Genomic DNA, 144,179 nt, shown 5'->3' on the forward strand with positions numbered 1-144,179 from the left:
TTTGAAATGTGTTGTTTTACAAAATTGCATGCAATATCAATTTGATGGGTAGTCACCAATGTTAGAGTTTTCCCTAGATCTTCCTTTACATTCCTTGAAGCCTAAGTGGTGGTTGGTATGAGTCTTTGTGTAGATTTGCTTAGACATGTTGTCGGGATCTAGAGAAGTGTCATATACTTGACTAACGAACATATAACCATGATGGTTAATATGATGATAAATTTGATAAAGCCACATGGAACCTTAGGCCTTGAGAAAATAGGTGGTTATGAAGGTGATCATAGATATGTTGTTGGTTTAGTGTTTTCTCAAGTGACCTAAATAAGGACTAGTTCATGGAGCGACAACCCAAGAAGATCTGTACAAACATGAGACCGATATGGGTAGGCTTAGCTGATTAATTAGGGTTCTCCCAGTGTTGTGTGGGCCAGATTGGAGTCGTGGATGAGGGAAGTTAACTCCTAGATTCCACAAGGCACAAGAGGGGGCATCTGGGTAGGAGTTAGACTCGCGTAATCTTGGCAGTGAAACCTGTAGTGATGGTGATACATACTAGGAGGATTCTTTGTAAAGGCTTCATAGTGATCTCCTGGCCACACACCCTAGGTAGTGTGTAATGTGCCTGATCAGGGCAACATGGCGACTTTAGTCACCTACTTGCAAGTGATAAAATCATGACTCGTGGGAAAGTTGTACACCTCTGCAGAGTGTAAAATCTAATATATTAGCCATGCTCACGGTCATGAAGACTTGGATCCTCACATGATTTGGTGGTTTTGGTTATGGTTTGTGGTGCTGGTGGTACGAAATGGTTATGGGTTGCAAGGTGGTTAGCTTTGGGTGGTTGTTATTGGGTCTTTTGGGTTACATTCATTTATAACTGCTTAATGCTTTTGAATCACATTATTATTTCTTTACTTGCATTTATGCAAATATACCATGTGTTAGCTTATTCTTGTTGTAAGCCTACATTTCATTATTTTCCCACACTTGATGAATACTACATGTACTCACCCTTGCTATCTTCCACAATACATGTGTTGCTCAGTGGAGTACTTTGAATATTTTCACGATGACAACCCAATGATCTAGGACTGTGTCTTCCAGTCGATGCCTATGGAGTTACTTGGTCACCAAGGCTTTTGTCCTAACCATCTACACCAAAGTGCGATTCTTCCTTTCAACCACACCATTCTGCTGAGGAACGCGTGGGGCCAAAAATTGATGTTCAATTCCAAGTTCAAGGCAGAAAGAATCAAAAAGATATTTCTTAAACTCGATGCCATTATCACTACGAATAGCTTTCAATTCATCAGGGAGTTCCTTGAAAAATATCAAAGCTAAGCTCCGAAAGTGTGAGAACACTTCATCCTTGCTCACAAGAAAGAACACCCAAGAGTAGCGAGAGTAGTCATAAAAGATGACAAGTACATACCACTTCCCACCCACCGAATGAACTTGGGTAGGACCAACAAAGTCCATATGGAGAAGTTCTCCTGATCCTTCAGTCATCACCAGATTGATTAGTGTGTGAGAAGTGGCAACCATCTTGCCATGCCGACTAGGAGTACAAACCAGGTTCTTCGCAAATTTGTTGCCTTGGCTTCATCCCCGTTGCGGCGCTGGCCTCTATCGGGGCTCTATACTGTAAATGTGACTCCACTGTTTGAAGGAATATGTGTGATAGTCCTCCCCCATCTCCTCCGGAGGAATTCAATGGAGGCTGTGAAGCCTTTGCACCCAAGCTCCAGTTGATACGATGGCTCGAGAAGTTCAAGGTGGGTTCGATCCATAAGTATGATGGAAAGCTCAACCCTAATGAATGGTTATAGATCTACACCACTATTATTTGAGCTGTTGGCGGTGACAATAGGGTAATGGCTAATTACCTACTCACCACCCTTAATGGACCTATAAGGTCCTAGTTGCTAAACCTACCGCCCAACTCAATTTGATCATGAGCCAAGCTGAAGGCTCAGTTCATCGCCAACTTCTAGGGAACGTTCAAGCACCTAGGAATGGAAGATGATCTCCATCAGCTGAACCAAGGTAAGGATGAGTCTCCTCAGGACTTTATTTGTAGGTTTAGTGATAGGAGCAAGTCGGTTACACTGGGGATAATAAAGGGCCTAAGCCGTGGAGACGAAAAATGGTGTCCCGTTCATTGGATCAACCAGCATGACTTTGATGAATGTCACGTTATCAAAAAGAAGCTTGATGACAAGCTTAAGGTTGCTATTGCTGATTACCATAGCAAACAGACCAAGGCAGATGCCAAAGATGATGAGCCCAAATTTTGTAGAGCCGACTAGAGCATGCCGCACATCTTCAAAGGATCCACCTCATACGAGTCCAAGAGGCAGTACAAGGCAGTCGAAAAAGAGGTCAACCTGGCTCTAACAGGGCCTCCCCGATACCTCAAGTTGTCGGAAGTCCCGATCACCTTCGATCAAGCTGGCCATCTAGCTACGGTTCCACACCCGGGTCGGTATTCGGTTGTGGTCCAGCCTACTATCCTCAACATCAAAGTCCATAGGACCTAGGTCGATGGGGGTAGCTCGCTTAATCTCTTCTTCACCAAAACATTAGACAAGACGGGAATCCAAAGGTCAGAGCTCAAGACAGGAGAGAGCCTTTCCATGGTATAACTCCAAACTCATCGACCGTTAGTGCAGTGGCTTTAACACTTTCCGTACTTACTACATGTCGCATATGGGAATGACAAGCCGAATACTTTTGTAGTTGTGTCCTTTTGGTATGTGACTCGATGGTGTCGTGGGAATAATAGGCTTGTAGGGGTATCCAGTTTGCTCCGGGAGTAGTTCCGGATGACCACCATACCTATCGGCGCATCATCAAACGGTTGGGACTTATTGGGAAAGGTTGACACGAGTACCCCCTTAAGTGGGCCTGTGTGGACACGTGAGCCGAAAGGTCCTCAAGTCATGTAGATAAAGGAGTACCCCACTACAAGGTGTAAAAACAATTTGAATTACCGCACTCTCAGTCGTGAGCATGCTTCTGTCCATTTGCATCGGTCGTAGAGTTTCCGAATTCGGGGATGTGTGATATGGAATGGTGTGTTGGGGATGTTGGTTATGATTATTTATTACATGAGATGGTTCCAGTTACATTTATGTTTAAATTGTTGGTTACAAGGTAGAAATATACTTTTTGTTAAGTGTAGATGCTCACACATAGGTGTCTAGGTTGCTTATGCATATGAATTTACTTAACCTTGTGGTCTACTCCTTGCTAATGACTTAACTGCATAATCCTTAGAGTCAGGTTATTATATGTACCCATTATGGATTAAGTCTTGTGAGTATCTTTATACTCACGCTGTTCTTTCAGGTTCAACCAGTGAGGAGAAGCTCGTGTTTGGCTACCTCACGCTCACCGATGTAGGTGGCAGGAATGAGTAGTGAAAACTACTCATGTGACGAAGCTTTTGGGTGGAGCCTAAGGGCATATGGTGGTACGAATGGCGTCCCGATCTTCACAACATAGGATCATGAACAAGATAACTAGCTTCAAATAACAAATGGTTCCAAATTTAAAGATCATAAATGAGCATAAAATCTTACCATATTGCTTGGATGCATATTCTTACCACTTAGTCCCCTTTTATTGAGACTCCCCCTTTCTCCATTGCCACTATCTCCTTTGATTTGACCTAAGCAAGAGTTTCTCCCCCTTTGTTAATCTTCATATATCTTGCACTTACTACAATCTCCCATATTGTTCATCTTGCATTCCTTACTTTGGTTGTCAAACTTCTCCCCCTTTATCAACAATCTTCCAAAAAGGACTATATGCACATGTTGAACTTAAAGGAAAAAACATTAGAGCACATGGGAGAAAGCTTCACAAATCATGATCCAATTAAAAATAATACCAATTATAATGATACCAATTATATGAATCACACCACAAAAGAATGATACAAATTGAAAGCTATAAAAGCATATAGATCATAATTCATGAAACTCACATAACATAGTCTAAATCCTCATATATGTGTGCATACATATGATGAGAAAGAAACATATGCATAACTAGACAATATGTCAAGATACAAAGTTTAAGCTATATTATGCATGAAGGTAGCTTAAATGAACAAAGATTTGACAATGATACCAATTTGAAGCGTTTGAGTATTGCATACCTCCGGGGACATGTTGGTTGCTCTATGAGACTACAAGAGATGCAACTTGAAACACATGTTAGTCTCAAAATCACAACCTATAGGATATACCCCCCTCCTAAATGTGTGCATACAAGTGTTGAATACTTGTGAGATATATGCACTTGTTATTGATAACAATGGGGGCTTATCCTATAGATTGGATCATGGCACATAAAAGATATCAATTGTAAAAATAGTGCCATAAAAAAATCTACAACTAATAACCATGTAGGTTGCTCATGGATAAGAAACAAATACAAGTAACCTACTATATAAAAACCTACACTAAATATTGCGATAAATTTAAATAAGCACATGCAATCCTAGACAAGGCAAATGAGCTAGAATCAAAACAAAATGCATGAACAAGAATCTAGCTACACTTACCTCTTTTACCTTTGGATAGCGATTTAGGTATGCGATGATCATAATCTTCATCAATGCGCCCATCTTGTACACTTGGCTTCCTTGCTTGAATCTTCACTTCATCTTATAAGTCAAGCCTCCAAATCCCCATAGCCACCTCGAGCTTCATGTCTTCTTTGGAACCCAAACCGATTAGGGTCCCTTCATGTTGGTAATGACTTCCTTGGGCACCCAAATTGTCATGTCCTGAAATCCGTAATTGTGTGTTTTAATCCTAAAACATGCAATTTCAGCTTCATGTTCCAGTTTGGGTCACTGGAGCACCTCACTTTGAATCAATAAGGTGGGAGAAGGAAAAACTAAGAGAAATAAAAGAGCTAGAAGCAAGTCTGGACTTTCCTCTAGGTAAATAGAGCCCACTTGGGTGGAAAATATCTCTCTATAGGTGGGCAACAACACTCTCTCTCCCCCTAAAAAGCTTGTCCATACGTACTACTCACCCACTCCACCAGATAAGGCTTTTTGAGGAAGCAAGTTGGAGTTGGCTGTCTCTCACTCTCTCTCTTAGGCTCCATTTTTCCCCTTTGGATCCCTACCTCTGGGAGCAAAATCAAGGTACGTATGTGGTACTCACGTGACCACCAGCTCAAGGATTACTCGTTCATCCAATTCGTTTTCAGTTTCCCCGAAGGAATTCGAGCTGGTTCTGAACTTGTTTGGTGTTCTTTGGGAGAAGCAAGGAAGCAGCAGTTTTTCCTCTCTTCTCTGAGCCACTTTTCGTCGTTTCCTCCTTCAACTGGCGGTCACCAACCTCAGCAAAGGACCTTGGGTGAGTCTGCTAGGCTCCCATGGCAAGTATGCTCATTTTTGGTTGGATAGACCTTGAATCTGGAACTAGGGTGGCAAAGTTCTTAAAGTTCTTCAGTCTGGGAACAAATGAGGATTTATGTGGATTTGAGTTAGGAATCATGTTGCTAGGCGGTTGAGCAAAGTCTACACCCTATACACCCTTCTAGGTATATTTACTTTTGATTTAGAGAGACTCCCAGGTTAGTTTAGCCCAGTTTTTCCCTTCGTAATGGCTGCGGTTCTAGAGCTACATGAGGCTGATTTACTGTAGCGCCGAGTACTGTTCACCCGAGCACCCGATACTGTTCACCCGAGCACCCAGGTACAGTTCACCCCGAGCACCCTCGGATACTGTTCACCGAGCACCCACTGTTCACCCGAGCACCCGAGCACGGTTCATCCCGGGTACCGAGCACTGATCATCCCGGTACCCCGAGCACTGTAGCAGTGGTCGCAGGGCGGTTATCAGGCTTTCCTGGAAGCTGGTAGTTTGTAAAATTCATAGTTAATTCGTACGAACTCCAAACATCATGAGACCAGTTGCGTTGGCTTCGTAGGAATATGAACTACATGTTAAAAATGTTGAAACTCATTAAATACATTCTGAGAATTTATCTATTGATTAAATGTGTTTCAGCTTAGTTAAAGCACAAATAGTCAATGCCATGTTCGAAAGTCGTGAGACCACTGGGAAAACTCTTATTTTGCATAGTGTGATCTGGGAAAAATATTGTCATGTATTGTGGAGCATATTTTTCTTATATGGTCGCATTTCATACATGCTCATTACATTGCACGCGTTGCTCTCTATAGTGAACGCCGATCCGTCGATCCCGGAGGCCGTGGGCGATCGTGAGGTGTCCCACCTTTCTGATCCAGGGCAGCAAGGCAAGCATCGTTCATATTGCACCGTGTCTACTTGAAAATTTAATATGTTATCTACGCTTATGTATACATTGCATGTGTCGGGTACCGAGTTGGGTAGAACCTATGCCGATGCATTATCCCATTTCGGTCACGTGTCATGTGTTGTTCCTAGGAGCCTAGTGGTGTCGTCGCGGTCTAATTTTAGTTTGCTATGCTTAGTGGTACTTAGGCTTTCCGGTAGAAGTCGACGACGGCGTCCACTGTTGTCGCGAGCCTAGGGCTTATTACTTGTTCACACTTATGGTTGTATTGATGATGAGTCGATTTGGTGAGTGGTGAGTTGAGACGAGGTGTGGGCGGTGTTAGGGGTGTCATCTGCTCACGAGGAGTCCTCAGGCAGTTCGGGGAGGGAACCCGGACACCGTAGACCGCTTGCACCGGTTAAGCACCGACCGTCGGTGTAGTCGGCTTTAGCACTTACCTTACTCACCACATGCTGATATAATGGTAGGCGAGCTGATTACCTTCGCAGACGTGGTCATGTGGGCCTCGTCATAGACGGTGTGAGTCCGGTTTGAGTCCGGGCTTTTAGCGGTATTAGTTTGCTCGGGGAGTAGTTCTAATACCGTCTCGCCGAGCTATGGTTGATCCACATGGTTGGGCCTGGTTGGGAAAGGTTGTCACGGGTACCCCCTTGTGTGCATCTTAGCGGGTGGCACAAGCCGTATGGTCCCTGTGTCGTGTGGGTCCAGGAGTATCCCCTGCAGGGTGTATAATCAGTTTGAACTGCCGCGCTCTCGGTCATGAGCATCGCTATCGCTTATCTCCACCGAGCGACCATGTTTTGGTCGTAGAGTTTCGATGTGGGTTGTGGCATGGTTGGATTGGGTTGGTTTGGTCGGTATGTGGTTGGTGGTTTGGTGGGAATGGTTTGCTTTTATACACTTGGTGTACATATATCTGTTCTGATCAGTTGGTTGGCAGGGTTTGAGTCGGTGGTTGGTTAAGTCAGTTGCTTACACCTAGAGACTAGGTTGCTTACCGCTTAATGAACTTAAACATGTCTTAATCCTTGCTACAGCTTCAAATGCATGATCCTTGGAGTCGAGAATATATATACTCATACTGTGTAAGACTTGCTAGTACCTTCGTACTAAGGGGTGCTGCCCTTAAGTTGCTTTCAGGTTCGCAGGTTGGCGAGGGGGAGGCAGTGTTCGGCTACTTTGTACCTGCCGATCAGGGTGGCGGGCAGGAGTAGCACCTTCTACTCCGAACTCCGGCGTTTTTGGTATGGAGCCTAAGGGCATACGGCTCCATACTCTTTTGTTGTATAGGTTTTTCTTCCGCTGCGTAGTTGTTGTTGTTCCTCTTTTGTTGTAAATTGTGGAAGCAGTTGCGTGTTTAATAATGGTAATCCAGTTTAATTATTTGCTCTCTATTAACTGTGTTGTGATATTTGAGTTTGGGAGGCATGTGTTCCGATCCTGGGCACAAAACACGTGCCGGGACTACCGGAATGGTATTCTGGTTAATCGTCAAGGTTATGATTATGAATAATGATCCTCCTGATGATTAATTAGAATACTATTTGGACGGTTCCTCACACAAATGGGTTGGTTCCACCTCCGATCCTTCTTTCCAACCATGTGTGCAAGCACCTTGCCATTTTCCTTCTTCTTGAGCTTGTAGTAGTTGCTCTTTATCTTGTTCTTGTAGTTGGACTTGGTGTAGAGGTTGGAGGTCTTGTTGGAGAGGTTTGCCATCTTCTTCTTCTCCTTAGTCTCTTTCTTCACTTGATTGTATTGGAAGGACTTGTGGCCTTCTTGATGGCATTTGAAGCATGTCACAGTTAACCCCAATGCAAACTTCTTCACCATGAAAGCACGGTTATCTTGAGGAGGTTGGACATATCATTTGCCCTTCAATCTCACCAAGTCCTCCTTGAGCTTCTCCACTTCTTACTTGAGCTCAACATTCTCTTGTGAAATGAGTTCATTAGATTGTTCCACAACAACATTCTCAACACAAATATCATTGCAAAGGGGTGAGCTAGATAAAGCATATAAATCATCATAAGAAGTGGAAGCATCTACCTTAGAATTGAAATTAAATAAATAGGTAGATTGCTTCAAAGGGGCCTTAGTTTGAGATTCAATGCACTCAAATTTAGCCTTAAGATCTTCATACTCCTTATTTAGCAAATTGATTTTACACAATGATTGTTCATAATTAGAAACAAAGGTAGCATGAATATCATTAAGTGCATTGAATTTCTTAAGCTGTTTTGATTGTCTCTTAAGGGTCCTTTGTTGTTTATTGATCAAATGAAGGAGTTTATCATAGGAAGGAGAATCCTCATCGGACTCATCACCACTTACATTGCTATCCATACCTATGGTCATAAGGCACTTGTGAGATAGCTTGCGAGACGACTTGTGTGATGATGACCTTGAGAAAGAATTTCTCTTGGAAGAGTGGATGGTGATACTCTCATCACTTGAGCTTAAATCTTCATCATCACTCATCCATCTTCCTATGCTTGTGAATGCTTTGGCTCTTTCCCTTGTCTCCCTCTTATTCTTGATCTTTTTCTTCTCCTTCTTAATATGATAAATTGTTTTGAACAAGTCCTTCATGGATATTGGGTGATCAATCTTGACATTGATCTTCTTGATGTTCTTCTCCACTTGTGAGATGAGCTTAGCAACTTCGGGATCCATCTCTTCATCGCTTAAGGTGCTTTGCTCATCTTCTTCATAGCTCTCTTCATCTTCATGTTCATCATCTTCACTTGAGCTTGACTCTTGCTCGTGTCTCCTCATCCTTGCCTTCATATGTTGACATTTAGCTTGCTTGCTTGTGAGAGCAAGGTTCTTGGTGTCGGATGAGGAAGAAGCCTCCACCCCCATGTTCATTGTCATCCCATGGGCGGTGATCCTTGCCTTCATGTGTTAACTCGGCATAAGGATTTTTCCCATGGTATCGATGCCATGAATGCCACCCCTAGTCCACGTTGGAGCTCCATAAAGGATATGCTCCCGATCGGCACCCGATCATGACCTTTGAGCTACCAAGTCACAAAGACAAGGTCTACACCCGGATGAGCCACCAAGGTGCCGGCGTACCAAGAGGTATACTGTTGGCTCACTCCTTGATCCACTCTCTAGGAAGCAATCACTAGCAACTCACTCTCTAATCTTGTGGGGGGGGGGGGGTAGGGCTAAAATTAATTTGTCTCTGCAGAGGCCGGAATAAAATTAATTTATAAGCACTAATCACTCACTAATCTTGTGCTTAATCTCTTTGGATGGATGTCTTCTTAGGTGTACATGAACTTCTCTAGACTCCAGCACACTCAAATGACTTAGTGGAGGGGTATTTACAGCCTCAAACTCGCGCACTAGCCGTTAACCCAATGGTTCTAAAAAGTTGTTAACACCGGATGATCCAGTAAGAACAATAGTACTAACACCGGATCATCCGGTGAGTACACTCTCACAAACTAGTCATTAAAACCCCACTTAAACCTCTGTGAACACCGGATACTTCGATGTATACTCCATCTTCATCACCAGACTTTCCGGTGAGTATACCTTACCATCCGAGCCAACATCTTCTCTATGTAAATTACTCCGATGTATTCTCCGGTGCACATCACTTCATCACCAGACCATCCGGTGCATTATCTTCAGCCAGCTGAGCCAATGCAACCCTCTCTAGAAAATATGCTCTGGTATACAAATCTTCTAAGCACCGGACCTTCCGATGAGGTCACTGTATTCCTCCGGTGTGTTCAAATCAATCATCGGACTATCCGGTGGGGTCTTCTTCTTTGTCATCTTTGCACTGTTCATTGTCCAGTGTATTGTCCGGTGCACTTCTCTTCATCACCAAATCTTCATGCATGTTGACCTTCGATCTTCAACAGCAGCAACCTTATCTGGTGGAAATGCTCCGGTGTGTATCCTCCTCTGAGCACTGGATCATCCAATGAGGTCAAATGCCTCTGGACACAATACTCTGGTGTGTTCAACCATGTGAACATCGGACCATCCGGTGAAATCATTTCTCCGGGGACTTTTTCCAATTCAACCAAACTTTGTACCGGCTTCAGTGGCTTCTTCATGTATTGTATCTGTGAGACTTACTAGCATATATTCTTAAAAAATATGTTAGTCCCAATGACTATGTTGTCATTAATCACCAAAATCACAATCATAGCCTAATAGGGCCATTTTCGCTACACACTTAAGAGTGAAAAACATTCTGACATTGATGGTAAAGAATTGTATGTGCAGTAAAATTTCCTCCAAGAGTGGAGAACATTCTGACATTGAAATGGCATGGCTATTTCCCTAATGCAGTTATTGCATACATAATTTTGTTAACTATTCCTATGACTATTGCATGTGCAGAAAGGAGCTTTTCTAAATTGAAGATGTTAAAGTCCTACTTGTGTTCTACCATGACTCAAAGAAAGACTGAATGGATTGGAAATGATAGCCCTTGAAAATGATGCTTTAGAGAAGATTAACTATGAATATATAATTGAAGATTTCATTTCAAGGAATACTAGATGAATGATGCTTTTTGGTACAAGTTAAGATACCAATTAAGTGCTCAGAGACTATCTTTATACTCTTTTAGCTTTAATGTCTAATGTAATTTATAATATTGTAAGGAAAATTTATGTTTCATATATATAATATGGAAAAAATGTTTTGGTCATTGGCATTTTCCGAATGTGAGGCCTCATTTTGTGTTTAGAACCGAGGCCCCAAATTTGAAGGTACGGCCCTATCCCTAGCTACTGCCAACTCTGCACTGCAGAAGATGAGGCCCACCTCTAGGCTTCTCACGCATGGAAGTACTATGTGTCAAACACGCCCTGACAAAGTATCAACCATAATGATGATATCACCTAGCCGTGGCGGTCACTATGACGATGAGTGACCACAGTGCCAGGTCGGCCACCGACTATGGCACCGGTCTTGTCCGATGTGTCAGGCGGCCACCACTTGCGCCGGCATGTCAGGCGGTCACCACTTGTACCGGTATTAAATGCAGATTGCATCAAGACAGACACCACGTGGCATGTGGGCTCGCTCTTGCAGGCCATACTGGGCCCCCTTGCCCCTCCCCCTCTGTAGAGGGTCCGTAGCCTCCGACGGACGATAGCCTCTAGGGGTCCAGAGGACACCGAAGGCTTGGGCTCCGAGGCTGCTCTAGAGCCTAGGAGTTTCGGAGTGTTCATGAGCCCAATAGTCTACATGCTTAGACTGCTGGAGCCAAGGGGCATCGGAGGTCTTTAATGGTGACCCCCCAACAGCGGGGATGGGGTGGATGAAGAGGACAATGCTATGGTTGTCTGACATGTAGGAGAAGGAAGTCCTAAACTAGGAGAAGCTATAGGTAGCAATATAAAGCAAAGCATCGCCCACGCATGCGCCTATGAAGATGATTCATCTTCCAAACGGTTCGAAAAGAAAATCATATGTGACCATAAACCTACCACAGACAGTTCATGTTAAAAACCGTATAGAATATATCGCAGACGGTTCACATTAAAAACTATTTACGATTAAACCCAAAAAATAGATGGTTCCCGAGTTACTACAGGTGGTTTGTTTCTAGAACCTTCAGTGATGTCTCTAACCGTAGACAGTTTTTCCAACATGAGTTACTAGACAATTCTATAAGGGATTTTTTTGATAGTTTTATCATAGTTGTTTTTTATTAACTGCCTGTCATATGCTATCACTATTGTGACTTTATGGAGTAGTGATGGGCATTGAAGTTGATGGTTCTTTAGATGTCACATTGATGATTTTGATGTTGAGATTTGCCATCCAGCAGGCGATCTATGAAAAACGTCATTCGTGTTCAGTCCATGATATAGACATGAGTATCTAGGATTGGATATGCACATGCATAAGATAGTCATGTAGGAAACGAGATCCTCTGACGTTGGAGATTTTGACGTCAGAGAGCAGTTGGGCAGTTTTGAGCCGTTCGATCACAAATGGGCGGACAAGATCTGACGCTACAGTAGGTATGGGAACAGTAAAATCGCTACATTAAATTGATGAACAGTAAAATCTGTTACTGTACGGCATCAGAGATCTGTAGCACCTCTCACGAGCTACTGTACACCTCTGACGTTGCTCCACCAACGCCAGAGGAACCGGTTCCGTCATGTAGAAGGGTCGTCCATGTTGTGATATGACCCATCTAATGGGTTCACATGTGTGGACACTTACTAAATTAGGTTAAATGGGAAGAGGTTCATTAGGTTCATTATTTGTAGGTTAAAGGTTTAGTTTCGTACTCTCTTCATTTAAAAATAGTAAACATACTTATTTTAGACTCGGTCTTTGATGTTGGATTTTGATTAAAATTTTCTCATAAAATATATCATTTATATCTACAAAACTTATATAATGTGAAATTATTTTGAATTCTAAATCTAGTTGTATAATTTTTATACACTAGATATTTTTATAATTTGATTAAATATTAGTCAAAGTACATAAAATTTGACTTTTTAAAAATAAATACGTCTTCTATTTCTAAATGGAGGGAGTATTGCTTTCTAACATGAATAAAGGTTTCCCATCTATATAGGAAAAGGTGAATTTCCTGAGTTGTACACACAAAATGAGATCAATAAATAGAGAATGGAAATGGGGACTACATGTTGTGTCTCTGTCCACTTCACTGCTAATTGTTATTTGATTACTGCATGATAATGTGATTTCACAACCGTTCGAACCCTCCCAGTTTCCGGACCAAAGTGCGTGAAAAACTCCAGTTTTGCATTGTGAGGGCATCCGCACCCATGGTCCAGCTGGATTCTGCATCATCCAAACCTTAGGTCATCTCTAACAGCTATCTCAAAATTTCATTCTCAAAAATACTATTACAACATCCTCTATCACTATTACAGTATTCTTTATTTTTTCATCTCTAGCAGATACCCTATTTTCTACCTTCTACTCCTCTTTTTCTCTCTCGTTCCGCTGTCAGCCTCTGTGAACAGTATAGCTACAGTACTGATACAGTAACTGACGTTGTTTTCTTCCTCGGCCCACTGACAGTCTTTATAAACAGTATTACTACAGTGTTGCATACTACACTAACTCCACAGATTTGCAGGCCTATTTTCTCTCTCCACAGTACTGTAGCGCACTATCGTACTGGGTACCGATTCTGCTGGAGATACTACAGTTCTGCTACAGTAAACCGTAAAACAGTGTAGCGTCTGAGTCTGCAAATTTGCTTCGTCTGAAGATGGCCTTAGTGTGAATTATCGGGATCCCAAGCCGATATTAGACTCGCTGAATTCGTTGTTGACTTTATCCTTTCCTATTGAGTTCGTTTCCTTTGTTACTCCGCTGTTTTTACTGTGTCCTTAGGTGTTCCTAGCTTAATCCGTAGGATCATTAGGTATCATACCTAAGGAATATAAGTTGATCTAAAAGAACGATGTGTTATGTTGAATTTCAGAGGATCCTATTCGATGACATCTCTCTAGATGCCTTGTCGGTCCTAACATATAGTGTCTTTTTTTTAAAAAAAATTGCATTACCTTTTTTAAATTAGCATCAGTATTGAGCGGGGATTCCTGTTCCGGTTTGCAATTTTTTTCATTCCCCGGCGGAATTACCAAAATCCGTGAATCGTGGAAATTCCGTTCCGAATTTCAGTCAAAGCATTTCAACAAATTTGAAATTTAAAAAAAAAAGGATTTAAATAACTTTATGTTGGTAACGTGTTCGATCCCCAGCAATTCGCGAGGTGGTTTGACATCAAGCTAAACGTTTAGCCTTGTCCAATAGTAGGTTTTCTACTTATTTAAGCACTATAAAATAAAAAAAATCTAATAAACCAACTTTTGACTGAAAATTACAATTTTCGTTCAGATAAAAAAACCTAGAATTCGAAAAAAATTCGCTGAAATTCCACTAAAATAAAAATGCCTCGTATTGAGCATTTGAGCTGACCGAGGAACTCTAGAAAGTGCTACAAGTTAACTCTTAGTTCTCGCATCCTTGGATGACTGCAGTATTTATATTTGAGAAACCAAGTTAAAATCTGTCTTGGATTATTTGTGATAATTGATTGATAAGATTGCTTGTGTTGATTTGATGTTTTTACCTCAGAGCTAGAGCTTTATCTTCACTATAATGATCCGACACTGAAAAGCATGGTTTCACCAGATGATCTGGTGCTGGACACTAAAAAGTCAAAGAATGAAGTAAAAACTTGTGACTTTTGGTAAAAAAAACTCACTGGATGGTCTGATGCTTTGAAAATGTGAACACCAAACTATTTCTTGCAGAGAAAAATAATTTCGTAGGAAAATGGAGCTTTGAACACTGGATGGTCCGCTGTTTGGGTTGTGAACACCAGAGGTTTTCACAGGACCTTATTTTCAGAGAAGTAAAAACTATTAACTTTTGATAAAATGCTTACAGGATGGTCTGGTGTTAAAAAAATTAGAACACCGAAGCATTTTACAGGGAAAATAAAAAACTGTTGACTTTTGGCCAAATGAGTTTGAACATGGTAAAAAGTGTTCTCAATTTTTCTGGATAAACTTTGAACTGAGCATTTAGATTTTGACTAATCTATAATGAATTTGAAGATGGTTTGGAGAAATATATTTGATTGTCTTATGGTTTGCAGGTGATGGATGCAACTTGACGATCGATTGCGGGTGATCGAGGCCAAGCAAAGTGCGTGGTTCCGGACGATCAAGGAGGTCGAACAGAGTCGAGAGTGATCTTAGCGGTACACGTGGAGGTCAAGCAAGACATGGGATGAAGGTTGATGAAAACGACGTGTTGATAAAGTCAAGCGAAGGGGATGCCGGTGTAAGTGACAAGGCTACCCAAGGGATCGAGAACGAGAGAGACTTGCCAGCGGTCAAGATCGTAAGATGAAAGACATGCTTGAGGCGAAGCAAGTGGCTAGTCATACTTTAAGAAGTGTGCTAGAGTTTCAATATTTGGCCTCAAAATCGTGGGAGGACTGGAGGTCCACGTAGTATCATCGTGAAGCTTGCATCGAGGTGAAGCTAAGTCGTGAGAACGCCGCGACCATCCAATGAATGCAGTATAGAATGGACCAAAATATCCTCGATGGTAGGTATGAATGTACTATAAGAGAGGGGCATTTTGGGGGAAAAAATTAGGAAATTTAGGGTTCAAATTTTCTAGACCTATAAAGAGAGGGGTAGGGACATGAAAGGACTTGAATTAGCCATTTGGGAGAGCCTTAGTGATAGGTTTTGAGAAGAGAAGAGAGTATGCTTAGCTTGTAATAGGTTAGAGCTTTTGTGAAGAAAAAATCTTGTAATTCACTTAAAATAGGGTTGATCTTTTTTAGTAATGAAATTTATATTTTTGCATATCCTTGAGTTCTCCTCCTTCTAGTTTTTTTCTATTGGTTCTCTTGCAAGTTTACAAGTTCTCGGTGTTTTTTTTTGTTGATTTTTGTTTTTCCTTTTGGGTTGAAATTTCAACATTTTGGGTAAACAGGAAAATCGGGTTTATCGGTGTCCTCCAGTGGGTGTGAGCGAAACTGGAGCACATTTGCTATGGTTCATACAAAGTTGAGAAATCGGTTGGGTTATGAGAAGCTCCACAAGTTGGTTTATGTCCACTACAATTTGAAGTTGCGCATCCAACATTTTGTAACTGACATGCAAAGCCTTCAAGAAATGCAAGGCTCTAAAGAAAGGGAGTCCGATCCTTGTAGCATCATGATGGATGTTGCTATGTATGATGAAGGCAACCCAATCATGGATTGGTTGTGCAACTCTAAGAGTGAGTCTGCACCTATTCTTGATGAATATGTTGACAATGAGCCTGAATCCCCAAGCCCAAGTAGATTTCTCATAGATGAGTTAGGAATGGATGAAGAAGAAGTGACCATATTTAAGAGGAAGCTTGAGTTTGGTAGAAAGGGCAGTAAGAAGAAAGGGAAGGTAGGATTGGAGGAAGATGAAGAAGGCATTGCGGACGATTTTGAGTCGGATTTTTTCACAAGGTTGCCCAACTTATGCTGAATCAGGGGATAACAGTTCAGATGATGCAGGTTGCGGTACAGATGATGATGCAGGTTGTGGTATGATGCTGCAGGTTGTGGTACAAATGATAACTCAATTGCATATGTAGCATTTAACTTCAAATGGGTACCTATGAGCTTACATTTGAATTTGTAGGTGCTACACGTGAGTAACCAACCCCTATCCATTCAAGATCAACAAGGCAAAAGAAACTCTCTATCAAGGACCTCTATCTTAAAAAGGTTTGACAAACCTCTTGCTCTCTATCTTAAAAAAGGTTATCTATAGTATTTATCCTATTCTTGTCAAACATTTTTCTAATCAAATATGTACTTGTGATTAACTAACTTCAGCAGAATCAAAGAACTAGGATTATTATTATATTGCAACTTTTAATACTTGCACATCCTTATTCTTATTATCAGCTAGCGTATATTAGCTAGTATCAAATTGTCATCCTTGCTCAGCAAGGATTTAACTGTTAGAGATTTTCTTTGGAAGTCTATTATATTGACAATTTAATTAAGTTGTGTGTTTTTTTAACAGAGCAAAATAGTATGCAGTTGTCATTGAGCTTACACATTTGTATATTATGACCAAATTTTGAGTATATGTCAATATTTATAGTGATCCAAGCCTCCAAGGACTCTGGACGGAGTTAGTGATCAAATCTGAGCATGTCACCTGTTTTGTCATTTTGGTTCAAGTGCTTGTAATATGTGGGACTATGGAGTATGGTCTGATTTAGTGATCAGATATTGAGCCTATGTGGCCCTATTTTGGTTTATATGTTTGTAATATTTGAGACTACGGACTGATATTTATGTTGTGCATTTTAGTTCAAACTTGTAATATTTGGGACTATGAATTGATGCCAATGTTTCCTATTTTCTTCCAAACATGTAGTATTTGAGATTATGTCAGTTGTTATGCTTAAATCTATCCAATGGACTATACATGTGGAAGAATATGAGCTTATACGATGTTTTGTGCACTTATCAAATGGAACATATTGAATGTGTGCTATGAAAGTGTGATATTATCTCATTTATATATTATTAAGCGTTATTTTTAATGTCAAATGGTTTGGATACAATCTATGTGATTTTTTTGAGAAATTAAGCCATTTTTTTTAAATTTTGTCCGAAAAAGTTTGGCTATCGCTGATAGAATTTCGATAAATCCGATAATCCTATTTATCGCTAACCTCCGATATTTTGTTGTTAGCGATAAGTTTTTCCTTGGCTGAGCGTCGCCGAGCGCGACCTGAGGAGAGCCATGCCCGGATCATGCACATCATTGATGGAACCATCCGGGAGCGCAAGGAGATACCAAGGGCCTCTGCCGGCGCTGAAGATGAGGACCTGCTCGACGTGCTTCTCCGGCTGCAGGAGGAAGACTCACGCACCTTTCCTCTCACGGCGGAAATCATCGGCGCCGTTATCTTCGTAAGTGCTCCAAACATCTGAATCCATATTAAGGACATGTCGGGTACTCGGGTTAATTTGCACATGTCTGATAGACATCCGCTTATGTTGTAACTAACCATGCCCACATCTGTTGAAACTCACATTGATTCCAGGATATATTTGGAGCTGCTACCGAAACCACAGCCACTGCGCTAGAATGGGCCATGGCAGAGCTCATCAGGAATCCACAGGCAATGGCAAGGGCAAAGCTGGAGATCCGACAAAAGCTAGGCCAAGGAAGAGTTACGATCACGGGCGAAGACCTTCGTGACGTCCACTACCTATGGATGGTCATTAATGAGACTCTAAGATTACATCCAGCTGCTCCTTTCATTGCACGCATGAGCCAAGAGAATTGCCAAATCATGGGCTACGACATACCCAAGGGCTCTACTGTCTCCAACTCATTTGCGATTGCGAGGGACCCGAGGTATTGGGAAGACCCCGACAAGTTCAGGCCAGAAAGGTTCGAGGATAGCAATGTTGGGGTGCACTTTGAGTTCATCCCATTTGGAGCTGGCCGTACAATGTGTTCTGGAGCTCTGTTTGCAACCACTTCGGTACGGGTCACGCTGGCGAACCTCCTTTACCGCTTTGATTGGGAGCTTCCTAATGGGGCAAGCCCAGAAACGCTGGACATGCGCGAGAAGTTTGGTTTCAGTTTGCGCCGGAGGTCCGACTTCTACGCGCCGGCAGCCTCGCGTTCTCTCCAGTAATTGTGCCGCTTATTTACAGTATCTATCAACCTACCTCAGATACACCCCCATGTCATTATGTCACTATAGTTGTGTTATTGTTGTTAGCTTACTTTCCTAAAAATTAAAAGGAACTGTTACTGTTATCTAATGGTTTTGCAAAATGGTGTTGAACCTGCCACAGAAACACATGCCACCGGCTTCCTCCCCGGCCGCATACCAACAACCACCTCCCCGCCCCGCCACTAAACCACCCGCAGCCGCACTATTATTCATAATCTCCACTATCACACCACATGCCGTCAGCCCACCCCTCGCGCGCCTGCGTCTTCTGAAATTGTTCCAATTGGCTCGCTGGCGGCGACATGCATGCTCCATGGGAGATGGAGAAGCACATGACAGGTTAAGTGGAGCCGTGGCAGAGACAAATTAATTGTAGCCCTACCCCCCCCCCCCCCATCTACACTTGTTTTCGCTGATGTGGTATGGCTGCGCAATAGCTCGAACCTTTCGGCTCAATCCAGTATGCTTGTATGTCTTATTCCGTACATCATATATCACCGATGTTTCCTGATAACCTCCACCTCTTCTGGGACCTTAAACTCACCCACGTAGTCGATTGCCATGCAGGACCTATCTTGGATTTGTTAGCTGTCGCCTAACAATAACGCATATATGAAAAACACGACACTAGTCAGTACATCACTAGTGTGATGCTGAAAACCAAACCATGGCAAAATTCCTAGCAGGAAACGTTCTTCGCGAACAGATAAGCCAGGTTTTGTGCATGGTTAGTAGCAACCAGGACGTGTGATTAATTAGAAGCGATTGCAGGATTATGGTCATGTTAATTAGAAGTTGGCTTTGTTGGTGATATGCTTTAGAGGCTATAGTAGAAATGATTGTATCACGTGTATATTTATGTACTTTTCAATAATATGTTTCTTAGATAATTATCCTTTACATTGATTAGTAAGTATATCTCTTGTTTGTAAAGCTCTTTGTTTTATTGTGATGTTATCCTAAATGATCTTTAGTCTTATATTATTATCTGAGACAATAATTATTTATAGATTAGCACATATATTGATTGATGATCATGTTTCATAGATCATAGATATGGACATATCAAATCAATAATATGACATATGTTAGAAACATGTGTTAGATAGATCTATTTTGAAATACTGCCGAAATTATTATATGATGTGCCATGAGTTGTAATGTCAAATGTTGTACCTGTAGGATCCTTAGACCTGAGGTCGCCATTCATTCTCAAAATGTGTAGTGACACACTTTAGGGTTGCCAAACACTACTCTATCACTAGGTAGTTATAAAGATAGTTTTTGAGATTGCCATAAAACATGTCATGGGGTGTGACAATTAAGATATAATTTGTCCCTCCTATATAACAGGAGAGATGTCTCTGGGCCCCTCAATATGGTTGGATTAGAAAGTGCATGGTCGTGTCAATGTAATTAAAGAGTTAATCATGAGTTTAGTAATCTCCTACAAGATTGAATGAATGGTCAGTTGATGCATGTGTATATTAAAGTTTAGTTGATATGTTCTTTATATACACTCGGGAGTTAATATGCCCTGCTAGGGACCACTATTGATTTCAGTTCGGAAAAGGGTTTTTGAATTGTGTTGTTTATACGTGAACCTAACAGGTCACACACATAAAGAGTTGGAACAACATATACAGATTGGATCCATTAGTCGGTTTTATTGGATTGTGATCCATGACAGGTTAGAGTCATAATTGGCCACCAACGTGGAAGCCCATTAGTGGGATCTATATAAGGGGAGATGTAGGGTGAGGGCACGCACGGTTCAGTCGCTGCAAACTCTAGCCGCGCCCCTTCCACCCAACCTCTTGAAACCCTAGGCGTGCATGCGGTGCTAGCACACCGACGTTCGGTGTTCCACCCCAAGGCATGTAGATATTGTAGAGGTGATGCAGCAACTATGATGCTAATTAGCTTGACAACTTGAACTCGATGACTATCGATCCAACTTATGTTCTGAGAAGTTGGGATGCACCTGACTAGGAAGTTGATCACCTACATCTACTCGAGAAGATCACGTGAAAGGGACGATCTCCCTTCTAAGTTTAGCTATTGTAACACCCTGTGTTTTAGCACTTAAAGTTATCAAAAAATTACTCCTTTTTTAAAAAAAATATTGAATAATTAAGCCCACATAAAATCCAGGAAATATATATGTGCGTGTATGTATATACTCATATGTGCATAGATACATGTCTATTGTTAATTGGACTGAGTGTTCCAAACTTCACCAGAGTCAATTTCTAAACTTAAACCTGGCATTAAATTGAGCATTTGCATTTTTCATTTTTTGGTGTTCTTGAATCTTTGTGTGGCGATTTGAATTTGAATGTTTCTCTAATCCAGATCAATCCTTGAAAATTGCTCTTCCAATCCAAATCAAATCCATAATTCAAATTAAATTGAATTATCCCTAAAATTGACTTTGATCAATAATTCAAATAATTGAATTATTCTGGACCAATTCCCTTTTTCCTATAATTAAATTTGATCTCTAACAAACCCAAATCTAAATCTAATCCCTCTCCGATGCACGCTCAATTCAAATCTTAGTTTGATATCCTGGCTCATTTCAAAGTCGGTTTCAAATTCTAATATTTCTATTTGAATTTATATCAAACCCTGGAATAATCTCTTGACTTTTCCTTTATCTCAGATTCCATCCAAAATTGGATTCATTCAAATTTCCATAGATTCGTATTCGAATGCAATTTGGATCGTTCGAGATATAATCAAATGCATTCCTGTTTAATCACTTCACAAATTCAATTTAGTTCGATTCAAATCTTGGTTCAAGTTCAAATCTCACATTTTAACTCCTCTTTCAAAAAACATGTCAAATTAAAATTCAAGTTATTTAATTAGAATTATTATATGAAATCAATGGGTCAGATGAATCCTTAAATATTCCTTGGCCAATGCCTTCTCGTGAGGGAGCCATCATTGTAGGGATGTAGGGTATGAGATAAAACACTTGCCATCAAGTGTGTTTCAATATTACTTTTCCAGATATGAAGTTGCTAACCTTCTGTGGATCAAAGTCGAGCAAGCCTCAACATGCTTTGCCCATGTTGCATACATTGAGATGTAGCAACTTTATTTAATCCAGTAACATATGGCACTGAGATGCCCATATGCATGAAGTATCCTTCGTGTATGTTGCCAACATTGAGATATAGAAGCCTGAGGTGCCCAAAAGTCATACTTGGATTAAACAATCATATCATAGTGGTAATTTACTTGAGCATGTTTAATATTAATTTCTACTATTTTAATACGCATAGAAAAAAATTCTATACTTGGTACATACCAAAAGACAATTCCTAGAATGGGAACATACTTTGAGAATTAAATCATTCTTAAACAAGTGAATTATAGTTTGTTTAAAGTCCTAAAACACTAAAATGTAATTCCTGAGGCAAGCGGCGGCTGGCCCTAGGCGGCCCCAAGGCATCATCATCGACTTCTCTAAAAACTTTTTAATCAAAAAGAATAAATTCAAAAGAAATTAGTACACGGAGACGTACCTGATGAGCGAGCACTCTCGTACTGATAACATGTTATAAAAAATATGTTACTATGCACTAATCAGACAACAATATTAAAGGAGAAACGCACAAAAGACACAAGATATAGTATGATACTACTCATTGTCTGTACACTTTGGAACCTCTACTCTTCATATATTCGGGGAGAAGGGACTCCTATTATAATGCACGAGTAATAATTTTATAAATTATTCCATCACATAAAAAGAATATTAGTAAATTTTATAGATTTTTGGAAATCTATTTGAGACCCTAAAAATTGTTAGAAGTTATAAAAGTAGCATTTTTGGGTAATTTTGGTTTAAATTATACATAGGCTTTTTGAGTGAATCTAATTAAAATTAGTTGCATGTAGATTATGAAACACGTAAAAAAAGGTCTAATATTTTTTAAGCCACAAAAGACCACTGTTTAAAAAAAAAAAGATGATAGGGGAATCGGAGCCAGGAACAGTACTCCGTACACAGGCTTACCGTAGTCTGAAGAGGCGGTAACAACGTGAGACGGTAATGGTCTAATCGTCCTATGAGAGGACGGTAGGCGTCTATTTTTATAAATCTTTTTATCAGATATTTATTTATTTAATTATTTATGCTAGAAAATATAAAATAAAAATACTCCTAAACTTTCTACCACTCACAGGTCTGATCGGCCTCATGTTCTATAGGCTTGTTTAGATAAATATCCACATGTATAGCCCATCAGATAGGCCATAGTATATGTCGGAGGATGAACTCCTGTCGCAGGGATCCCGAGAGACCCTTTTTTAGAGATTCGGCCGGGGGGATGATCCTGAATGAGTTCGTCGGAGAAATAAATGGAAGTGGAAATAAATGCAACGGCCGGTGGTGGGGGATTGGTCGACCTAATGCAAAGAGAAATAAATGCATCGGAGTTTAGACAGGTTCGGACTGCACGGGGGCGTAATACCCTACTCCTGTGTGGATGCAATATCCTTCCTCGAAGGGAATCCCTCAAGGATATATCTGGTTACAAGGGTATATTGTCTAACAGAGAGCTTGAGGCTCCCTTGCTCTAGCTCTGCTCGAGCTTGCTTGCGGTGTTCTTCGGATGCTTTCTCGTGTATCTCTGTCGTGCTTCTTTCTTATCTCTCTGATCTTGTTCGCGCCTCTTCTGTCTTGCTGATCTTGTTCGCTTTCGCTCTCTTCTCCGATCTCTTTTCCTGTGTTATCCATCCCTTCCTTTTATACACTCGCCGACCACGACTTACCCCAAATGGGAAAGAGGGGGCTCAAGTTCCAAGACGCCACGACTGAGAAAGGCGTCATCATTCCCTCTGGGCGATGTGACAGGGGCGGTGGAAAAATGCGACGCGCATCCGACCACCCTGTCTTGTTCTTCTGCCAGGGCAGGGTGGCAGGCAGAACGCTTTGATCCTGGCAACGTTATCCTGAGATACCCCGGATGATACGGGATAGGACCCGTGCAATTAATGGACCCACGCCCCCTGCCAAAGCATGGCAGGGACTGACACTACGGCGGGAGCAGTTGGGAATGTCAGGGTGTCAGGATGTCAGGCCGCGCATGCCCATTAAATGCGGCCTCGGACCTTTGACTGGTTGACACCTCGTCGACAGGCCCTTCTGGGTCGTCGGGGCATCGGGTGTTCTCGCGTGAACCTTCGGGGAACCGAGTGCTCGGGGGCTGCCACGTGCAGCCCCGAGCACTCTCTCCCGAGCACTTCTGTAGAACCTTCGGGGAACCGAGTGCTCGGGGGCTGCCACGTGCAGCCCCGAGCACTCTCTCCCGAGCACTTCTGTAGAACCTTCGGGGAACCGAGTGCTCGGGGGCTGCCACGTGCAGCCCCGAGCACTCTCTCCCGAGCACTTCTGTAGAACCTTCGGGGAACCGAGTGCTCGGGGGCTGCCACGTGCAGCCCCGAGCACTCTCTCCCGAGCACTTCTGTAGAACCTTCGGGGAACCGAGTGCTCGGGGGCTACCACGTGCAGCCCCGAGCACTCTCTCCCGAGCACTTGGCTCTTCGGCCCATCGAGGGACTATGGTACTCGGGGGCGAACGGGCACCTCCCCGAGAACTTTCTTCCCGGTACTTGAACTCTGCGGGTCATCGGAGAACTGGGGTGCTCGGGGACCAGAGGCTGTGGCCCCGAGCACCTTCTCCCAGAACTTAGATTTTCCTCATCCTGCAGGAGGGACCTCGCAGGATGGTGACACGTGGCGGACGGCTGGCCTGGTCGCTGGACTCAGGGACCCCCGGTTCCTGATACACCGACAGTAGCCCCCGGGCCCATTGGTAGGTGATGGCACGGAGACTGCGGATGGGCCCTTCGTCGCGGACGAGGCCGAGGCTGGCGTGGACGCCACATGGCAGGCTTTCGAGAGGTGGCCTTTTTAGACCCGGGCCTCGGGTATGGCCCAGCGGGGAGACGAGTAGACGCGTGTCCACACAACTCCCGAAGGGCATGACAACGGTATGGGCGGCACGCGCGGCCGCCGCGCAGATCGAGGAAAATACGCCTGGCAGCCGCCGACGCCGCACGATCGGCGAGAGATTCGCCTGGCAGTTGCGCCGATCGAGGGGGCCATCTCACCGAGCGAACCGTTGGGCGGCAATGTTTGAACTTTGAGATATAAAAGGGGGAGGGGATCAATCCATCCCCCTCTTTACGCATTCCTGCACTCTTGCTCTTGCCTCCTCCGTGCTCTGAAGCCCTTAGAAACCTTTCAGGCGACCGGAGCGCTTTTCCTTCCTTCTCTCCACCACCAAAGCACCTCCACTCCTGCCGAGATGCCGAGAGTCGGAGGAGGCCATCGCGATAAGGCTCCGGACAGCATTCTGCCGGAGTCTCGTTTGAGAAATGAAGAGGCGGCGGCCAAAATTAGGAAGCTGTTGGTGCCCGAGGGGCAGGAGGGAGCCGTGGTGGTGACGCCGGCGAACTTTCCGCCGGCGACAACCATTCCCGGGCGGATTGTCCTTTTCACTTCTTTCGTGGTGGCGGGGTTGGTGCCGCCGTTCTCTACCTTCTTCCTCCAAGTCCTTGAGACCTACGGCATCCAGCTGGTGCACTTGAGCCCCAACTCCGTCGTGGTGCTGGCGGTCTTCGCGCACCTCTGCGAGATGTTCGTGGGGGTGGCGCCTTCGGCGACGCTTCTACGACACTTCTTCGTCTTGCAGCCGACGGGGAAGAAGAGAGGGCACTCCACGGCGGATGTCGCGGGGTGCTACAGCCTTCGGCTACGAGACGGCCTGGGGGAGCACTACATCCCCCAGGTACTGCGCAGCAAGTGGGAGGAATGGCGACGGGACTGGTTCTTCGTCGACGTCGACCCCCACGATCGTCTTGATCTGCCAGAAGTGATAACTGGGGTGGAAGACATGAGCCGGGCGGAACTCCCATGGCCGGAGATGGCACTCTGCACCAATCCCGATCGTGTGGCAATCATGGCACAGCTGTCGGAGTTCGATGCCCAGGGGCTCGTGGATCGGCCGAGGAGCCGGAGCCCCGAGGCCTCCGAGCTCCCTGGGTTGGACGAGCTGCTCAGCGAGGAGGCCACGAACAGCTCGGCGCGGGCTGGTGACGGAGCCGCTGCGGGCAGCAGCCGGCGCACCAGAGAAGAGGGCACCGCCGACACTGCAGTGGTGGTGGCGCCGGGGGATTGGGGGAAGCGCCCCCGAGTCTATTTCTCAGTGCCAGACTCCCCGTCGTCGCCGTCGGCAGTGGCGGCGTTCCCGATCCTGGAACCGCGACACGTGCGAATGGGGCCTGGCCCGGCACCTGAGAGCCGCGCGGCGGCCCTGCCGAGCCCCTAGCGGAAGAGGAGACGGGAGGATTCCGGGCCGGCGCCACCGGACCCGGACTTCAGGCTCCCGGCGGCCAAATGGCAGTACCGGGGGATAACAATCGGGTAAGTTTCATTCTTCGCTCTTTCTTGGGCGCTCCTTGCCCGAACTGAGCTTCAATTTTAATCTTCGCCTATCTCCCGCAGGCCGACCGCAAGCGCCACCGCGATTGAAGGGGCGCGGTCGCCGGGGCCAGAGCCAAGCCCACCGACCGCGTCGACGCAGGCGGACGCAGCGACGGCGGGGGCGCCAATGGACGTGGCGGCCACGGGGAGGACGGAGGAAGCGGCGGCCGAGAGGAGGACGGAGCAGTCACCCGAGCCCTCGACGCCGATGGTACCTACCCCGGGCAGGCAGAGCCCGGGGTGGATGATGGGGGAAACAGCGGCCTTGCTGGGGCCGGCGGACGCTGCGGCCGAGGAGGGAATGCGGCCACCGCCCGAGTCTTCGGCACCGGTGGAACCTACCCGGGGCAGGCAGAGCCCGGGGTAGATGGTGGTGTGGCATCCCATGGGGACCTCGGACCCCCCGGAGGCAATCAGCGGGGAGGCCGATGCTCCACCGGCGCCCGGCCAGACCGCCGCCCCCCTCCTGGCCGCGTCGAAGGCGTCCAGGTGGCGGTCGGGCGGCTAGGCGCGGCAGTGGATGCGAAGGAGGGGCAGCTCGAAGCTGAGCGCGCCCGGCTGATTTTGGAGAGGGCGCAGCTCGCGAGCGCCCAGGAGGAGGCCCGCGCGGGAGCAAAAACTCCTGGAAGATACCCGCGCGGAGGTCGTGCGGGAACAAGAGATTTTGAAGGCCGCCCGCGCCGAAGCCGCGCGGGAGCGAGAAGATACCGCCCGCCTGGTTGAGGCGTCGCGGCAGCAGGCTGCCGAGGCCGTTGCCAGGACGGGGCAGGCGCAGGAGCGGGAGGCAGCGGTCGCGGTCCGCCAGAAGGCGACGGAGGAGCTCCAGGCCGAGCTGACCCGCCGAGAGGGCGAGGCCGAACAGATGCGCGCCGACCTCCAGCGTTGGGCAGACGACCTCCTGAAGATTGAAGAAGACATCCGCCGATGGGAGGAGGACATCTCCCTTCGGGAGGTGGACAGTGAGATCACAGCGGCGGATCTGGGCACCCGGGAGGACACGCTGGCCTACCAGGTGGACGCGCTGACCCACCGGGAGGGGGAGCTGAGCCGTCGAGAGGTGGAGGCTGCCGCGGCGGCAGCGGCCACCATCACCAGGGAGGAGGAGAACGCGAAACACGAGGTGGAGCTAACCGCCTGTGAGCGCGCCTTGTCCGAGCTGGTGGCGCAGATAAAGCAAGCTACCAGCTCCGCAATCGACGGCGGTTCTTCTGGCCCGGCCGGGGGCCAGGGACTTGAGGCGCAGCTGCGGGCTGCGAAGGAGAAGCTCGAGACCGCATTGTCTCGCGGGTCAACCTGCAGCAAATGTTGGAGGACATACTCCGGCGGATGCGGCGGGCCGTGGAGAAGGGCGGTCTCGGATGACTCGTCGAGGACAAGAAGAGTGACAGCCCCGCACGACAAGTCCTAGGGCTTCAGCAGGTCTGCGAGCTCCTCGAGGCCCTGCCCTGGGCCGTCCAGGAACTCGCCGCCCAGGAAGGACGCGGTTTGGCCCACGCGGTGGCCGAGCACGTCCTGGCCTGCTACCGAAGCAGAGACCCGAACTTCCCGCTGGAGCCGGCGCAGGAAGGAGTGGTTGAAGCCAAGGGAGAGGCTGCCCGCGAAGTGGTTCGGAGTACCGCTGCCGAAGTGGCGGCCGGCTTTAGGCGGGAAGTGCCGCCGCCGCCAGCCCCCGGGGATGACCCAGATGACTCGGACACCGCCTCTGCCGCCGACTAGGCTTTTTGTAGTCGTTTCTTTTTCTTTTGTTGTTGTCTTGGACGGATGTAAATATGGGAGTGATCCCTCAGAAATGCTTGTATTTGCCTTGTGAATATAATGGCAGCTTTTCTTTGGGGTCGCAACTCCAGTGTTCTTGAGTACTTAGTGTTCCTTCCGATGTTTTGCCTTGAAGCCCCGGGGAGTACTCAGTCGGACCGTTCCTGACCTTTCCATCCCCGAGAACGAAGTTGTCTCGATCGTTGTTCTTGGCGCGTTCGGCCCTCGAGCCCTCGCGAGTCTGCATTGTCTAAGTCAAAAGACAAAGACACGAACTTCCTTGCTCGGGGGATGGATCGATCCAGCACGGAACACGCTGTGACCAGTGAATACTTTTTCACCTCGCGACCCCTCAGTCAGTAGACCGGAGACACGCGCGGGCGGAAATGTGACCAAGAGTCCCCGTGGTCCGGTGGTGCCCGGGCTTAAGATGGACCGGACCGAGCACTGACAGCCTGCCCCTGAAGCCTGGGCTCCGGACTACTCGAGCAGCTCGAGCGATAGGATTACCCAGGGCACCCAAGGACTCGGTAGTGCTCGGGGTCCTTAAAAGCGGACCGAACACCACGACCACCACGAAGGGCTTCGGTCAGACATTACTGTACGCACGGTACACCTTTCTACGAACCGCTCTGTCGTTCCAGGAAAAAGTAGACACACAGTAGGGTTTTGTGCGCGAGGAGATCATTTCGCCGAGCAGATTAAAATGCGAGGGCCCCCGAGGATGACTCGGGAACATAATATTATTGAACGCAAATTTGTCTGAATTTAACCACTCACCGGACAGCTGTCGGCCTTCCGGCCAACCGATCCAGGAAGGGCGTGTGCTTCCGAGCTCGGGGTGCCCGGGGACTTGGTTCCTTCAGCCGGAGCGCCCGAACGTCCAGGAGCACATGAGGATCCTGGGGTCGGGTGATCTCGACCACTCATGCCTAAGCGGTAGGACCACCCGAGGACCCTTGGGGCCGACCAGCAACCGGGGCATCGAAGCCCTCGCGGTCGAGCTGCTCTTGATTGTCGGCCTGTGACTTAAGAGAGAATAGGGAATTTCTTTGCCTAATGCGCTCTGTCAGTGCGGTACTTGTTATAGACTGCTCTCGTTTTCGACCCGAGACCTCTTGAATACCCAAACCGGCGGACGAGAGCAGACAGAGGCATAACCCAGAGGTCCTATGGTTCGGTGTTGCCCGGGTATGACAGACCAGACCGAGTACCGACAGCCCGTCCCAGGGGCCTGAGCTCCGGACTACTCGAGCAGCTCGAGCGATAGGATTACCCAGAGCACCCTAGAACTCGGTAGTGCCCAGGAGCCTGCCACGACACCGAACACCATAGCCTACCATGTCAAACGTAAGTCAGCGGCAACTGCCCGCATGCATACCGATTGGGATTCTTTTATCAGCGGGGAAAATAAGAGAGCGAACTTTTTCTCGCACAATCGAGCATCTCACCAGACAGATTAAACATAGGGAATCCAGAAAAATGAATTTGACATAGAGACTACATATTGAGATTTATAATGAATTGACAAATTTTACAAGGTTGGGCGACGGTGACTTACCCAATGGGTGGTACCCCCGGTCAACTTGGGCGGGGGGAAGCCCCCGGCCTGGTTGACCTGAGCTGCGAGCATGGCCGTCTACGGGTAGAACCTGCGCAGGTGCTCGATGTTCCACAGGTTCGGAAGCGGCTGCCCATCCTCTGCTGCCAACCTGAAAGAACCTTCTCGCGGGACCCCGATCACGGTGAAGGGACCTTCTCACATGGGGGACAGCTTATTCTTTCCTTCGCGCGACTGGACGCGTCGGAGAACTAGGTCCCCCACCTCGAGAGATCGGGACGGACATGGCGCAGATGATATCGCCGCAGACTCTGCTGGTACCGAGCCGCCCGGACGGCGGCACACCGCCGGCGCTCTTCCAGGTAGTCAACGTCGTCGCGCCTTTGCTACTCCTGCTCACCCTCAGAATATGCATGCACCCGAGGGGAGCCTAGAGTGAGCTCGGAGGGGAGGACCGCCTCAGCGCCGTAGACAAGGAAGAACGGAGTCTCCCCGGTGGCGTGGCTTGGCGTGGTCCGATTAGCCCATAGCACGACGGGCAGCTCATCCACCCATCCCTTCCCGTGCTTGGCGAGCACGTTATAGGTCCAGGTTTTGAGGCCCTTCAGTATCTCTGCGTTGGCGCGCTCGACTTGCCTGTTACTCTGAGGATGAGCGACGGAGGCAAAGCAGAGCTTGATGCCGAGGTCTTCGCAGTAGTCCCCGAACAGGGCACTCGTGAACTGGGTGCCGTTGTCGGTGATGATCCGGTTCGGGACGCAAAAGCGACTGGTGATGCCGTGGATAAACTGGAGCGCCGTGTTTTTGGTCACCTTGAGGACTGGGACCGCCTCCGGCCACTTGGTAAACTTGTCGATGGCGACGTATAGGTACGCATAGCCCCCGATTGCTCGGGGGAATGGACCCAGAATGTCCAACCCCCAGACCACGAAAGGCCATGATAGGGGGATGGTGTTTAGAGCCTGAGCTGGCTGGTGAATCTGCTTTGCGTGGAACTGGCATGCCCTGCAGCGCCGAACCAGCTCGGAAGCATCCTGGAGAGCTGTAGCCCAGTAGAAACCTTGCCGGAAGGCCTTCCCGACCAACGTGCGGAACGATGAATGGCCACCGCACTCGCCCTTGTGGATCTCAGCGAGAAGATCGCCGCCTTCTGCCCGGGAGATGCATCTCAGGAGGACACCTCCTGCACTACGCCGGTAGAGATCCCCATCTACTATGGCATAGCGTCTGGACTGCCGAGCAACTCTTTCGGCAGACGCCTCATCCCTGGGAAGGAACTTTTCCTTCAAGTACACTCGGATGTCAGACATCCACGATGCATCTTGAGAACATTCGGCGAGTGCAGCGCACTCGCCGGACGGCGGCACCCTGACGGGGCTTCCCACTGAGGGCACCACCGGGGTCCCCTGAATTGAGTTCGAGGTTTCCCCTTCGTCCTGTTCGGCAGGAAGGACGGAAGGCCGTGTGAGTCTTTCTTCAAAGACTCCGGTAGGGACGCGCACATGGGAGGAGGCCAGGCGGGAGAGCTCGTCGGCCAGAGTGTTGTCACGGCGAGGGATGTGCCGCAACTCCAGGCCATCGAAACACCTCTCCAGCTTCCTGACCGCTGCCACGTACGCTGCCAGTTAAGGATCTGTGCACTGGTACTCCTTGGATACCTGGTTGACCACCAGTTGGGAGTCCCCTTTGACCAGGAGGCGACGAATCCCGAGCCCCACCGCAGCCCGGAGGCCGGTGATGAGACCTTCATATTCCACCATGTTGTTGGACGCGCGGAACTGCAACTGTACGACGTACCGGAGCTCTTCACCAGTTGGGGAGGTGAGAACCACTCCGGCCCCTGCGCCTTTCAGCGAGAGGGAGCCGTCGAAGTGCATGACCCAGTACCCGGGCGCGTCGTGCCCGAGATAGGCAGAGATCTCTTCTGGGACGATATTGGGGACGGGTGTCCACTCTGCCACGAAGTCGGAGAGCGCCTGGCTTTTGATCGCCTGGCGACTGACAAAGTGCAGGTCGAATTCCGCCAGCTCCACTGCCCACTTGACAACACGCCCGGTGCCTTCCCGGTTCCGGAGAATGGGTCCCAGTGGATACGTGGTAACTACCGAGACCTTGTGCGCTTCGAAGTAGTGGCACAGCTTTCGGGAAGCGATGAGCACGGCGTAGAGCAGCTTCTGAGCCTGGGGATATCTTGTTTTGGCCTCCCGGAGGACTTCACTGACGAAGTACACCGGTCGCTGTACCCGGTGGGCCCGGACGACAGCTTTACCTGGGGGCTGCTGCAGCCCCCAGGCTCGGTGGCATGGTCAGGGCTGGCCGGATACTCAGGCTCGGCTCCCTGATCGGGAGGAGCAGTGTGCTCGGGCTCGACCCCTCGCTCAGGGGGAGCCGCGAGGACGGGTGAGTCCTCGGGCTCGACCCCTCGCTCAGGGGAGCCGCGAGGACGGGTGAGTGCTCGGGGGCCACTAGGAGCTGGGACCCAGCACCTGGCCCCACGCACTCGTCGTGCTCCACCACCAGCACCATGCTCACGACCTGAGGAGTGACCGAAACGTAGAGCAGTAGGGGCTCACCTTCGAAGGGAGCCACCAGCACGGGTGGCGAGGTAAGGTACCTCTTCAGATCACGGAAGGCCTGCTCGGCCTCCGGCGTCCAGTCGAAGCGACCGGTCTTCTTCAGAAGCTTGAAGAGGGGGAGCCCTCGCTCCCCGAGCTTGGAGATGAAGCGCCCGAGGGCCGCCATGCAGCCGGCGAGACGCTGGACCTCTTTGAGTCGAGCCGGGGGTCACATCTGCTCGATGGCCCGGATCTTCTCTGGATTGGCCTCGATTCCTTGGCCAGAAACCAAGAAACCGAGGAGCTTGCCCGCCGGTACCCCGAAGACACACTTCTCGGGGTTGAGCTTGAGGCGGGTGGTGCGAAGACTGTTGAAAGTCTCAGCAAGGTCCTCGAGCAGGGTGGCGCGGTCTCGGGTTTTGACCACGAGATCATCGATGTAAGCCTCGACGTTGCGGCCAACCTGTGAATCAAGGGTAATGCGAATGGTGTGCTGGAAAGAGGATCTAGCGTTGCGCAAACCAAAAGGCATTGACATATAGCAGTAAGTCTCCACCAGAGTGGTAAAAGCAGTTTTTTCCTCGTCCCCTACGGCCATGCGGATCTGGTGATATCCAGAGTTTGCATCTAAAAAGCATAAAAGATCGCATCCCGCAGTTGCATCTATAATTTGATCAATGCGAGGTAAAGGGAAGGAATCTTTAGGGCAAGCCTTATTTAGGTCGGTGTAGTCCACGCACATGCGGAGCTTGCTGTTGGCCTTCGGGATGATGACTGGATTTGCCAGCCAGTCGGGGTGGAGGACCTCTCGGATAAATTCGGTGTCGAGGAGCTTGCTGACCTGCTCCCGGATAAACTCATGGCGCTCAGGCGCCTGCGCCGGACCTTCTGCTTCACCGGGCGGGCGTCCGGACGCACCGCCAAGTGATGCTCGATCACCTCCCTAGGGATCCTGGGCATGTCGGACGGTTGCCAGGGAAACACGTCTGCATTAGCCCGGAGGAAGGTGACGAGCGCGCTTTCCTATTTGCTGCCCAGGTCACCGCCAATCCGGACGACCTGGGTAGCGCCTTCGCCCACCACGACCTCCTTCGTCGGAACAGAGGCGTCGGCGACGAGTCGGGGTTTGGATGAAGAGGGTCCCGGGCCCCCTGTGCAGCCTTTGACCTCGGCCCGCGCTGAAACCAAAGCCATGTATGACTGCTCAGCGCAGGAGACGGCGCCGCCGGAGTCGGCGGTCACGGAGATGGGGCCAGCGGGGCCCGGCAACTTAACCGTGAGATATGCATAGTGCACGGCCATCATGAACTTGGCGAGCGCCGGACGCCCGAGGATGGCGTTGTAGGGGAGGGGGAGCTCTGCGATGTCGAAGAGGACGCACTCCGTGCGGAAGTTGTCCCGACTCCCAAAGGTCACCTGCCCAAGGGGCAGGGAGTGCCCGAGGGTCACTCCGCAGAAGGGGAGCGACGGCCTTAGGCGCCTGGACGACACCTGCAGCTTCTCAAAAGCCTCCTTGGAGAGGAGGTTGAGGCCTGCACCACCGTCGATCAGCACTCTACCGACCTTAATATTGCAGACAGTGGGGGACACCACCAGGGGTAGTCGCCCCACGACTGCAGTACTTGCGGGGTGATCGGCCATGCTGGACGTGATCGGGGCGTCCGACCACCTCAGGGGCCTAGCGGCCTCTTCGCTCGGGGTTGCCGAGCATACCTCGCGCCGCATGACCTTGATGCCCCGGCATGAGGAAGGCGTGTAGGCGCCTCCGTCGATGAAGGCGACGGCATGCTCGGGCTCCTGAAAGCCGAGCTCGGCATTGTCGGGGGCGACCTCGGCATCGCCTCCCCCGCGGGACTCGTCGCGCTCCCTCTGGCGCTGCTCGACGAGGCCTTTGGCCATTCGACACTCCGTGAGATCGTGCCATCTGGTCTGGTGTATGGGGCACCATTTGCCTGGCTCGGGCCCCGCGGGAGCGGGGACCCTCGCTGGAGCAGGAGCCCGGCCGGGGGCCGGGGCTCTTGCGGGAGCCGATGCCCTAGCTGGTGCCGGGGCCCTTGAGGGCACGGGGGCCCGAGGAGGGGCCCTGGCAGGGGCCCTTGCGGGCACGGGCCGTCTGTCGGCGCCCGCCCTGCGCTCTTGCCGGCGGTCGGGCTCTTGAGCCGGCCTATGGGCGGGGCCCTGGGCCGGCTTGATAGGAGCGGCCTCGCGCTTCCTTCTCTTCTTCTTTTCCCGCTTGTCGGAACGGGAAGAACTTGGTTGCTCGGCGGCGGGGCGGGGAGGATGCCACGCCCTGGCCTCCGCAGCCTTGGTGCACTTATCGGCCAGTGCGAAGAGCTCCGCAGTGGTTTCGATCTCGTGTGTACCTAGCTTTTCGAGCATCCGCTCGTCGCGGACGCCCTGCCAAAAAGCGACGATAACAGTGTGGGGGGCCACCCGCGGGATGGTGTTGCGGACCTGGCTGAAACGCTGAATAAAGCACCGCAGCATCTCCCCCTCCTATTGCTTGACGGCGTGGAGGTCGCACTCCAAGCGGGGGCGCGTGAATGTGCCCTGAAAGTTGGCCACAAACTGGTGGCAGAGGTCATCCCAGGAGCTAATAGACCCTGGGGGTAAGTTCATAAGCCAGGAACGAGCAGAGCCCCTCAAGGCAACATGAAAATAATTTGCCATCACCTTTTCGCTGCCTCCGGTCGCTTGAACGGCCGTAGTGTAAATCTGGAGGAACTCGACAGGGTCGATGGACCCGTCGTACTTCTCCGGTAGCTCGGGGCGGAACTTGGAGGGCCACTTGACCCGTCGGAGCTCAGTGGTAAAGGCACGGCAACCGGTGTCGTACCCCGCGACGCGGGCGGGAGTCCTTGGTGGCGAATGCTGGCAAGCCGGAGATTCCCGGTGATCGTGGGCCAGGAAAGAGGAAGCCTGGTCCTCTGCCTCGGCCTCCTGCCGGGTTTCCCGCTGGCGCTCGAGAGTGACACGGGCGTCCTCGTGGCCCCTCCGCTCGTTGAGACGCAAGCGGAGGTCCCGGGCTTCGGACACGGCCAGGGGGGGCGGCACTCCGCCTGGAGGCCCCCCGGCCCATGCGGACGTTGCCCGTTGAAGAGCCAGTTCTGGCAGCACCATGCTGGGTGGTGGTGCGAGGACTTCCGGCCAGCACCTGGCGGCGAGCAGTGACGACCAAGGCGACGACATCTTGGATCCACCGGCCTTCCGGAGTGTTTGGCGTGGCCTGGAAGGGCGGATGCCTGAGGAGAGCATGCGCTGCAAGCAGCGCACTCCCCGGGCTGGCCTCGCTAAAGGCAAGTCTGCGCCGAAGTGGCACCCGACGCTGTCCAGAGGCGGACCTGGCGGCCGGGGTCTCGACCTCCTGCTGGGGGTCGGAGGGTGCATCAGCGGCGACGGCAGCGGCCCTGCTGGGCCCAGCGCCTTGGTCCCCTTGGGAGGGAAAAACCGCGCACGTGGATAGTGGCTGCTGCTGGAACGCAGCAGCGACTAGGGCCTCCTGGGCGTCGGGCAGCACTCCGTCACTGGAAGTAGAGCCGGAACGCTGGAGACGGTGCCCACCGGCCATCTTTTCCTGTGGAAGAAAGCAAACGAACAGATTCAGGGATGTTCCCCCCTACCTGGCGCGCCAGCTATCGGAGGATGAACTCCTGTCGCAGGGATCCCGAGAGACCCCTTTTTAGAGATTCGGCCGGGGGGATGATCCTGAATGAGTTCGTCGGAGAAATAAATGGAAGTGGAAATAAATGCAACGGCCGGTGGGGGGGATTGGTCAACCTAGTGCAAAGAGAAATAAATGCACCGGAGTTTAGACAGGTTCGGGCCGCACGGGGGCGTAATACCCTACTCCTGTGTGGATGCAATATCCTTCCTCGAAGGGAATCCCTCAAGGATATATCTGGTTACAAGGGTATATTGTCTAACAGAGAGCTTGAGGCTCCCTTGCTCTAGCTCTGCTCGAGCTTGCTTGCGGTGTTCTTCAGATGCTTTCTCGTGTATCTCTGTCGTGCTTCTTTCTTATCTCTCTGATCTTGTTCGCGCCTCTTCTGTCTTGCTGATCTTGTTCGCTTTCGCTCTCTTCTCCGATCTCTTTTCCTGTGTTATCCATCCCTTCCTTTTATACACTCGCCGACCACGACTTACCCCAAATGGGAAAGAGGGGGCTCAAGTTCCAAGACGCCACGATTGAGAAAGGCGTCATCATTCCCTATGGGCGAAGTGACAGGGGCGGTGGAAAAACGCAGCGCGCATCCGACCACCCGTCACTGTGGACGTCCTGGCGCCGTTGAGAGGGCCCACCGGGCGGCCACAAAGGCGCCCGGCGCGCCCACCCTGTCTTGTTCTTCTGCCAGGGCAGGGTGGCAGGCGGAACGCTTTGATCTTGGCAACGTTATCCTGAGATACCCCGGATGATACGGGATGGGACCCGTGCAATTAATGGACCCACGCCCCCCTGCCAAAGCATGGCAGGGACTGACACTGCGGCAGGAGCAGTTGGGAATGTTAGGGTGTCAGGATGTCAGGCCGCGCATGCCCATTAAATGCGTCCTCGGACCTTTGACTGGTTGACACCTTGTCGACAGGCCCTTCTGGGTCGTCGGGGCATCGGGTGTTCTCGCGCGAACCTTCGGGGAACCAAGTGCTCGGGGGCTGCCACGTGCAGCCCTGAGCACTCTCTCTCGAGCACTTCTGTAGAACCTTCGGGGAATCGAGTGCTCGGGGGCTGCCACGTGCAGCCCCGAGCACTCTCTCCCGAGCACTTGGCTCTTCGGCCCATTGAGGGACTATGGTACTCGGGGGTGAACGGGCACCTCCCCGAGCACTTTCTTCCCGGTACTTAAACTCTGCGGGTCATCGGGGAACTGGGGTGCTCGGGGACCAGAGGCTGTGGCCCCGAGCACCTTCTCCCGGAACTTAGATTTTTCTCATCCTGCAGGAGGGACCTCGCGGGATGGTGACACGTGGCGGACGGCTGGCCTGGTCGCGGGACTCAGGGACCCCCGGTTCCTGATACACCGACAGTATAGCATATAGTATAGCATAGTACAAAATTCTCATAAATGTTGAAATTAAATTCACCAAGGAGTGAGTTCACCTCATGTTCTGCTTTAAACATTTTTACATGTGTCTTTGTTATAAGTCTTCTCCATGCCATTCATATTGAAATTCAAAATAAACAGTGCAAACTCTATCCTTACAATTTCTCTCAATATCCAAAACTTGACTCTTAGCAAGTTCTTATTAAAGGGGTTGTATTATTTTTTATACAAAATATCCATAAACGTCCAAAATAAATAATTAGGTTAGCTTTTGGTTGCAAATATATAAACCATTCCTTTTAATGCAATTGAAAAAAATCAAATTGGTCGAACAGCACTCCTCAATGACGTGTTTGGAGGCACCAAATTTTCCTTTCAAGCCAAGGTATGTATTGCAACCGGCAACTCTTTGTTCCTTCATGTGCTCCGAGCACCAACCCTCCTCCTATGACACGGCTTGGGTGGCGATGGCACCAGCGCAGGGGGGCCTCCTCACGCACCACGCTTCCCACGATATGTGGAGTGGATCCTACAAAATCACCGAGATGATGGCTCCTTGGGCCTCGGCCACCTCAACCTCTGTTTGCTCGGCAAGGACGCTATTTCCTCCACGTTGGAAATGGAGTGTCGAGGATGAGCACATCATGAAAGATAACAATATTGGAGCAACACAATATTGTTTATAGACTTACGGAGCATTTGGTTTCGATAATCCCATATTCCTCTGTAGTCCGATATCCTGATCACTCGTGAACAAATTACCAAGAACCCGCAATGGCAATGTTCGATAGTTCAAAGGAAAGTTTGAGGTAACTTTTGTATACTCAAATGTTACATAATTTAAAATTAAAAAATATCATATACTAGAATTTAAAAACTTTAAAATTTTAATTCAGATTTCACAATTTCCTAAATTCAAATATGTCAATATGAAGTTCGAGTTTTGATATTCGAAATTAAATTCTACAGATTTTGCACTAAAATTTCAAACTATATGTTTTTAAATTATGATATTTCATTTGTTTTTATTAGAATTTTCAATTTTATATTAAGAAATTTTGATTCAATTTTTATATTTTTTAATGATCACATTTCAATTCAAAATTTTGAATTCAGACTGCGGATATTCAAATTTTAAAAATCAAAATTATAAGTTTATTGTTTGCAATTTTGAAATTCAGAAATTTGACATTTGGAGATCTAGTTTCTGAAATTCAAAAATTTTAATTTCAAAATTCAAAATTTTGAAAAGTCAGGTTTGCATATGCTTATATTCATTTCACTTTGATAAAATCAGATCTTAAATTCTCATAATCCAAAATATAAACTCAGAATTCATAAACAAAATTTCTAAATTTGTATTTTCGGAATGCAAAATATGAAATTTGACTGGAATGTTGGAAATTGAAATCTTTACTTTTTAATTCAAAATTTCTGAATGTAAATCTTTTTTACTTCATGTATTAAATTATCTGAGTTTCACCAAAATCCTAAACCCTGGCAGTGCTTTTCATTGCATTTAAACTCACTTATGAATCTACACACATCTCCAACTAAGGTTTTGACACATCCATCTAGAATGATGATGTTATATATCTACATATATCACTCCATCGCTCTGCTCATAGATTCGCTCAGCTCAAGGGTTAGGATTGATCCGAAGGGTGGTTGGGCGATAGGCGACGGGTGAGCAGAGCCAGCGATGGGCAATGAGTGAGTAGGGCTGGTGGAGGGAGACCAAATGGAAAGCAACGGGCGAAATCGGGTGATGATAGGATACGGCAATGGCAAAAGCAGGTAATACAGACAAACTTTAAGGGGATGTGCGTTCCAAATCAACCTATCCGCTGGTGAAACTAGGGTGCGATAGTTTCACTGGTGCAGTACAAAAACATGGATCGTTCCGCCCGTTTCTAAGGAGAATCACTATGAAAGGGCGTTTGGTAGCGTTCTGCGAGATTCTTGCCTGAAACTGAAACATTTGGGCTATCCAAACGCACCCATTGGGGAAAGGTTCGAGCCTGCAAAGAAGCTCATATATTAAAGTAGCTCATGTAAAAGTGTAAGAGCCTCTTTGTGATATTTGTATTCCACCAAAAGCTCGAGAGGAAGATTTACCTCTCCTCGCCTACCTATATAAAGGACCCAAGAGATTAAGGGTAGGGACAAATTCCTCCCATATTCACTCCCCCCTCTTTGCCTGGTACGAACCCCTTTGGCTATTGTAGCAGGAAATAGTTCCAATAGTTGATGCCGCCCATGGGGATCCGATTCTAAAGAGTGAGAAGGCCTTTGGACCATGCTTTAGGCCTTTGGACCATGCCAGGCTTCACTCCGTGCTCGTGGCCTAGCCGCACGTGGGCCTTCGGACAATAAATCCTTCATACCAGTGGGTGTTGGCCTTCGTACTAGACCTTCAGCCAACTGGGCCTTCGGACCAGTGGCCGTTGGCCTTTGGCCCAGTGGGTCTTTGGACCAGTAGGCGTTGTCCTTCGGCTCGGGCATTTGGGCTCCCTGACCTTCGGACAACCACACCCATTCCACCATAACTTCTATCCAGTGGGCTTTCAAACAACTAGGCCTTCGGACCAATCCTTCGCGAGTAGTGTGTGGGCCTTCGAATCAGCGGGCTTCACAACTCTCACATGTGTCACGCGTCTACCAGGCTTCGCAACGTACATGCGGGCTTTTGCGAGGCCCAGTGAGGCTTCGACTAGCAAAGTAGGCCTTTGGTCGATGAGGCCCATCCGTAGGACTTCGAATGGAGGCCCGAACTTCGGTGCATGATGCAAGCCTACCTTTAGGCTGGTGAAAGTCTGGTGCGGTGAGAACTTCGGCACGGGCCTTGGCTGGCGAGGGATTGGCCAGCCTTCCGCTAGCAAGGCCCATCCGGCCTTCGGCAGGCGAAGGCCCAGCCAAGCTTCGACTGGCAAAGGAACGTGATCAACCTTCGGTTCCTAGTGAAGGGCATGGCCTAGGTAAGCTCACACGCCCATTCTACTAGCTACTTTGTGATAAATTCACAAAAAAAAGAGCACACTACAACCGGAATTCGATCCCCGGTCTGCTCTGTGGTAGGGTGATGTCATGCCACCGGACCGCTTGTGCTTTCGTGTATTGATAGGTGTGGTTTATCCTTTTCACTTGATCTTCAAAGCATGCATGCGTGCCTGGTAAGCGCCGCCACACGTCTTTATACCATGTTGAAGAAGGCAAAAGTGCACGTATGCATGCTTCTTCGTGCATGCATGTGACGAAGAATGAGTTTGGCCCCTGCACTCCTCCTTTATTATTACGTTCACGCATCTTTGTACCATGCACGAGTTTAATTCTCAAATGATTTTTTTTCACACAGGGAACTTTGTTTCTGATGTGCAGGGGCTTTACCCTTTAGTTAAGATAGTTTAGTTTTTGCATGTATGGTGAAGTATTTACCTTTCGCGTGTTTGCATTACATAAATGCATCGAAGTATTTATTCTTCGCTTATATGCTGAAGTATTTAAATACGGAAATCTACACCTTTCACGTGTGCATCGCGTCTACGCACTGAAGGAATCACCTATCATATGCATGCCAAAGCATTTATGTGTGCATAGCGTCATGCGAAGCAACAAGTTTTTTTAATGTGATTGCATGGCCTCGCCCATGTATTAAGCGGCTGGTGTGGGTGCAGTTCTTCTTCACCTGAGCATCGAAGTATTTATCTTCTATGCACTTGCATGGTATAAATGAATCGAAGTACTGGTTTTTCCCCTTCACAAGTACATGCAGGTTTTTATGCTTTACTTGAGCAATCATTTGTACCTACCATCATGCAGGTTTCCCCTTTGCATAAGAAATCTTACTATTGCGTGTCAAAGTATTCACTCTTTGCATACTCGTATCACATGTGCACGCGTGCCAAAACACTTTTTCTTTTGAATACATATGCTAATTCTTCAGTTGAGGGACTCTACTCCTCAAATTGCAGGGATTTACCCTTTGATTAAGATAATATAATCCGAATGCTTACAGCATTTACTCTTCGTGCACTCGTATAGTATTTGCACCGAAAATTGAATTTTTTTTGCATGTTTGTGCTCACTTGCATTGCTTATGCACTGAACTACTCACCCTTTACTTGTGAGTCGAAGGAGTCCTTTTTGCAGGATTTATCCCTCTTCGTGAGTATCTCAAACTTTCCTTGTTCACACACCACATGTGGATTGGCGGCTTATTCGTGGTCTCTAACCCTTGGTCCAAGAGACTCTATCTTATTACATTTGTCTAACTCTTCGCTTGAAGGATCTTGTTCCTGAATTACATGTTCTTACCCTTCATGTACAACAATAAATTCATCAAAGAGTTTGCTTTTACCCTTTGAACCATATGCAAGCTCTAACCCCTTGCAGGTTTCAACCCTTCGCATACAATGATTCACTCTTGTATGCCGGAACACTTGCAGTAATCTTACTCGCTCTTATATGCACCGTGCAATTTCATTCTTCGCTTGTTGCCAAAGAGGCTATCTTTGCGTGCTCATTTTCTGTTCACGCCAGAGCTCTTTCTTGCTAACATGCAAGTTTAGTCCCGCTTTGTGAAAGTTTCTTCACTTTCAAAGATTAACCCTTCGCTTGAAGGACTATGTCTTCAATGCACGTTTTTACCCTTCAGCTAGGATTGCTACCCTTCGTTCAAGGTAACGAATTTTTTATGTCAAAGGCAATTATCCCTCGCCATCAATCATTCCATGCATTTTCATTACAAATGCACTTTACTTTATCCTTCACCCATGTGCTGAAGATCTTTCTCTCATGATTACAATTCGCTCATGCTGAAGCGTTGTTCTCCGTGATATATATGTTGTTATACTCTCGCATGAATGACCTCGCTTATGAGTTCTGAAGCGTCTCATTTCTATATACGCGATATGTCTGTGTGCCGAAGTATTTAACTTCATTGTTCTTGCTTATGAGTTTGAGTGATTTACCCTTCGTATGAAAAGTGAAGTGTTCTATTTTGTGTGATCAATCACATCAAAGCGTTCACCCTTCGCTTATTTGTCGAAGCATTAATCTTCACGCGCACCCAAAGCTTATCACATGTTTATTGATTACATGTTGATCACATTATGCTTGTTGTGCACTTTGTCATGACTCATCAAAGTGTGCTTTTAAACGTATACATGCCGAAGCGCTTAATTTTCGCATACGTCCATTGCATTACCACACGAAGTATCTATTCTTTGCTTGGGTGCCAAAGTACTACCTTCTATGTATTTATTACATAAATGCACTGAAGTATTTTGTTTTACTCATATGCAGGTTCTTGCCATTCACTCAAGGGAATATTTATTCCTCATTCACAAGTTTTAACCTTTGCATGAGAAATTCCTTATGGCTCATTCACAGAAGTTTATTATCTTCGCAGGATGGGGCTATCATTATGCCAAAGCATTCACTCTTCGATTGTACTTTTCGTGCATCTATTTAACACATTCATAAAAGACAGGGGCTAAGAGTGTCTGCCCCCGCACCGAAGGCAAAAGAGACCTTCAGAAAGAAAAAGGCGAAGTGCTACTTGACCTTAAAACAAAGGCAGCGCACCTCTCGACTTAAAACAAAAGATGGGGGCTAAGAGTGCCTGCCCCGCACCGGAGGCAAAAGAGATATTTGAAAAGAAAAGGTCGAAGTGTTGCTTGACCTTAAAACAAAGGCATCACATCTCTCGACTTAAAACAAAAGACGGGGGCTAAGAGTGCCTGCCCCCTCATCGAAGCCAAAAGAGACCTTCGAAAAGAAAAAGCTGAAGTGCTACTTGACCTTAAAACAAAGGCAGCACACCTCTTGACTTAAAACAAAAGATGGGAGCTAAGAGTGCCTACCCCTGCACCGAAGATAAACCATATCTTCGAATTACATGAATGCATTTACATATTTATTCTTCTTGTGCACACACTGGACATACATCGATTATAATGCATTTTTCATCTCCAAAAGGGATGTGAAATACTGATTGTCCTGCTGGTCCTTAGGTAAAGGTAGCACACCAATTGACTTAAAAGGCGAGGATCGAGCTACCACTCAGTTTCAGCTAAAAGCAACGCTCCACTTGGACTGCAGATTTTAAGTCTTGAAGACATGACCCTTTAAGCCCTGTGGAGTCGAATGTCCTTTCGTACACAATGCATTGCCGACCACCGTCGTCAACAATGGCTACATCTTTGGCTACGTTGCCACCTTAGACATTGACTCAAGAGGGAGTCATCGCCACCTTTGGCTTCAACATCGACTCAGGAGGGAGTCATCATCACCTTCGACATCGTCATTGACTTAGACGGAGTAGTTTTTCACCTTCACCTTCGACGTCGATCCAGGCGGGGTCATCATCACCTTCAAATTCAACTACATCAACGAGACTCTAGATGGAGTCACTGTCACCCTCGACATCGACATCGACTCAAAAGAGTCATATACAACTACATCGACTTTGACGACAACGACCAGAGGGGCTTCTACCACTACTACTTTGCTTCGGCCACGACGACTCTGCCCCCGTCGACTCTGACTACGTCGACCAGAGGGACTTCAGCCATGAATACTTCACTTCGGCCCTGAAGGCTTCACCCATGTCAACTTCAACTACATCGATTAGAGGGGCTTCGACTATGAATACTTTGCTTCAGCCATGATGACTCCATCCCCATAGACTTCGACTACGTAGACAAGAGGGGCTTCGGCTGTGACTACTTCGCTTCGGTCGTGATGGCTTCACCTACGTGGACTCTGACTACGTCGACCAGAGGAGCTTTAGTCGTGACTACTTTGCTTCAGCCATAATGGCTTCGCCTTCATCGACTCCGACTACATAGACCAGAGGGGCTCGGCCATGGCTACTTTGCTTCGGCTGTGATGGCTTTGCCTTCGTTGACTTGGACGTCGACCAGAGCAGCTTCGGCCGCAATGACTACACCTCCATCGACTTTGACTACATCGACCAGAGGGGCTTCAGCCGCGACAACTTCGTCCCCATCGATTACGACTTCGTCGACCAGAGGGGCTTCGGCCATGACGACTACGCCTCCGTCAATACTGACTACGTTGACCAGAGGGGCTTCGGTCACGATACTTCACTTCGATCATAATAGCTTTGCATTTGTCGACTCTGACTACATTGACTAGAGGGGTTTCGGATGTGACTACTTCGCTTCGGCCATGGCAACTTCGTCCCTGTCGATTCTGACTTTGTTGACCAGAGGGGCTTCGGCTGCGTCAACTTTGCCTTCGTCGACTACGACTACACCAACTTCAACTATGCCAACCATGTGGCATCCTTCACCACTCACGAACACCGGTCAAGAGGGGCTAGGGGTACCTGGTTAAAATCCCGTCTTGGGTCCCAAGAGTTTTGCCAACACATGTGAGCGGAGACGGAGACTTCATTTGCTTTGGTGAGCCACGACAACAGCCTTCAAGCACTGCTATGTCGACTACGCATTACGAAGCTTGCCGAAGCCTCAGTAACAGCCTTTGCCGATTACTTCACCGAAGACCCCTACATTGAGCATGACGATGGTGTGCCTTCAACTTCGGCTATGGATGAAGTGCCTTCGCCAAGCACCGAAGTCTTTAGCCTTCGCTGAAGACCCCTTCACCAGGCAGGACTCAGACGGAGTAGTTCTTCACCTTCACCTTCGACGTCGATCCAGGTGGGGTCATCATCACCTTCGACTTCAACTACATCAACGAGACTCTAGATGGAGTCACTATCACCATCGGCTTCGACATCGACTCAAAAGAGTCATATACAACTACATCGACTTTGACGATAACGACCACAGGGGCTTCTACCACTACTACTTCTCTTTGGCCACGATGACTCTTCCCCCGTCGACTCTGACTACGTCGACCAGAGGGACTTCAGCCGTGAATACTTCACTTCGGCCCTGAAGGCTTCACCCATGTCAACTTCAACTACGTCGATTAGAGGGCCTTCGACCGTGAATACTTTGCTTTAGCCATGATGACTCCATCCCCGTCGACTTCGACTACGTAGACAAGAGGGGCTTTGGCTGTGACTACTTCGCTTCGGTTGTGATGGCTTCGCCTATGTGGACTCTGACTACATCGACCAGAGGAGCTTTAGTCGCGACTACTTCGCTTCAGCCATAATGGCTTCACCTTCGTCGACTCTGACTACGTCGACCAGAGGGGCTCGGCCATGGCTACTTTGCTTCGGCTGTGATGGCTTTGCCTTCGTTGACTTGGACGTCGACCAGAGGGGCTTCGGCTGCGATAACTATGCCTCCGTCAACTCTGACTACATCGACCAAAGGGGATCCAGCCACGTACTTCGCTTTGGCCACGATGACTACACCTCCATCAACTTCGACTACATTGACCAGAGGGGCTTCATCCATGACGACTACGCCTTCGTCAACGCTGACTACGTTGACCAGAGGGGCTCCGGTCGTGACTACTTCACTTCGATCATAATAGCTTCGCCTTCGTCGACTCCGACTACGTTGACCAGAGGGGCTTCGGATGTGACTACTTCGCTTCGGCCACGGCAACTTCGTCCCTGTCGATTCCGACTTTGTCGACCAGAGGGGCTTCGACCGCGTCAACTTCACCTTCGTCGACTACGACTACACCAACTTCAACTATGCCAACCATGTGGCATCCTTCACCACTCACGAACACCAGTCAACAGGGGCTAGGGGTACCCGGTTAAAATCCCATCTTGGGTCCCAAGAGTTTTGCCGGTACACGTGAGCGGAGACGGAGACATCATTTGCTTCGGTGAGCCACGACAGCAGCCTTCAAGCACTGCTATGTCGATTATGCATTACGAAGCTTGCCGAAGCCTCGGTAATAGCCTTTGCCGATTACTTCACTGAAGACCCCTACATTGAGCATGACGACGGTGTGCCTTCGACTTCGGCTATGGATGAAGTGCCTTCGCCAAGCACCGAAGTCTTCAGCCTTCGCCGAAGACCCCTTCACCAGGCAGGACGAAGCGTAGTTATAAGAATATCTAGCTCCAGCAATCATATAAAGAACCTACGGGATGTACGTGCTCTTTTCTCTATGTCCTTTTTTCCATTGAGTTTTTGGGATTGAGTTTTTAGAGAGATGTACATGGCGACAATAAGTCTCGGATTTTTCCTAGTTGTAGTTGTTCGTCCTATTGTCCCATCGTATCTTACAGCTGAAGGGCTACTGTTGGAGGAAAGACTCAGGCCTGCAAAGAAGCCCATGTATCAAAGTAGCTCATGTAAAGGTCCAAAGACCTCCTTGTAATATTTGTACACCACCAAGAGTTTGAGAGGAAGATTTACCTCTCCTCCTCCTCCTATATAAAAGACTCAAGAGGTCAAAGGTAGGGACAGATTCCTCCCACATCCACTCTCCTTTCTTTGCTGGTACGCACCTCTTTGGTTACTGTAGAAGAAAATAGTTCCAACAGCACCCTTAGATATGTTTTTGTCATTTCAGGGCTCCGTTTCATTGGAAACAATTCGTCATGCATTACGAACGAGAAGTGTGACACGCCCATAGGGTTCAACATTATCTTTCCCGGCATGATCAGATCTGGCATTCACTTGGGGTTGGACGTTCCTTTGAGGCAATCTGATGTTGATACCCTCTTCCAGCTTCGGGAGAAAGAATTGCAAGGTAAGTCACTGCAAAAGTTAAGATACATGATGCTCTAATCTTGTGTTGGGAGTCGTGACATTATTGTACCTTTTGGATTTTCAAGAGGATATAGATCTTAGCATGAACTATATCTTCTTAGACAACTGCCCGTATTCGTATCGAATTTGGGCTTCTTACTCATTTCCTTTGGATTTTGCCTTCCATAGTTCCAATGTGACTTGTTTGATTACATCATATGTATGGATGGAGTAGCAAGGCTTCAGGAGGAAAATCTTACATGGCATACGTAGCAGAAGGATTAGGAGACATGCAAGACTGGGATCAGGTTCTGACATATCAAAGCAAGAACGGATCATTGTTCAACTCGCCTTCCGCAACCGCTGCATTGGCGATCCACAGTGGCAACCGCTAATGCTCTCAAGTACCTGGACATCCTTGGGAACAAGTTTGGCAGCTCAGGTGTGCCCATAGGCCACTCAATTGTCATAAACTCAGTAGATGCTACTACCGGATATTCATCTAATGTACATTGTTGTTTGCAGTTCCAGTGGTGTATCCATCGAACATTTATTCCCTACTATGCATGGTAGACACCCTTGAAAAGATGGGGATCTCTCATCATTTTTCTTGTGAAATAAACAGCGTACTAGACATGACATACAGGTAGCAGCTCCGATCACATATGATGCGTTGCCTGCTTTGCTCATTTATCCAAGCAAACTAGAGATTTAGTTTGCAGGTCCTGGCTGCAAAACGAAGAAGAGCCGATCATGGATATGGAGACATGTGCAATGGCATTCCGCATTCTAAGTATGCACGGATATGACATCTCCTCCGGTATTGTGGTACTTGAACCTCTAAATAAGATTAATATTTTCATATGAGCTTTGGAAGTGGTAATCAATAAACCAACTACTTGAAAGTTGAAACATTGGCGCAGATGTTTTCTCTCAATTTGCTGAAGAGTCAAGATTCCATGATTCAGTTCCAGGGCATCTGAATGATACTAAGACTTTTCTCGAACTGTACAAAGCTTCACAAGTATGTATCTTGGAACATGAATGGACCCTAGAAAACATTGGTTCATGGACGAGTAAACTACTGAAGCAACAATTATGCTCCAGAAGAGTGTCAAGATCAGTAATACCGCAAGAGGTAATCACCGTAACACAAACTTGATTTGCTTTGAACATTGAGCAACGTAACATTCATATTTTCAGGTAGAATATGCTCTTAATTTTCCCTTCTACTCTGCCGCCGTGGAACCACTGGAGCACAAGAGGAACATAGAACATTTCGACACCAAGGGTATTCAGATGCAAAAATCAGCATACTTGCGAGTTCCTCCCCCAAAAACAAAAATTATTTTTGATTTATTAGAAACATATATTATTTTAAAAAACTATCATACAATTGATATGAGTCAGGGCCTGTCATTCAAACGAATATATTCTGGCATTGGCCATTGAAGAATTTTATTGGTCCCAATCTCTGTACCAGCAAGAACTTAAGCGCATAGAGAGTTATATATCTATATGTCATATATTCAAGCCTGGAGGAAGCGCTCTTTAGGTTCTAACTTGTGAGCAACATGCCGTTGGTAAATTATATTACAGATAGGTGAAAGAGGTTGGACTAGAGCGGCTCAAGTTTGCAAGAACGACGCCGTTGAACGTCTGGGTCTTCATAGCTTCCACTGTGTTCCCTTCCGAATTATCCGACGCCCGCATTGCATGGATCCAAAATTGCCTTGTGGCGATTGCAGTTGACGACTTCTTCGACGGCGGAGGATCTGCAGAAGAGCTGCAAAACCTCATCTGGTTGATTGAGAAGTACAACGGTGCTCTTCAACGCCACAATTAGATTACCTGGAACCAGTGATCACTACTACAGAACACCACATATATAGCACCCCATCAGTATCCGTTCAACAGTAACCGGTATTGTTGACGTATCAGTACCGGTTGTTAAACTACAGCACACAAACAACCATTGAGGAGTTAAGAACCGGCACTGTAGACACTATCAGTGCCAATTAATGACTGGAACCGGTACTGATAATGTCTATCAGTGCCGGTTTCATATACCCATCAGTACTGATAGGGCGCTCCAGAATAAAGCGCATCTTCTCCCCCAAACACGATCAGAGCTGTCGCAAGCTCACCAGAACAACATCGATCGTCATTTTTGCCATCTCTACGGTTGAAGGATTAAAAATTTGAAGGAATTAAGTGCTTTAAGGTTAATAAGATGAGCACAGACTATTAATATCGAGTAATCTGTATCAATTTAAAATACATCACTGATGATAATTTTGAACCGATACTGATCTGTAATAGTGGCTGGCTAACTGTCTCCGGCGATGTTGCAGGTGGGACGCGCACGCTGAAATCGGGTTCTGCTCCGAGCACGTAGAGATCCTGTTCTACGCTGTTTACCACACGAGTTACCATATCGGAGCGAAGGCTGCGAAGGTACAGAACCGCAGGGTCATGGGCCATATTGCTGAACTGGTACGGGTTTGTGTTTCCATTGAGTCAACTTGTATATATATCCTATTGCAATCAACTAATTTTCCTGCATGCGCACGCAGTGGCTCGACCTGGTGAGGGCGTACATGGCCGAGGCGGAGTGGACGTGGAGAAGGTACTTGCCCACCATGGAAGAGTACATGTCGGTCGCGGAGGTGAGCAACTCGATGGACCCCGTCGTCGGCGCGTCGCTGTACTTGGTCGGACCTGAGCTCTCCGAGGGCATGGTCAGTGGCCCGGAGTACAAGGTCCGTCTCCTGAACGACCTGCACACGTACGAGAAGGAGCGTGGCGAGGGGTACGTGAACAGCGCCTTGCTGCACGCTCATCGCTGCTGCGGCGGCGGCGGCGGCGGCTCAGAGTCCTGATACATGGTAGTGGAGTACTGCCACCGGCGGCAAGTTTCAGTTTCTTAGCGATGCACGTATTTTATTAAGAAGGAGTTAGAGTTTGTCGCAATCTAAGATAACTCAAGGAGGCACACCAAACATTAAAGTACTCACTCTTCAAAAATAGTAGACGTATTTTAAAAATCAAATTTTGTGTATTTTAACTAATATTTAATCAAATTGTAAAAAATATATAGTGTATAAAAATTATATAAATAGATTTACAGTTCAAAATGATTTCATACTATATAGATTTTGTAGCTATAAATAATATATTTTATAACAAAATCTTAGTTAAAATCTAACTTCGAAGACTGAGTCAAAAAAATACGCCTATTATTTCTGAACGGAAGGAGTACAAGACTAAACAACAACATGCGACCAAGGATCTACCCCTCTTCTTGCGTAGGAGCCAGCACTCCGTGGTGGCAATAATCCCCATCTCCTTCATCTGGAGGGTCTCTGCTGACGCCAAGGTTTTGGAAGTGCGCCTTCGTGTCTTGTTTGCCAACCTGATACTCTTGTGGGGCTTGAAGTCATCCACCTACCATCGCTGACGTTGATGACCTGACGGCGGTCCACAAATGAGTGATGGTGACCCAGGGGCCGGTGGTGATGCCGACGGTGGGGGTTGTGGGATTTGCGAGCCATCACCAAGAATTGAATAGACAGAAACCAAGAGTAAGCAGACTGCTTCAAATGATAGCCCATCGCAACCAGCGCGAGCAATACAACCCCCGGTCGTAACACACAATGACCGTACGTAGGGATAACTGGCCCATGCGGCTGTATCTCACCACCTACCAACCATCCATAGCAGGTGCGGTATCTACACGAGACAACTAGCAGGGCCAGGGAGCGGCAACCGGTGAGGTCAAACAGGCAACCACATCATGGGTGAGGGAAGGGCGGTGATTCCCTTCCAATGTGTGCAAATGCTTGCTTGATGACCCTCCCTTCAACAACAAAGAAACGCGATGGGTTCCTGCCAACAGTGCCAATGTGGTCCGATGATAGGTAGTTGAAGCAGAGGCCAATAAGTCCACCAGCAGCAGCTGCCATCAAAGTGGATGTCGTACGACCTTAGGAACCTCGCTCTCCAAACGGCACACTGAATGGGAGCGAGAGGGCAGCGATGCAGAACTGGAGCAAGGTGACCTTGTCACATCCCTGTTCGTCGAGGCAACCTCCTCACCTCTGCACTCTACCTCGCTGGCGATGGCGCTACGGTGTTGGACAATGGATCTGGGGCGGTTGTGCCTAACATGGGCGACGAAGGTAAGGGCTTCAACCAATGACGGGCGTAAGTGTACATAGCCTCGAATGGGTTGTTTAGTCTGACTTCTTGGAGATGGGATTGCACGTGTTTACGGATTGAACGAGATTGAATACCACCTCTAATGCTTGGCTTACTGAAGTATATGGATTTAATATACGAAATGGAATTTACAAAATTAATAATGCCTTAGCACCTAGAAAGAGATGCTAAGGGATATAGTAGAAATTGCTAACAACCAGGCTAAGGAGAGAATGGTGAATAAGGGTAACTAGCTCCTTGCACCCGAGGTAGCAAGAAAGAGCGTAAAATATATAAATAAACAAAAGAAAATTGCTGCACTACATAAACAAAATTCAATAAATTACTCTTCGTTATTACGTGTTAAGTAAACTTTACCTTTCTGATAGTAAGTGGTGTTTGGTTTGGCATTTTGTAGCGTATTCCGATAACCCAATCTGTTTTGATGTTTGGTTCAGTTACTCTGTAATCAGAAATGTGGGTATCGGATAACAGTACAATAGAAAGCTGATTACGGCCGATTTTGGGTGGTGGGATTCGATATGGTTACTTCATCGAGCACCCGTTCTCTTAAACATGATCACACTGTCCCTCTCTTCCTCTCACCTCACGATGGAGCGACGGCGGCGTGTAATGGCGAGCACGCGGCGGCTGGCTTGGCTTGGGACGGCAAGCACAGCCAGGGAGGAGCAGGTGGATTTGGCCGGCAAGCTCGCGGCGTAAGCTGGCGAACGCGGCTGATGAGGATTGGGTGAATCTTGTCGGTCGGCAAGGAGGTGGTGGATCTGACCAGCAAGCGGCGCCAGCTGACAAGGTACTTCTGACTCACGTGCGCTCTCATCTTCCTCTAGATACCAGCGCACTCGTCCGTTAAAGTCATTTTCCCCACGGTCTTTGTCCAAACCGGCGGCCAGGGGCGGCTTAGGCCTTCCAATGCCTTAGTGGAATCTAGACAAGCGTTGTCAAGTCGTGGCCATCAATATCGTGCCCGTTTCCTGAACCTCCCTGAGCGGAATCTGAACCAAACATATATTCCAACTTTGCTCCCGTTTGGAGTTTGTCACGGAATATCATCCAAAAGAAAATTAGTCTGATTGGCACGTCTACACCGCACTTGTTTTTATTTTGCTGTGTAAAATACGATAAAAGAAGACTAAAAAATTAGGTTCACAAATTTTGTACATTTTAATATTTATTTATAAATTTTTTAATATTAAACACATTTTCAATATTTATTTATAAAATTTTTAATATTAAACATATTTAATTAATTATAAAAAAACAATAGTACTTTTATGCAAGCATATAGTTTTAACATATAGGTGGAAGTAATACTAACCTAAAAAAATTTGTTTCATATTTTTTGAGTTTTAGATATTTTTCTTTGCATTTTAAATTTTTTTTCAGCCGATTTATTAATGTAACTAGTATTCATTTCAACATTTTTCTAGAATTTTATATATATATATATACATATACATATATATATATATGTATATACATGCACATATATACATATACATATATACGTATATATATACAGGAGCCTACTGCTACAGTAGCTACAGTAGCAGGGGCTTGAGAATTCACGGACCTAGACACTTTAGTATATATATAGTACTTGATTTGTATCTTCAGCGGCAGCTTGGTTTTTCATGTCTCATTCCGAGATCGACAACTCCACTAGAAGTCATAAATCTATTTTACCAGTTTCTCTAATTCCAAATTACCTGTCATCAGTTCACTGCCGAGATCACGAAAGAATTTGAAGTCGCCTAATTCCGGACGCCAAACTGTTGTTCAGGGATACATGACAGGTTATGATCGGAGAAGATGTTATTTGCTCATTGGCAACTTATTCTGGAACAGCAGGGTATGAAAGCAACATGAACATCTTAGAACATCTACAAGAGTCTCCCAATCTCATTCTCTATAGTCAAATTTAAAGAATTTCACCATAAAATCCAGCTCTAACAGCTCCTCAGTACCACTTCCAATATTTATTAACCCCAAAATTACCCCTCTCGCTATCTATTTGTAGGGAGCGAGCTCGGACTCCCAAAACGTCCGACCATCCCGGGCTCACCCCTCGTCTGCTGCTCGCCACTGCTCTACTACCTTGGCGAGCTCGTCACTGCTCTGCCAAAGCCCGCATGCGATTACGCCTGACTGAACTATGCCGCAGCGAGCCTAGCGCCAACGCCCTCGGCCCCTTCCACCTCACCTCCGCTGTGACGACCCTCAACGGCTTGCAGACCACTGCCTCCTGGTCCGGCGAGGACGGCTCCACTATGTGCAGTGGTAGCTCCTCCAAACTGTGACGGTGCCCCATATGACAGCGCGCTAGCATCTAACAGTGGCAGTGCGATGTCGATGGACATGGATCCCGACACCTCGGTGATGAGGTCCAACGTGATGTGTAAAAGCATCTCGAACTCGAGGCTCCTGGTGACTACGTCATCCTTGTCGGTGCTCTTTGGGCGTATCCTTGCAGGCGTCCTCGCAGGTGGACAATCCACCAAGCGTGGACGACAGCCACTTGCCTTCGAGGAACTCAGGCGTTGATGGGCTCTTGGATGAGGCCATTCAGGTGCGACACTGCCTCCTCAACGGTTCGCACGTCGGACGCAGTGGAGACAAGGAGGAAGGAGAGGAAGAGAGGGGTGAGAGAGCAGGCCTAGGCCATGGCGATCGATGCTGTCGAAGAAAAATGAATGTGTTAGAATATAGGGATTAGCGGTACACGTGTGTATGATGGGTGAAATCTATTCTTCGGTGACACATAAGAGGAATATAGAGAATAGAATATCCAAAGTCTGTTAGAGAGAAATAAATTTTTTAAAAAAAATATTATTAAGAAGACTCCCTATATTCTCATAAAAGAGATGAGTTTTAGAGTCTCCCTTAAGAGATACTCTTATATCGTTAGTTTTGTTGCACCAGTAAGCGTAGATTTGGAAAGGTAAGAATCGCATGCTATGCGGCACTACAATAAACGTGAATACGCTTCACAAAATTGTGAATATACTTACTGAAAAATGGCAGAAATGAAACCAAAATTGTAATAATACCCAGAATAAACCTGCGCTTGTTGCAGTATTGAATTAAAAAAAGGAATTATGAGTGTATTACTATGCTATGCCCAAAGGGATATTCTACCAGTTTCCCACCTTAGATGTACATCTTATTCCTCACGATCTGCAGTAGTGGGCCATCAGACAGTTGGCAAGAACTTCTCGTCTTCAGCAGCTGGTTTTGATTCCTCACCTTTCTGGAAAACTAATTTTTGCTGCGGAAGCTGGCCATTGGACGGCACCATGACCTGCGTGTCTACAAAGATGCTGTCCTCGTCCTTGAACTCACCTCTAAGGATGCCCTTCGCAAGTTCATTCTCCACGTACTGTTGAATCACTCGCTTCACTGGCCTGGCACCATAGTTCGGGTCGTACCCAAGGCTTCCCAGAAATTCGATTGCTCCAGGCGAGACTTCGAGTTTGATTTTGCGGTCAGCAATCCTCTTCTGTACTCTTGCCAGCTGTATCCCAAGAAGAACCAAAGAAAATATGTCAATATATGGTCGGTAGCATGTCGAGTATAGATTGTCACTGATATATCATATGGTATAGTCAATCTTGGAACCAAGTCAGTTTACTATCCCATTTATTCTGTCACTGATATTTGTAAATGTAAAATGTTTCGGACAGTTGTAAAACTGGACCGTGCAATGTACAAAGTGTTACCTGTAATTTGACAATGCTGTTGATCTGTTCTCTCTCGAGAGGCTTGAAAACAATGTACTCATCTATGCGATTCATGAACTCTGGGCGGAATACAGATCTTGCAGCATCCATCACCCTCTTCTTTATGTTTTCATAGGTTGAGTCAGATGTTCCACCTTCATCCATGTTTAGTATGTACTGTGACCCAACGTTGGACGTCATGATAATGATAGTATTGGTGAAGCTCACTTTCCGTCCCTGTGAATCAGTAACCCTACCATCATCCAATATTTGAAGGAAAACATTGAAGACATCGGAATGAGCTTTCTCAATCTCATCAAACAAGACAACAGAATATGGTCTTCGACGAACAGCCTCTGTTAGCTGACCACCCTCTTCGTACCCAACATAACCTGGCGGAGCACCAATCAATCTTGAGACTGAATGCTTCTCCATGTACTCGCTCATGTCAATCCTAACAACAGCTTCCTCAGTGTTGAACATAAAAGCAGCAAGGGCTTTCGCTAACTCTGTTTTGCCAACTCCTGTAGGCCCCATGAACATGAAACTGGCAATGGGGCGATTCGGGTCGGACAGACCGGCTCTGGATCTCTGAATGGCCTCAGCAACTGCTTTTACTGCAGGATCCTGCCCAACAACACGCTTGTGCAGCTCTTCCTCCAGATAGAGCAACTTCTCTCTGTCTGATTGCTTTAGTTTAGAAACTGGAATACCCGTCCACCTGCTCACTATTTCTGCAATATCATCTTGGGTCACCTCTTCTCTTAGCATGGATTTCCCAGAACTCTGATATTCATCCAGCTCCTTCTCTGTTGTTTGAAGCTGGCGCTGCAAGGCATTCAGACTGCCATACTTCAGTTCAGCAGCACGATTGAGATCATACTCACGTTCTGCCTGCTGAATCTCCACATTTACCCTGTCAATCTGTTGCAACAGGTATCTGTAAGTCAGTTGTCTGACAAAACCTACTCTGTTGGTATATAATATAGCATGTCATTGTAGAAAAATCAACTTTACCTCTTCTTTGATGGATTGAATTTTTGTCATCACTGATTTCTCATGCTCCCACTGCTCAGTCAGTTCACGTTGTTTATCTTTCAAGAGCGATAGTTCTGCTTCAATACGGGATAGTCTGTCTTTTGATGCTTTGTCTGTATCATTTGTTAGTGAAAGACGCTCCATTTCAAGCTTCAGGACAGCACGATCAATCTCATCTAGAGCAGTCGGCTTTGATGTTATCTCCATTTTCAACTTGGCAGCTGATTCATCGACCAAATCAATTGCTGCAACAATCATAATCTCTTATTAGAACGATCACAAAAGATCTTGAAGTAGAGGTAGTAATAGTTCCTCAGCGCTGAGCAGATTAGTAGCTTGAAGTAACAATGATTGGGAGTCAAATAAATCACCTTTGTCAGGCAAGAATCGTCCACTGATATAACGGTCTGAAAGAACAGCTGCAGCCACAAGGGCACTGTCAGATATGCGTACCCCGTGGTGCAGTTCATATCTCTCTCGTAGTCCTCGGAGTATTGAGATTGTATCTTCAACTGAAGGCTGATCAACATAAACTTGTTGGAAGCGACGCTCCAACGCTGGATCTTTCTCAATATATTTCCGGTACTCATCAAGGGTTGTTGCACCAATACAGCGTAGCTCTCCTCTCCCAAGCATTGGTTTTAGAAGATTACCAGCATCCATTGCACCATTTGTGGCACCTTGAATAAGATGAACATTCATAAATTTCCTAACACTTGAGAAGGGAAATTTACTTCTGTTCATCATGTTGATAGTAGTAAAATCATGCAAGCTTTGACATGCAGTTTCATATTAACATCTAACACAAATCATCGGATCAGGATAATTTGTTGCATCATACCCTTCAATGATCTCTTACTCAAAATTCAATGATGCATCTCATGGTTTGTCTAGAGCATCATCTAATTTTCCTTGCATCATAAAATAGAAAAGACAAAATGGTAAAAAAAAAACATATAGGAGTGACTCCACACGACTTTGCATTACATATGCTTTTCCCCCCAACGCCCATCGAGCACAACCTACAAGTGGGAATGTCCGTACACATCCCTAAGACCTTTTAACAGGTACTATTTCATACAGAGAACCATGTATGAATCTAATCCTGAAAATACCCAAACAAACAAAATAGTTAAACTAACGCCCTGAAGTAAAGGTTAGCTGGGTGCAGCAAATGCCAGCCCAAGTGGCACTAGCACATGAGTTCAGTGGGCAGTGTGAGATACAAGTGAGCTTATGCAAACGAGATGGCAATAGTCCAAGCCCAGCTAAGCTACTGAGTATGGTGTCAACTACTGGGGCCCACACAAGGGATCATCCAGGGAATTTTGTTATGCATGTCATTTTTGAAGAAAAGATAAATAAACTGAATTAGTGGTACAGGTAGAAAAGATCTAGTAGTCAAGCAAACAACAAAGCATCCTGCATATAGTTACCTGCTCCAACAACAGTGTGAATCTCATCAATGAAAAGAACGGTCTGTCCATCAGAATCTGTGACTTCTTTGAGAACAGCCTTCAGCCTATCCTCAAATTCTCCACGATACTTCGCACCGGCAATCAAAGCACCCATATCAAGTGCAATTAGCTGTTCGAAAGGCAACAAGAAAAATAGAAAAAGAAGTTACAATGTCAAGTTAAATGTTAACAGACTAGCTACAGAAGGTACAACGGCTTATGGTTTAAATAATACTTCCAATATTGTTAGTTGGTACTCTCAAAAAAAAATCTCTAAACCAGCAACGAGCTGATAGTTCAATACTTTTGAAACTGATTAAAGCATTTAAAGATACATTGCCAAAAAAATCACAAAATAGCCAACTACTTCCAAGATAACATATGTATGTAAAAAAACTAAGTGCACTTGCAGACATCTACTACTACTTAAAAAGTAGCAAAAGAGTCTCGCGCGGTACTCATGAGTCCGGCGTCCACGTGATGAGTCCCGCCGCCCACCTGGTGAGTCCCACATTATTTTTGGGTTTTTTTGCGTTTTTTTAGATTTCCTCACTGAAGTTTTTATGGCTTCTGTTGCAACGCACGGACACGTAACTAGTCAAAACATAAATAAAATAATAAGCTAAAGGACATAAAAATTTGAACCGTTGGAAAATTAATATTTCAATCTCTATGTACAAAGGAACCATATGAAATTAATATCAGTTGCATCATACACCATTACTAAGGACATTGAAGATTAACTGATAATAGTTTAACTGAGTGCCAGATAAAGGACATCAGTGATGCCGCTGTGCAATGTACTCTACAATTATGTTGAAAAACATGAGATGTGGACCAAGATATTCAAGTATTAATGGACAAAATTTTATTTGTATGACCCTAAAGAAGATAACGTAAATACATGAATAACTTACTCGACGGTTTGTCAGAGCTTGCGGGACATCTCCTTGTACAATCCTCTGAGCAAGCCTAAAGAAGAAATGAAAATCAAGTTAGAAGAACTAATTTGATACTTTGTAAGGTGAAATGCTATGCAAAATTTATTGCTTTCATACCCTTCAGCTATAGCCGTTTTTCCTACACCAGGTTCGCCAATTAAAACCGGATTGTTTTTTGTTCTCCGAGATAAAATCTGTATACATCTACGAATTTCATCATCTCTTCCAATAACTGGATCAAGCTTCCCTTGGCGTGCCATGGCTGTCAGGTCCTTTCCATACTTCTCCAAAGCTTCATACTTGCCCTCAGGATCTATTGAAAATACATGATTTCAGTTTTTCTTGTGAAATATCTTATAGTAGTGAACCGGGTCAAAAAGGTTACAGGTAAAATAATATGCATGAATAGTCTATGTCTATTTCAGCACATCTTGCATTCCCTCCCCCCTCCCCACCCCTGAAGCAGGCATTTTAAAAAAAATTGTACATTAAAAAAAAGCTTAATTCCTAGGTAACCTATTACTGAGGCTGGAGAGCCAGAGAGCTTTAGGGTTTTACCCCTTAATTCTTGCTTGCCCTTTATTGATAGCCGGCCTCTCTTTATATAGAGAGGACAACCTGACCCTTAAGTAACCTATTACAATCTAGAATAATCTAGAAGCTCCTACTCTACTTAATAGGCAAGTAATCCTGTGGGCTCAGCCGGCACTATAGTGCGTGGTACTGTTCACATGGGCGAACAGCACCCTGGGCCGGCTGGTGCAGTTCGGCCATCTGCCAAGTTCTGGGCTATGACACATTTGTTGTTTTTCCTCTCTTATATTAGATTCATCGAATCAAACACCCTCATGGATATTTTTTGTGATAATCACCAGCATTGTCTTAGTTTCTTTTCAAAAGTCATGCTTTGTAATAAAAGTATTATGCATGTATTCTTATTCTACTGTACATGATAGTGTAAGTGCCCATATACAACGTGGGCATTATGGAGCCGCGGCAAGTAATTGTTTTCAGAAAGATTGTAGATATAGATGGCTAACTTGATCCGTTCATAAGTTTTGTCATCATTAAGGCATGTTGGTGTCTTTCCAACCAAATAAGAAATGTGATTAACTTACTGAGTTTTAAACATAGACAGTTTGCAGGTAAATATAGGTGGCATCATGCAATTTTATTGGGGCATAAACATGTGATAGGATATGAGCGCCAAGCATGTTAACGTTAGTGTTGCTATTATGAAAAGAATAAATCATGTTCTACCACTGTTCCAGTATTTTCAGGAGTTAAGGTAAAAAAGAAAGCTCATACCTTGATCGACTACATTTTGCTTCCCTCTTATAGATTCAATGGCTGATTTCAAAGTCTTTACAGTAATCTGAAAATCTTTGAACAGTTGTCTCCCAAAACGCTTGTCATTGGCAAAGCCGAGGACTAGATGTTCCACTGAGACAAAGGAATCACCATACTCTTTCTTAAAGTCTCTCGCCCTTTGTACCAGAGCTTCCAAGTCACGTCCCAACATGGATCCAGGATCTTCACCTAACACCTGAATCATTGAACTTTAGAAAGCTGTCTTACGGGAAATGTTTTTAATTTGAAAATAAAGCAACATATAGGAGAACGGTACTTTACTGAAGTAAAAAGAAATGAATTTTCAATTAATATATTCTAGTACTACTTCATAAAGAGTAGAACAGTACTTCTGCATAAGCTGGAAAAGTTTATAACCCCAATCATCTCCAAGAATTTTGGGAATGCTCAGTGCAAAATGATCATCAGACACGCAGGGACGACTGAAAAATAGAAGCTTATTTCTGCCGAAGGGCAGGGCATACGAGACCCTAAATAATGAAAAGAAAATTAGCGATGATGACATCTGTTTCCAATGATACAATCAGCGCCCAACATTGACAATTAAGTAAAGCTGAAAAGTCGTAAATTAATACAACTCATGCTCTATATCTGCTTTCCAATATTAGAGAATCGATCATGCAGTTGCTTATCTAGTGTACTTGTATTTTCATAGTTCCTAGAACTTGGCCTCAGTCCTACCACTTTGCACACAACAACATTAAGAAAATGGATTGAAAAATCGAGAGATTATGGTTAGAAGAAAATATGACAAAATAAGTGTATATGAAGTAGGGGTAATCAGCCTCTGAACTTCATTGGAAGATCATCAGTATAAACCACCTTCGGCTGCCTTTGGATGAAATTCTCAGTAGCTTCGAGAAGCCTTGTATTATCAACTCCCGCCTTAGAAAAGATCCGCCGGGCAAGCCCATTCCTTTGCTCCAGCAAAGATTTCATCAAATGTTCGGTCTCCACAATCTGGTGTTTACTCTCCTTTGCCACCTCGGGGGATGAGACAATTGCTTGCCACGCCATCTCAGTGAACTCTTGTTGTGTAATCTGTTAGAGAAATAAACAGTGATGAGCTGAACTATTGCAAACGAAGCATGTCGCATTGGAATTAAAATCAAGCTCATCGGCAGTATCTTGGATGAAAAATACTGTCCAAATTGAATCGAAATGAAAGCAAGCGATAGTGGAGGAAACGGGTCCGTACCCTCCCGTCCCGGGTGCTGGCGTCGCACCGCACGGAGAGCGGCGGACGGCGCCTCCTCCCCACCACCGGAGCCACCAGGCCGCCCCTTCCTCCTCTCGTCATCCTGAGCTGCGCCGCCTTGCACCTCAACGAACCCGCCCTCGCCGCGCCCCACGCCGCGGCGACGACCGGGGTCGGCGCGGCGGCGGCGGCGGATGGTAGGAGGTGAACATCAGCGACGAGAGACGGCGCGGCGGCCATGGAAACAGTGTACCTCACAGCAGCGACGATGGGGGTTGGTAGCAGCTTGTCCCCGAGCAATCCGATCTATCTACGCGGGGTTTAGCACTGAGAGGGGATCCTGGCGTTCGCGTGGAAGCAGCACGAGACGTCGCGGTGGGGTATAAATGGATTGCTGGGTGCCCGCGGAGAGGGGAGGAGGTTCTGGGAGGTTCAGGGGCGGACGAGGAGGCCGTGGAAGGAAGATGATGGTGATAGGGAAGGGAAGGGGTGGGGCGCGTGCTTCGCGGTCGTAATGCCGTCGGATCTCGCGCTGGGCGGCCGGGATCTGCGCCGATGGGCTCTGTTCTGTTGGTCCCGGCGTGCAGGTTCTCGTTCCCGGAGTAGTTCGTCCGTTTGCACGTAGCGTTAGTTTGTTTTCTGGCCGAAAAAAATTAAGAGGAAAAGGGAAAACTGCATTTTCCGGACACTATACCAGCTAGCAGCCTGGCATGATTTCAAAACGCACACAAAAAAGCTAGCAGCCTGGCACCGAGTTTTCGCATTGTTTTATTTTCTAATAGCGGTGCTATACATTTTCCATGAAAATAACTCATAGTAAAGCATGGGTAGTAAATAGGCAACTACTCCCTCTAATTGTAAATTCATGACCTTTTGAATAAGGTCTGATAAAAATTTAATAACTTTTGAAATATTTAGTTTTAAAATATAAAAATTATATACATTGATTTGTCTTACAAATACTTTTATAATCTCATGAACTTATTGAACTTTATAAATATATTCTAGTCTAAATTAGTGTTCAAAGATTGTACTATATCTAAAATGTCAAGTATTTTTAAATAGAAGGAGTAGTTTCTACTGAGTTTTACAACACAGAGTGACTACGCTAGATTAATGGAATGGCTAAACAAGATATTTATTGTTTAGATGACTTGTGACAGATGCCACAAAGAACCATGTCCTAGTCGAGAGTTGGGACGCCTAGTTGAAGGGAGGAAAAGTTGGTAGCATGCCAACAATTCAGTGAACCGTCCATCACCTATTCACGAGTATACCGCCAAAAGAACCATGTCACGTATCCAACCGTTAACAGAGCTGATCAGTCGTCGTGATACTCTTCTTGAACCCCGATGGAAGAAAATGATGGATGAGAAGTTCAGAACTCTTATAAAGAATCGGACTTGGCAATTGGTTCCTCCTCGGAATGGTGTGAACTCTTATAAAGATAAAAAGAAGAATGTACACGAGACAGTTGAAAAGATAAAGCTCGGTAGCTAAAGGCTTGAAACAAAAGTATGGATATGACTCTTGTTTTATCATTCTATCACATTTTGTTTTGCCTTTTCTTTTGTGTGGGATGGATTTAGAGCGGTGCGACTCTACTATTAGAGTTGTTAAAAAAAAACTTGAGGCTTGTAAACTATTTAAACTCGACTCGCTATATGTTCGATTTAAGCTTGACTCGAGACCCTAACAAGCTAAGCTCAAACCTAGTCACAAGCACGCAAGGCTATCGAGCTCGAGCTTGAATAGCTCCTCAAAAGTTCGGCCAACTTTGACTACTTTCCATCCAGGCAAAGTCAATATCTATTTACTTTAGCCAAATTTATTTTTTTAACCTCATCATCTAACTTACAGTCCAATCGTCTAATTTCGAAGCCACGCGATTATATACACATTTTGCTCGTAGATAGGATAATAAAAACCTCGAGGCTCACAAGCTATTCAAACTTAACTCACTTCAGACTCAATTTGAACTCGACTCAAGATCCTAACAAGTTAAGTTCAAACGTAATTGTAAGCTCGGCTCGAGTTTCTATAGAGCTCAAAATTTAAAACGACAGACTCGCTCTACCTTGACTCGTGGATAACCCTACCTGCTACCTCAGTACCTCACGGAGTTACAGAGAACGAACTGCAACGACGAGCGCACACTATTGTGAAGAAGGTTTGACTACATAACCAGGATGGGTAATATATATATATATATAACAACAGCGAAGAAGAAATGTGTGGAGATGGTAAAGAAGAAAAAGGTACGACTACAACTTCGAGTGGTATCAGTGAACCAGATTCTTTCCGTGGTAAATTCTTGAAATGGGATGTTTTCATGACATATATCCTATAATTTTTGTGGTTAATTCACATGAGCCATGTGGTGTAAGTTACAAAAGAGAATTACACGAAAACACAAGTGACTGGGATCCATGGTGAACATGTACATATCCTAGAGCTTGAGCTGAATCACAGACATTGTTAGTACCTATCATACAGCTGTATAGAGATGCTCGTAGCCCCATGGCGCTCGAGATCACCAGCCGCTGCGGCAGAAGCGCGGGATGAAGCAGCGAAGCCTGAACCTTCTTCGCTCGCGCAAGGAGTTGCTGTACCTCTTCACCTCTTCCACCAGCCACTCCCGGGCGCTGGCGTCGGCGTCCGCAGGGAAGATCTCGAGCGCGCGGGCGAGCACGGCGCGCGCGGCGCGTGGTCGGCCCGGCCGAGGCGCAGCTCCGCCTTGGTGTGCACCGCGGGGTCGCGCGGGCAGGCCGCCACGGCGAGCTCGGCGACGGTCCGCGCGCGGGCGGCGCCCCCGTGGTCGAGCTCGAACGCGACGTAGCGGCACCAGAAGCCGCCCTCGTCTTCCCGGTCTTCCGCAGCCGCGTACCGGGCGCGCCGTTCCTCGAAGAGCGCCCGGCCGGCGGCGGCGTCGCCCTCATGGTCCGCCTCGATGGCGGTCCACGCCCTGTAGACGGTCGGGTAGAGGACGCCGCAGGCGAGCGCGCCACGGAGCGGAGGAGGAGCCGCGCGTCCCTCATGTCCCCGTCGCTCCGGTACATGTTAAGCGCTGACTCGCACCACCGGTTGGCGGCGTAGAACAGCGCGTAGACGCGTAGAACAGCGAAAAAAAAGGTACATATATCAAGTCACATAGATAAATAGTACTCCATCAGTTCAGTAGACTTATTTCTTTTGAAAAAGTTAAAATTTGTGTATTTCGATTAATATTTTATTAAATTATAAGAAATTTTATTAAATTATAAGAACATTTAGTGTATAAAAATTATATAATTAGATTCGTAATTTAAAATATTTTTGCGCTTTATAGGTTTTGCAGCTATAAATGATATATTTTATGAGAAAATCTTAATTAAAATTGAACTTCGAAGATCAAGTCTAAAAATACAACTACTATTTTTGAACTGAGGGAGTACAGACTAAGAAATGTAAACTTTCTTCCTCCAAGTGCTAGACACATTCGGTATCCAGCTGGTTCACCTGAGTCCGAATTCGGTGGTGATTCTGGCGATCTTCGCGCATTTCTGCAAGATATTCGTGGGAGCGTCGCCGTCGGTCGCTCTGTTTCGGCACTTCTTCGTCCTCCGAGCAGCCGGGAAGAGGAAAGGATCTGACAAGGTGGAGGTGGTCGGCTGCTGCAACTTTCGCCTGTGGGAGGGGCTCGTTGAACTCTACATCCCGCAAATGCTGCGCAGCAAATGGAAGGACTAGCGCCGGGACTGGGTCTACGTCGATGTCAGCTCCCATGACCGCCTCACGCTGCCCCAAACGCCGACGGAACCCCACAGGCCGACCTGGGAGGCGGCCCCCGTGGAGGATGAGCGCTTGCACCCGGATGAGCTAACAAGCCACTAAGGCAAAGTCTCATCACTAGCCTCTCTTCCAGTTTCTTGCCGTCGTGATCACTTTAGAACTTGAGCCACCAAGACAAGGATTTTCGTGTCCCCGCACATTCGCCTTGTCGCTGCTCCACACCAAGTAAGAGGGTCAACAAGCTTACCAGCGAGTCACCAAGACTCTAAGGTGCCGACGTACCACTTAGTACAATGTTGGATCACTCCTTGAACCACTCTCTAGACAGCAATCACCTAGCAACACTCTCTCTAGGTCTATAAGCACTAAACACTCTCTAATCTTGTACTTAATCGCCTTGGATAATCACTTTAAGCACTTTTGTAGCTTGGATGCCTTCTCAAATGTATATGAACTTCTCTGAACTCCAGCAGCATGCCACAACTTTGACTGAGTGGAGGGGTATTTATAGCCTCAAACCCGTGCATTAGCAATAGTACTAACACCGAATCATTTGGTTAGTACACTCAGAAACTAGCCGTTGGAACCCCACTTAAGCCTCTGTGAACACCGGACACACCGGTGCATACTTCATCTTCATCGTCGGACTATCCGGTGAGTTATCCTGAGCCATCCAAGTCTTTCTTTCTTTTCTGTGTAAATTACTCCAGTGTATGCATCCGGTGCACATCACTTCATCACCGGACTATACGATAAGTTGACTTCAGCCAACCGAGCCAATCCAACCCTCTCTGAAAATAATGCTCCGGTGTTACACAACTTTCATCATTGGACCATCCGTTGCGTTGAACTTCGTTCTGTTTCTTTTCACTGTTCGTTATCCGATATATTGTTCGATGTTCATTCCATTCACACCGGACCATCCAATGGGTTGAACATTCGATCTTCAGCAACCGCATCCTTCTTTGGTAATAATACTCCGGTGCACTCATCCTTCTCAACACCGAACCATCCGGTAAATTGAGTCTTCTCTTCTTTTCTCTAGAAATGCTCCGGTGCAACTCACACTGATCATCGGACTATCCGGTGAGGTTTAACCTTCATTCTTCAACACAACACCTTCTAGAAGAATTGCTCTAGTGAGCACTGTGCTCAAACACCGGACCTTCCGGTGAAGTCTTCAGGCCTCTCTCCCATTTGATAAATATACTCTGATAAGTTCAAACACCCAAAGTACCAGACCATCCGGTGTAACACTTCTAACAATTTTGGCCATGTGTCACCTAAGAATTCATCCGGTGATTTCATCAACTTATACCATCAGAGCATCCGGTAAAGTTATACATCAAAGTTCGGATGAGTTCAACACTCTAGCACCGGATCATCCGGTGAGGCAAGTCTTCCTAGAACTTCTCTAATTCAATCCAACTTTGTCCCGGCTGTGGTGGCTTCTTCATGTATTGCGTCCATAAAACCTACTAAAATATATTCTTGACAAACATGTTAGTAGCATTGACTATATTGTCATTAATCACTAAAATTATAATCATAACCTAATGAGACCATTTTCGCTACAACATGGATCTGTATTTATAGTGTCGTTCAGGGTGTGATTGTGCAAGCATACCCTTACAGTGATAGCGATACAACTATCACTATACCACAGGAACCTAGGGCTAGTCGAATCGCATAGCATGGGCCTAGGTGGGATGCATGTACCCCTAATCAGAAGATATTATCTACTATGGCAATACAGTGGTGCAAGTGACCTTAAGGGCGTGGTACTCGACCAGCCGCTCATTGCGGCGTCGCACTGTCCAAGGTATCAGTCTGGCTCGTACCTTGCGCTGGGATGTCAGAACGGCCTCCACTTGCATCGATATTAAATGCTAGTCACTTCCCTGCAAGTGAATAACGGCTGGCGGCCCCCTCTGGCTGATCTTTCCCCCAGACTTGATGACTCGTCCCCCGTGCTTCAGGGAGCATGCCCAGGGTTTCGGAGCCCGGAGATCCGTAAGGCCTCTGGGAACTCATGGTCCACAAGCGTAGGTTGGCGGGGCCAGGGGCGTCGAGAGCCCTTAATGACGACCCCCAATAGGTGTGGTTCTGACAGTACCTGGTGGTGGCGAGCCTACTCTACTTCTCCATCAACCTCTTCGTTTTCCTCATCCCCAAGTTCATGCCCCACATCTTTGAGAAGTACTTCTGCATGCATGACGAGGTGTGCGCCAAGCCGGCCGAGGACAAGCCTGCGCACGACCACCTATCCTCGGCGGCGCCAGAGTAGCACGCTGGGGTCATTGAGGACGATGTCGTTGCCTTGGTTAAGTCGGTGGAGTCCAAGAAGGCAAACTAAGGGTTGTGACCGGCCGATTATGATTCCTGTGTGTGACAGGCAGTTGCCTAGCTTACTGGCTTGTTGTGATTTCCTTCTTTCTTCCCATGAATCTGTGTACGCTTGGCGATCTTGAATCGTAGATGACCGAGGATGTTACACAGCACACAAAGTTCTTCTATAATCACAAGTATATTTTTCTGATGTAGCTCAACCAGAAGCTAGAGTCCTGCAGCATATGGTCAACTATTGAGATTGCTCATACATTCAAGCACAGCATCAAGCACTTCCTCTGAACATTTTAGTGGAGTTAATATTCAGCAATGCAGAACATGCATTCGCAATTCTACAATCCACGATACTTAACCCATAATCCCAACTGACCACAAGCATACCAGGAGCAGGAAGTAAAGCGAGGGAAGAACAGAGTTATACTAACCTTGTGCAGATCAAAGGTTCATCCAGATTTTGCAATATTGCTTGGCAGATGGGATCATCTGGAATTCGAACACAAACCTGTCTCCTTTTTGCATACCTTGTGGACAACCCATGCTTTATGCATTGTTTTGGAAATTGCTTGGTTGCAGGTAAAATAAATGTGTACTGAACATGATTAAAATAATCAAGTTAATTGAGAAATACTCAAGTAGAAACTGCTGTACAAAGTGAAGAAACAGATATACTTACAGGCCCAGGTATTGCACGCTTGACAATGCGGAAAATGTTAGCTTCCCCTTGGTTGGTACCTCAAGGAAATCCTGTTGTGTAGGTATCGATATCATGTAACGAGCGGCATAGGGTGCTCAGAGGCTGCATTGTTCAGAATTAGTATAAGCACATAGCACATCTGCAAAATCAGCTTCATACGGCAATATTTTACAGTCCTGCTAATCTTGCCTTTGAATCGCCGATGCCTTTCAGTCTGCATCAAGAACAAACATATATTTGCCAATTAGAGCTGAAATGTCTTACTTCATGCGTAGGTGACATAGCAAGAATTGGATTTTCATCAACCATTGTACCAAAATGATCAAAGCACGAATTTACCTGCCAAGGCGCTCAATAGACTCATTGTTACTCAGATCACAGACAATGGAGTAGCTGTCAAAAGACTCCATATTATTTGTGTTCAACAGAGCATTCAAAATAGAAAAAAATAAAAATATTGCGACACAGTTCTATATTTCTATCTCCAGGAAGATGGCCAACCAAACCCAAACAATCAAATAGGTCAAATGCACATATGAACTTATAAAGCATCTAAGAGTTTTTTTAGCGCAATAGTCATGTAAGTTCAAATACCTTGGAAACCATGGCTGTCCAACACAAAAGACATGCAACAAACATTTGCATAGAAATTATCTGCAAATGCTCAAATGGCTGCTGTTGCCCAGAGTATTAGGCAGCAGACTTTCAATACGCTTCATGGACAAAATTTCATATGAAGGCAAGTGCACCAAGCCATCAACTGTAGTGCAAAATACGGCCGGCTTGCACGGTGCACCTTAATAGACGCTAGGCATTAGGCAATGGCATACTCCCAGCATATACACATTTAGGTAGTTCCACAGCAACGAGGACTGAAATAAAAGAGGCCAAGCGAAGCGACGAACGGCGTACACAGTGTCAGTAGGGATCACCCCGACGGCGCCGTGCTTGGTGAGGTCGATGACGGGGTCCAGGCGTCCAGCTTCCAAAAATCCTCGCCGGAGGGCTCCACGTTCACCCGCAGCATCCCTGTATCCCCTCTCTACGCGCGCGCTGGCAGCCCAATCACCAGAGAAATTGCTCTTAGCAACAGAAGCCCCGTGAGAAGCGAGCAAAATTGGAAAGATTGAAAGGGAAGGGAGAGGCAGACAGTACCGTGAACTGCCACTCGGACTCGGCGACGTACTTGAGGCGCTTGGGGTTGCACTTGTGGAGGGCGACGATGTTGGAGGAGACGCGGAGGGGGAGGCGGAGGCGCTGAGGGGGTGGTGACGAGGGGAGGTGGAGCGGGGACGGGGTACGGCGCGGCGGAGCGAGAACCGCGAGAAGGAGGCCGCGGTGGCGGCGAGGTGCCGAGATGGAGACGTACGGTATATAAGCTAAATAATAAGATATTGATAGTATATTTGGAAGAAAAATATAATTTAATTTTATACTTAACTATTTAATCAATATAGATGAATTAGTAGGGATGTTTAATGTACGTTTGTTTGGGTTTTGTTTTTGGTTTTTTTGAAAAGTTATATTTTTTATTTTTAAAAAACTGTTTTTATTTTAGCTGTTAAATTTTATAATAATTTTTTTTACAGCCTACTATTTCTCAGAAAAAAGTATTCTCAACTAAATTCTTGTTCCTAGTTAACTTTTTCAAAAACAGACTTCTGACTTCTAAAGATCATTTTTCAGCAAATCTATTTATTTAGCTTCTACCTTCTGAGTTTTTATAGAAGTAGGAGCCAAAACAGTAAAACAAACGTGACTAAATCTACTATAATTAATAATTATATATAAGTATCCGTATAATGCTTTTTTCTATTTAGTGGTCAACCACTAGTTGGTTCTTTCTTTTTTGGTTACTTCTCCACGTGCATTCTTTTTAGGCTTCATCTTTTGCACCACTCGCATTTTTTATTTGTTCTTTTCTCTCACGGCCCGTGGCACCGCAACCATCCCCGTCGCCCGTTACTCTCACAACGCTCCCGATCTTTAACATTTTTTTTTTCAGCAGCCCACTTGCGGCCTAGAAAATTCAAAAATGTTTTTTGTCAAACACAAGATCTCATGGTGAGCGCACAGTTTGGCACGCACCGAGCAATAACAATGCTTACATGTCAAGGCAAGGTATTATATGTATATCTCATATTTTTCTCTTTTTTTAGGTACTTATTCTCTTTTTGTATTCACTAGATTACTATTGAACAGCCAAAATCTCTATACTATCTTTCTTTTTTATTTTTGAAAATTCAACAATTCAAATCAAAGACTTTTAAATTGTTGACACGTATTGCTTTCTTAATCTTTTAGAGACTTCTTGATTCAATATTATTTTACGAGACATGAGGCTTCAATAATTTTTTGGGAATGGTTGAATCAATCCTTTAAAATTGTTTCAATATTCTTCTAAAGGCTTTTTGATTCGATATTTTCATGTGGGACCTGTTGATTCAACATTTTTTTATAACCGGTGCTCAAAAAAATTATTCAACTTTTTTAAAGGCATGTTGATTTCAAAATTTTCCACAAGACACGTTGATTCAACTTTTCTCACAAAAATGTTGCTGCAGTTTTTTTAATAAAAGTATCGACCCAATATTTTTTATAAATTTCTAAAATATTTGATTCAACATTCGAATTCTTTTAGAGACTTCTCAATTCAATATTTTATATGGGACTTGTTGATTCAACTTATTTTTGGGTAAGTGACTCTTCAACATTTTTTAAAGATTTGTTGATTTCAACAAAAAATGTTGAATTAATATTTTCTAAAAGTGTTGACTCAAAATGTTTCTATAAAGTTACTAAAACGGTTGATTCGACTATTTATTAAGGCTTGTTGATCTCAACATTTTTCACAAGACATGTTTATTAAATATTTTTATAAATACGTTGAATCAATATTTTTATAAAAGTGTTGACTCAACATTTTTATAATGTTTCTAATAATGTTAAATCAACTATTTCAAAAATGTTGAGTGCATACAAAATGTTTCAACAAAATAATATATAAAATGTTGAGCAGAGCTTTGCAAATTGTTGAATTAGGTCATTGCAAATTGGTGAAATAAAGTATTCTATTTTTAGCGTATATAAAATAACAAATCATAAATAAAATGTTGAACATGTTTCTCAAACTGTTAAATTAATTTTAAATTATTTAGTGAGTATAAAAGACACGAAAACGTTAGATAATGTTAGATTTTGTGTTGGCAAAAAAGAACCTGAGGTAAAGGAAACTACACACCTAAAAGAGCAAAGAAAAATGAACAAGAGATGGGGCCGTTGAATAGAAAGAACAATGAGATAGAGGGGAAAAAAGGAAAAGGGTACCAGCTACCTCATCGTGGCTTGTCCTGGTGGGGACTCGATTTATTGTGTACTTCACATGGGAGCGGCAGCTAGGAAGAAGGCCAACAGAGAATAACGAAACCTAGCCCAATAGAAATGCAAAGAAATGGGCCGCAGGAAGGAAGCGGGGAAGAAGCGGGCTGCGCTCAAGAAGAAATAGGCCGAAGCCTGATACGATTACTAGTGTGTTTATAGAAAAGGGTTACAAGGTATATTTGGTTGGTTGCACATCAACTTATATATAAAAAAACTTATATCTATTTATATATTTCTATATAGAAATCTGTTTAGTCGTCTATATTGTGGATACAACTTGTATAAGTCAAGCTTCACTCGCATCAAAGCTGGACGAATGCAGGCTGTAAGAACTACAGTGTCAGTAGGATCTACTCATCAGTATCATGTCACAGTATCATTGCATCCGCTCATACAGACAACCAAACCCCTTCAAAGTTTTACTGCATCCATCATTACATCTGCTCATACAGCCAACCAAACACTCTTCTCAAAAGTTGTTGACGCAAGAGATCGTCTTGAGCTAACAAGTACGACAAGAGTTTCTTCTAAGGAGGAGACTCAAGCTTGGAAACGAATTTTGAGAGAAAGGGACACCAAAAATATATTGATAGTCGAAAAGATTGGTCTAGAAGGAATATCACTATGTGTCTTTGTGTTTATGTATATTTGTCCTCTCCACAGATGACCATAACCCCACATTTATAGAGTTATAAGTAGCTTGGTGTACAAGTTATCACCATGTACAAATATCTAGGACCTGATCGAATTACACGGCCTTATCCTGTATAACTACTTTTAACCTTACGTAGAAGATAAATATCTACCATAGCAACTATTGCGGTATAAGCAACCCTGGGGGTGAGCTGGTTGCCAATTGCGGCCTAGCGCCGCACTACTAGGGGTGTCAGGATGACCTCCATTGCACTAGAGTGTCGGGATAAGCACCACTTGCACTGGTATTAATTGCTAGTCACTCCGTGTCAGGTCGGTTGCAGTGGGTGTCCTTTCTTTTGATATTATCTCCGGAGACCTACTGCATCTTCGAGCTTCGAGAAGGCCACATAGGCAATGGAAGGGTGGGCCGAAAGGGGTCCACAGCCTCCGGAGCCTAGGCCTCCTGTCGAGAGTCCGGAGACCAAATGCTCTGGAGGGACTTTTAATAGCAGTCCTTAACCATTTTCCGCAGTCTGGTCTATTTTTCCCAAAAGTACCCCCTCATCCACTGGCCCCGATGTTTGGAGTGGTGACAGGATGTAGAGAAAAGCCAACTCCAGCCTGGTATAGTAGCAAGGATGCCCGAACATGATCCCTTGCCTCTGAGGAGTTTCTCAGCCAGAGCTGTGAGCATTGATGGTGAAGCTTGAGGCTGATAGCATATTTCAAAGACATAGGCACATTTAGAGGAGATACTAAAGGAGGGAGTCTCTAACATCCTTAGTGGCTCGTCATGATGATATCGGAGGTACACTTGTTTGTTGAAGCCAAAGCCCGTCCGGGTGTCGTCGTCAGCACATGCTCTGGAGCTTATGCTGACGTAGGGGGTGTGGCCGTCATCGAGGCCAAAGACCGAAAGGCGTATTGGCCGCGGAGACACGATTCAGAGCCTACGCTTGAGGTTGGAGGTGCAACCGGCGTCGAAGTCGAAGACTGATGACGTATTGGCAGAAGAGACACGCTTCAGAGCCTAATGGACTTGGTACATACGGCATCAGGACCAGAGGCTAGAGGGGTGTCAGTGGAGATGACACACTCCGGAGTATGCCGAGACCGATTTAGATCCTTCGGACTTCTTGATGACGAGTCCTCTCACCACTTGAATTTGTCCGAGTGGAGACTACGTGTGGGAGCGGGAGGCTCCCCATGTTTTCATGTTTAGGAATGAAAGGACGGGATGTGTCACTAGCGTGTTTGACTGGATAATGCACGGGTTCATTTGGGGTCTCGTGCTCGCACCCCTACATGCACCGAAAGGAGTCCAAGCCATTAGTACGATGGGACATGCGTGCGAGACAAAGAGGCATCATTGTAGGATGTTGCCACATGTAGGAGGAACGACCAGGATATGGCCACGGGCTCCCCAGGGAGTAATGGGGAGTGCCATGAAATGACGCTGCGTCAGTTCCGCTTAATCTCCCGAGCGTATGTGGCTACTTGGCCTGGCTATAAAAGCTGGGGTCATCTGGTTGGATTCGTTACTGCCTCATGAGCGAGCACTTAACCTTGACCTGAATATGGCATCGTCTTCCTCCTCATCTTCTTCGGAGATGTCGATGATCTCGACTGGTTTGACTGGGGCGGGGCCATCTCGGTTGAAGGCAATGGCTCTGGTGGCTGTCCTACTTCCACCCCTGTGGGGAGGACAACCGCCTGCTGCTCCAGCTCAACCCCTAGTCCAAGGGATTACGCCTGTCGAGACCATCGATATTTTTGATGACAAAGAGGAGATCGACTGGGATCTCTTGGGGAGGGAGAGTGACGAGGAGGAGCAGGTGTCGATGGAGAAGTCGGTAGCCTTGACAGCAAAGGAGGAGGCTAGGAAGAAGGGAAAGGAGACCACAGTGGTGGTTTCTTCGACTTCTTCCTCGTCTTTCGACAACTCGGGAGTTGGCTATTGCATCAACTTTCACAGCGGTAGGCTGCAGATGAGACACATACGTCGCTTCATGCGTGGCCCCTGCTAGGACCCGTAGGAGGCGAAAGAGCCCTTCGGGGCATTCTTTGGTGAAGTCGTGGGACATTCCTGTCTCATGGTCGACTATGGCTTCGCTGCGGGCCATAATTATCTTTTTCCACCTTGTACTTTTTCTCTCCTTGTTTGCTCTTTCGTGGTCTGTCTCCTTGGTAGCAACCTTTGTACTGTTGCTTCTTTGTACGCACCCTTTGGATGTACAAGTCTCTAATAATATAACTTGAGCCTTTGGAGATGATTATATCCTTCTTGGGCCAAAGTGTAAAGGGATCCTCCGAACAGGTGACCGCATGTCTGTGTGCCTTCGTGCCTTCATACCATGCCTCTCTAGCCCTTTTGTAGGCGATGGTTGGTTTTGGCGACCGAAGTACCGAGACCTTGAATAGGTCTTAGCTTGAATTCGATTAAGGTAGGTGCCGGTGCGATACGGAGGGTCCGAACCTCGTCGTTGTGGCTGAGCATACTGACTTCCTTCTGTCCTGGGGAGAGGTGGCCTCGGGAATGTAGTAGCAGTGGACATACAGGGTAACCAAGGAGGCCCGGGTGAAGTAATGGTGACCTCATCTTTCCCGGCCATCGCTAAGTTTCAGCGCAACATACTCCTATCTGGCGTTGGTAGGGACTTTTTCCAAATTTGTTCTAGATTTCTGTGAGGAAACTTCCAAACAGTATTCTAGTTAATCACTAAGTCGATCACTGACACGATCATGACTTCAGCGATTAAACAGAATACCGCTTCGGTAATCCCAGCACGTGTTTTGTGCCCAAGAATCGGAACACATGCCTTCCAACATGTACATCACAACATAGCTTAATAAAGAGCGAGTAATAAACATTTATATTACAAGTATTAAGCATGCAACTGATTTCAATAATTTACTACAAAAGTGAACTAGGAGGAGACAAAACCCCTCAACTCCTAACCACAAAAGAACTACGCAGCGGAAAGTTAAACTTATAAACAACAAAAGAGAACGGCGCCACACGCCCCTAGGCACTGTCTCAATACGCTACCTTTAGAGTATGATGCACTACTCTTGCCCGCCACCCTGATCGGCAGGCACGAAGTAGCCGAAGACAACATCATCCTCGGCAGCAGCAGAACCTGCAACAACTTAAGGGCAGCACCCTGAGTACAAAGGTACTCGTAAGTCTTACACAATATGGATATATAATATTCTGACTCCAAGGATTATGCATTGAGCTGTTAGTAAGGACATGACATAAGGTTAACTAAAACATATGTGGTAAGCAACCTAGACATATATGTGTGAGCACCTATACCTAACCAAACATGCCATTCCACCCTGCAATAACTAACTGAACATAAATGAAATTGCAACAAAAATGTAACATATGTACTTGAACATATAAAGAAATTGAACCAACTCATCCACCACCACAATAACTAAACCATCAACCACATATCCGAACCATCAACCACATACGAGAACTCTACGACCGGGTGCAAATAAAACAATAGCATGCTCACTGAGAGCGCGGCAGTTCGAATTGTTTATACACCATGTAGGGGATACTCCTGGACCCACACGACACGAGGATCATACGTCTTGTGCAACCTACTAAAGTGCATACAAGGGGGTACTCATGACAACCTTTCCCAACCAGTCCCAACCGTGTGGATCATGCATCGCTCGGCGCGGCGGTACTAGAACTACTCCCGAAGCAAACTAGTACCACTTACAAGCCCGCCCGCTCACACCGTCGATGTTCAGACCCACAAAGCCACAACTACGAAGGTATTTGGCTCACCTTACCATTAGATCGATATGTGGTGTGTAAGGTAAGTGTTAAAGTCAACTACCCCGATGATCGGCCTTAAACGATGCAAGTGGTCTACGGTGCCCGGGTTCCTCTCCCGAACTGCCCCCAGGACTTTCCTTCGAGGTAGACGTCACCCCTAACACCACCCACATCTCGTCTCATACTCACCACTCATCCAACCAACATCCACATAACCATATACGTGAACAAGTAGTAAGCCCTAAGCTCACGAACAACGGTCGAACCATTGCTCATCTTCTATCGAGGACATATGCATTGCTAAGCATTTCGATCGACTCTTAGACATTTACCATGTTACCAAGGCTACAAGGATATAGATGAACAGTTCAAGGTAGGGATTATGCAATCAACATAGGTTCTACCCATAAAAACTCGACATCGACTCCCTATACATGCAAACCTATACATAAGCATAGTTTATCAATATTTAGATTTCATTCAATTCGACAAAAGTGCAATATGATAGATGCTTGCCTTACTGCTCAGGTAACTGCCTGTTACCCACACAACACTAGCCGAAATCTGGAAGATTGAAGTTGTCTTCAACCACGGTCACCTCCCGCTCCGGCTCCTTGTTAGCTAAACAAGAACGTGTGCAATGATAAGCATGAATGAATGCAACATGGCATGCCACAATGCTTAACAACATGCTAGAAGTATAAGATATGTGAATCAATGTAATACTAGACGTGCATATGACCTATCCAGAAGATTCTAAACCAAACTCGCACCCTAAACCCTAACTAATTTTGAACACAATTCAACGGACTATTTCTGGTGAACCCGAAGTCCCCGGGTGAGTCCGGAATATCCGGGCCAGCCCAGAAAAATTGTTCTTGAGTGGATTTTTGGTTGATTCGAGTTACAATCTTTTCCAAGCCTAAAGGGAATATGTTAGGGATAATCTAAGGGTCCTGGAACTTACTCATCAACTAGCAACATGACTCTAGAGCTCATTTTCGACCAAAACTCTATTTTTGCTCCAAAAAGCTCAAGAACGCAAAGAACTTCAAGAACTACTCGATTCTTCCGCAAAAACGAAAATGGATTTGATAGATGAGTAGCTCATGAGCTAGAGAATACAATGGTACCACATGCATACCTTGAATCCTCCACTTGAGTTCGGATTTTGGGAGAAAAGAGAGAGTGAGCTTAAGTGGGAGAGTGAGGGGGGGGGGAGCTGCTGCTGCACGGGTGGAGAGAGAGCACGCAAGGGAGAGTGAGGGAGGAGAGAGAGAGAGAGGGCAGGTGGGGTGCTGCCCACTTGATAGAGGGAGTGGGTGAGGGGTGGGGCCCACGTGTTAGAGAAAATGGGTAATTCGAAAGCAATTTCCATTCTTTTCTCCCCCAATTTTCTTTCTCTTATCCAAATGATTTTTAACGAAGTGCATTAGCACTCTGAATTACCATTACGCAAAATTAAGCATAATGCTTAAGAAGCATGATTTTGCTTAAATGCGTGATTAAGAATTTGGGATGTGACAATTTTCGATTCAATGCAATCCATCTAGAACTTTGGGGACAAGCTCCGGAGGTGGTCCTCGATCCTTCAAGTCCTTAGCCACTTCCCGGCTCTGGAGGTATCTCATCCGAAGCCTGGCGGTGGTGTGTTGAGGGCGAGGTGGATGCTAGGCCAGAAGGGAGGTCCGTGACCCCCTTGACCTTTAGCCACTGCCTGGCTCCGGAGGCACTCTGTCTGAGCTTGGCAACGGTTTTATTAGAGGCAAAGCCAAAGGCGCGGCCAGTAGGAAGGGTGGTCTGCGACCCTCTTGGCCCTTTGCTGCCTGGCTCTGGAGGCACTTCGTCCGGAGCCTGGCGGTGGTATGTTGGGGGCAAAGCTGCTGCCTCTGCAATGAACAGTTGGGAATTCCATACTATTTTTCATGCCACACAGAGTGGACTTTCACTTAATATTAATATAGTCTTCATATATGACGTATGAACATGTCTAGATGAGACTGTAGGGTAATGACTTTACCTTTTAGCATACGTGTTTGAGTAACGTAGGCCATACCTCTGCCTGCGGGGAGGGTTCATACCCCTCCGGCTTGTGGGCTGTGCCTTTCACATGCTAGTGGGTTTCACACCCCTCCAGCATGGAGGTGTCACCTTCGAGATGCCAAAGGATTTATCATATAGTTTTTCAAAACATCTCCTTGCGCGGAGGTTTTCAAGATGTTTTTACCTCATGGTTGTTTTTTCAAGATCTCTATTTGGAGAAGGTTTTGGAAGACATCCCTATTTTACAGAGGTTTTGAGAGACGTTTCTGTTTTACGGAGGTTTTTGAAGACATCTCTGTTTTAGTGAGGTTTTGGAATACTCTCCTTTTATAGAGGTTTTAGGAGGCGTTTCCGTTTTACGGAGGTTTTTCAAGACATCTCTGTTTAGGGAGGTTTTGGAAGACTCTCCGTTTTGTGGAGGTTTTCAAGACATTTCCATTTTTGCCGAGGATTTTGGAAGACATCCCCATTTTGCTGCGGTTTTGGAAGACTCTCTGTCTTGCGGAGGTTTTTGGAAGACATCCCCGTTTTGATGGGGGTTTTGGAGGACTCTTCATCCTGCGGAGGTTTTTGGAAGACATCCCCGCTTTACGGGGTTTTGGAAGACCCTCCATCTTGCGGAGGTTTTTGGAAGACATCTCCGTTTTTGCGGGGGGTTTTGGAAGATTCTCTTCCTTGAGGAGGTTTTCAAGACATCTCTGTTTTGCAAGGGGGGGGGGGGTGGGGGGGTTGGAAGACATCCCCATTTTGCAGGGTTTTTTGGAAGACTCTCCGTCTTATGGAGGTTTTCAAGACATCTTCATTTTTGTGGAGGTTTTGCACCCCCTTCGGTATGTATTAATGCCGAAGGCCCTACACACTATCGATGCTACGCAATACCTTCCAGGAAACCTAGATAGTCTTGCCTTCCAGGTGACCTAGGCATGCTACGCTCGCGATGTGTAGGCATGTCGTGCTCCCGAGGATACTACCTGTGTGCACCGTAACTCCTCTGTTGAGGGTGTGCCTCGGTGCGTGGTATTTATATGACCGAAACTATGCAATACCTTTCAAAAAACCTAGGCATAATCTGCCTTCTAGGTGACCTTAGGTTTAGGCAAGCAATGCCTATAGGTATGTGGGCATGTCACGCCTCCCGAAGAAATCCCTTGGGGGCGCCGCAACTACATTACCAAGGATGTCCCTTGCTAACCGGCATTTACACACTATCGAGGCTATGCAATACCTTCTAGGAAGCCTAGGCATAATCTACCTTCCAGGAAACCTAAGCATGATGTCCCCACGGTGTGTAGGCATATCATGCAACGAGGTTATCCTGCGATGGTATTCCATAGAGCACCACATCTCCGCTACCATGGATGTCCCTCGGTGTGTCGCTTCGACACTACCGACGCTATGCAATGCCTTCCAGGATACCTTGGCATAATCTGACTTTTGGGTGACCTAGGCATGTTGTGCTTGTAGGTGTGTGGGCCACATTGTCTACCGGGACGATGTGATACCTTTCAGAAAACCTAGGTAGTCTTACCTTCCAAGTGACCTAGGCATGCTGTGCCCACGGTACGTGGGCTTGTCACGCCTCCCGAAGAAGTCCTTCGGGTGCGCCGTAACACACTGCTGAGGCTACGCAATACCTTCCAGGACACCTAGGCAGTCTTGCCTTCCAGGTGACCTAGGCATGTTGCGCCTGCTGGCATGTAGGTATTTGCATGGCTATTTACTACTTAAATTTGGCAATCTACTGTTGTCAATAAGTAGCTAATTGCAGTATCAGGTATAGCTAGGTCAGATGACTATTCATAGATCATACCAAACGAAGATATAACTTAAGTTCTACTTCTTATTGCTAAACATGGATATAATCTAAGTTTACTATTTCTAAATGGAGGCTATCTGTTGCAAAAACTTCTAACAGCAAGAACTGTATGAAAGATAGACCAACTAGGTAAACTATTGACAGGTGATCGTGGGCATACCTTTGCTAGAATAAGGCCTCTATCATGAGTTTTGGAGGCCCTGAAGCCTATGGCTAGGCCAAGGGGTGGTCCTTGACCCCCTCAGCCCTTAGCCGTTACCCAGCTCCTGAGGTAATCCGTCCGAAGCCTGGTGATGGTGTGTTAGACGCGAAGCCAAAAGCTAGGCCAGAAGAGGCGCTTTGCGACCCCGTCGGCCCTTAGCCGCTACCTAGCTCTGGAGGCACTCCGTCTAGAGCCTGGCGATGGCGTTCGGTGGCGAAACCGAAGGCTAGGCCGGGAGAGGCGCTCTGCGGCGTTCGGTGGCGAAGCCGAAGGCTAGGCCGGGAGAGGCGCTCTGCGACCCCCTCGGCCCATAGCCGCTGCCTAGCTCTAGTGGCACTCCGTCCAGACTCTGGTGATGGTGTGTCAGAGGCGAACCTGAAAGCTAGGCCGGGAGAGGCGCTCTATGACCCCCTCAGCCCTTAGCCACTGCCTGGCTCCGGAGGCACTCCGTCCGGAGCCTAGTGACGGCGTTCGGAGGCAAAGCTGAAGGCTAGGCCGGGAGAAGCGCTCTGCGATCCCCTTGGCCATTAGTCGCTGCTTGGCTCTTAGTCGCTGCTTGGCTCTGGAGGCACTCCATTTGGAGCCTGGCGATGGAGTTCGGAGGTGAAGCCGAAGGCTAGGCTGGAAGAGGCGCTCTGCGACCCTCTCGGCCCTTAGCCACTGCCTAACTCTAGAGGCACTCCATCTGGAGCCTGGCGATGGTGTTCTGTGACTCAGTCCTTGTTGCTGGGATATTGTACTGTCGGTGGAGGAGTTGGTGGTGACGGAGCGGGGTCGGAGGGTTGGAGATTTGCCTGGGAGCTTGCCTTAGGCTTAAGACCCTTATGCCATCCTTCGCTGACTCCCTCTGTGGCCAGGTATCGTGCTTTTCTTTTGAGGTATTCCTCTAGTAAGATCGTGAGGGTTCGGCGGTCGTCGGTATCGTAGTCGCACCTTGGCTAGTGCAGGATGCACCCGTATGCCTTCGGGGGTATCGGAGCTTGTGGTTGTCATCGATGTCGTTGACGAGGGTTACGTGCCCCGGAGCCCATGGTTTCCCTGGGGCCTCTTTCCCCTTGGGGACACCGAAGAGGCTGTCCGGTGAACCGGCTGTTAAAGCCAGAGTGGCTTCTACTACGCCTCCCTGGACGGGGAGGACTTGGAGTTCCCTGTGCACGGTTGGCGTCACGAGGGCTGCGTCAGGGGCGCTGGCGGGGTCTGCGTACTCCGGAGCCCTGCGCCTCCTTGGAACCCTCTTTCGCCTAAGAAGGTCAAGGATGATGCTGGGCAGACAGACCCTATGAAGATATTGGTTCGCCTAGGGCATCCCAGATGCTGTCGAAAGACATACTTCGGGACCAAGCCCAGGTAGGAATACCCCTAGGTTCGACCGCCTAGAACCATTGGAAGGCCCTACTTGGCTACGACCTCGGCTGCGACCTCTCCTGGTGCGGCGAGGTCTACGCCATGTTGATGCTGGAAGGCCTCCGCGCCATCTTGAGCCTCCGTACCAACCTAAGGTTCTGGGTTAGCATAGGCCGGAGGAACACCATCCCACACGACTGCGGGGCTGGCGGGTGCACACGATGTGCCTGGCTGTGGCAGCCACGCATGTGGTTACATGGTTGCAACAGTGGATATGGCTGCTGGAGCTAGTGCTTTGGTGGTTTTTTTTCTGGTGTGGTCCTAACCTCTCTTAGCACTTATGTGTTCGAGTCCCCACGGACGGCGCGTTATTGGCGCAAGAGATTGTCTTGCGCTAACAAGTACGGCGAGCATTTCTTCTAAGGAGGTGACTCAAGCTTCGAGACGAAGTTTGAGAGGAAGGGACACCGAAAATGTATTGATAGTCGAAAAGATTGGTATAGGGGGAGTATCACTATGTGTCTTTGTGTTTGTGTGTATATGTCCTCTCCCCAGATGACCATGGCCCCTCATTTATAGGGTTGTATGTAGCTTAGTATATAAGTTATCATCATGTACAAATATCTAGAATCTGACCGAATTACATGGGTTTATCCTGAATAACTACTTTTAACCCTATATAGAAGGCAAATATCTACCATAGCAACTATTGTGGTACAAGCAACCCTGCAGGGTGAGCTGGTCGCCAATTGCGGCTTGACGCCACAGTATCAAGGGTGTCAAGATGACCTACATTGTACTGGAGTGTCGGGATAAGCACCACTTGCACCGGCATTAATTACCCATCACTTCGTGTCAAGTCAGTTGTAGGGGGTGTCATTTCTTCCCTGATATTATCTTCGGAGACCTGCTGCATCTTCTAGTTTCAAGAAGACCATATAAGCAGCGAAGGAGTGGTCCCGAAGGGGTCCACAGCCTTCGAAGGCTAGGCATCCTGCTGAGAGTCCAAAGATCGAAGACTCTGGAAGGACTTTTGATAGTGATTCTTAACTATTGTCCGCAGGTGATCTATTTCTACCAACAACTAAACACACACTTAAGGGTCGAACACTACTTAGAAGGCCCCTTCATGAAAAAAAATTGCATGCAATGGTGCGACACTTCCACAGTCCACCTACAGTGCTATGAGGACAACTGGCACCTATCATTAGGCCTCAATCTCAAAGTGAGGCAGCGTCAGGTCCAAGCGAGCGAGGTGGACGACGATTTTTTTTCCAGAGGCTCGGCGAGCAGCAGCTTTGGTTTGGTGAAGTGGAACACAACGTCGGCACCAATCCCCTTCCGTGCGGGTGCCCATCTAGCTAGGTTGGTGAGGCCCCAATAGAGGAGGGCGACACTTGGATTGGGATTCAGATTGGAGCTAGAAGGAAGAGAGAGTGGCGAGATAGATGGGGCTAGTGGGTTCGGTGCTTGGCTTCGATGGGGACAACGCTGTGAGAGGAGCTGAGAGAGAGCTTCTATGGTGCATTTTGATGTGTTTTGATTTGCGGAAAAAGAGAGCTGAGAGTGAGAGATGGAGGAGCAAGGAGCCGCACGTAATTGAGCAGCAGATATGGGATTGGCAGTGGCAGGCGGGCAGAGCGGCACCAGTGAGGGCGCATGGTACGCCTATGGTGCAGAGTGACGAGGCCGTCGCCCTTAGCTACCAGACGATAGGGCTCGTATCGGTCGAAGGCGTCTGCATGCGTCAAGAGGATCTCACGGACGGGCTTCAGGTCCACCACCGTCAGCCATGGCGTCGGCCCAAACCATATCAAGGACGTCGGCCCTGCACCACCGCGGGCTGATGAGAAAGGAAGGTTGGGGCTGGATAGCGACGCTATAAGAAAGGGCAAAAAAAAAAGACGCACGTGAGGGAACAACGACCGGATAGCTGGCTACGCGAGGGGAAAAGGCTGGCTCGCTTGGCCCTGGCGCTAGCTTGCTTTGAGATCAACGCCTAAGGACAGGTGATGTGGCCATTCGAGGCAAAAATCTAAAATTAGATAATATACGTGATCGTATTTGTCAAAATAAATAACATATCATCGTATTTAAAATTTTAGCCTCCGTATTCAATATCTCATTTACCAAAAACTGACTTTCGATACACCGAAGATTGAAAAATGCGGGCTCGATCATATTCGACACACGAGGTGTCGAATATGACACTATAGCCCATATTTGGCACCTCAGGTGTCGAATACACATGATATTTGGCATATGAGATGCCGAATACGAGTTACAGTGCCATATTTAGCACATCGTGTGCTGAATATGGCTTGTACCTACGGGCACTTTGATGCTGTCATTTTATGCTGAGAAGTGTTGTGTCACATAACATCTCATGTTTGTTATTTTATGCTGGGATTGGCTGTGTCACGTAACGTCCGTCGATAGAGATAGAAACAGATGTCTTGTCATTTCATGTTTGAAGCCCTGTCATGTGGTCACTTTGTGTCTAAAGATAGTGTTAGAATAGAGGTGTTGTCATTATATGCTTAAAGCTCTGGTCACTTCTTATCTAAAGGCTGAGTCAAAACATAGGTATGAACATATGTCATGGTTTGAGCCTAAAGCACATTAATATTATTAATTGCCAACTATCGACAACATTAGAAATTATTTCCAGGGAACCTGGCTCGGGAACAGCCCTGAAAACTAATTTAAATGTATATTTCAAAATTCCTAATTCACAATGTAGTCTCAAAGGCTGTGAGTAGCCTTAATACTTAGCCATATTTAAAGATGTATAATTTAAAAGGTAGTAGTGGCAATATTCCCCCTTGTATCATTGATCTCAAGATGCATAGTGCATAACTGTTGATTACCTAGATTATCTCAAGATGGTGGTGAAAAGTGACGACATAAACTAGTGAAAGAATGCCAGTTGTGCCAATCCATGCTATCAGGGTAAGATGGTTATTGTCGCTGAGTTGGTGATTAGAAGCTGTGAGGATGGGTAGAAGCAAATCCACCATAATCTTCAGGGTCTTCAGTGTTCTCCAGAGATGGAGGCCTCAGAGGGAGGGGCCGTTGTGGTATGAAATCATTGTCCTCGTCGTCATCTTGAGCTATCACGGTACGAGCATGTCCTAATTTCTTGTTGGTCGTATGTTCTGTCGATGTGGTGTGTGAACGTCCTCTTGCACTGTTTCTTGAACATTCTCCTGTATTGCTGCTGGAATGTCAAGGCATTGGTGGCATGAAATCATCGTCCTCATCGACCTCATCAATTTCTGGTTGAATAGTAGAGAGCGCCCTTGTACCCCTTAGGTTCGTTGATCTTTGACATCTTTTACGCCAACCAAGCATCACATCCCCCGCCAAAGAGCATATACATGACCAAGAAGTTTGGGATCTCTCTGTTGATCAACTCAGCGTCTTCCGAGAATGCCTAACGCAAAAGAGGAGTATTCGAATTAATGGAAAAAAGATAAGCAGGGTGACCAAATAGAAAATGATGAACCTGGATGTGGGATACATAACGGTCGAGCAACATCGTCATTCTTTGCCTTATAGAGAAACGTAGCACAGAAGGATGGTCGGTTAGTTCGCATACCCTGAGATACATTTGACATCGCTCATGAAAGAGGGTCCAAAGGTCGTCGGTGGTTACATGGTGGAGCGAAGCGGTTAATGCGGAACAGAAGAGTCTTGCATGTAGTTTAGAATCAACTTGGATGAATCTCACATCCAGGTTACACTTCAAGAGAATTTCAAATGAGTAGTAGGAATGCTACACTTCAAGAGAATTTCAAATGTTTGGATGAATCTCATAAAACTCTTGAAGTGTAATTTGATTCTCTTAAGAATAGCACTCCCACCTCTATTGATGCAACCTTACTCTCTGGTGCTTCCACTAGTAATGGTTGCTCTCATTGTTACAATATTGATATAAATTCTTGTGCTACTAACGTTCAATCTTTGCAAGCATTGCAAAAAAAAAAATGAAAGACTAAACGCCTTGATTAAGTATGGGTGCTTCAAGACATACAAATCCAAAGATGCACTATACAAGACCGTTGAGACCAAAGACAATAGGCAAAAGAGAGGTCTTGGATTTGATATGTATACAAGCAAGTCAAGTGAGCGTGTAGTGATCAATGGCAAGGAGTGCCTCAAGTTCGTTAAAGAAGAAAAGCAAAATTGTCTCACCACACAAGCCAAACAATCCAAATGCCATGCACCTCAATCCACATTTTATGCATCTTATGTGCGTAAGAGGAACCATCATGGTGAAGTGGTTGCTCTATATATTGGTGCCTGCACAAAAGATAGAGTTATGAAAATGAATGTGTGGGTACCAAAAGTGCTTTTGACTAACATGAAAGGACCTAAACAAATTTGGGTACCTAAAACAAAGGCTTAAAATTGTTTTGTAGGTATATTTCTCCAGTGGATCGAGTTGGATGCTAGATAGTGTATGCACAAATCATATGACTGGAGAGAAGGAGATGTTCTCATCATTTGAAGAAAAATGAAGGATCTCATGAAAATATTGTCTTTGGTGATGTTGGGAAATGAGAGGTAATTGGCTTAGGTAAAATCTATTTTCAATGATCATTCTATCTCAAATATCTTGTTAGTTAAATCTCTTAGTTATAATTTGTTATCCGTATTAGAACTTTGTGAGATAGACTACAATTATCTTTTTACTAATGAGGGTGTGGCCGCATCTAGAAGAGATGACGCCTCAATAGCCTTCACCGGTAAGTTGAAAGGTAAACTTTATCTTGTTGATTTTTCAACGGATGAAGTGAGACCTAAAACTTGCTTAATTGCTAAGTATAGCATGGGTTGACTATGGCATCGCCGACTAGCCCATGTTGGCATGAGAAATTTGTTTAAAATTCTAAAGGGGATCACATCCTTGGACTAACAAATGTTTCTTTTGAGAAAGATAGAATTTGTAGTGCATGTCAAGCGGGAAAGCAAATTAAAGCTCCTCACCCCGCCAAGAATGTGATGATGACCACAAGGCAATTGGAACTCCTTCAAATGGATTTATTTGGATCAATAGCCTATATAAGCATTGGCGGTAATAAATATGGTTTGGTTATTATTGATGATTATTCTTATTTTACTTGGGTATTCTTTTTGCATGAAAAAAGTGAAACACAAGCCATACTCAAGAAATTTGTGAGAAGAGCTAAAAACAAATTTGATGTGAAGATCAAGAGGGTGAGAAGTGACAATGGAAGCGAATTCAAGAATACACAAGTTGAAGAATTCCTTGATGAAGAAGGGATCAAGTATGAGTTCTCGGCACCCTACTCCCTTCAACAAAATGGGGTTGTCGAGAGAAAGAATAGGACTCTTATAGAGTCGGCAAGGACAATGCTTGATGAATACAAGATTTCAGATCAATTTTGGATGGAGGTTGTCAACACCGCATGTCATGTCATCAACCGGTTGTATCTCCATAAGATCTTGAAGAAGACCGCTTATAAGCATCTAACCGGTAACAAGCCTAATGTTTCATACTTTAGAGTTTTTGGTAGTAAATGCTTTATTCTAAACAAGAAAGTAAGAAGTTCCAAATTTGCTTCTAAAAAAGATGAATGTTTCTTGCTTGGTTACGGATCAAACGCCTACGCGTATCGTGTTTTCAACAAAACCACCGATTGTGTTGAAATTGCACGTGATATGACATTTAATGAATCTAACGGCTCCCAAATGGAGCAAGTTGATCCCAATATTTTAGGAGATGAAGAAATTTCAAGCGAGGCGATAAAGAAGATGGCAATAGGTGAAATTAAGCCTAAGAGCCCGAAGAACTACAAATGGCCAATAATGATCAAGTTCATCCATCTTCATCAACTCAAGTGGAGCCATCTACATCAACTCAAGATCAAGACCAATGTCAAGATCAAGATTAAGCTCATGATGACTCCAACAAATTCCTCGATGATAAAAAAGTGGAAGACATTCAACTCCAATCCCAAGTGCCACACCCAAGAGTTCATCAAAGTGTCCAAAGAGATCACCCCGTCGACAACATACTTGGTGATATACAAAAGGGAGTAACCACTCATTCTAGAATTACAAATTTTTGTGAATATTACTCTTTTGTCTCCTCTTTGGAGCTTTTGAAGGTAGATGATGCACTTGGAGACCCGGAGTGGGTGATAGCCATGCAAGAAGACATCAACAACTTCAAGAGAAATGAAGTATGGTCATTTGTGAAAAGACCCAATCAAAACATGATTGGCACCAAATAGGTCTTCCGCAACAAGCAAGATGAGAACGGGATCGTGACAAGGAATAAGGTAAGGTTGGTAGCTTAAGACTTCACACAAATCAAAGGTTTGGATTTTGGTGAAACCTATGCTCCCATAGCTAGGCTTGAGTCTATTCGAATATTACTAGCCTATGCTACTCACTATGATTTCAAGCTATATCAAATGGATATGAAGAGCGCTTTTCTTAATGGACCAATCTTCAAATTGGTTTATGTGGAGCAACAACCCGGATTTGAAAATCCTAAGTATCCTCATCATGTGTATAAACTCTATAAGGCGCTTTATGGGCTTAAGCAAGCACCTAGAGTATGGTATGAATGCCTTAGGGATTTCTTTTCAAGAAAGGCTTTGAAATAGGCAAAACCGATTCTACTCTTTTCACTAAAATTTTTGATAATGATTTATTTGTTTGCCAAATATAAGTTGATAACATTATATTTGGTTCTACTAACAAAATATTTTGTGAAGAGTTTAGTAGGATCATGACTAAGAGGTTTGAAATGTCAATGATGGGAGAGATGAAGTTCTTTCTAGGATTTCAAATCAAACAACTCACGGAAGGGACCTTCATATGTCAAACCAAGTATATCAAAGATATGCTAAAGAAGTTTGACATGGAGAATGCGAAACGTATCAAGACTCCCATGCAAGCCAATGGGCATCTCGACCTCAACAAAGAAGGGAAGGTTGTGGATCAAAAGGTATATTGCTCCATGATAGGATCTTTGCTTTACCTTTGTGCATCTAGGCCCGATATTATGCTTAGTGTGTGCATGTGTGCAAGATTTCAAACCGCTCCAAAAGAGTTTCATTTAGTGGCTGTTAAGAGAATTCTTAGATATTTAGTTCATACTCCTTACCTTGGCTTATGGTATCCTAAAGGTTCATCCTTTGAACTCATCAGCTATTCGAATTTTGATTATGGTGGTTGCAAAGTGGATAGGAAGAGCACATCCGGGACTTGCCAATTCTTGGGTAGGTCCTTGGTGTCTTGGTCATCAAAGGAACAATTCTATAGTTCTATCCACCGCCGAAGCCGAGTATGTTGCCTCGGGTGTTTGTTGTGCTCAACTTCTTTGGATGACACAAACCTTGAGAGATTATGGCTACAACATGATCAAAGTCCCACTTTTGTGTGACAATGAGAGTGCCATCAAAATAGCAAATAATATCGTGCAACACTCAAGAACCAAATATATAGGCATACTACATCATTTCTTGAGAAATCACTCAACCAAAGGGGATATCGATATTCTCCATGTGAGAATAAAAAAACAACTAGCCGATATCCTCACCAAGCCAATAGATGAGCAAAGGTTTTGCGAGTTGAGAAGTGAGCTAAATATCCTAGATTCTCGCAACGTGGCTTGATATGTTGCATACAATTGATTGTTTTAGCTTTATAGCTTTGGTATCTAGGAGTTTGCAAAAATGTCATTTGTGTGCTATTTTCAAAGTATTTGGTTCTTTGATCTTTTGATTATAATTTGCTACTTATGATCATAGTTATGTATTGTTGTTTGCTGGCTGATCACAAGTGGTAAAAGTGTCTTATATGTCCAACTATCCAATCTTTCTAAAATTCTCATCAAATCTCAACTCAAAAATTTTATTCTGTCAGCTACAGAACTCGGATAGTCTGGCCTAACCCAGAGTATCTGGATTCTGGAGGTTCTCAGCTCTTTGGCCACATCTGTCGAGTTGACAGAACCCGGAGTCTCCGTGCTAACCCAGATACTCTAGTTTGTCACTCACCCGGAGGGTCCGGGTTCCCCTCCGGGAGAGCCTCTCGGTTTGGAATTAATTTCCAACCCGAAGTTTCCTGGTCCACCCGAATACTTCGGGTCATCCAGGCTTCTATATCTTCCCTAACAAGTTACCCCTTCACTTCATTCTTTCAACTCCTCTTTCACCCTCTCACCGTGGAGAAGCCTCCTCCGGTGATTTCAAGACTCCTGTGTGGTTTTTATGAGTTCATCATCAAATCACCTTCATCTGTAGGTCGGATTCTCCGGCCCTCCCTCCGGATTGACTTTCTGTGCGCCGTGTGACCTAAAAGTTACTCCTCAAGAACGTTTAATCCGATCTCTCAATGTCTTTATCTAGAGTCGAATCCCTCTGGTAGAAATATTTCTTATCCATCCTAGAACCACATACTTCAAGACCTAGATACTCCGGGCTATCCAGACTTGTTCATCTGAGAATCGTTTATCATTTCAAATCTTGTGCAATCCTCAGGGAATATCAAGATGGGCCATGGCAAGTTTGATTCTCAAACCTATCAAAGAAGGATGAAAGCTCGTTTTGATCCGCATGCTTAAAGCGATTCGCCTTCGCAGCCTCCTGAATCTGGTGGCAATGACAGTGGCAGTGGTAGCGGAAGTGGCAATGGTGGTAGACCGAGGCGAGTTCGCAAGGTTGTTAGGAAAGTGAGGGTAACCCAAACTGGTGGTATTAGGATTGATGAGGCAGTCCAAACCGCCAATGTACCTCGTGGTGATGTTTTGGAGTCTCGAGGAAGAGGATGATACGCCCATGGCTCCCTCAGATACACACATGGTGAATTCGTTTCTTATTGTTCATATTTTCTTCATAGAGAATAAAATACTGCTAAGTTTTGTTGCTTAGGAACATAGGAGAAGCACCACAACCTTACCCAGATGTCACTCCTTGAAGGCTAAGTCTACTTGGACTCGAGGCTGAGCTCTAGTCATGGTCGTGGTCGAGGTTATGGTCGTGGTCGAGTCCCAAGACAACATGTCAGTAAAATAGGCATAACTCTCTCATACGAAGTCCGATTTAGGCAATCTTGGATATTCTGGAAAGCTTACAACGAGCCATTTCCAATGGACATGAGATCGACCAAATATTCCTTATAGTTTAGTCAAATTTAAAGAAATAAAGTGTTGTACCCCCGTATCGGACCCTGTTAGGTCTTGTAATCGTGTTCGGGTCGGAGTCCAGGTTGTGTATGCCTCTTTCCACAGCTGCACAACCCAAGGTCGACCTCCTCATGTCTATCCTATATATACAAAGTAGCCATCATAGTTTAAGCTCGAGTTTATCTTAGATTATTCTATTTTAGATAGATTTGCCATTTATCGGTTTGTTGAACCCCAACTCGAGCACTTCATTGGTAATTAGTAATATTCAGTTTACATCTACTTGTTCTTGCTTTTGTTCTCGATTTGCTAGCAGGAAAAGCCTTCTTGGCAAGGTCAACCATGCCTTGGCACGGTTGATAACCATAGAGTAGTGGTGTAGTGGTTGCGAGGGTTCTCGATCTGTTCTATTTGGAGCCTTTGGATCATCAACGTCGAAGCTCCACCAATCAACTTATAATATTAACTTTCAGAAGATCAGGCAAATGAGCATCAGAGGCAAAGGAAAAGCCATGACCTTCAGCTCTAGTACTCATTGGCAAGAAGAAATTGAGGAAGAGGAAAATCCCATGATTGGTCCCTTGAAGCTTTACATGCCTCTCAGGATACATACAACAATGGATACGCTCAAACAAGTTGTAAACTATATGAAAAAGACAAGCAAGGTGAAAACGGAAAGATATGAAAATCCATTTGAATATGTGAAAAATGTGGCTGATCATCGATTTTGGAGTGACTTTCCAGCGGTTTTTTATGAAACAGTGATTCTCACCAAGAAGAAGCTAATAAGTCCAATACAATGGATTGATTGGGATTACATGCAAAGGAAGAATGATCCAATTTTTAATGAAGTATTGCAGCTTGCGAAGAGAAAAGAATCAAAGACCACATGTGATTAAAGTGTGATTGGAGTGAGGAGGTGATCGCTGAATTCTATGCAACACTTTGGTATGATCATGAGGAAAATCAAACCATGTTCTGGATGATCGAGGGAGAGCAATACAAAATTACATATCGGGCTTTTGCTCATGTTTGTGGATTTGATGTCCGGAATACGCAAAAGACCAAATTCACAATGAGACCCAACTCTCCTCCGAAGATATGGAATTTATGTATGAGGATCATGGAAAGGTGACCTATGGCGCGGTTACGAGAATGAGACCTTTCTACAAATATATCAACTCCTTGTTCTGTCTCACGTTAGCTCCAAAGAGTGGAGATGCCACAATGGTACAAGTCATCTCAAGAAACCTCCTAGCTAGGATGTCAAATGAGGCCGCTCCCTTTAGTGTGGTAGATTTCATATGGGAAGAGATTCATATTGCATCACACTCTCCTACCCAAAGTTGTGCCTATGCGCCATACATTATGTACATGCTTGAGAAGGTTACCAAGAAATTTATTTTCAAAGAAGTGAAGCATGAGCTCTATACGATGAGGTTGGTGAGCACAAAATCCTACACACTTCCTCCTTCTCCACCCGAGGCTCCAAGTGCTCAAAGGGTGGCTCTGAAGCGTCGATCTTCCTCACGTGGCTCTCCTTCCTTTATAAAAAAGGCTCTCAAGGCTATATTTAGAATTTGCACTCATAATGCCACAAAGATCAAGGAATACAAAGGCAAGACTAATATAAAGTTGAGGAATATAGAGGAGAGACAAAAGGCCATTCATGCTCATTTGGGAATTCAGCCTCCTTGCTCTCCACTTGCCTCTGAGGAATAGGTTAGCGAGCCCGAAACCTTTGACAATCCATGGACTTCGTATGACGATGCTCAAGCTACTGCGGGGACTTCACATGCTCAAGAAGTTGATGATGAGGAGACTGAGGACATAGCATGAGTCAAGGTTAGTTCTCCAGATGACGATGATGGCAACGAAGAAGATGGTGATGAAGATGAGGACTTTGCGGCAGACAGAGAGTAGTTCTTCGTCTTTGCTTCTCTTTCCTTTTGTGGTGCTTGATGCCAAATGGGGGGAGAATGCCTAATCTGTTCTGATGTTCTATTCTGTTCTGGGCAGTGTATCTTCTCTCTTATGTATTAAAATCTTTATCATTTCTATTGCACATGTAAGACCTATGTAATATTTTGTGACAATGTGGTTGAAAGCTGCTCCAAGGATCCAACGAATAGCTGTAAAGGAACTCATGGGCACTCGACATATGGTGTGCTAGTAGTTGAACTTTAATATTTGTAAATATTTATTTGTGTTAGTGTGATGGCATGAGATGCTTGATGTAATGTTTGTTTCTCTCTTTCTTTTTTGATATATCCTATCATATGCATCAATGCTTATCATGTTCACTCTCTTTCATCCCACGAATGCTAAGATATAGGGGGAGCTCTCGTAAAAAATTCCTTTAAATATGTGTATTTGATCTAAAATTTAAATTTCAATCAATGCACACATTTAAGGGGAGCTCACCATATACCTTAGAATTCATAAATCTTTAATTCAATTATCTTTTGTAAGTTTTAATCGTGTTGTCATCAATCATTAAAAAGGGGGGAGATTGAAAATGCATCTAGGCCCCCTATGTCGGTTTTGGCTAATTGATGAAAAACGATTAAGGGACTATCATGTTTATTAAGGTTATGTATAGGTTTTAGTCTCGATGGAGAAGTTAAATGACGATGATATCCTTCAAAAGAAAAGAAAAGCGACATGTAGTTACTCAATAGGTTTTAATTCACTTTATTTTTGAATTTGAGTTTAGGAATGCCGTTCTATCAAGAGGGACGCGTATTGAAAGTTTTGATAATGTCTCAGTGCTCATGATATCCTTCTAGAACCAAAATTGAGAGACAAAATAATCCACGAACACTGGAAAAGTTCTATCTTGTTTGAACCCGAAGTCTTCGGGTTGGGCCGGATACTCCAGATTCTGGACAACAGCTCGGAATCTTCGGGTGGAGCTCTGAGCCGAGCTCTTAGGATAGGTATATTGTTTTAACCCGGAGTTTCCTGGTTGGCTCGGATACTCCGGGTGATCGGAGTCTCCGGACTTTTCTCCTGCAGAGAGTCTCGGTTTGCACCTAAATGTTTAACCCGGAGTCTCCGGGTTGACCTAGATACTCCGAGGTTCTGTATTCATCCAGACCCTCCAGGTAGGGTTCCGGACAGGCTTGTGATTGTGCGTTGTGTGCCAACCTGGAGTCTCCGGGTTGACTCGAATACTTCGGGTCAGTTTAGAAAACACAATAATGGCTAGGTTTTGAGAGAGTGGGTGTAAATACCCCATCACCCCCTCCTTCATTTATTGCTGAGCAACTCGTGGACAAACTCATTTGTAACCATTCAATAGCCCTCCTAACTCCTCTAAAGCCTTAAATTTTTGAAGATTTGGAGAGTAGGGTTGGGAGAGTGAGATTAAAGAGCTAGTGAGCTTAAATCCAATCTTGAGCACTTGAGTTCATCGCCAAGCCGTTGATCCGTGTTCTTTACTCTTGGAGCCTTGAGCTCCTAGACAGTTATGTTTCACCTGGAAAGCACCAAAGCTTGTGGAGTGCCTCGGGAAGTTTGTATTACCCCAACGATTTGAGTAAGCAACCCTAGCTTGATCTTAGTGGTCGCTTGGGTGAGGAAAGGGTTGAAAGAGACCCGACTCTTTGTGAGCTTCTCAACGGAGATGTAGGCACTTCTATGTCGAGTGGCCGAACTTCGGGATACAAATTCTTGTCTCCTTTACTTTGTGCACTTTTTCTTGTTTTAGTTGATTTTGGATGATTTGCCTCAATCTACTTGCTTGCGAGTTTTTTGTTGCAGATTGTTGATCCATAGGTCTTTAGACATCTTTTAGAACATGTGGTAACTCATAACTAAATTAGGTTTACTTAAAAGTTATTAGTTTTTCGATTTCCTGATCAGGCCGGAGTATTCGGGTTTGCTTGGAGTATCCGGGTCTATATAACCTTGAGTCTTTAGATTTACCCGGAGTATCTAGATATTTTAATCTGCTGCAAAGTTTTTAAATTTCAGGAAACGCTTATTCACCCCCCTCTAGGCGACATCTCGTACATTCAGTTAGAAGTACCACATCACTTATCACAACATGAAGAAGGTGGGCACCATCCTCGGGGAAGGGTCTGGGGGCTGGCTCTACAAGTCCGCTGAGTAAGGTGGCATGCGTGCGTGAACGGTACCACGAAAGGTACTTCCAGTATGTGTTGTCGTCGTATTGTCTAGCAGGAACGATGACATCCACCGTGGTTGACTCTATCCACCTATTTATTTACTCGGCATTAATGGATGACTAGACCTGCATGTCTGCAGTCCCCTGTGCACTCCTCCTATATGTGACATAAATAATTATAATTTATTAACATGGATCACTTAAGTTAATAATGGTACGTACAATAACACACTTACTCATGCACCCGTCCAGCATCTCGTGCGGGAGGTATGGGAACCTACTGTCGGTACCCGAATTGCCTTTGTACACACTCAGGAGAATAAACTTCCATGTTATTCATGTACAACAAGAAGCATCTGGTCATCCATAAGTGTGAGTCACGCAAATAAAAGGATGCGATGAGGCCTCCAGTCATAATTTCGGCCACTCGTACCATACGCCATGGATCCCACTCCATGATATCGGCGCTGAGGATGTTTAGATCACTGATTACCTAGGATTAGTTACCATAGTCTTGCTGTTGACTCTATCTCATTCTGACATGAATCTAACGATACCCCATCGTAGGCCTTATGTCATCTACAACGCCATCGGAGATGGAGATAGGATAGTAGCTCTTGCTCACCCAAGATCGACAAACCGGGAGGTATAGCTCCATAGCTATAACAGGTGTAGGAAGCGTGAAATAGATTCCTTCTTCTTTGACTGTTGGGTTGCGGCTCATAATCCTCTGTACATAGCAGCCAGTACAGCCGATCTCCAACTGTAATATGTCGGCTCATAAGAACGTAATGCGAGCTAATGTGCTAACCATACAATATAAGGGAGGACATAATCATCTGCCGTGTTACAGAACATGATACCTCACAGCAGGATGCACAAGTACATGGAGAGGCTAACATCCTTCATGTCATATTGCACACCAAACCTACAAAATGCAGAGGGTCAAAGAAGCATGAATATCACTAGAATATATGAAATGCATTACATAACAAATAATTACCTACCCTGAACGTAACACTTCCACTACTCCTTTGTTGGTTGTGAAGCTACTAACAGGGTACCCCTGATCAGCAGCCCGATCAGCATGACCACGTCCCTCAATGTTACGACCATCTTATCAAAAGAAATGTAGAACGTGTGTATCTCAGGATGCCACCGGTCCATGAGAGCTATGAGCAATGACACCTCAATTGGCGGGAGAGGTGTCCTGCCACCACCTGCCATGGCAGGTCCGGCCATCATCTTAGCGAGCGGTAGTAGTCCTACCTGTGTGAGTGGCTCATGGAATCGAGGGTCTAATTCCTTAATCGTGTGCATACTCTTGGCATGCAACAAAACCACTACAAAGGTATCCAATATATGTACTGAGTAAGCAACTAATTATTGTGGCAATTCAAAAGCACATATAATCGTTGTACCTGCTGCCCTGTGAAAATCATCCTCCTCATATGGTTCTCATCATACCGCAACTAAAGAAGCTCGGGAAGACAAACGTGAGCCATGACAATGATTTCAAGCTTCATGGTTCAATAAAAAAACAACGTAAGACAACAACTATTATGTGAATAACAACGATACCAGTACCATACAGTATATTACATGAACATGTATGTGATGCCAATGCCATTATGATATATTAAAAAATAGGTAGTATAACTAATAGGTGAATAACAATTTATAATATATACCATGTTTGCAATCAACTTTGTAAAACAAACTAAATTACAACAACTCTAATACAATACAGTTCGATCGTGGCCTAATAGTTTACTATCGGGTCAGGCAAGTCCTCCTGTCATGGCCAGATTGTTTGCAAATTTTGCACTTATGTAGACCGTCAACAGCATCTGCTGCATCCATGTCATCTTGCAACCTCATAGCTCTAGGTCTTTCAGGATTCATACGTCGTGCTCAAGGAAAAGGTACCCACTTAGACTCCTTGATCGCTTTGTAGTTGCTTTTGATGTTGAAGGAATGTATTTTTGGAAGCCATGTGCTCCTCAATGCATCGATCGTGAAGTACGGTGATACGTACTGTGATCGTCGTTATCGCTCATGTCCCTGCAAGCGGCGAAGACATGGGAGCACGGGATATGGTACAGTTTTAGCTTATTGCATGTGCACTTCACCTTGTGAGGCCCAATTTCACATTGTTGCACGGTGCCTCCCGCGCTATACCCTGAAGCATACATGTGGTGGTGCATAACCTCAAATTCATTATTGGCTAGGTCGTAGAGTCTAGTCCAATGAAAGTGTGCATTGTTCCTCCTTCTGGATATGACTTCCTCCACCTTAGGTGTGAACCGTGTGCTGCACTCCATAGCAGCTATACCACGGTCTCGAAAGTAGTCCGCTATTCTATAGAATGTGAGCTCAATGATGACACACAATGGGAGACCTCGTACACCCTTTAGGATATTGTTGAACGCCTCTGCTATGTTTATTATTATGATGGTGTACCTAACATGGGAGATAGTAATTTTAGAAGGAATATTTACATAACAAAGGGTAGAATACGATCATTAAAATATTATGTGCTAACCTGGCACCGTTAGTATCATAGATTAGGGCTCAACACTCCACCGAGTTTCCCGCTATCCACTGACTAAAAGTAGCACGTGAATGACTAAAGATAGTTTGGCCCCACCATTTGTGTCCGCAGATGGTCCTCCTGTGCTTCCTGCTGTGCCATCATCTTGCGAGTGGTCTCATTTAACTCTCTCCATATCTCATTTAACTTCGTCTGTTGGTTCTGAAGACATAACCCTTTGAACCTCTTTACAAGAGCCTTATTGTGGTACCTTATGTACAGGCTCATACCCAAGTGTCGCATGCACCACCTTCTCTCCACATCAGGATATGCAATGGAGTAGTTTGTGCTGTCATGTAGCACGTCCAACGCATCCAGAAGGCCCTTGTTATGGTTTGAGATGATGCAAACTCGTGTCCCTATTGACCACAATACATGTTCTCACCAAGGTAAGGAACCACAACCAGCTATCATTGTTCTCACTCTTAACCATTGCAAACGTGAGAGGAATGAGCTGATTGTTTGCATCCGCTGTCATTGTTGTCATAAGGTTATCATGGTACTTGCCGCTAAGAAATGTGGCATCCACTCATACAATTGTCTTGCAATGTCTTAAAGCTCCGATGCGTTGTGCAAAACGACTAGAAAAACCTAATGAGGTATCAGTTAGTGGTGTGTATGACCCATCCTCTAGCTTGATTGGCTCATCCGTCATGACCCACTGAGTCCCCGGATTCGTCATGGTAATCTTCTACAGCAACCTCGGAGCATAGTTGTAAGACTCTTTGAAGCTTCCAAACAGCATATTTAACGTCTTCTGCTTTGCTCGTCACACGGCGTGGTAATTGATCAACATAACCGTCTTAGTCTGCACCTATTCCATAATGTATTTTGGCGACAAACATATGTTCGTACCAACAAGGGTGATGAGGAGTTGGGCTATGAACCTCACATCAATGGTGTGGCTCATATTCCTAATAGCATGTTCGCTATATGTATGTGAGGTGTACCTACTGAGCACAAAATAGTTCTTATATTTTGGCTTATGTGCTCATACGAAGTTAGGATAATTCGGGTGCTTGATACACCAGACCTCATACTCCGTAGAGTTAGACCGGTCGCACTTGTGGTCCCTTCTTATGATTACAACATAGTTACTAATAAAGTGCATTACCTCCTCCCTGTTACGAAACCATTGTCTAACCTGAATGCCGCTATTCTAGTATCCCCAATTGGATAGGGTGTTATACTCAATGACGACACAATCCAGTAGCCCAGCACCATGATAGTACTTGATCATCAGCACCGGGTCATCGTTTTCAGTAGCTTCTTCATCCCCGCTACCACCGGCTTCATCATTCATGCATCATTCATCTACCTCAGAAGAGTCCACTCCAGCTCCCTCTGTACCGGAACTGCCTTCCCCAACATGCCATCCGTCCTCTTCATGCATCACATGCTGGCCTGAACCTTCCACGCTAGTCACTACATCACCTTGCATCAATCGTGACACTATGTTTACATGCACCCCCATTTCAAAGTTCTCCTCCAATGCCTTGCATGAGTATAAAGCCCATGTGTTGTTCCTTCTCATCTCGAATAACATATAGACAACGGCTGAGCTGCTTGAAACAAGCCGTGACCGCACACCCTCTAGGACAACATTATAGGACTGTTGGTTCATACATAAAAGGCTCATAACATATGATTTTAGACCATCTAGATCAATAGGTACCTCAACTGTACTCTCTGTATGCTGGCAGTTCTGAATTGATACGAACCTCCAGTGCAAAACAGCGAGATATTCTCCATAATAAATATGGATAGGCATAACGTATCTACTAAACAAACATACATGTAATAAATATGGACGTTCTATTCTATTGATGTTCAGTAGATATTGACATAATTTATCCATATAGATAGCTGAGCTTAGAATTTTGTACCGAGGGATTTGCTCAGACTACTGTTAAAGCTTCTCTTAAATGTGTTTTTTAGGTAAAATTGTGGGGAATGACTCCACAGCAAGTTGCTCTAAACTATGTTGTAAGAAATATGTAACCTTCCGATTAATTATATAACTCTAATAACTATGATTAAATTACATAAATACTCTAATTATACTGGTTAATGTATGTATACAATTATACTAAGGGAATAATCTAATTACACTGATTAAACTAAGTCAATAATATAATTGCACTGACCAATTAAATTCATATAATCAAATTATTCAAATAATCTAAATACTATAATTTATCAACTTAATATAATTTAATAGATTAATCAATCTACTTACTCTAATTACTATTACTAATCTAAGTATTAATTACATACAAAATCTAAGTACTCTAATTTATCAACTTAATATAATTTATCAAATCTAATTGATCAGCTTAAACAATCTACTTACTCTAATTATTATTACTAATCTATATTAATTACCTATATAATCTAAGTACTTACTATAACTGATCTTGCGCTACTGCTCCTCCTCTTCTTGCGATGCTGCGTCTTGCCCTGCACTACTACTTCTCCTAGCCTCACGCTGCGCTGCTACTCCTCACCTCGCGTTGTGCTGCTCACCTCTGCTGCCCCTCCTCACTCCTCATTTTATAGCGGATTGCAGGCGACGCACCGAAAGCACCGACAACAACAAAACAACGCACCGACGCGCAAAAGAAAGCAACATGCATGCATGTATGCCGGCTATTCACACTGAAAGCAAAGCACCGAAGTGACGACACGATAAAAGCAAGACGTGACCGCATGCACCGAAGTGATAGGCCGTATTTGGTATCTCATATGCTGAATACACCTGATATTCGGCATATAAGGTGTCGAATGTAGTTTACAGTGCTATATTCGGTATCTTTAATGCGAATATGGCCGGATCCGTGTTTTTTTTTTTTTGCATACGGTGTACCGAAAATCAGTTTTCGGTAAATAAGGTGCTGAATGCATATGCTAAAATTGTAAATATGATAATATGTTATCTATTTCGGTAAATACGATCACGTATGTTGGCTAATTTTGGATTTTTGCCGGCCATTCGGATATGCTGCGGGAGGAAGCGTCTGTAATACTCTACAAATAATTTTTTTTCCCTGGAGAACCTTTGCAAGACTTCGATATTGGCCTGTTTTATACATGCGTTATCCTGGATAGACATGTTCCTTTTGTTTTGTCGCTGTTATAGTTTGCTGTGGTGATTAACTTGTTCCCCTAGTTTAAACGCTGTGTATAAATCTGCTATTTCGCTCAGTATAAGCGGATGCTACCTTTAGAAATACAGATGGTGAGAATCCTGCACAGCCACGACGAAGATGGGTGGCATTTTCTACCAACTTTTGTGCTTGATTTCCTTCCGGCCGCCGTCATGATCAAATTCTGTAAAGAGAAATTGATTGCACTTGCATTCACCTTCTAAATAGAAGTGGACATTTGGAACCCTATTCTCTCTTGCGCCACAGAAATTATCTCTCATTTTCTCCAATCTGATTTTGTCTCGACTCAATAATTTTCGTGCACTGGTTGACTTGATTGCACTTGAATTTTTCGGGCCTCGGCGAATAAGCCCAACTACAGAGTACAGACCCGGCCGAACGGCAGCTCAGTTGAGGACTTGAGGTGCCCGTCCTGCAGAGCAGAGGCATGCATGGCTTCCGACTCCCGTCCGCAGCTTGCCACCTACGCAGGTGCCTGTGATTTGTTTTCTCTCTCCTGTCAGTTTTGCTAATTTTGCTTGCTTGGTTGCATGCAGAGATTTCTCCTTCCCAACCGCTCATAACCTCCACCTCTCCGCTCCTCTCCTCCCATCTACTGCTACTTTAGCTTCTCACCTAACTTCCTCCCAAGCTCATTCGGCGGGCCATGCATGTGGATCGCTCCTCCAGCTTCTTCACTTGACCCTCTTCTTCATCTATCCACTTCGATTCTTGCCTACTTGTTCTTTGATCTGCCGATTCGCTGCGTTTCCTGGTTGATCGATCGTGATCTGAGGCGATCGAGCTGTTGCTTAGTTTCTTGATCTTGATTGATCGATCCATCGAGCACAATGGACGGTGTGGTTGTGCTTGGCCGCAGTTCGACCCGGCGCCACAGCTGCAAGGTGTGCCGGAAGGGCTTCCCCTGCGGCCGGTCGCTCGGCGGACACATGCGTTCACACTCCCTGGCGGAGGTTGCGGTGGCGGATGAAGAAGATGACGGCGACGCCGACGCTGATGACGACGAGGAGGATGAGCACGAACGCGGCGCGCGGGCATCCTTCTTGGGGTCGGGCGGCGGAGGTTATGGCCTGAGGGAAAACCCCAAGAAGACGCGCCGGCTCTCGGGGCTCGACGGTGGCGACGAGGTGGACGGTGGCAGCGAGTGCCATGATGACCGCGGCGAGCTGTTTTCGTCGTGTCACCCAGTGCTGGGACACGTGCGACGCCATGCACCGGAAGAGAGGGCCTACGCCGATGGCGAGAACGTCGGCGTGGAGGTGGCAGCGAAGCGGGAGGACGAGGAGGGGGACATGGTGATGATCCCGAGTGAGGCGGCAGTCCTGATGCCGGCGCCGAGGCGTAGGCGCCGCACGATGCGCGTGCCGGCCCCCGCGCTGCCGTCTGCTGCTGCGCGCGACGCGTTCGACAAGGAGCCAGAGGACGCCGCGCTCTGCCTCATCATGCTGTCGCGCGACACCACCGTCCGGTGCGTCTCGACGGCTAAAGATGCCGAGCACTCGGCAGAGAAGGACAGGAAGGGGCGAGACGGCGCTGCAAGATTTGGCTACTACCACGACGCGCACTCAGACGACGCCTCTGCCCTCTTCCGGTACGCGGACGTCGATATCACTAAGAGCAAGAAGAGGAAGACTGGCCCCAGCTTCGCCGGCGAGGAGAAGCGGGGCCGATACGAGTGCCCCGGGTGCGGCAGGGCCTTCCAGTCCTACCAAGCGCTCGGCGGCCACCGCGCCAGCCACAAGCGCATCAACAGCAGCTGCTGCATAGCCAAGGTCGCGACAGATCAGCCGGAGCCGAGCGTCGAGACCAACAACTCCTTCAGCACGGCGTCGGCACCGGCGTCGCCGGACGTCGACGCAGACAGAGCGGTGGTTGCGGTGAAGTCAAAGAAGGTGACCAAGTTTGAGTGTCCCATCTGTTTCAAGGTGTTCGGCTCGGGGCAGGCGCTCGGTGGGCACAAGCGGTCGCATTCCATCGCCGGTGAGCTCTACGAGCGCACCAACGCCAACGGCGATGCCGGCATTGTTGAGCCGGAGCAGTCTCTGATTGCCGCCCGGTTTCTTGATCTCAACCTGCCAGCTCCAGCAGCTGAGGATTGAAGCATGATTGGTCCGATTTTTTATCTATAGGAGGAGAGTGCATGTACAGAACTACATATTCAGATTCTGATTCATTCTTTGGAGTTCAGGTTAGAAGTGATATTGGAGAAAATAAACAACAGTTACTAGTCTTCCTGAATTCATAAACCTTCAGCCAATAAGTTATTCTTTTTATAGGTTTTTCTTTTGGCTTCTTTGCATAAGAGTAATAATCATCTCATGATCTGAAATTACTGAACCTTAGCTGATTCAATAACAGCCTTCTAATTTAGCTCAGCATTGCCTTTCTCACTTGACTTCAGTGAATATTTTTCAAGTTTGATATTAATCAGATCTTTCTTTTGCTTTGTTGCCTCCGTATGAATGTATCTGTCCATCTGATTTCAACAGTTCATGACTAGTCCTACCCTTTACTGCTGTTCTCATTTAGCTGGAATTCAGATGAGGCAGTGGCGCCAGTGGCAGCTCATTATATTGGTGGTTGGTTAAATTGGGCAAGAGCCAACTAACAAGATCACTTCACTTGGCCTCTCTCTTTCCCTCTCTTCATTTCTCTCTCTGGGGCACACACACCCGACCTGACAGAAGGAACTAGGTAGAAAGACGCCCTACGCCGCGCCCCTACAAGGACGATGCTAAATGGTATGTGTTGGAAGTTAGCCCAAGCACATTGATTTATAGGTGTAACTAATTGTGGCTTTTATTGTCTTTTACTGTAGAAAAAACAACAACGCGAGGCCTTTTGATAGCAGACCTATGCATGCCACACAAAGATACCAATCTATGCTGAAACACGAAGATGGTCTAAACGTATCATTATCTAAATTGGGAAACACTGAAACAAAGATGTGTCGATCAAGCAAACAACTATAGTTCTGGCAAAGCCCAGGTGATTTACGTATATAGTGTGTATTACACAGATATGCAATATGAAACATGAAACAGTGCCACCTCTAGCAAGCAATCAAGAGGTTCTAACATGTTACAACCTTCTATGATAAGAGTACTAATAGCATAAGGGGCTGACAAAGCAACTCATACATGCAGTCCCATAGAGTTCTTCTTGAATGCAGCATGGCAGATAGTCTCAGGCTCTCAGCTACCTGATTGGCTCTATGCCTCTATCGCTCATCGCTTTACTTTACAGCTGCTGCGTGTTACTCCTAATTCATAGGTCAGCTGGTTCCACTGGTTAGAGTTTCCTCGAGGCAGGGCAGGGTCGACGTATCATTTCGTCGAACAGCTACCGAGCATAGGACAGTAAGGCAGCTAATCCTCAGCGAAGGAGGGAGCGTGTTTTTTTGGCCAACGACTGGAGCCTGCTGTGGCAGGCGCCGGAACTCTCTAGGCCTCAAGTGAGCTGGGAGCTGGCACCAGGGTTAGGACCCACTTGTCATAGACATGCTACAGGGCCACAGAGCCAAATACAGAAGCTACAGTACCCAGTGCCGGGGGAGCTCGCGTTTTAAGTATATAATAAATAGTCTGATTGGCGCGGCTACGTGCGTCTATTTTTATTTTGCTGTGTAGAGCATGACAAAAAGACTAAAAAATTATGTTCACAAATTTTATACATTTTAATATTTATTTATAAAATTATTAATGTTAAACATGTTCGATTAATTATAGAGAAAACAATAGTACTTTTATGCATGTACATAGTTTTAACATGTAGGTAGAAGTAATACTAACTAAAAAAATTTGTTTCATATTTTTGGAGTTTTAAATATTTTTCGTTGCATTTTAGTTTTTTTAACTGATTTATTAATATAACTAATATTCATTTCGGTATTTTTCTAGAATTTCCCGAAAAAAAATTACATATATATATATATCTATATGCATATATATACATATATGCAGGTCCCACTGCTACAGTAGCTACAGTAGCAGGGGCCTGAGAATTAAGGATTTTAGACACTTTAGTATATAGTAGTTGATAATAATAATAATAGTATATAGTATATATGCATTATCAAGCAAGGGCAGAAGAATGCGAGTATGTGACCCTCCATACTGAAAAAACACATAGAGAGCAGCAACCGAAAGGCTTGCTGAAGAGGTCGATGGAAAGCTCTGTTACTTCAGGCCTCTGCAAGAACCTAGGGGTGAGCTGATTGATTAGTGCAGTGAAACAGCCAACAGCAAGATCTTCAGGCAGAGATTGGAACTATGGACGTTGGCGTGTCCACCAGAAAACAGGATAGGCCTTTCTCATTTCTCACTCAACAAATTGTTGTCGTGCCCCCCCCCCCCCCACACACACACCCTCCTGTGTTCCTTTAGAATGCATGGACACAAATAGTTTATAGCCATCCGCCCTCAACCAAGATATTTAGTGCCAGAAATAATAGTACTTTCAAATTTAATTTAATTTAATTTAATTTAATTTCTAATATAACATGAATAAAAACAAATGCAAATATCAATATCGACTAAGATTCGACTTACTCCAACGAGTCTTGACTAGATACTCGAGCAGAACTTCAACTAGCTGCGATGAGTCCTGATAGATACTCGAGCAGAATTTTGACTTACTCCAACCAGCCTTAACTAGATCAGCTATCAATTAGTAGAGCTCAACTAGATATTTTAGTAGAGATTGCAGTGTACGTACCTTATGGAGATGTGAGATGCAGAGACTCTCGTGATATCGATGCAGTAGGCAATGGCGAAGATGAAGTAGTCAAAATTGATCTTGGTGTAGCAGATGGCGACGTCGACGACGATGTAGATAAAGTAGTACACAGTGATGTCGAGGAAGCAGATCATGAGCAGTTGCGTCGAGCGCTTACAATAAAATTATATTCTCCCTCTCTAGGTGCAAGATCCCAAGGGTGACAGGTTCCAGAGATCTACTCTCCCATTCGTCGGTGCAAACCGACGCAATGGGATGGAGTAGACTACGTGCGACGGTGCAACAGAGAGAAATTGGCAAAACCATAATTGTGTATGACCCCTCTGCTTTGTAGCGGTGGCTGGCAGATATATATAGAGGGAGAGTCGCGCGGTTGAGACGTGCAATGATCGGAGTCGGTTATGCCGCCATGATCAGAGTCTTGACCAACATGATTTCCATATATTTTTCAGTTTGGCCACGCAGCAAAAAGAATGAAACTGCAAAAGGAGGTCGCATCTGCGCAAGGAACTGGACCAGATTTTAGTGGACCATTCACGCAGGTGCCACGTGCCCGTGCCCTCCGCCTGCGTCCCCGCCCTGGCCACAGCCTGACATAACACGGTGAGTGAGCACGCGCATGTGTTCTTATGGTCATCTTATCCACACATGCTAAGTGGGTGGAGGATAGAAGCTCTTTTAAGTTAGTCTTCATCCACATCCACTAGCAAGGTGGGACTAAAGATACACACCCCACTCACATGGTTAGGCATTTAAGATTTATTTGGAATTATACAAATATAATAGGATAAGCCCATATATTCTAACAATCCCCCGTCAGATCTCAAAGTCCCACAAAGATTTACCTTTTTCTCAATACTATCTGATATACCAGTGTTTTAGTAGAGACTATTAAGTTGAACATCCACCTAGAAAATCAATGTACACTTATTCAAAGCTTGGATAATGGACTAAGCCTTGAATTGCAAGTCTAATACAAATAAGTTTCACTTAAAGTCATAACTGATATTTGGTTGCTAGTAGGCTACCCCGCTGGTAGAGCATATAAGTCGTACTCTATGATCTCTTCATGAGTTTATTAGAGGTCACCAATCTCATAGAATACGACCAACAGTCAGGCTTATATAGGCATGCTCTTTTTTCCAACCCGACTTACAGATTTTGAGAGTCTTGCATCTTTACTCGTGTGGGTGGTGTGGTACTCTTCTTCAGTTCACTAATAGCTTGTTCTTCCTATGTTCTAATTCACAGGATCTTCGATTACATATGTTGGATTACTATTACTATATAATTCGTATGGGTCTCATACCCACTTCTTCGATGTATTATCTATCATATTTCGTGATAGTCCCTTTGTAAATTGATTTGTCATGTTTTTAGCCGTTTGGACATAATCTAACGCTATCACTTTGGAGTTTCTCAATTTTCTAACATATTTTAATCTTCTCTTTACATGTCTTGAGGATTTCATGTTGTCCTTAGAACTGTTCACTTTGACAATAATCACTTGATTACTACAATTCATAAGGATAGCCGGTATAGATTTTTCAACCACATGCAATTCCATCAAGAGCTCACACAGCCATTCTGCCTCAACAATAGTTGTGTCTAACGCTGTGAGTTATGTTTCCATGGTTGACCTTGTCAATATGATATGTTTGTAAGACCTCCATGAAACAGCAGTACCACCAAGAGTATTCACCACTTGTGGTCTTGATCTCATCAATATCGGATATCTAATTTGAATCACTATAATCCTTCAGTATTGATGGATACTCAGTATAGTGAAATCCAAAATTTATAGTACCTAGCAAGTAGCGTATGACTCAATTAAGCGCATGCCAATAATTATCACCCGGGTTAGAAGTAAACCGGCTCAATTTGCTTACAGCAAATGAGATGTCAGGCCTGAGCATTGCGTTGGGATGCACATAGGAGCATTGCTACATTGTGAGTTGCATGAGAAAAGTATGCCATTTCCAATTGTTCTTTTTTTTCTAAAAAAATGTAGTGTTTTGAACTCCACCTGTATCTGTTGGCAGTGTATGTTTTTGTACAAATGCACAATCCAGACTATAGGTCACATTCCAGTATGGAATGGGATCCCCTTGAATGATGCTGATGTTCAAAGCTTCAAAAGCCAGCATCACATGACTTCCTTGGGATAGCAGACACTACAATTCACAAGCCAATTCTAGGAGGAAATGAGCATCTGTCACAGGCCTTAAAGTTTTGCATTTGACAAATGATCAGTTCACAGAAAGGTATCTGCAAAAGGGGGAAAGGGGAAAAAACTATTTATGAGATTTGAGAGGTGTGCAGGCAACTTCTATTTATGGTTCCAATAGATCTGTGCTCACCAAAAGAACTTCTGTTCTCACTGCAGCTGAAGCAATTGCTCCACAACGTCTATTTTTTACAGAGATCCAGATCTGCAGAAAATTTGTGTTCAGAAATGAGCTCTCTTCACATTTCGCCACTTGGACTGTCTCTGTAGCTCAAGCTTGTTACTGCTCCTGAAGGGGAAATTTACCAAATATGTGGGCAAACACAACTTGCTGACGGAGGACTGTAACCAACAAACTTGACTTTCTATTTTGTTTCTGGCTAAATGTCCATTGTATTATTATTGGATTGGAGGAAAGGAGAGTCGTACCTCTGACATGGTTTCTGGAGTGTAATTATTGGGATGGTTGATTAGTTAGTGAGCAAGCTTTCTAAAAAAAATCAAAAAAAGAAAATAAAAGGTCAGTGAGCAAGATCACATTCACAAATCACAACAGCTATGCTTGGGTTATACTCTTCACAAAAAGGCTTGAAGCTTTTTTTTTCCTTGCGTGTATTTTGTGCACACCAACATAGCCTCGACGCACTGGCAACTAGTAGTATGCTGTCATTACGATGACCAAGTAAAAAAGAATGAAATGAAGATTTTTAATTGCCAGTGAGAAGAACAGAGGATGAGACGGAGATTTTCAGTTGCTCTATAAGAGAATACATATGAGATTCTGCACCGTCCTCAAACGATGCTAAACAGGTTGGTCATGTTATATTGGCTAGAGTAAGAATAATATTTGACAAAGTGCAAACCTGGATCACACCAACATCGCATGATTCTGTATATTTAGGCATCTTTTGGCTGACCCTTAAAAAGGGAAATCAACCAATAACCGTGTCCCTCTTTGTTAACAAAGAATATTTTCTTGACTGTTGCTGAGATCCAAGTGCTGCCTCATAGACATAAAGAAGGGAAAAAGGCAAAAAAAAAAAAAAAAAAGAGACTCGATCCACAAAAGAAAAAAAGAGTAAGGGACAAGACTCACCTTGCACGTATAACTTGTTGATTACTAGAATATTCTATTTTAAATAATGAAAGTATAACTTTCGGCTCTACACCAACAAGACAAAATGTTTAAGATGCACACAACTATTTTTTTTTAAATAGACACTCAGATTCACGTCAAAAAGATACACATTTATGTGGTGTAGGCATACAGCTCAGTTCCTCCTAGAATAATCTATGAAAACAATTAAGTATAAGGCCCATATCATCTAGGCTAATATTGGCCCAAACACTGGCTACCTATATATATATCAATACTAATGGAGTCATTATCTTTCCACAATCCAAAGGTTAGTAATATTTTTTTCGATAATAGAAGTTTTATTGACTTATCATTACATCAAAATGAGGCAACAGTATAAGAGTTCGCTCATGACCTCTACATAGCTAAGATGCACATAACCACCTCGGTTAATTAAGATACAATTGAGTACAAAATTACAAACATAGCGAGCAGACTGCCTAGCTAAATTAGATCCAGAGCACTGCATCACGTAACCAACTACCTAACTAAATTAGGTCAAAGATGCTCAACAACTCCGCAAAACTGATCAAGACGGGACCCAAGCCCGCCGCCACTTGAAACTCTAAGGAGGGCATGCTACTAATGGTGCCACCGTCTCCCATCCAAAAAATTAGAACTGGGTTTTCACCCAAAGAACCTCCTAAAGAATGCTAGAAAACACCATAGCACTGCCTCCAAGCAGGGAATGACATTTGTGGGCATCATTGGAGCCAACATCGGTGTTGACATGAAGCTAGTCAGAGCTTTCGCCGAGTGCTCCCACACCTAACCAGGACAAAGGGCACCAACGAGAGGAGCCGAATTGGTCCAGGGAAGCCCAAGGTTAGTAACATGGTGATTTTTTGCTGTTGGTGACTCCTTTGCCGCTGAACTGCTAAGTAACTCTTTTTGCATTTAACATGTCACAACCCAATGCAATTGTTACTCCTATCAGGCATGATGGTCACAATTATCGAGAGTGGGTTCTTTCCTGTGAAAACTATGTTAAGGGGTTATGGTCTTGCATCACACTTGACTGATGATCCACCCGTTCCTAAAATGGATGGTTTTGCTGCTGCTGAAATCAAGGCTTAGCATACTGATGATGGAAATGTGACGAGTGCCATTCTCACTAGTATATTATTTATGAATATATAATTATGAGTCTCGAGCGTTATAAGTCAGCAAAGTAGATGTGGACCTATTTCAAGCAATATGTTTAGGACAATGGTGCTCCTCTGCATAATCTGATGAAAGGACTTCATAGGCTTTAACAACACGGTATATCCCTATATGAGCACTACACTGCCTTTTTTTTTCTTTTGATAGGTTCGTTGATTTCATTGGCACAGGGTGTACATGATGTGTTAATAAGGATAAGTTCATTCATAAATTCCTTATGTACCAGTTTTTCATGGGATTAAGGCCAGATTTTGAGTCTATTTGTACACAATTGTCTCATAATTCTACCACTCCGCACATTGCATAGACATTGTCTATCTACTTTGATTGCTGAAGAGACATGTCTTTGATTTCTCTCAGGTGCTCCAGTGTCAGTACCTCACACTGTGCTGGTAGCTTCTCAGAGGACCATCACAACTAGAGGCAACACCTTAGAGGCTATTCCTTGTGAGCATTGCAAGAAGACTAGTCATTGTGCAACAAATTGTTTTTCTCGTCATCCAAAGAAGTTGGCTGAGTTTCGTGTATGCCGTGCTACTTGTGCTCATAGTACAACTCCCACTCCCAGAGACTATGTTTCTGTTATTGTTGCCTCACCTATCGGTGCTCCTTAGTCTTGTGTTTTGGATTCAGGGGCTTCCTTTCATGTGACACCTGATGAGAGTCCCTACTGGTTGCGTCACATCCCAAAACCCTAATCTAGTCATTAAAAATGCAAACACATCATGACATCATGTTTCATGTTTTTTGGGTTTTGTTTTAAGTATTTAAACATATTTCAAAAATGTTACATCATTGATCAATGCATGTTTCTGCCATATATATTATGAATGGAAATTGTTTAGAGATAATTAGAAAGACCCCAAAGTCATTTTGGAAGGAGAAGAAAAAGAAAATGAAGAAATGGAGAAAAAGGAAGAAAACTTTCAACACGTGGGCCCTACCTGTGGTCTGACCAGGACTCCCTGTGGTCTGACCGCCAGAGCGTAGAGGCACCACATAAAACCATCGACTAACTCTCACTCATTCTCTCTCATTCATTCACTCCTTCACTCACTTCCTCTTCACCAAACCGAGAGAGAGAGAGAGAGAGAGAGAGAGAGAGAGAGAGAGAGAGAGAGAGAGAGGGGCACCTCGACCACCTCGACAGTCAGAGATCGACGGAGAGGACTTTCCCGAACTCCTTCCTGTTGTCTTCTTCGCCGAAGACGCTTCCACACGATTTCTTCCACCTCGAGGCTAATTACTACCCTGGAGCCCGATCTTCAAATGAAGCTTCCCTAGAGTTGGCCAACCCCCTAGAAAGCTTTCCTATGTCGAGGTGAGGCTTCCCCTACCATTTTCCAGTCGTTCTCGATGGGTGAAATATCCATCGTTTGTGAGCTGTAGGACTTAAATATTATCCATAATGACAATGATATTGGGATGAATGAGTTGGTGAGGATGAGACGAGATGTGGGTTGTGCTGGGGATAGGTCGGGAAGGAACCCGGACACCATAGACTGCTTGCATCGATTAAGCACCGATTTTTTTGCCATTAGCTTAAGCACTTTTCGTACTTTCATGCATTCAATAAATGTACGAATGAGCCGATTATCATACACCATGCTAATGCTTGACTTGCGACCCTATGATGCATAAGAGAAAAGTAATGAGGATAAGCAAGGTGGTGAGGAGCCAGATGTGTCTAGGACACGCTCACGGTAACCCCGGTGCCATAGGAGCGTGTGCAAGTGGGTAGTTCAGGGTATGAGAAAGGTTATCTCGGGGGCCAAGAGGATAGACTCAAGTCGTGTGGGTAAAAATGTACCCCATGTAGGGTGTAAGATCAATTCGAATTGCCGCGCTCTCGATTATAAACATGCTTATATCCATGCACATCAATCGAAGAGTTCCAATGTTGTGTCATATGTGGTATGTGGAGAAGTGGCTAGTGATGGCTATGTTGAGAAGAGTTTTATCAAATGACAGCTATGTTTATGGTTATGATCTCATGATAGGAGGGTGTGAGTTGTTAATATATGTAGATGTTCACACTCTTGAGTCGATAAATATCTTTTACAAATAAATTCATTTAACCTTGTGGCTGATTCCTTGCTATGCATCCCTAAATGCATGATCCTTAAAGTCGGATTATTATATGTACCCACTATGAAATAAGTCATGCGAGTACCTTCGTACTCACTACTTTTGTTGAGTTTTTGCTGGTGAGGAAGAAATAGTATATGGTTACTTCATGCTTGCCAATGTTAGTGATGGGCAAGAGTAGCAGTGGGCTACTCGTGTTGACTCGGTGGTGCCTTTAGGCAAACGACGCCACCTCTCTTTTGTTGTTTATAAATGTTAATTCTATTGTGTAGTAACTCTAACATGCTTGGAGATGAACCTGTTGTATTTTGTTCTTCTAGTGTTAGTCGATCTATGAATTGTTGAAACTGTAATGATTTAAGGCTTGTAATATATTTACATTATTCGCTCTTTATTATGCCTTGATGTGATGAAGCTTCTTGTAAAGGCATGTATTTCAATTTTAGGCATAAAACACATGCTAGGACTACCAGAATTGGACATATTAATCATTGATGGCTACGATTGTTGGGGTGAGATATGAGTTAGCACGTGGCATGTCGAGAGATAGACATGTGCTAGCTTTCATCTTATTAAATGATCATCCTAATGATTAATTCGAATATAATTTGGATGATTCCTCACATGTTGCTTGTAAGCCAGACATGATGGTGCTTCTATTTCATATAGTTGATGGTATATCATGTCATATCACTCAATGGTGGACGCAACTGCAAATCATAGGGAGTCTCTCTCTGTTTCTCTCTCTCTCTCTCCCTCTCTCTCGTCTTCGTCCTCCATCTCCCCTGCTTCTCCTCCTCCTTCACCTCTTTATCTAATGGAGCAACAGCCAGTAGGAGGGCTTAAGCCCACCAAGCCCACCCCTCGCTAAATTCATCGCTGATATCACTCATCAGGGTTCTCTTTGCTATTGCCATTTTTTATGTCTGATGTTTCTTTTGTACATCAATTATTAATGAATCTTCTTTCAGTGGGTCGAGTCTTTGACAAACTGCTTTGTTGGACTTGATGAGTCACTTTGTTTTATTCAGGATTGTTGAAGCAGGCCTGTGATTGGGACTGATCATCGTCGTAGAGGTTCTCCTAGCCTCTACACTTTGGACATCTTTGCGTCTTTCGTTCTACTACACGTGTGTCATCAACTGCATAGTCATCAGTTTTATCCTTCGCCAAGTGCATCATCATCTTAGTCATCTATGTAGGTCTCATTTGTCTACATTGATTAATAAAGGTCATTTAGTTAATACATCTAGTTTTCCTTATAAGGGCTGCAAACTTGGAAAACATGTCCAACTCTCATATACTACTAGTAGTCCACATTTTGCTAGACTTTTTTTTATCTTATTCATTTAGATGTACGAGGTCCTTCACCTTTTGATACCAATTGAGGTTCATAATTTTTACGTCATTTTTATTGATGATCACTCTTGATATATTTGAATTTATTTCATGAAACATCATTCTCAGTTGTACTTCATTTACCTATTTATCATCCGTATGGCCCACACTCAGTTTTCTATTCCTATTAGAGTTTTTCGTTCTAACTCTGGTGGTGAGTATTTTTCTACTACTTTTAATCAGTTTTTGACCTTTGAGGGCACTCTTGCTCAGCTCTCATGTCCTGGCACACTTCTCATAGAGACGGCTCACACAATTCTCATCGTGTCTTTTGTTCCTTCTCATTTTTGGGGAGAAGCTGTTTCTACATCTGTTTATCTTATCAACCTACAACCATCTTCCAAATTGTCCGGCAAGTGTCATGGTGAAGTTATTTTAGTACTCCTCCTAGTTATGATTATATGTGGGTCTTGGATGTACATCTATGTTCAGCTTGCACCTCGTAAGTGAACTAAATTGATTGCCCAATCGACTGAGTTTGTTTTTCTAGGATATAGTCCTAAGCATAAGGGTTATTGTTGTTATGATCCTTATTCTCATCGCATGCGTACTTCTCGTGATGTGACTTTTGTTAATGATTTTCCTTTCTTGTATAATCCTTTTCTTAGACCTCATATTCTCCCACAGAGTCCATATGTTTTCTGTGTCTTCCTTCTCTTTCATATGGTGATGAGTCCCCTATTCCACCTCCTTCCATTGCACCCATTTTTTATACCTATCCATGATATATCTCCTTCCATCCCACCTACTCCTGATCCATCTCCTTCCATTACACCCACTTTTGATTCCTCTTCTTCTATTCCATCCATCTCTGATCCGGTTTCAACTCCTACACCATATAAACCACCCATGAGACATGTCTATACTTGTCACCCCACATATCCTCTGCCTAGTCCTACCTCTTCGGCCAGTCTTGATACTCCTATCTTTTATGATTCCGTTGTTTTGATGAGTCGCTTGTTGGTTGTTGGTATAATCTAGGAGGTCATACTACTATCGACTAACCTCGAGATTCCTAATAGGTGGGGTTTTCTACGTGCAAGTGCAGTTGTTGTTGATGAACAATCCGCTTATCAGGAGTCATATGGTATCCCAGAATGATAGTCCTATGTTCGAGGAGCTTGATGCACTTGATCGTACATGGACTTAGGATATTGTTCCCTTACCATCTCGTGACATTTCTATCACTTGTAAGTGGGTGTACAAAATTAAGACTAAGTCTGATGGTTTAGTGGAGAGGTACAAAAGCCTGTCTTGTGGCTAGAGGTTTTTAGCAGACTCAGAGATGTGGCTATGATGAGACATTTACTCCTGTTGCTTGTATGAATATAGTTCATATTTTGATTGCAGTGGTTGTTGTTCGCTCTTGGACCATATCTCATATGGATATTAAGAATGCTTTTCGTCATAGTGAAGAATTTATATGCAGTCACCACCTGGTGTTGATACTCCTTCAGGTTATGTTTTTCACATTCAACATGCTTTGTATGTTCTCGAACAAGCTCCTCATGCTTAGTTTGAGCATTTTGTCTATGTGGTACGGGTTGCTAGTTTTGTATTTAGTGATCATAATCCTATTTTATTTATCCATCTCTCTCCATATGGGCATACTTTGCTTCTCCTATATGTTCATGATATGATAATTACATGAGATGATGTATAGCAAGTTGCTCATGTGAATAAGCAATTTGGTCAAGAAAAAGACCTAAAAAAGACTTACCAGTTGAGGAAAGACGAGCACGGAACATTACAAAGCCAAAGTGTAGTCTGTCGCTTGGGTATTGCCCAGCAGCTCCAGTGGATGTGTTTCATTTCAAGAACATTTTTTTAATAATGAAAGTACAACATGTCGAGGATGCACAGCCATATCTGAATAATCAGTAAGACCAAGAACTTTAGACACTGCCGAAGTGAGTGATAAGAGATATCGAACAAGATACTAAATTGGAAAACACGAATAAAATTTCAACTGTCAAGGCCAAACTGACAACCACGACTAGCGGCAAAATTCAGAAGCTCTTTTACGATGGTTCATACTACTTAAAGGTAGGATATAATATAAATCTAATCTGACGATCTATTTAATTAAATAGTTTGGTAAATATGATAATTTTGTTAAAATTACCTACCATGCTTTTGCTAATAGAAAGATCAACGCCGCAAACATCGGATTGCTAACTTTAGCCGATAGATAGCAAATGAACTCTCATACCGAATGCAGATTAAAATGTTAAAACGGTAATAAAATATTATTCTATTTAGAGACATATAACTGCAGTTAATTACTTTTATGTCACGTATTTTTCTCCCCAAAATAACCCTACCATACTACTCACATATACTACCTATACTACCAGTAAGAAATAAGTAATATCTTGATTAATTTGAACCATTTAACTCTAAAATTAGATGGCTCATATTAATTTTAACCACCATAAAATTTCTCAAATTCAATCCAGCCAACCGAACACAAAATGGCTAGACGGATTACCATTTGCACAAAACGTGGCAAGGAGCTTACTGTAGCTCTGTAACGCGCAAACACATATTTGTACACAATACTAATAGGTATTTCCACAGGGTAAGCATAACAAAACTCGCCGTGCATGTAGACATGTCTCCCGGGCTCCATCTGGATACTTACTGCTGCGAGAGATAGGAACTTCTGTTGGGATCACAGGTTCTCTGTATAATCATCTCTTCCAACAGAAACCTCTTTATAGGGCAAGGCGGAGCACAGCGCAGGAAGCAATGCTTTGTGACATGCAAATAAGCGGTGATTCACGACAGCCTTAGAGCCACTTCTTGGAGGAGGGCTCTCTTCTGGGAAGCAGTGATTACATGACTGGACTCGGCATGCTCAAGCACATCAGTGACAATCGCAGCAGCACGACCAAGAGACTCTTCAATCGTCCTTCTCAACAAGAAAGCCTGAATAGCATGAAAAACCAAGAGTAATAAAATTAATACAAATCTGATAATCATCATATGTGTGACTTGCATGAGGCCACACAGGCACACACACTACAGAAGCAAGACCCTAAACCTGTCCATGATGAGATATTTTAAGCGTGCAGGGCTGCTGGACCCAAGGTTCGCCATCCACTTGAACTGGGAAAGGAGCAAACATTTGTATCTTGATCGACTGACCTTGGGCAATCCTCTGTGCCCGAGAAAGTCCAACCTAAATGCATATTCTTTTTTTTAGGTCTCTAACGTTATCTTCATTCATGGAAAGATTGTTGAACACTGCTTGCATACCTGAAGTGTTCCCAGATGCCAAGTTCCGGTAACACTAACCACTTCGAGCATCTTGTCATGGATTGACTGTGGGTCAAAGTTTTCAGGATTCTCATCCTCATTTTTCCACAAGTCAACCCCTCCCATATAGCTTGGAATGTTAGCAACAAGGACACCTTCTGAGTCCTGAAGAATTCATAGCCATTAGTGTGAATGTCTAGTAAAGAAAGTTGGCTCGATGTGTAATAATTACAAATTTCATCTTACACAACCTCTGGTATCTCAATCTCAGTGCCATCAACTTCTAGTCGCACCTGCCATGGTAAGTCCACAAATGTCCTATCGATGATACTCTTGGCACCTTCCCTCGCATATAGCACCTTATTTAAGAACTGAAACCCAAGAAAGAAACATAAGAACCATTATGGTAATCATTCATGCAATGAAAACTCAAGGCATAACCTAAAGACTCCAAAAGGCTGCCAGAGTCAACAATGTTGTAGTGGGCGCTGATTTGTGGGAGGAGGGTAGTGGAGATCGTAGTCAAAGGAGGTCGTAGGGCGTGGCTTTGGGATCCTTCCTACGTCCCGTGGTGACCGCTGTAAGGAGGCGGGGAGGTGGCGACGTGCAGCTCGAGGTGGTGGACTGTGGTACTATTCATATCGATGAACAATACCTGCTAGTGGAGAGAGAGAGACATAAGAGATGCAACATCTCTTTTCTTTCTTAATTCCAAAGGATACGATACCTCTCATTATATAGAGAGGACTCAACTTGACTACCAAGCAAACTACGATCGGTTTCCTAATTTGAATCTAAACTATTCTTTATCTATAGATAAACTATTCCTATTTAAAAGATATTTATTTTCTAATATGAAAATGACTTGATGATGACTTGATCTTGTCGACGATGTGGCGGCAGTAGCCAGTCCTAGGGCGTCAGCGCCTTCTACACACGGTGGAGGTCGGCGACAGCCCTAGCCCTAGCCCTGGCTGTCACCGCCTCTTTGCTAGGCTAGCCGAACAGGCCCATATGGGCCTGACCCATGACATCTCCTTCGCCTTTGAATTCCAGCGCGTCCTCGCACTAGGTGTCCATGCTCCAGCCAGTCCTGTCCTCCTGGCGTGGTGAAGAAGAATTGTCCCGAAGCCACACCCTAGAGCGCAACTCGCCTAACACCATTGCATTGGTGAGGTTACGAATGGTGTTGTCGATGCACAAGGTGAACTCATAAGACACATTGCCGATGTAGCCACGAAGAGTGAAGCGCTAACATGTTGGGCGCCTGGTGTACCCCTCATGGTGGATGTGCCAGGTAATGCCAAATACACACGTGGTGGTAGAGCTGGCATGCTGGTGGAGGTCTGTCGAAGAACTGGTGATGAAGGATGGCGCTAGGCAACAGAGTCATGTTCAAGCCGAAGAGGAATGTGTTCGTCAGAGTCGGGTGACTAGCAGTAAGGTCAATGCAATGACCAAACATTAGCTATGTGTAAGCATCTCTAAGTGGGGCAAGTGTTGGGGCGCCAAAAGAACTACAAACTCCATAAACGACTTGTGCAATGGTGATAAACTCACAACCAGTATGGTCAGAAAAAATCAAGTCGGCAGCAGGAACGTTAAAACGAATCATCTCCTGAAGAAGCAACACGAACTTTGGAAAAACATGGTGAGTGCCCATAGAAGAAGGCATATGAACACTCACATCCAAGTGACGAACGAGAGCCACATCACCGGAGTCAAGGAGAGCATATAGCAGGCTGCGAAGAAGTGATGACGAAGCAGGTATGTAGAGGCAATGGTCAAACAAGATGACACCGTCGACCACTGCCCAGGCTGGTGCGGCCTCCTCCTGTCGGATGCATGCCATGAGGTTGGCTAGCTCTGGGTTGGCCCAGACCATGCGACGGACCTCGTCGAGAAGGTCCAAATGCTGTGAGAGAACCTCCATGATTGTCGTTGAAGTACGGGTGCCGCCCACCCTAGTGAACGAACCAGTGCGGCCACCCTATGGTGTTGAAGATGAGGCAGGCAAAGCTAGCACAAGTGCGGGCGGCTATAGGGCAGGAATAGGCACTGGTATGAATGGCGCCTGAGGAGGAGGAGATGGTGCAGTGTCCGCGCTGAGGAAACAAACAATCCGGTCGTCGCGGCGGAAACTCATCTCCAAGCAAGCAAAGTCTCAGAGGATAGAACCCAAGCTGTAAAGCCACTGAGTCCCCAAGATGATGTTAGTATCGCTCGCCAAAGGGAAGGTGTAGTTGTAGCTATTGATGGAGAAGATCTCCCGCTCAATGACAAGCGATAGGTCGTGGCAGAGGCCACAGCTAATGATGCGATCGCCAATGCCGACAGTGATCTGCATCTGAATGTGGCGCATTGGCAACCCCAATTGAAGTGCGAGGGACTCGTCGATGACGTTATGTGTCACACCGGTGTCCACAAGAATGCGGAGTCCGCCCTCGGGCAAGGCTACCAAGAGCCGCATGGTGCGGCCACAGGGAAGGAGAACCTCTTAATCGCCACTCATCATCATGAGGGATGCCTCGTCCTCGTCCTCTGCGTCCGTGTCGCTGTCAATGAGTTCTAGGAGGAACAAGTGCTTGCACTTGTGCCCCTTGGAGAATTGCTCGTTGCAGTTGAAGCACAGGTTGAGATGGCGGCGTTCCGCCATCTCCTCGGACGTGAGCCTTTTGAAAACCCTAGGGTTGGTGCCTTCAGCTTGAGGCGCATCAAGTGAGGCGCCACCCCCAGGGGTGCCTATAATCATTGTCGTTCCCCCGGCCTTGGCTGCCGAGGTTGTAGAGCGTGAAGCTTGGACGGGCAGCAAGTTTTTATGTAGCCACGTGCTGCCCAACCTCAGCCACAACATAGGCGCTCTCAAAACTCATGGTCTCCTCCATGTCCTTGGGCTCCTAGAGTTCTATGTCCGTCTTGAGGGGCTCCGTCAGTCTTGTAGTATAGATGCTTACCTATTGAATCTCATCAAGTTTCCTTGCCGGAGCAAAGAGAGTAAGGAACTTCTTCGTGTACTCATCCGCGGAGCCCGTCTTCCGTAGGGTAGCAAGCTCGCCCAACGGATTATGACATGTTGGAGGTTCGAAGCGGATGTTGACAAGGCGAGACGACTCCCAGGTGAGAGGGCCATGGTCCTTAGACAAGCGCATATACCACTGTTGCGTAATGCCTATCAGACCCTCTTCACGTCCGACGTGTTACCCGTCGAAGAAGTGCTCACACCTATTGAGCCACGGAAGCGGATCGTCCTTGCCATCGAAGGTGAGGAACGACAACTTATGGTACTTAGGGACCATGAAGCTGTCGTAACACGGTGATTGCTCGCCGTGCGCTGGCGTGTAGGAAGAAGTCGGGATAAGCATCCCGGGCGACCATGTAGTGATGAGTGTGGGGAAACCGGTGAGGATGGTGTCAATCACGCCGACGGAGGAGCTGCCATCGGGCATCCCCAGGGAGGCCGCCACAGCCACATGGGTAGCGCGCCTGGCTGCCTCCTTGCGCGCGGTCTCGGCCTCTTGCCTCGCGGCTGCCTCGTGGCCCGTCGACATGTTGTCGACCTTGGCCTTGTCGTGGTCGATATCCCTCATGCGTTCTTCCTGGCGCTCCATGCGAATCTGCAAGTCCTTGATCGAGTCCGTCAATGTGTGGATGTCGTTCTGCGTGTCCTCATGCAACTCCTTTATGAGCTTAGCAAAATCCTGGTCATCAGCACTACCAGAGCCCATGGTCCTCGATACCAGATGTAGTGGACATTCATTGTGGGAGGAGGGTAGCGGAGATCGTAATTGAATGAGGTCGTAGGGCGTAGCTTGGTGTCCTTCCTGTGTCTTCCGGTGGCTGCTGTAAGGAGGCGGGGAGGTGGCGGAGTGTGGCATTGTTCACGTCGGCGAACAGTACCCACGAGTGGAGAGAGAGATATAAAAGATGTAACGTCTCTTTTCTTTCTTAATTCCAAAGGATACAATACCTCTCGTTATACAGAGAGGACTTCACTTGACTACCAAGCAAACTACGATCTCTTTCCTAATTTATATCCAAACTATTCCTATTTAAAAGATATTTATTTTTTAATCTAAAAATGACTTGATGATAAGTCGATCTCGACGACGACATGGCGGCGGTGGCCAGCTCTAGGGCGCCTACGTGTTCCACACACAGTGGAGGTTAGCGACAGCTCTAGCCCTGGCTGTCGCCGCCTCTTTGCTGGGCCAGCTGAACAGGCCCATATGGGCTTGACCCATGACAAATGTCAATTAAGGTGTGTTCATTTGTTTCACCTGTAAGAGCCTATAATATACTCAGCAATAACCTGTAGCACAGGCAAGAAGAAATGGCACCAAAAAAGTTGAAAATATGCTTACAAGCACCTTGAGAACTTTTATACTGTACACAAAATCACAAATTATGTTTTTTAAATCATCTGTATGTTTATAAGAGACCAAAAGTTCAATCTTCAGCAATAAATGGTGCAATGAAGAGTATTTCTACGCCCTCACTATCGGATTGAAGTACCACAATGTCACAAGTAGCAGGCAGTTGCCCAGCTGTACCCAGTTAACAGCTAATCTGAGTAATTTTTGTATCACTCACCTCTTTCTCAATGCAGTCATATATCATGATAATTAGTATTGATATTCAGACTAACACAAAGCTTTATAATTCTGTAATGTAGCACATAATAGATAGAATATTCCAGTCATAGTACACCAGTCTTTTGAATGTTTTCCCTTTTCTTTGTTCATTTTTTGTTTATTTGCTACCTTGGTTTTCTTAAACAAGAAAAATGTGAAATGGTGCACTTTACAAATATAAGATATACAAAGGAGTTAAACTTGAATGTCAGGGGCACAACTGTTGTCGATTGTTTATGATAGGTAGAGACATTACCTGACTGTAGAACTTTTCAGGATTTTCCTCACGGAGATTATGAATGTCAAGTGCAACCTTTGCATCACAACCAATACCTGTCACCATGGTAAAATAAGATTCTTGGATATGGGGCACTGATAAACGAAGTCTGTGTACCTACCTAGATAGTTGTCCATGTACTTCACTAGAAGCACATTCTTTGATTTATTATCTTCTACTGTCACCTTCCATCTATCCAGGATGGTGACTGCTGCATGCTCTATGTCATGCAGAACTGTACAGAGACCACCTTGCTTCTCAACAGCACCTAGGCTACCTCCCCATGATAAAACTCTTGAAAGATCATTGCCCGTGCCAGCTGGAAGAATTGCAACAGGCGGAGGTGATTCATAATTTTGCCTATCTATCGCATCAAGAACCCAACCAACAGTACCATCGCCGCCACACACAAGTATTCTGAAATGTGGTACCTTTCTGAACAAAAATAATCCTGTTTCTGGCCCTTGTGATGAACTCAATTCGAATACCTAGAAGAATAGTACGTACGGCACATTAGCATCACAGATATCACAAAGGTCTGAACAACATTTGCTAAGGTGGGTGCTGAACTACAGATGAAGACAAAACAGATCAGCCTTCAACTTTCAAACACATTCACAATCGACAATCTAGTTCTGATTCAGCAGTGCCCACGATTAAAAAATGAGCTACTAACTACCAGGGGCAGGGCTGAACTTTGCAAACCATTAGTTTGGAAAACATGTTTTTGTAGATGTTCTTACAACGCAGAATGTAGGCAATCCAGGTGCTGTTTCTTCATAGGGTTCACTATTTCCAAATTTTACTCTGTTGTATCACATAGGTGCAATATATTATGCTAATTGAATTACCTACGGTCCAACAAATCTAGGCTTCTGAAGCACTCTGCTTAACCAGGCAGTAACTACCACAGACAAGATGAATATATATATTTTTTTAAATGAACATGGTACAAGAAACATGAGGAGAAGATTGATGCTTTTGTTTCCGTCACAGTAGTTTTGTAATATGAAGTGATCCAGCAGCATATGGATGAGTTCAAGTGAATACATGCACCTAAAGCGCAATGTGCTTAGTATATTCTACCAAACTACAGCGTAGAGGTAGCGCAGCAAGTAGATTGCAATTTTCATAATAAAAATGCTAAATGATTCCTCAGTAAAGTTTAGTGTGAGATGTATCATGACCTGCACTGGATTCAAAAGGAAATGTAGCCTGTGCTTGAGCGAATCTCCGTGCTGAGCCCCACTTCTCTTGTTGATAAAAACTAGAAGAGGTCTGGCCTCAGCAGGCAAGTCAGATGATGTGTATTTAAGTTTAGCTCCACCAGCCTCATCATTACTGAGTTTTCTGGGCTCTGATGCGACTTCTCTACAATCACTCCCACTGCTATCATGTTCATTCTCAGCACTCCTCTGAGCACTATCCCCAGTTGCTTTTAAGTCCTTAGCACTCTGGTTAGAGTTCAATGTGCTGTCACTTGATGAATCATCGGTACTGTCGCCAAGGGCAGAGACAGAAGGAAATCTGTTGTGATGCTTCTGCCTTTTATTTCGGTTCCTAAGATGTCCCCGCACAGTTGATGCAAACTCATTTGCTCCATGAGTTATAGAACTTATGATACCACCAGGTTTGCTCATGGTCCTGACAAAAAGTGGTGAAAGAATATGGCGTTTGAATGGACCAAGGTCACAAATATCACCTGTTTCAGTAGCCATGGCTGGCTGGCAATCAACATGCACCAATCGTTGGCACCACATGCAGCAGTATATGGGAGGACCACCATGGAGAGATTCACTGCATGGCTCCTCACAGTAACAACAATACTGACCTTCTTCAGACTGATCGGTTATATCTGTCCAGAGTACAGTCCATTGATGGATCACATGTTTGGACCCAAACATTGATACACATTTGCAGTCTTTCTGAGAATTCGACGAGCAGATTATGTGTGCAGCTGCACCACACACATTGCAATGGTGAACCATATTTTCTGACGTCATCATTTGCCTAAGGGGCTGAGCAGGTGAAATAGATTCCGAGCATACACAGCACTTTAGCCCTTTTGCACGAAACAAAGATTCTGTATTCCAAACATGTTCAGCAGTGGGAACCTTGTGGTTTTTTTCAAAATTTCTCCTCTTTGATCTGGCAATCATTTTCATCCAGCTTAAACTGATTTTTCGCCACCACACTGAAAAGAAATACAAAAATGTCCAAAGACCGACTAAACCAACAGTGAAGCAAGCAGCAGCTGATATCCAGAACTCTGATGGAGTAGGTGATCTACTGTACCAGTGGAGCTTATGCATTTCGAATTGGTCTTGCAGCCAGGCCATTCTCACAATGGGTGGTTCAAATAATGTATAACCTTGAATAATGGATATGCAAGATAAGAATCTACATCCTGTCAACCATCATGACACCACTTTCGATCAGAACAATAGAGTCAATCACGTGTGTTTGGAAAAGCTGAATAACCTCTGGGAATATGTGCTGCAATTGGAAGACATATGAATCAACAAAAAGCACGCATATGACACATGTAACCAACTTCCAACATGATCAAGCAGGTCAATCAATCATGCTGGACAGAATGCTCTCTATCAATTAGTTGTTACACTTTAGAAAAGTTCGAACAAGCACATTTTAATCAAATTAAGTACCACATGGACCTATAGGTTACTAACCACAATAAGAGATATGCCACCTAGGCACGTATGATTATTCATAAGTATGTAAACTGAACCCATCAACGATGCACCAAGCAATGAAGTTCAGTAAAGCTATTTAAGAAAAGTTTAACACACAAGAATTGCAATATTTACTGCAAATGCAAGTGGCAACTGAAGCACATCAGAAGACATTTGCTGGTTGGCTCATATCTCCAAGTATGAGGAAAGATACTGAACAAATGCATAAATTAACAGAACAAACAGAAATTTGTAAATCAAGTCCGACTTAACGTGTTTGGTGTCTGATACGGATATATATTTTAGTAGTATTATTTTCCTAAAACTAGCTAAATTGCAGGGCTGCTAAAAAACTCGTTGATTGACCAAAATTACTTCAGTTACACCCAAAATTGGTTCAAAATCAAAATGAGTTGATTTCATATGAATCAATTATGCTCAGGCTTGGCTTAGCTCAAGTCATTAGCTTGATCACAAAATTGGTTCTAAACTATATATAGTAGGGTACTTAATCAATGTGAATCAATTCGATCGAAGCTCGGCTAAACTCACATTTGGCTCAATAGTCATCCTACTGAACTAACTAGCAGCTACGATCTATAGCTCATGGCAGAGCAGAAATAGCCATGTCACATGCTTGACACACTTAGACAACTAACGAGCATCAGGTACACTTCTATGGATGGACTGTTGTCATTTTCCTCTGCATCAGCTACGAAACAAGCAATCTTAAGTCTGTGAGCATAAATAGCGTAGTCTTCTGCTTGCACATATCAGTTAGCAATAATACTTCAAAATCATATGAAACCGAGAAACATGGCATTACTATTGTTGAAAGTACACATCGATGAAGCACGTTAAAGACCACAGCAATATCTATGAGCAACTAAAGGGCTGGGAGCACCAGATATGTTCTCATCAGAGCAAGACAATAATTGCTTGGCACGCTGTAATAGACAACAAGGGACGTGACACTACGCCAAAACACAACGAGGCTTAAATGAAATAGAGTTAAAACAACGTAAACAAACAAACAAAATGGAACTAAGAAGCACTGATATCTGGCCAGTTCTCCCAAAAAATCAAATAGAGCAAAGAGGGAACAAAACCAACAACGAAACAAACACCAGTGAAAGCTTGGAGTTTCCGAAAATTTGAGGGAAGAAAACAAACGCGCAGCGAAATGGCTCCGGACAAAGGAAATTAAGGAGACGAATTTGCACGGAACCAACAAGTTTAATTTCCGCAACAAATGACGACCTAAGAAACGGGGCCGATTTCTGCCGAAAGAAGAAAAGGAAGCCCCGAAACAGCCCCAAATCGAGCCCAAAAGTTCCAGAGAAAAAGGAGTTCTACTCACGCGGTGAAATCAGGACGAAATGCTAAAAGCATCGCCTCCAACAAATGCTCACCCCGATCTCTGCTCGCCGCCGCGCCGTTCGTTCCCGGCGTGCTTGACTGCTTTACGCCTCCGTGCGCCCGCCGTACTGTTGCTTCTTTCCTTCACATAAAGAAAAAGAAAAAGAAATTGGAATCGATCAAGGAGAGGAGAGGTGTCTCCACGTGGGAGCTTCGGAACATATTCCCCCCTTTGCTTTGGATGGCCCCTGTCGGGTCATTTCGTTTATGTTGCATTTCGAATAATTTCAGGATGCGATTGGTGAGGCATTAGAAAACATAAACGTTATTATACAATTTAATTCAGCTGTAGGTAGTTATACATTTTCAGAAGATTCTTTGTTTACACAATTTCGGCTCATGCTTCCCCTGATCATCCAGGTCTCGTACCTATCATTCTCCAATGCATGCACAGTTGATAGAACAACCTAGTTACTCTGTTTCTTAGGATCAAGATTGAGGAAAAGAATATGAACAAAGAAAAGGCTATTGTACAATCGAAAATGAGATTAATGAGAGAATAAGATACATATGTAGATGAGTTCTTCCGATACGCAAATATATATCAGATATAAAGTTATGAACTGATTACAATATAAAGTTATGAACTGATTACAATAGGTAGCAGGCTTCTTGACGGTAGATGTAAGGCAGATTCATATCTTGTCCATAGGGTAGTTTATTGGTGCCTCTACGTCATGCGTATTTTTTTATTACACAGAGTATAATAAAATAAGACTAAAAAATTAAGTTTGCCCATCCATCTCAATATTTATTTACAAATTCATCAATATTTAACGTATTCACTTAATTATAGGGAAAACAATAGTACTTTCATGCATACACATAATTTTAACATGCAGACGATAGTAATACAAATCTAACAAAATTTGTTTCATATTTTTTAGTTTTAGATATTTTTATTTGCATTTTAGATTATTTCAGCTGATTTATCAATATAACTAATATTCCTTTCCATAATTTTCTGAAATTTTCAGAAAATGAAAATCATATTATATGTGTAAATATATGCGTATATGTACATATATATATGTGTACATATATATATGTATACATATGTATGTACGTATCCATATACCTATATGTACACACGAATGATATCTATTGCTACAGTACTATTAGAGTACCGGACCCTTTGGGAACGCGCCAATTCCAGGTGCATTAGTATATGTTACTAGATGGATTAGCGTGCCTATGTTGTACTTTTTTTTTACAGAGCATGAGAAAAGAAAACTAAAAAATTAGATTCACTATTTTTGATATCACAATATTTATTTATAAATTTATTAATATTTAACAGATTCATTTAATTATGAGAAAAAAATGGTACTTTCATGCATGTATATAATTTTAACATGTAGACAACAGTAATACGAACCTAACTAAATTTGTTTCATATTTTTTTGAGTTTTAGATATTTTCCTATGTATTTTAAATTATTTTAGTCAATTTATCAATATAACTATTATTCCTTTCACTATTTTTCTGGAATTTCAAAAAATTATGTGTACATATATATATATATATATGGATATATATACGTATATATGTACACATATATACACATATATATATACGTATATATGAATACATATATGTATATGTGTATACGCGTACACATATGCATGTCTCATATGAATAATAGCTACAGTTATCTGACCCTCTAGAATTGCTTTAATTTTTGGCTCTTTAATATATGTAATAGACTAGGACGATGGCGCGCTATGCACGCCCGTCCAATTCAAGTCCGGAAAAGCATGAAGCGGCTATAAACTTATCCAAGCACCTGATGAATCGTTTCACTTGCGGCTTGTTCTAAATTGACATAAATCTATTAAAACTAATAAAACTGGAAGGTACATGGATAGTTATGTTAGACAAAATTGATGGCGGATTATTTCAAATGTAATGACAGGTAAAATGGAGCTACGCTTGACGTACTGCATCTATTTTAACATCTGCAAATACCAGTAATGCAATCAAAAGCTTACTTTGAAGGAGTGTTCCTTTTGCAAGGCACAATGGAGAATGGCATGAATCATTGACTATTTCTGCAATCTGCACCAAATGTATATGAATGGCATGATCGTGCCGCTGCCCCTGCCGCTGGGATGCATCGTGAGAGGAGGAGCACCGCGAGAGAGCGGTTGTGTTGGCGCACGAGGTCATCGGTGGGGGCTGCAGTGGTGACCGCAGCGCCGGTGCTGTTTGGAGCATTTCTTTAATCTCTCAGATCTGTGGGCAACGAGGCGGACTTGGCAGAAAGAGATAGGGAGCGGAGCATGGTGGTGAGGTTGCGGTGGGGGTAGGAGAGGAGGCGGAGGTGGTGAGCGCGGTCGAGGTGGAGGCTGCGGGAGGACGTGCTGGCCGGAGGGCACGCGATGCGGTGGAGGCGTCGAAACTCTGAGCGCCGCCACATAGGGTGCTCACAGCCGGCAGTGCCCCGGCCGTGCTCGGCAGGCGAGACCGAGGTAGATGGACTCGCGCTCGCAGGAGGAGGTGGAGCGGAGTAGAATCGGGAGGAGACGCTGACTATTCTGGACGAAGCCCGCGACAAGCGGACGGCGCACATCCGCTCCACCTTCGATCCGACGACTTACGACGTGTGTGATGACGTGGCTCAATGAGGGGCCGAGAAACTGACGCGGACTCGGTATTAGAGATAGATGAAATGATCATCTTACAAATTTGTGAGATGACTCTATTTCTCCTATTTAGACTACGCATATACTTATAAAAAATAAGTGGTGATAGATGAACTCATCCTATTTCTCAAATCACACAAAAAAATCAGAAGTCTCTTATTTATAGTGAAATCTTATTTATAGTGAAAGAAGCTAGGAAGAAGTTCCCTCCATCACCAATTCTCTTTCGTTTCCACAGATTCTCAATCCGTCACCACCTCACACCTTAAACCAAACACACACCTTAAACCTCTCACTTTTGACCAAATCACGTATAACAATAAAGTTTTCTTTTTGTTTAATTAGACAAATACTATAATGCAGTAGTTTTATATTAAATGGTCGAGCTTTATTTATTTGTTGTAAATTCTAAGTGGTATTTCGTAAGAAGGCTGCAAAATCAAGAGAACCAGAAAGGGAAAGAAAAAAAAAATAAACAACCGCACATTGCTTGCTGAAAAAGAAGCCAAACAAGAAGTCGACGCATAATAAGAATGACACGTGTCAGTGCAGGGCGCCACGTGGGCTCCAAGGTCCACCGTGCTGGCAAGGTAAGGACGTTTCGATCAAGGCCACGGAACGTCGGCATCCAGAGAGGTCGACCATCGATTGCATAAAGGTTTTGAAAGCTTTGGCAAGTTCGTGAAATTTGCTCTTAAAGCTTTGGACGTGGCACACCAACAGTAGAGTTCGGCGAACTTGAGGGTGCATGAAAAGCTCGCCCGGAAGTTCTCTAGTGCTCTCTCATGTTCATTAGTGGTTAATCAGCGCCATTAAGTACTACTAGCATGAACTTTTGCATGTACACATAGCGGATGCGATTTATACGTGCCTGTTTACAAATTTGCCTGAGGGTGATGCCATGTGTCGATTCTAATGACATGAAGGGGTGTTAATGAAAAGAGAGTAATGTCATCTTTTGAGCAAGAGAGACAATGTAGCACATGAAACAAACCAAGATGTCTTTTGTGTTGCATGAATTATAGGGCAATACTAATAGACAGCAAGTTGTAGAAGTTGTCTTTGTATGGTATATAAATGACATGGATAGTATTATAGACAACAGTTGTCTCAACTGTTGTACATGCCCTCTCTAAGCTGTTGTAATTGGTTAAGCTCCAGACTAATTAATCACGCATGCGATTGGAGGGCACTGATATAATCAAAAGTACAAATTAAATCCAGAGCAAACACTAGCAAGCACTAAGTTAGCAAAATCTGAAAACAGAGATTGGTCATGGACCAAATGCTAGCCCAACAATCCATACATGGTTGGAGTTTTCAAAATGACCGTGTAGTTTTGTAATTTTTTAAATTAAACAATATATATAAAAAAAGTATACTCAGATCGACAAGTACAACTCGGAACGACTCTCTTCTTCTTCTTCCCCATATTCTATTCTGTCTTGGTTCCCAGCCCCCTGCTTCTTCTTGCCAATCTAAGTACTTTCCCCAGTTTATGCCTCTAATTCTCCTCAATTCGTACCCCTACTATATGTGCTTGATATTGGAGAATTTATCTTTTCTTAGTGCTGACTTTTTGGCAATCAATTGAGAGCGTAACACTCTTCCAACAAGATTGTTTGGAATTTTCGGTCTTGACAGGTTTGTGCACATATATGTGCAACTTAGTTCTCTTCCCTATACATGCTGTTGAATAGAGAGAACATAAAGTAGAGAGTGAATTGATTGATCTTTCATTGCACTGTTCATAAAGTAGAGAGAGAACATAAAGTATTTATACAGATTGAAGGGATGGAAGTTGCCCTTCTCCAACAGACATTAACAGCTGCTAATTACAATTACTAACTGATCAAATTAACTGTAACACTCTTTCTTGATCAATTTTGTCATCTGTATTTAGCACAATGAAAAATCCTAAAAACCCTATGATAAAAATATAAGGAGAAATACAATTGTAGCATGTCATCGAAAACTCCTTAAAAACCTAATGAAAAAATTTAGGAGTAAATGATGTAGCATATATGAGAAAACTCCTTTAATATTACCTCATTAAAAATCTTATATGAGAAACCATTATGCAAAATTTATAAAGGAAAATAGTGCAATATTCATGATATGATGATCATTAACATGTTATATTTTAGGAGTTTACTCCCCTAAATTATGCAAATCCTGAATGACAAGTAAAGCAGGAAAAGTATTTGAGCGACTTCCTAAACAATATGATATTTATTATTATGAAGGTACTTTTAGTACTTACACTTGAAATTTACAGAGCTTATTGATAACCAACGAGCTATTGCAAACCTAATATCTTAAACCTAAATGACACATACTAGATTAAGCCGATAAGTAGTGACCATTATTACTTCGGGGTAGCGTAGACGCTGTTATATGAGTTCTGTACTAATCGTGGAACCAAGCCCCCAGGTTTGTGGGTGTGCATCTCGAGGCATGGTGGGCGTGGTTATGACTAAGGCTTCTTGTTCATCTTGATTCTTGAGCTCTTGGGTTCTTTGCTTGGTTAGTGTTGATCTGCCATGTCAAGACTTCTCTTATAGTAGCAGAGACCTGCCTTGGGGCAACCCTGGATAGTGATGACCCCTTTGGGTCCCGGGATCTTCATGCACTGATAAGAGTAATGTGTGGCTACCATAAACTTGGCAAGAGTAGGTCTTCCTAAGATGATGTTGTATGCCGTCTCGAAATCAACCACGTCGAATAGAATCTTTGTCGTATGGAAGTTGTCATGCTTCCCGAAGGTAACGGGGAGCGATATCAGGCCAATGGGAGTGGCCGAAGATCTGGTAACCATGTCATGGAAGGCTTACATAATCAGCTTGATGACAGGTCGGGAGACCTGCATTGCTTCAAGTGTGCCAACGAAGAGGATGTTAAGGGAACTCCTTCCATCAATGAGTGTTCGGTTGACCCTACAGTTATTTATCGTAGGCTCGACCACTATCAGGAAGTTGCATGGACGTATAAAGTTCTCACAAAAATCATCCTAGCCGAAGGAGATATCGACATTTAACCACTTGATGGCTTGACGACTCTTGGGGACAACAGCTAAAACTTCACGGGTCACCATCTTGTATTGCCACTTGGACTCATAGGACGCGAAACCATTGAATGTGTGGTCTAACATCATCTCGTTCAGCTGAAAAGACATCAGGTCTGAGTCATCCTCACTGTTGCTGGAGCTGGTATCACTACTCTAAGTTGTGGCCTTGTTCTTCTTTCCTTCGGCCACATTCTCGACCTCCACTTTGACCATCTTCTTCTAGAGACGGCAATTGTGGAGGTTGTGGTTGTTTCATTGTACTAGGTTGAGAGTAGGTTTTCATCATAGGTCTTAGTATCAGGTTTCGATATTGAAACCATATATACGGATATATTGTAAACAGTGTAGGTTATATGTTGAACCTGGATAGGTGGGTGCATCAATGATTAACGTTGGAGTCTCTATTGATATTGTATTAGTGGATGCAATGGTACATTAAACAATGATTCTTCTATATCTGGTTGAAAGCCCGAATAAGTTCTATATAGAATACGAGAATTCACTATGAATTTTAACTTATATATGATATGTATATCATGTCCAAGGTATATGATATTATTTGATAATTTTCAATGTATTACATGTGGTAGTACAATATTGGACTAATGATATTTCTAGGAATAATATGGAGACTTTTTAGAGGTCTCATTTGTTGAAGTGAGCTTCAAATTCATTCCCATGAATTTGCTAGTCTCCAATGGGTTAGAGGTATAATTCAGTAAAATGTTTGAGAATTTGATATTATGGTCATTGTTCTAAAAATAGTTTTTGCTTTTGTTGGTCCACTAGGTTTTTGCTTGTCATGACCAGCAAAATTATAAACTACCATGAATGTGAAGCCCTGATAAACGAATGAGTGAGCATCCGCTTATGTTTTGAGCAGTAATACGTTCTTTGTTGATCACTCCTTGAGAAAGTTGCAAATAATAGGTGGATCTTTCTCTGTTGAATACTCAAATTTTTAGAAATTTGAGTAAAGGAGATTCAGCAAAAATGCAAAGTTGTGTGTATGGAAATTTTTAGGAATGAATGAGAATTTGGATTGTGGTTGGGCTATGGTGACATTGAGGCCACGAACCATCATGTGGGATAATCAATTCTATCCAATGCAAGTTCAGCGAATTCAGGAATGTTAGCCATGTAGTACATGAGGTGATCATGTATTCATTGAATTTACTATGAGAGTAAATTTTGTATAATGATTATGTAATATTTTGGAGTCAAGGTGATACTTGATTATATATGAGCCATTTTATAAAGAACACTGCTAATATTTTCGGACTCCATTCCTGAGGAAATAGGTGATGTGTGAATAATTGCCAAAACATAGGCTATGTGTGCACTAACAGGGAGGGTGATGCTAGACTAGTGGAGCAAGTTCACCTCACAGGCACCTTGACTTAGGAGCTGGACGGAGCCCTTGACGAGTTACACGACATGCACCTGAGGCTCATCGAGGCAGAGGAGAGGATTCACACCCTTCAGGAAATGATGACTGATGACTCAGAGGAGGGACCAAAGGAGAGGCCCGAGCCAGAGTTGCCCCGCTCTCCCTCCCGCAAGAAGCTCCGCCTTGAAGCCGCTCTGCGTGTTGCACCACAGGACCCTTCAGAGGGTGACGATAGCTCCTAAACTAGCAGTTTTTCCCAGTAGTAGCTTAGCATCATTTAGAGTCGTTTGTTTCTTGATGTAATGGTCCTACTTATTTTTGATGCTGTGAACTTGGGTGTTAGGTTTGCTTTGTGTGTGTCGATGCGATGTGAAAGTTTGTCTTTTGCAGTTGTATCCATCTTTGATCTATATATATTAGTTTATGAGTTCTTCATTATGCTTCATCTGTCCTTGCCCTGTTCTCGTATCCCAATATCATGTTCTTGCAACCGTCAGATTGTGAACACGAGGAATGTGAACAATGCTGGCACCGACAGGAACAACGCTGAAGGCAGTAACCTCAATGCTCATCCTCAGGCGACAACCCGGACACGTTTCCATCCTGGAATAGGCGAACCAACCGGAACCCTGTGGACCCAATGCTGATGATGGTCGTGCAGACTCAGATTCTATAGGGACTGGTGCAGGCCGTGGAAAGACTTCAACGGGCACCCTCAACTTATCAGGCACCGCCACCACCACCACAAATGCAGCCGCAGAATAAGGTAAAGGACTTCCTAAGCACCAAGCCACCTACTTTTGCACAGGCAGTCAAGCTAATGGATGCTGACGATTGGCTTAAGACAATTGAAAGCAAGTTGCAGATTTCTCAATGCACCAGCAGGGAAATAGTCCTCTTCGCTTCTCACTAACTTGTAGGACCAGCTTCAGGTTGGTGGGTAGCTTACACTGCAGCCCATGATGACCCCCAAGAAATTACCTAGAGGGAATTCAAGGACAGCTTCTGCAAGCACCATGTGCCAGCAGGGGAAATAAAACTAAAATGGAGAGAGTTTCTTGAATTAAAGTAAGATCTCATGTCAGTGCATGAATACCTTACCAAATTTACGCAGCTATCCCGTTATACCCCCGGAGATGTGGACACAGATGAAAAGAAACATATTGTTTCCTGGAAGGATTGAACCCTGGACTTCAGTACTCCCTCTGAGCCAATGAGTACCCAAGCTTCCAGAAGCTTGTTGACAGAGCCTTCATTCTGGAGAAAAAGAAGTAGAATTTAGGAGAAGAAAGCAAGCGAATGATACAGGGTCAGTCCTCAGGCAGCAATACCCGTCCCCGCTTCAAGCCACCGTCCACAGGACATGTGTATCGTCAGGCAGGCCAGAACCAGCAACAGAGGGCACCCAACCAGGCTTCAGGATCGTTCAGTCAGCCAAGGCAGCAGTTCCAGCAGCAGCATCGCTCCAACTACCAGGCCTCATGCCCAGTGAACCAGAACCAGAACCAGCAGCAACAGGATCGCACTAAATAGGGAACAAGTACCATTGGCCCATACTTCAACTGTGGGAACTTTGGGCACCTTGCCAATAAGTGTCCCAAGAAGCAGCAGGGTCAGACCAACAACCAGTAGCATAATCGCCCCGAAGGTCAGCCACAGCAGCAGCCTCATTAGAACTTCATGAGTGGGCGAGTCAACCATGTCGCAGCAAAGGATGCCCAAGACACCCCAGATGTGGTACTTGGTATGTTTCCCGCCAACTCTCACCCCGCTATAGTTTTATTCAATTCCGGAGCAACACATTCCTTTATTTCAACTAAGTTCGTAGAAAAGCATAATCTGCCGATAGCCATAATGAAAGATCGATTAGTAGTTAGTTCTCCAGGCGGAGAAATGGAATCGAGGCATGTATTCCCTAAACTAAGCCTTGCTATAAAATGGGTAGAATTCCCTACAAACTTTATCATCTTGGAATCTAAAGGGATAGATATCATTCTGAAAATGGATTGGTTGGCTAAATTCGATGGAGTGATAGAATGTGCCACCAAAACAGTTCAGTTGACACATACATGTGGCACCAAGGTGGAGTTTAAAGCCATAGCGGAATAAGGAGGGAATATCAAGCTTAACCAGGCCATGGCAATGGAGGAAGTCAGAGTAGTCAGTGAGTTTCTGGATGTCTTCCTCGAAGAATTGCCAGGTATGCCACCAGACCGAGACATTGAGTTTGTTATTGAATTAGTACTTGCCATTGCTCCCATATATAAGAGACTGTACCGGATGGATGACAATCAGTTGGCTGAGCTTAAGGAGCAAATCCAAGAGCTATTAGACAAGGGGTTTATTCGCCCCAGCACCTCACCTTGGGGAGCCTCAGTTATCTTTGTGCCAAAGAAAGATGGAACTCAAAGAATGTGCATTGATTATCGTGCATTTAATGAGGTGACCATTAGGAATAAGTACCCCTTGCCTCACATTGAAGATCTGTTTGATCAGTTAAAAGGAGCATGCATCTTTTCCAAGATTGATCTGCGGTCAGGTTACCATCAGCTGAAGATTCGAGTATCAAACATTCCCAAGACCGCTTTTGTCACCCGATATGTTCTGTATAAGTTTACAGTGATGTCATTTGGATTGACCAAGGCCCCAGCATACTTCATGTACCTCATGAACAAGGTTTTCATGGATTATCTGGATAAGTTCGTGGTTGTGTTCATTGATGATATCCTGGTCTTCTCGAAGGACGAGGAGGAGCACGAGGAGCATTTGAGGATGGTCCTGCAGAAACTCAGGAAAAATCAGTTGTATGGTAAGAAGAGCAAGTGTGAGTTTTCGGATGAAAGAAGTCTCCTTTCTATGTCATATAATCTCAGCAGGTGGAGTATCCGTTGACCCCAGTAAAGTGAAGGAGGTCCTAAATTAAAGCCACTGTAGACCATTCAGAGAGTCGGAGTTTTCTGGGTTTAGCAGGATATTATCGTCGCTTTATAGAAGGTTTCTCTAGGATCGCCAAGCCAATGACGGAGTTACTAGAGAAAGGAAAGGAATTTAAGTGGACTCCCACTCGTGAGGCCAGCTTTAACGAATTAAAGAAGCGATTAACCACCGCCCCAGTGCTAAACCTTCCTGACACACAGAAGCTGTTCTCGGTGTATTGTGATGCCTCGTGCCAAGGTTTGGGATGTGTGCTAATGCAAGAAGGCCACGTGATAGCCTATGCTTCAAGGAAATTAAGAAAGCACGAGGAGAACTACTCTACTCATGACTTGGAACTAGCCGTTGTAGTTCATGCACTCAAGATTTGAGACACTACCTGATAGGGCAGAGATGCGAGATCTTCTCAGATCATAAAAGTCTGAAGTATATCTTCACTCGACCCGATCTCAACCTCAGACAACATAGATGCCTATAACTTATCAAGGATTACAATTTGGGAATCAACTACAATCCAGGAAAAGCAAATGTAGTGGCAGATGTCCTTAGCAGAAAGGCTTCTATTAGTATGATGACCTTACAAGAAAGACAACCTGGACTATGTAAAGAGTTTGAGAAGTTTAATTTGGGCATTGTGTCCAGTGCAGATGCAGTTGTAATGGAAGTGGATTCTACTTTGGAGCAGGATATACGAAATGGCCAACAAGAAGATGAGAATATTTTAGAGATCAAACAACTCATTAAGAAGGACAAGGCTCTAGGATTCACAGAAGATGAGCAAGGAGTGGTGTGGTATAAGAAAAGAATATGTGTTCCAAATGTAAAGTCCATTCGGGAGTCAGTTCTAAGAGAAGCCCATGACTCAGCTTACTCTATTCACCCGGGAAGCACCAAGATGTACCAGGATTTCAAGGATCATTATTGGTAGTACGGAATGAAAACGTGAAGTAGTAGAATATGTGGCTCTGTGTGACACATGCCAGCGAGTTAAGGCCGAACACTAGAGACCAGCCGGATTGCTTCAACCATTGAAAGTACCTGAGTGGAAATGAGAAGAAATCGGCATGGATTTTATAGTTGGATTACCTCGAACACAGTCCGGGTATGATTCTATATGGGTTTTAGTAGACCAGCTAACAAAGGTAGCTCACTTCATACCCGTCAAGGAGACATATAAGGGACAAAGGCTTGCAGAATTGTACATGTCTAGGATTGTGTGTCTTCATGGAGTACCCAAGAGGATAGTATCTGACCGAGGTACCCAGTTTACCACACATTTTTGGCAGTGTCTACATGAGTCCATGGACACCAGGTTGAACTTTAGCTCAGCTTATCACCCGTAGACTGATGGACAGACGGAAAGGACCAACTAGATTCTAGAAGATATGTTGAGAGCATGTGCTTTAAAGAATGAAAAAAGTTGGGATAAGAATCTTCCCTATGCAGAGTTCTCATATAACAACAGTTACCAAGAAAGTTTAAATATGGCCCCTTGTGAAGCACTATGTGGAAGGAAGTGCAGAACCCCACTATTCTAGAATCAGACCGGAGAAAGCCAAGTGTTTGGCCTAGAAATCTTAAGGGATGCGGAAAGGCAAGCACAAGAGATTCGGAACAGCCTGCGAATCGCGCAGTCAAGGCAGAAGAGTTATGCGAACAATCGATATCAAGAGTTGACCTTTGAAGTTGAAGACTTTGTGTATCTCAAGGTGTCACTAATCAGAGGCCTTCGCAGATTCTAAGTCAAGGGTAAGCTAGCACCTCGATATATTGGTCCATTTAGGGTGCTAGAAAGAAGAGGAGAAGTGGCGTATCGTTTGGAATTACCACCCTAGCTCTCCAATGTGTATGATGTGTTTCATATCACACAGTTAAAGAAATGCCTGAAAGTTCCAGAAGAGCAATTATCGATGGAGAAACTGAATGTGCAGCGGGATCTCTAATATTCAGAATATCCAGTCAAGATTCTCGAGACATCAGAAAAACGTGTTACCGAGAACAAGAGGGTCCGAATGTGCAAAGTGCAGTGGAAGCATCATTCAGAAGCAGAAGCCACTTGGGAGAGAGAAGATGATCTAAAAGCAGAGTTTCCCGATTTCTTCTCCGATCCTCCCAAATCTCGAGGGCGAGATTCATCCTAGGGGGGGGGGGGTAGGTTTGTGACACCATTTTGTTGGGCCCACTTGTTAGCACTGTCGTCTCCACCCGCGCCGTGTCGACCGAGTCTAGATTGAGCTCGCGCCGCAGCCTCCCCGAACCTGAATCCCAACCGAACTCCAACAAAATCCGAGTCCCACGCGTTTATCCATCCCCTCCCCTGTATATGAGCGCGCCTTGCCTCCTTCTTCATCTGTTTCCACAGCCCTAGCCACCGCTGCCCAGCTCCATTGCCGCACAACCCCCAAGCTCACGTCATCGCCGCTCTGGTGCCGCTCCGCCCTCACCGATCGGTTCACTGGCTTCGCAAGCTCGAGAGCAAGGCCGCTAACCCCTTCCCGCCGCCTCTCGGCCACCGGAACGCCTCCCCGATGACAACCCGAGCACCACCATCGTCTTCACCATCGTCTTCACCATCGTCAACCACCCTCCCGTGCCCCGCCGTCGAAGGTATGCGCCAAAATGGGTTTGCCGTCCACTCCACTTTCTTCCCAGCTGCTCGCTGTCGTGAATCGTGCCCGGCGATGACGTTTTTGCCATTTTTCGGCAATGTCCGAGACGGCACCATTGTGTTCCCACTGCTGCTGGCCGTCCGATCTCCCCTAACTGTCATCGGCCGTCCGATGAATTGCGTGAGGTCGAGATTAGAAGCCCAGGTATCCCTTCGCGTTTTAAATCTCGGCTGTCCAATCTAGATCGTACACCCCAGATTTAAATGCCCTAATCCCAGTCAGCCTTGCCACGTGTGCATGCCACGCGTGCACCTTCGTCCCACGTGGCGCGGCCACGTCGCCCTTTTTAGCCCAGTCAGCATGCTGACACAATAATTAGGATTTTCAATAAAAAATAATTCCTTTATTCTCTGAAATTAGGTAGTTTTACATATAGACCCCCAAACTTATCTATTTTCACAATTATGCCCCTGGTTAGTACTATTATTTTACTTTTAGCTCCCTAAACTTTTGTATAATTACAAATAGGTCCCTAAACTTTATAAATAAGTCCCTAGAACTTTCTATTTTTACAATTTAGCCATTATACTTTTCAAAAAAGCCCCTGTAGCTTAAAACCCTCACTACTTTTTCATACATGCTCCGATTTAGATGATTCTTGCGCTCCTGCGATCGGAGCAACGAGTACTATCCGTTAGTAATTTTTATAGTGCATTGCTACTTTTTATGTACTGTTTTTAGATGTTTGTATTTGTTTGTTTCCAGTGTGCGCGATTGCTATAGGAGACGAGTAGTTTGTGAACTTGTAGGACCATACGTTCGAGGAGTTTGAACAACCCGCGGTTGAAGGAAAGTGTCCTTGGTCACCTTGATCCCATTGTAGGAAAGTGTAGCTTTTATTTTTCTAGATGCATGCTTGTCAATATAAATCCCATGTTTAGGGTTTATTAGTACCTTCCCTATTTTCCTTGTCGCCTGTGTCATAGTTTGAGTGTCAAGGGTAGAAATGCTTAGTTGTGCTGTCAAGTCGGGTGGGATAAATATTAATCTGAATAATGTTGTATGCAACATGAACCGGTTTGGGTAATTTTTGTAGCAACTTTGATCATAGGGATCTAGCCAGGTTGGTTTGATTGGTATGGCTGCTGTGTGCGCATTGGGTGATGTTCAAGTACCTGCTGTAGATCTAAGGACCGGTTTGTGAAGTCTGTAACCCGGCATAACAGCACAACCACGAGGCTTATATGGGTACAGCCTGGCAAATTAATTAAATGTCCTTCTTATACTGTACGCATAAGTGGACGGTTGAGTGGCACAAGAGGGGGGCCTCTGTAGTAGATGGGATCGCTGTTAGTGGTAAAACTTTAGTGGGTGCATATGGATTTGGAGGCGCTTTATAAAGGTCTTGTAGTGAGACCCTGGCTCTACACCCGGGAAGTGTAATGCAAAACGGGAATCACAACTCGTGGGTAAAGTGTGCAAACTCTGCAGAGTGTAAAACTGATCGATCGGCCTTGCTCATGGTCAAGAGTGGGCTTGGACTTCTTTATAATTAGTGGGGATCTTGGATGGTTGGTTTTGGGTAGTCGGGTTGTGAGGAACCGTCCAAATAGTATTCTAATTAATCATCAGGAGGATCATTATTCATAATCACAACCTCGACGATTAACCAGAATACCATTCCGGTAGTCCCGGCACGTGTTTTGTGCCCAGGATCGGAACACATGCCTTCCAACTCAAATATCACAACACAGTTTAATAGAGAGCAAATAATTAAACTGGATTACCATTGTTAAACAAGCAACTGTTTCTACAATTTACAACAAAAGAGGAACAACAACAACTACTATGCAGCGGAAGAAAAACCTATACAACAAAAGAGTATGGAGCCGTATGCCCTTAGGCTCCATACCAAAAGCGCCGGAGTTCGGAGTAGAAGGTGCTACTCCTGCCCGCCACCCTGATCGGCAGGCACAAAGTAGCCGAACACTGCCTCATCTTCGCCGACCTGCGAACCTGAAAGCAACTTAAGGGCAGCACCCTTAGTACGAAGGTACTAGCAAGTCTTACACAGTATGAGTATATATATTCTCGACTCCAAAGATCATGCATTTAAAGCTGTAGCAAGGATTAAGACATGTTTAAGTTCATTAAGCGGTAAGCAACCTAGACTCTAGGTGTAAGCAACTGACTTAACCAACCACCGACTCAAACCCTGCCAACCAACTGATCAAAACAGATATATAACAACAAGTGTATAAAAGCAAACCATTCCCACCAAACCACCAACCACATACCGACCAAGCCACCCCAATCCAACCATGCCACAACCCACATCGAAACTCTACGACCAAAACATGGTCGCTCGGTGGAGATAAGTGATAGCGATGCTCATGACCGAGAGCGCGGCAGCTCGAACTGATTATACACCCTGCAGGGGGATACTCCTGGACCCACACGACACAGGGACCATACGGCTTGTGCCACCCGCTAAGATGCGCACAAGGGGGTACCCGTGACAACCTTTCCCAACCAGGCCCAACCATGTGGATCAACCATAGCTCGGCACGGCGGTATTAGAACTACTCCCCGAGCAAACTAATACCGCTAAAAGCCCGGACTCAAACCGGACTCACACCGTCTATGACGAGGCCCACATGACCACGTCTGCGAAGGTAATCGGCTCGCCTACCATTATATCAGCATGTGGTGAGTAAGGTATGTGCTAAAGCCGACTACACCGACGATCGGTGCTTAACCGGTGCAAGCGGTCTACGGTGTCCGGGTTCCCTCCCCGAACTGCCTGAGGACTCCTCGTGAGCAGATGACACCCCTAACACCGCCCACACCTCGTCTCAACTCACCACTCACCAAACCGACTCATCATCAACACAACCACAAATGTGAACAGGTAATAAGTCCTAGGCTCGCGACAACGGTGGACGCCGTCGTCGACTTCTACCGGAAAGCCTAAGTACCACTAAGCATAGCAAACTAAAATTAGACCGCAACGACACCACTAGGCTCCTAGGAACAACACATGACACGTGACCGAAATGGGATAATGCATCGGCATAGGTTCTACCCAACTCGGTACCCGACACATGCAATGTATACATAAGCGTAGATAACATATTAAATTTTCAAGTAGACACGGTGCAATATGAACGATGCTTGCCTTGCTGCCCTGGATCAGAAAGGTGGGACGCCTCACGATCGCCCACGGCCTCCGGGATCGACGGATCGGCGTTCACTACAGAAAGCAACGCGTGCAATGTAATGAGCATGTATGAAATGCGACCATGTAAAAAATATGCTCCACAATACATGACAACATTATTCCAAGATCGTACTGTCCAAACCAGAATTTTCCAAGTGGTCTCAAAAAGTTTGGAGTCCCTACGAATTAACTACGAATTTTACAAGCTATCAGCTATCAGGAAAGCCTGATAAACCGTGCTCGGGGTGCCCGGAGTCCTCGGGATCGACCGTGCTCGGGTGCTCGGGGTGAACAGTACAGGAGTGCTCGGGTGAACAGTACCCGGGGGTCTCGGGTGAACAGTACCCGGGGTGCTCGGGAGTGTTCGGGGTGAACAGTACAGGGCGCTCGGGTGCTCGGGTGAACAGTACCCAGGGGGTTCTCGGGTGAACAGTACCCGGGGTGCTCGGGAGTGCTCGGGGGTGAACTGTGCTCGTGCTCGGGTGAACAGTACCAGGGTGCTCGGTGGATAGGGTGCTCGGTGAACAGTATCCGGGGTGTTCGGTGAACAGTAGCAAGGTGCTCGGGTGAACAGTACTCGGCGCTACAGTAAAATCAGCCTCGTGCAGCTCCAGAACAGCAGCCATTACGAAGGGAAAAACTGGGCTAAACTAACCTGGGAGTCTCTCTAAATCAAAAGTAAAAATGCCTAGAAGGGTGTACAGGGTCTAGACTTTGCTCAACCGCCTAGCAACATGATTCCTAACTCAAATCCACATTTGTTCCCAGACTGCAGAACTTTAAGAACTTTGCAACCCTAGTTCCAGATTCAAGATCTATCCAACCAAAAATGAGCATACTTGCCATGGGAGCCTAGCAGACTCACCCAAGGTCCTTTGCTGAGGTTGGTGACCGCCAGTTGAAGGAGGAAACGACGGAAAATGGCTTGGAGAAGAGAGGAAAAACTGCTGCTTCTTTGCTTCTCCCAAAGAACACCAAACAAGTTCAGAACCAGCTCGAATTCTTTCGGGGAAACTGAAAATGAATTGGATGGACGAGTAGTCCTTGAGCTGGTGGTCACGTGAGTACCACATACGTACCTTGATCTTGCTCCCAGAGGTAGAGATCCAAAAGGGGAAAAAGGGAGCCTAAGAGAGAGAGTGAGAGACAGCCAACTCCAACTTGCTTCCTCAAAAAGCCTTATCTGGTGGAGTGGGTGAGTAGTACGTATGGGCAAGCTTTTTAGGGGGAGAGAGAGTGTTGTTGCCCACCTATAGAGAGATATTTTCCACCCAAGTGGGCCCCATTTACCTAGAGGAAAGTCCAGACTTGCTTCTAGCTCTTTTATTTCTCTTAGTTTTTTCTTCTCCCACCTCATTGATTCAAAGTGAGGTGCTCCAGTGACCCAAACTGGAACATGAAGCTGAAATTGCATGTTTTTAGGATTAAAACACACAATTACGGATTTTAGGACGTGACACGGGTGGTGGAACCCCGATGAGTTGGTAGCTGGATATGGCTTGGACTTCTTTATAATTAGTGGGGATCTTGGATGGTTGGTTTTGGGTAGTCGGGTGGTGGAACCCCGATGAGTTGGTAGCTGGATATGGGTTATCTGGTGAGTCTGGTAGTTGGATGGAATCCAATAATCTGTTATTATAATGTTGGTGTCATCACACATAGTAAATAGGTTTGCTATGTTTTTTGAGTCCTAGATTAGAATGGCATAGATGCAGTCAACCTGAGTCAAGCCTTTCCTTGCCTTAATCCTTCATGTCATGTTTTCCCACACTTGCTGAGTACTCTGTGTACTCATGCTTGCTTTCTCCTAACGCCTTGATGTTGCTCAGAAGGTGAGGATTTCAAGGACACCCCAGGCAATGGAGCTGAGTTCTAGGCGAAAGAAGATATCGACCTGAAGACCTTGTCGTAGGATGGCGCTCCTCGAACAATGCCTGTGGATGGATGGAAGACCTGCTATCGCTAGAAATTACCATAGTGTTTTTTTAAGACCTACGAGTCCTTTTGTAATGAACCTTATCATTATGTAATGAAACTGTTATGTTATCACTTATGAAGTCACTGTATGTATGGAAACTTGATCCTGACATACATGTGGAATGTATCTGGTTTGTTCTCTTGAAAACCGGGTGTGACATTTACCCACCTAGACAAGGAAAGCTTGCTAAAAGAGGAGAGCTAATTTGACTCTCAAAAGTAAAAATATTATTGTTCACCTCGTCTAAATTAAAACCAAGTAATGAAATCAAACATGTTTGCTTGTCCAAGGCAAGGATAGACAAAAAAAATCAAACATACCCTTAACCTGCTCCTAACATGCAGTGAAACATTCTGATTTTCCACACTGGCAGTTAGTCACCTATTCAATTATCTCCAGTAACCCTTTTTTGACCAAGATTGATGAATAAAACTGAATCTATATTGAGTCACCATGAGTTCACTGTACATGCTGAAGAGAGCACCACACCTAACTGTTTTTGACTGGTTCAGACAAGAACAAGTGGACTTCCTTTGGACTTTTCTTAGAATCCTGGCAGGAGTTGTCTGTCATGGCCAGGAATCCAGGCAGCTTGCACAGAAGTAGACAATCTACACATAGTTGAACTTATAGCGGCTCGAGTTATGCCAGAGACAATGATCAGGCACGTGGCCACTGACATCGACGTTGGGATTTTGTGGCATTTCCGCAAAATGAGGGAAGCATGGCATAGAACGCGGAAGGACTAACTCAGCAGTATGGTTGGTTTTGTAAGGTATACTCTGAGGTAGTGGCAAAATAGCGACGACTGCTACTAGGTTTGCGGATGACTGCGAACAGACGCAGCAATGAAGATGGTCGCGCTCCCGGAGATAGGTTATGAAATTTGAGGAACCGTCTAAACAAAAATGTTCATTATTCCCAGGAACACAATGCTAGGACATGAGTGTAGGTAGATCATCTCCTGAGAGGAAGAACAATCAGCGGAGATGAGCTAGGTGATGGTTCTGACATGTCGTGGTTCGTAACCATGTTTCGGTTGTGTCACTACACAACCAATGAAGGACTTGTAGGGTCATGTAAAAGGCTCCATGGGATATGAAGTGACATATATGGCACATCCATATGGCTTCTAGATTGATGGGGACATGAATGCAATTTGGTGCGCTCGTAGAATGCGTCCAAACTGGGGCACGACGATCACGTTCCGGTTGGTGTCAGCGTTCTAATAGCCGATCTGGTTGATGAGGGCATGAGGAACATCCTAGGGCATGTTCTGAACAAAGGGTATGGCTATTCAACCTCTGGTTGGCCATGAACACCAATGCCAATCAGCGGCCACACGTCTGTCCATGATGACGATGACCGTGGCAGCGCAAATTGGGCTTTGGTCACGGCTAGGACTTGGCTAGGGACTTATTATGAAGGTAAACAAGAGTAAGGGAGGAGAAGGAGGGGTTATTACGTTTCATTGACGGTCGAGAAAGGAGGATTCTTGGAGACGACATAGCGCATCATGGGCGACGACGACACCGACAATGTATGGGTAGGACAGCAACAGTGGATAGGACTTGGGGCATGGAATAGGGGCAGGGGAGGGCATGCAACTCCTAGTTATTGGGCTG

At 45.0% G+C, this 144,179-nt stretch overlaps 5 protein-coding genes and 1 pseudogene across 9 annotated transcripts; 3 read left to right on the forward strand and 3 right to left on the reverse strand.

Annotated features, from left to right (window-relative positions):
* Positions 1 to 17,589: 17,589 nt before the first annotated feature.
* LOC133914278 (ent-isokaurene C2/C3-hydroxylase-like) lies at positions 17,590 to 18,658 on the forward strand. Its single transcript, XM_062357400.1, has 2 exons — positions 17,590 to 17,791; positions 17,926 to 18,658. Exons 1-2 carry the CDS (start codon positions 17,633 to 17,635, stop codon positions 18,526 to 18,528), a joined length of 762 nt encoding a protein of 253 aa, XP_062213384.1. The 5' UTR covers positions 17,590 to 17,632; the 3' UTR covers positions 18,529 to 18,658.
* An 8,278-nt stretch (positions 18,659 to 26,936) lies between these two features.
* On the forward strand, positions 26,937 to 49,522 carry LOC133914678 (stemar-13-ene synthase-like). Its single transcript, XM_062357733.1, has 12 exons — positions 26,937 to 27,131; positions 43,911 to 44,082; positions 46,462 to 46,641; positions 47,023 to 47,082; positions 47,166 to 47,286; positions 47,363 to 47,460; positions 47,564 to 47,778; positions 47,844 to 47,959; positions 48,051 to 48,150; positions 48,244 to 48,455; positions 48,995 to 49,136; positions 49,217 to 49,522. Exons 1-12 carry the CDS (start codon positions 26,937 to 26,939, stop codon positions 49,520 to 49,522), a joined length of 1,917 nt encoding a protein of 638 aa, XP_062213717.1.
* Positions 49,523 to 53,842: 4,320 nt separating this feature from the next.
* LOC133915926 (chaperone protein ClpB2, chloroplastic) lies at positions 53,843 to 61,069 on the reverse strand. The gene is made up of 10 exons (XM_062359331.1): positions 60,586 to 61,069; positions 60,210 to 60,428; positions 59,325 to 59,562; positions 58,134 to 58,329; positions 57,993 to 58,047; positions 57,055 to 57,205; positions 55,990 to 56,298; positions 55,598 to 55,863; positions 54,581 to 55,504; positions 53,843 to 54,375 (listed from the first exon to the last, which is right to left on the reverse strand). Exons 1-10 carry the CDS (start codon positions 60,823 to 60,825, stop codon positions 54,055 to 54,057), a joined length of 2,919 nt encoding a protein of 972 aa, XP_062215315.1. The 5' UTR covers positions 60,826 to 61,069; the 3' UTR covers positions 53,843 to 54,054.
* A 1,360-nt stretch (positions 61,070 to 62,429) lies between these two features.
* Positions 62,430 to 95,145, reverse strand: LOC133914679 (uncharacterized; annotated as a pseudogene).
* Positions 95,146 to 99,937: 4,792 nt separating this feature from the next.
* On the forward strand, positions 99,938 to 102,032 carry LOC133914279 (zinc finger protein ZAT4-like). Its single transcript, XM_062357401.1, has one exon. The coding sequence runs from the start codon at positions 100,509 to 100,511 to the stop codon at positions 101,775 to 101,777; it is 1,269 nt and encodes a 422-aa protein (XP_062213385.1). The 5' UTR covers positions 99,938 to 100,508; the 3' UTR covers positions 101,778 to 102,032.
* A 12,769-nt stretch (positions 102,033 to 114,801) lies between these two features.
* LOC133915927 (diacylglycerol kinase 1-like) lies at positions 114,802 to 125,039 on the reverse strand. 5 transcript variants are annotated; one of them, XM_062359336.1, is made up of 9 exons: positions 124,653 to 125,035; positions 122,895 to 123,095; positions 121,787 to 122,793; positions 120,721 to 121,087; positions 120,579 to 120,655; positions 115,943 to 116,062; positions 115,692 to 115,856; positions 115,477 to 115,614; positions 114,802 to 115,361 (listed from the first exon to the last, which is right to left on the reverse strand). In XM_062359336.1, exons 3-9 carry the CDS (start codon positions 122,762 to 122,764, stop codon positions 115,212 to 115,214), a joined length of 1,995 nt encoding a protein of 664 aa, XP_062215320.1. In that variant the 5' UTR covers positions 122,765 to 122,793; positions 122,895 to 123,095; positions 124,653 to 125,035; the 3' UTR covers positions 114,802 to 115,211. The 5 variants fall into 5 exon arrangements, with proteins under 5 accessions (XP_062215320.1, XP_062215319.1, XP_062215318.1 ...); XM_062359335.1 differs by having other exon boundaries at positions 121,787 to 123,006; positions 124,705 to 125,039; XM_062359334.1 differs by having other exon boundaries at positions 121,787 to 123,006; positions 124,653 to 125,039.
* Positions 125,040 to 144,179: the final 19,140 nt, after the last annotated feature.

This window comes from Phragmites australis, chromosome 4 (genome assembly GCF_958298935.1).
Source record: "Phragmites australis chromosome 4, lpPhrAust1.1, whole genome shotgun sequence".
Taxonomy (NCBI): Eukaryota; Viridiplantae; Streptophyta; class Magnoliopsida; order Poales; family Poaceae; genus Phragmites; species Phragmites australis.

Bases quoted from the DNA above. Each gene is read 5' to 3' on its own strand.
- LOC133915926 (XM_062359331.1), bottom strand. From the start codon at position 60,825: ATGGCCGCCGCGCCGTCTCTCGTCGCTGATGTTCACCTCCTACCATCC. The intron at 60,429-60,585 runs GTACGGACCCGT...TTTCTCTAACAG, and splicing joins CCAGCACCCGGGACGGGAGG to ATTACACAACAAGAGTTCAC. The intron at 58,048-58,133 runs GTATGAAAGCAA...TTTCTTCTTTAG, and splicing joins AAAACGGCTATAGCTGAAGG to GCTTGCTCAGAGGATTGTAC.
- LOC133914279 (XM_062357401.1), top strand. From the start codon at position 100,509: ATGGACGGTGTGGTTGTGCTTGGCCGCAGTTCGACCCGGCGCCACAGC.
- LOC133915927 (XM_062359335.1), bottom strand. From the start codon at position 122,938: ATGGCCTGGCTGCAAGACCAATTCGAAATGCATAAGCTCCACTGGTAC. The intron at 115,857-115,942 runs GTTGTGTAAGAT...TGAATTCTTCAG, and splicing joins CTGAGATTGAGATACCAGAG to GACTCAGAAGGTGTCCTTGT. The intron at 115,615-115,691 runs GTATGCAAGCAG...ATATGCATTTAG, and splicing joins GGCATCTGGGAACACTTCAG to GTTGGACTTTCTCGGGCACA.
- LOC133914278 (XM_062357400.1), top strand. From the start codon at position 17,633: ATGCACATCATTGATGGAACCATCCGGGAGCGCAAGGAGATACCAAGG. The intron at 17,792-17,925 runs GTAAGTGCTCCA...CATTGATTCCAG, and splicing joins TCATCGGCGCCGTTATCTTC to GATATATTTGGAGCTGCTAC.
- LOC133914678 (XM_062357733.1), top strand. From the start codon at position 26,937: ATGCGCGCCGACCTCCAGCGTTGGGCAGACGACCTCCTGAAGATTGAA. The intron at 27,132-43,910 runs GTGGAGGCTGCC...GACGTCGACCAG, and splicing joins GGGAGCTGAGCCGTCGAGAG to AGCAGCTTCGGCCGCAATGA. The intron at 44,083-46,461 runs GTCACGATACTT...TTGTCATTTCAG, and splicing joins CGTTGACCAGAGGGGCTTCG to GGCTCCGTTTCATTGGAAAC.